Genomic DNA, 116,651 nt, shown 5'->3' with positions numbered 1-116,651 from the left:
ACCAGTTAGAAGATGGTCAAGGCAGCTGTGGTTTGTCTCGGCCTCGCTTGTTGATCGCGAGTCGTCACGTCCACGTGAGTGATTGTCACACGGTCGTCGGACTGTGACACTGCGACCTGATAGTCTCCCGTAGCCTGTAGGCAGACCACTGAGATACGACCTCTTTGGAGGGGAGGAGGGCGGTCGTATAGGGCGACCTGGACACGACCGCCTCTAGTAGGCCCTCTAGATCTGTTCTCGAGTGTGGCCTCTCACGGATTCTGACACCAATACGTGCACTACAGGCTTGCTTAACCTCCAGGATTGCAACCATCTGCAACCGAAACTGCGTGGCTTGTACACTGGGCAAGTGTCGCTCTCAGTCATCCGACCCAGAACGCTTTTCGCTCGCGATACTAGCAATTCAGTGCTCAGGCCATACTTGGCCTTCAATACGGCGAGATAGGACGTATAAGTGAACAACTCATCCAGGTCGTTCTGACAAGATGTGCCACCGTGTAGTCCGTCAGTTTCATTATTTTCTACGATTTGTTTCAAGATTCGCTCAATCATTGTACAGCGTGTATCACCGAACGGAAAGCTTCCTAGCCTTCCGGCTGCAATCGAACCTTGCCTGTGATGGGCGCCGGCGGCGTGCAAAGCACACGCATGATACATCGCGGCGGTCAGCTATGCCTCATTCTACTCTTTCCTCCTGCCATCTATCGCTGTCTACCATCTGTCGCCATTTCTTCTGCCCCACAAGTACCCGCGACCCCTCTTCGGCAGGCTCACGAACTTCTGCGGCATGTTCAACGCCGTGCGCGGCAAACAACATCTCAACTTCGAGAGAATGAATACAAAATACTGTCCTATTATGCACTCGGGTAGGCTCTCTTGTGCGCAGCTCCCTGTAGCTCCTGTGACATGCTCCGACAGACCCGAATGTGCCGCTGTCCATAGTGGACACCGATTTGCTTCCCTCCATACCCAGCATGCTACGCGACCTCAGTACGTTTTTTCCACCCTGTTCCACTCTATGAGCTCGAACTGACGGTACACAGTGTGGGATGGGCGCCGCATTTTGAGCAAGCGAGGCCAGTGCACTACCGGGATCAAGAACGGCAGCACATCCTGACCTCATCTGCGCGCGCAACACGCAGGTGCATGTGGAGGCGCTCAAGGTCTGGAACCGCGCATTGCCCACTGCGCCCGTGAAGAAGCACGAGCGGATCGTGATGTCGTCAGGTAGCCCCAGTTGGTTGACCAGCCGAGGGCTGCGGAGGCTGCGTAGAGTGTTTCTCGTGAGTATTCTATGGTAGTCTGTGGTGCCCAGAGGACCATCGCTGATGGGCGTTGCGTAGATTTGACTCCATGGGAGATTTCGCATGAAACGCGATCTCGCGGAAACCATCACTGAACTGAGGTTCGCGTATTCACCACTTCGAGCCCCTTCGACCTTATTCGCGACGGTGACAAGGGCGGTCGATTGAGAACGATGGAAGATGACCTCTTGTACGTAGCCAAGCAAGCTCGAACGCCACTGTCCCAGCCCTGCTCACGCAAGTGAGCAGCGTTCTGAACTTATCGGGGCATGTGCTATGGACCATCCACAAATACGCACTGCACCTTGGCAAGCGCAGTCAGCCAGGATGGATATGACGAGTGACATAGCGAGCTGTACATCATCGAGGATCCCCCATGCGCACCGACGGTAGCTGGAGCATGAGCCGAGCAGGCCACGTGAACCAGTCTCACAGAACTACGAGGGCCTGTGCATGGCGTACGGCCAAGCTACTGGGTCACCGACGTGACAAAGCTCAGTCATCGCTTCCTCACTGCGGACAACCTCAAGCTCTCGGACGAGCTCCGCTGCCACGGCATGTCCCTCATGGTCGCCGTCGTCGTCAACAACATCATGGCTACCTCTACGCGAACACGACTGTGTACCAGCTCACGACCAAGCTCAACCAGGTTCGTGATGCATAGGTTTCGCGTTATATGCGCAAACTCTGACCCTAAACGATGTTAGTTCTGCAACTTCATTGTAAACAGCACGAGCAACTGAGCGTCGACAGAGATGGAGATCCTCACGCAGAGCTACTATGGTCTCGGCTTCCACTAGGGCGACATCTTCACTACCCTGCCGAATATTGGTTCTCTAGTGAGTCATTCAGTCGCTGCACGGTTCTGGAGCTGACTCTGCTCTGCCGATCTAGCCGAAGAACATCACCATCACTGTCTACACATCCTGGGCTGCGTCGAGCGCATGACACCACAACCAGCCTCGCGCACAGGAATAACCTACTCACCACCCGACCACGCCCAAAAATACCTATTACCGAGCCCACCACCGCGCGCACGACTGTACCACGGCCGAGCATGCTCGCGTACTGGTTTGGGCCCTCGAAGCCGCACACATCCGGCGGGTTGAAGAGCGGGTCCGGCATGAAGACCGCGGGCCGGCCGCTCGTGATGTAGTCCATGCAGTCGTGCCGCTGCTCCCGGCGGCGTACTTCTCGCACGAGAGGATCCCGCGAGGGGGTGCGTCAGCTCCAGCCCTGGCTACGAGGGGATCAGACGACTCAGGGTGGCGGCGTGCTTACTCACTAGTGGACTCGACTTTCAGGTTCAATTGTTTACGACAATTGACGTCGGGGTGTTGCATCTCGAGGAGAGGGAGATGGGCTTGTCGTGGTGATGTCCACGCACATGACCTCCGCTGTGACCACCAGTGTTTGGATCTGCATGCACACGATGTATGAGGATGGAGGGTCTCTCGGACAAAACGATATCGAACGCGTCCCTAGTGGACGTTTTTATCACACTTCAGTCGTGCTCCTCTCAGCGCGCGACTGATCAGGTGTTCACAACGAGCCGCCGTAGTCCGTTATGTACCTGCTTGGTTCCCCGGCGCCGCGTGGAAGCACAAAACGAAGCCGTACCACGACACTTTCAAGAGATGCTGCGCGGTTCATTCGAGCCCGTAAAACAGGAGTTTGTATGCGTTCACCGGATAGCTGGTTCATTGGGCGATCATTGTTGAGTGACTGTTTCGTCCACAGGCTGCAGGCGTTGCGCACCCATCATTGACAAAGGTATACCTCGATGAACAAACCCTAGACAAAGAGCAAGAGCATACCATTCAATGGGAAGCACCGGGCATCTACAGCGATACCTCCACTTGGCACTCGATGTCCTGCGCCCCACATTTTGACGGAGCCATACGACAAAGGATTAGCGGCGCCGACACAGTCAGTTCCATGCCCTCTTTCCCCCCCATTTACGTCATATTCACAGACCGTAGCCGTACTCGGGGCCTGCTTTCTAGGCCGGCCCTCGCGCGTCACGTAGAGCAAGAGAAACTGCCTGCCGACGTTCACCGACCGCGAGCGCCTCCCACACAGCGAGGCACCTTACGAAGTCTTGCGCAGGTATGCTGGTGAGCGTGGACACCGTAGTCTGTATTTCCGTCCGATAGCCTTTCTCCCGGGCTCCTCGTATGCAAGACTGCCCCATGCGGCGCGTGAGGGCGACGTGCTCTCCTCCTCATCCCGAAGGGATCGATCGTCAGCACCAGCAACTATTGTACTGACATCTCCCCAGGTGCTTATACAAACTCCCGCTTCATCCCGATATACAAGAACGTTTGCGTACAGAGCTTCCTGCATCCGTCAAGCGAGGTGGCCGTGAACTGACCTACGACGACTTGATGAATGGGACTACTTGCCATATCTCGATGCCGTGACCCTGGCGAAGTACGTGTTGCCAACTTGCACCTAAATGCCATAATGATTCGTATCGCGTCTGGGCCGTGGCATGCGATTTCATACCACTTCATTCATTTCGCTATGTCCACTACCGGCGCGAAGAGCGCAGTCGTAAGGCCTGGCTAGATCGTACGCATCTCCGTGCGAGACGGTATCAACGTTGACAAGGCCATATAGGGCCCGGATCTCACTCATCCTATGCTACCATGGTAGACACTACATCGTTATTAATCGGTATTGGCGCATGAACCGCAACTGTGGCGATTACACAACACGCCTCTGGAAGACGAGCGACGAGCGTACGTGCCAGGACGGTGGGCGACCTCATGCGCGAGCAACCAGCAAATACGCGCCGGCACTTGGGCTCTCGTCAACGAGACGTGGGTCGACGCGCAGCACGGTAGCATGGGTGCGCTCCGTCGGGAGGCTTGGGTTCACGAGCGATATCCCTCTGATTCATATTGCATTTGCGAACTTGATGGCACTGAAGTACTGAACACGTAGCTTCCAATTGCTCACATCCTCTCATTTACAGTAGTCTCCCGTGGGCAGAGTATCCAATTCATTCAACCTCCGCAGGCTCCGGATATTCTTGTCTGACCACCAATTCCCGAGCTTGACATTGCGATGAGGGCACGACCAGAGGGAGAGCGCACGATCAGCTTCTCCGGGGCGACAGGGACGCGCATCTTGTATTCCTCCCATCGGATGGCCGGATTCGGAACGGAGAGGTTCACCGTAGGCAGGATGACGCCCCGCTCAATGATATGGCACACCTTGCAGAGCGACGCCAGGAATGCGGTAATCTCGGTGTGGCTGCGAACAGCGTCAACACGGGATGTGCGGTCTCGATGGAGAATTGTCCTTACCCGATGTTTCCTTTGACGCTCCCAACCAGGAGCTCTGTGTCTCTTCCGAACCGCGCCCCTACCCAGTTTGCTTCTGTCGGATCCCCCGAAGCCGTGCCTGCGCGATGACGTTAACGACGTTAATCGGACAGTAAACACTGGTCGCCAGACACACCGGTCGCATGCAGCTCGATGAAATCCACGTCCTGCGGCGATCGCCGCGCTTGCGCGAAGGCACGCAACATAGCGTCCTGCTGCGCAGAGGCCACGGGCGCATTGACCGGTGCCAACGAACCAGAAGAGTTGACGCCGGTTCCGAGGATCTACTCCCGCCGTGTGAGAAGGGCAGCGCCGGCGATCTCGAAGCAAGATAGTCTCACTGTAGCATATATCTTGTCGTGATCGCGTAGCGCCGCATCCAGAGGCTTCAGCACGATCGAGACGACCGCTTCGCCGCGCCCAAAACTGTGGGTGCATATGTGAGAACTAGCTCATACAATAAGTCGACGAGACACGTTACCCGTCAGCGGAGGCATCGAACGGCTTGCACTTTCCATCGGGAGACAGAATGCCTCCCTGTGAGTACATCAGCCATTCCGTGAACCTATAACGGGTGTCGGTTCATTCACGCTACGTAAAGGTCGCATGCACGCGCACCTGTGATCGACCTGGCAGCCTCCAACAACAGCCGCTTCACATTCGCCATGCCGCGATGCTTGTACGGCCAGATGAGTCGCATAGAGCGTCGAGCTGCACGCCGTGTCGAGCGGAACCGTCGGGCCTCGGAGGTCGAGGTGATAAGAAACACGGTTCGCTACCATAGAAGGACCGCCGGAGAATGCCCCGCGGGCTTCCGTGTCATCCTAACATAGTTATCCCAGCGTGACATCGTACAAAATGCCGTCGTCACCCACATGGCCAGACACCGAGAACATGTCATGGGCAACAGCCGACATATAGCAACCCACGTTGCGTCCTCTATAGTTGATGCCCGATTCGAGCAATGCTAAGAAGGTACTCTCCAGGAGCTTTCGAGTGCCGACATTCATAAGTCGGCCATCCTTGCTCGTGATACCGAACTCGGTAGGGTCGAAGACGTCGATGTTTTTCAAGAATGCACCGGTATCGGTCACTACTTGGCCAACAGCAGAACAAATGAATCTGTCATTAAACTATGAGTATCATACGAGGCAGGAAAGCCTAGAGTCTCACGTGTGTACATTGAAACGGTCAACGGGTATTTTCTCGTAGGCCTCTGCACCATACGAAAGGAAATCACCTAAGGACTTATAGTCAAGGTTTGTCTTGCTCCAACTCCCACTTGGGAGTTCCGCAGAAATGCCAACCTGTTTGTAATCAAATATTTCAGCTCGACAATCAATGGATACTATTCAACGTATTCGGCAACACTGACTCCGGCGATAGGGACGCGAGACTCATCACTGAGAACGGCTTCTGATCGCTCGCGAATGCCGTCGAGGACGGGGTGTTGAAATAAGGTCCCTGTGTGACTTCACGTTCCCTGTGTATACTTCTTAGTGCCCCTGCCTCTGCTATTTCTTTGGGATCCAGTCTCGTAGTACTCGGGACCTCTGTCCGGCTTGCATGATAGTTCCCATGGCGCGAGGGAACCAGTGCTATGCGTTGGAAGCCATGCGGATTGGAAGCAAGGCAAGATCAAGTGCTCGTGGACTTCGTTCCCCGATGCATGATGATATGAGGCGTCAACCTCAGGCTGTCGCACGGAGTAGTATTCCATACCTGGGTCACCGATGCGATGATGTACAAGTGCCATTGTTGAACGGGGAGCGGATATGATGGGCCTTCGATGTATCATTGATACGAGATTCGGCGAGATGTGACTTGGGGGTAGACGGGTGTGATATGCGGCGCTGCAAGTTTGATACCGGTCTTAGGCTTCGTCACTGCTGCCAGCGGCAGAATGTCAGATCGAAGAAACTCCCAACAAAGAACTCCGAGACTGTCCTAAGTTGTCGACCGAGAACTAATATGTCTAAAGCAGGATTATGTCGCGGGTTGCATCGGAAGCTGCCAGAGGAAGGCTCACTACTAGTAAGGCATCTACCGCCGGGGCGGCACCGCTTGGGCGCCAAGCCGCGATCCCGCTTACTGACAGAAACGGACTCATGTAGGTACCACCAGACGCCACCGCCGGGCACTCACGAGAGTAGTCCAGTTCAACTGCTCCGACGAACACCGTTAGTGCAGCGCGCTTTAATGGCATCCAGTCATACGGAGCAGCTGTCAGCCTGAGAAAATTGTAATGAACGAACAGTCACTCCTGTCGTGATACGAACTTACTACGTTTCGATGACCGCCAGCGGGTCATATGTATGAGCCTGAACTTGAAATGTTGCCGCATGGACATCGGGGCGTGGAATGAGGGTGGCCTCCGAAGGCTTTCCGAACAGCTGCCCTGACATTAGATTACGGCGCTGAGAGCATATGTACTAGTATATAGTTGACTCGGATGAGCACGGCACGGCCCATTCGCTACGTGGTACTTAGAATTACCGGTTGCCAGTGCGTACCAAGTGTGAATTTGTGCGAATTCGGCTCAATAAAAACGACGATTGTGTGATGGGATAGAGGTACCGGGACGGAAGTTATCGCCGCAGGGATGGGCGAACTTCGAATCTGAAATTCATCACGATGTTCACTCCATCATATCATCTGACGACCCACAATGTGTTGCCAACCGTTAGATAGATGTCATCCAAGGTGAGGCCTTGAGAAGAGATTCCGATGGGTCGCTGCTAAATCCAGTCCCGTAGAACTCTATCACCTGCCAGGAGCTATGCATCGCCAATAGCATGGCAGTGAGTCACATCGCACTGAACCTTACGTCGCGGCTCGATAGGCGTCCAATACGCAGCACAAATATCCCGCTCTCTCGGTATGTGGCGTATAACGAAGCCCTTTCTACTCCCTCAGGTATGGTCGAAGTTGCCCTTGTCACCGTCAACTTGGCGACAGTAGCCCTGGAAAGTGTCCTCTATGGAATATTCCTCGTCCTCGCTTCGGCTTCCGTATATTTCAATGTATCCCGGTCTGCCTCGGCCAGACGACCTCGAGGCCGTCGATGTTGGCTACTGGACCCAATTTCCGTAGGTTCGGCTCTCATTTCGCTCACGATAACCGGGGTATGTGCTACTAGTAGCGTATGACTATCAAATGCCCTGACATAAACACGTTACTAGCACTGGATCACGACAATCGCCCGGCTCTTTGATGCGTTTGTCAATTGCAACGGTAGTGCGACCCCACTGGAATACTATAGTACCATCTGGCTGTCAAGCGAAGCTGCCCAATCCTCTTTCCTCATCGCCACGCTTATCCTCTGTGATTCTATGCTGGTGTGTGCAATTCATCTACTTACACAGGACGGATATACGGAGTTCACATCGTGTCGCAGATATACCGTTTATGGGTTGTCTGGGGTTACAACTACGTGGTCGCTATATTACCGATGTGCGCTCTGCTAGGATTCTGCGGTAAGTCTCATGTGTAAACCTCGCAGGTGGTCATTCTGATGCGGTATTGCAGTCGCCGGACCAGTCGCTGTTTACGAACAGACACTTATTCGAGGCAGTATTTTCGCTCAGACCGTGGTGCAATGGGTCGACGCAAGCTACGGTTTGACATTTGCGCGAGTTACTCATCAGATGCTGCGACGGAACTGGAAGTCTAACTCTTGTTGTGTAGGACGAACATATATAGCACTTGTAAATGCTCTATATACTGTCATCGCGAATCTAGCTAAGGCTTCGACATTTAGGTGGGATTGCTTATCGTGTCTGGCTGGCACGTAAGGCGATAACTCCCTTCGGTGGCTCGTATCTCATGGTATGCACTATACAATTCAACCAATGCTTGACTGACATTCTACTTCAGGATATCCTCAGCACAATGGTGGAGAGCGCCACTTTATACGCGTACGTGGTCATGATTACTACTTCTCCTCCCTGTATCAAGCCAATATTTTTGCAGGTCGTATGCGATCTTCTTCCTCATCACATATAGGGCGAAAAGCAACGTACAATTCTTCACCATCGACACGCTCTGCCCAGTGACTGGTATAGCATTCATGCTCATCAATGTTCGTGTCGGGTTAGGCTGGGCAGCGCGGGGAGCTTCACTCATTTCAAGTTCACCCTCTGGCTCGAGCTCCCAGGCTGTACGCGGTGGTACTGTGCATTCAGAAATGGCGTTCGCCATGCGTCCAGTAACAGTCGACGTTATAACCGTTATTCATCAAGACATGGGCGATGACTTGGAGGAATCTCGAGTGAAGTCGGATTATAATACTACTGCATTGTAGTAGCTCTATGATCCATCATCCACTAGCAGTGGCCTCAGAATTAAGGCTCCAACAATATAATACACATACCATATATATACGGGTTTTACCCTATACTTTATACATATACATACAGGGTCTGTGTATCTTGTATATATATAGTATATATACAGTATATATGGTTTCAAGTATAGTAATGAAGGAGCTTCAATATTGGTAGAAATTAGCCTACTATTGAGTACAGGGACTCATTATTGCAATGATTTGGTGTCATTGTGGAGAGCATGGATAGCATTGTATTCCTTTTGTCTTCAAACATGTGCTTACAGCATACTAGGGAGTGGAATCCTATTGAGTGAACTACAATGGCCTCCAGCTGATAAGCTGAGGGCTCATGTAGGCTTCTGTTAAGTTATTAGGCTGTTGTTCATGCTCATAAAAACACCTATGACCATTGTGAATGCTATCACAATTGACCTACAATTCAAATTTGCCTAAGGTCAACAGGACAGTGTCCAATGTTGCTTTTTAACAGTCATTAGACTTAGGTTCTCAATGTCATAGATGCTTTTTCAGAGCTAGACACTGATTCTATGGATCAGAGACAGTGAGATTTGGGTCATAAATATCTGGACTTTGTGCAAAGGGGATCCTCAATACATCATGGAGTACATGGCAGAGCTGGTCATATAACATAAACTTTCTTAATTGACTACAGAGGTACTAGATGTGATGACATTTGTCTTTCTGGAAAAAAAAGTCATGACATATGCATGATACATGAGCGATTCTCATGGCATTGCATCAGCCGGTAGGTTGAGTATCTTGGAATCAAACTGGTGTGGGTGTAAGCATGCAGAACAGCACATGTAAAAAAGTATGAGACTGGCATGTCTAAGCTTACTCATAGGCAAGGATTAGGCCTGAGTGTTATTGGTGTGATTGAATCTAGACAGCTACTGGAGCATCATGTTACTAAGTGATGCTACTATGTGATTGAACATCTACAAGAGAAGTGAAGCCACATATAAACCTTTGTGACATCTCATGTGACTTTAGCCAAAATCAGCAAGTACATCATCATTCACTAGTATTAGGATTATGCTACACAGTATTTAGTACAGTATAGATACCCATATCAAGGCTGTACAAACATTCTTCATCATCTTGACCACTAGCATGTACTCTGGTTTATGATGGTTTGAGGATTAAGTAGGGAAACCAAATGACTATTGTAGCTGGAGATCATACTATATAAACTGTATATATACAGTATATATACAATATAATATAGTATACTATATACATACAGGTTTTGTGTATATGTATATTATAGAGTCAGAATTCATTCAATTGCTTTTGATCCTCATCACCCAATCCGCGAAGCTTGACGTCCCTCCGAGTGATTGATTGTACTTGCCCACATACGAGTTGGGCCGCTGTCACAGACATGTAACAAAGTTGATACACGGGCGGCTAGCTACAAATGTTGTCAAGTGATTGCACATCACGGGATGTAAGAAAACCTAGAGGCATCATGATCCGTGCCACATACAAGAATAACTCTGTCAGAGCACCTCGGCTTGACCGAGGCTATGTAGCTTGGAACGCGTGCGCACAGCGGCACTATACATATGTCGGTTTACTTAGTGTGAACACCGCCGGCAGCCGCTCCTCCTGAGACATTGTGTAGTAGGGAACCATCCATTGTCGAGAGATAGTACCACTGCCAGCATGTCTTGGATATTTTGTACTTGTTCACAGGTCGTAAACTCTATATGGGCACATGGGTGTTGGCGTACCTGACCATGAGTGGCGGTGGGCATATACGTGAGTACACATTTGCGGAGGATCATTATATTCAAGATTGGATTCACATCCGAATTGGATATTGAAGGTTCGTGTTACGGCGCTGATCGAACACTCGGATGCTTTCCACAGTACATATGGAGTGCTATTGCAGTTTTGGGCATCTCGGTATCTTCTGTGACGGTCTGTCACTGCAACTAGTACTAGATTGCTTTGCGGTGTCAGGTCAGAAATGGTTTCTGCTGCGGTTCACCGGGTATGGCAGTAATACTGGGCTATCACAGTTGTTTGTTGTGGAGGGGAAACACACAAGAGATACTATAGTGTTCTGCAAAGATAGATCAGTAGGCACAGTTAGTACTTACTACAAGCAGGTTGACTGCTCAAATGATCTTGGGACAATAGGCGAGCGTGGTGAGTATACTTGACGTGAGGCTGATTGTGGACTTGAGAGACGAGCGTGGCTAGACGAGAATGAAGTTGCTGGTTATGGATCACAGCTTACCCAAACAAGAGCACTAGTGTAGCACTTAGCAGAAGCTTACAGTCACACGTTGACTTTGGGCTACCGATACTAAATTGCTTGGCTAGGGAGCAGCTTGCGAACTACTCAGTGAGGTGGGCAATAAGGGGGCACGAGTTGCCGGGGTATTGCTCTCCTATGTACTTGCTTGCCTGCTCCCTGCGCCATGAGTCCTTATATATATGGGGAACAGGCTGATGTAATACTAATTACATGAGCTGACAAACCCTTAGTCGTCCAATACACAGCCTGAGTCATCCAAGGATACATAGCCTGAGTCATCCATCTGCACAGCTTGAGTCATCCATTTCACCGCATGAGTCATCCATTTCACAGCATGAGTCATCTGTTTCACAGCATGAGTCAGTCATAACACAGTGTGAGTCATCCGTCAACCAGCATGAGTCAGCCATTGGACAGCATGAGTCAGTCTTTGCACCGTGTGAGTCAGCCATTTGTACAGCATGAGTCAGTCCTTGAGTTTGGGGTGCGAACCTAGAGTGCTTGGTAATCGGGGTCCATGTGGCTGCGTCTCCTAGAAACTGGGGCTCTCGCTGATCCAGGAACCTGTTGAACTAGGAAGGCGCCTACCGGGCTGCCGGGTTCAATCACAGGCCGGACCGGTTCTATGGGAAGCTCCGGGTCCGTGATGTCATCTATGATGTCATCTGTGTGTTATCACATGGCTACGCCACTTACCTTGTATGTCGTGGGAACGTACTATACAGTAGCTTAGATAAGCGGTCTCCTCATGTATATAAGGACCCCAGTAGCGTAGCTCAATCCCCAGTACCTTCAGTCGAAGTACTTGCGTGTGCATCAAGCATCAGCAACCTTGCAGGTAAGTTGTGAGGGCGCACCACTGCGTGGAGCTGCCTGCTCAACAGGTTATGAGCCCTGGTCACTGCCTGAGTACTGCGCCTCACTGGCTGCGTCTCAGTGTGCGCACCAGCTTACCTGTGGCTTCGCCTTAGTGGCTTGAAGCCAGGGGGGGACTATGCGCGTACATCGCTGCAGGTCTTAGCGCAACTCTGTTGCTGCTACCCCCAGCACATGCACCATAGCGGTGGTTGCGCCTCTAAGGCTGCACTTGTCATTGAGTAGAGGGCTGACGACATTGTTGCAGTATTCCCCATTTACCGAGTTTATCACTTCAAACCCTCTACCAATGGCCTCCAACACCCTCTTCACCGCTGTCCCCATCCTCGATGGCTCCAACTACCGCGCCTGGGCTGAATCCATGTCGGCCTTCCTCATGGCGCAGGAGGTCTGGATCATTGTCAATTCGACCTGGCCCCAGCCTACTCTGGACACAGAGAATCCCTCAGTCTACTACGAGTGGCTGCAGCGCGATCAGAAGGCACAGGGTGTTATGGGTGGGCATCACTATGCTCACTGATTAGATTAGATTATGAACTGATAGTGTACATCTCATCTTATCTCGTTGTACCTAGCCACTTGACTTCCATATTGGGAAGTAATCCATTCTTACTGCTGAACCACCACCTCGTCCGTGTGCGACACCGCGCCGTCCGAGTACGTTCAGCATCCCCTCTCGGCTTGAGCTCCTCGCCTCGCCTAGGACTCCCCCTCGACCTGGCTCCTCGCCAGTTCTAGGACTCACCTCTAGGCGCGGCTCCTCACCCTGCTACGACGACAGCAGCGCTCCTCGCTCTGCTACGACGCCAGCGGGAGCTCCTCGCCTCGCTCACGACCTCACGACGACACTACGACACCTTCCCGGTCGCGCCGCGACCACCAAGCGTCGAGTTCACAGGCAGCCCGGCCCCCGAGTCTAGGGTTCCAGGCCCACGAACTCTAACATTGGTGGACACTCAGGGGACCGGTCCACTGCCCTGTGAACTCCCTCGTATATTTCTATTGCTTCTAAGTTTTATTCTAGCTGTTCTATATTGGTTCTAACCTAATGCCTTCCATGACGTGGCTACCACGGTCCTACTGGGACGCCATGTCACCAATCCGGCAACTCGAGCGCGCGTCCTCGTCGTACAGCGGGCGCGCACACGGTGCCAGCACCTCCTCCTCGACGAGCGCGCCTCGAGGCTACCCGCCACCCCGCTCCGCCACTCCCTGCGACTCGCCAGCACCCGCCGAGCCCTCTGTGCCCGTTCGGAGGCCCGTGGGAACCGCGCGATCGCACGAGCGCCCGAGCGCGTCGAACGCGCGGCCCTCGGCGCTCAACGCTGGCGGCGACCTCCTCTCTCGACCTCCACCACTCTCGCACCCCGGCCGACCCGCGACGCGTCAACCTGCCCCGGCATGCAGCCGTCAAGACAGCAACGAGGGTGAGCGATACCGCCCCCCTCGTATCGCTGGGGCTGCCGCGAGCGAAGACGCGCGCGCGTGCGCGCACACCCAACGCGAAGACGTCCGACCGCCCCGCAGCGCGACGCGCAACGAGACGGCCCACGACCACGCGCAACGCGGCACGCCGTCGACACGCGCGGTCTCGCCGCACCCGCGCGAGCAAGCCCGAACGTGCGCGCGCACCCAACGCGAAGACGACCGCGCCGGCGCGCGCTCCCAGCGCGAAGACCGTCGACCCGCCCGCCACAGCGCGACGCGCAACGGGACGACCCACTTCCACGCGCGACACGACGCACTGACAACACGCGCGGTCTCGCCACACCGCTGGTACGAGCAAGCCCCAACGCGCGCGCACCACACGCGCGAGGCCCAGGACGAGGAACCATCCGCCCGCGCCCTCTCGCCTCGCTCGCACGGGCGCGCCGTCGTACGCGCACACCACGAGCGCGAGGCGCAAGCCGCCAAAGCGGCTTGGCGGGCTCACCAAGCAATATACTCGACAGCGCGACAGCCCGCCGCGCAAGCAGCCCCGCCGCGTTCGACTGGAGGGCCCGCTCGTGCATCCCCGACGAGGAGAGGAGCTGACACGGCGGGAGTACGGGACGGCGCAGCTGCGGTGAGTACTCGTACCTATGCGCCCTCTGGGCCCTCTCCCCCTCCTTTCTCTCCACGCGTCCGTCCTGCGCGTCCGCTCTCGCACGACCCACACGTTCTCGTCGAACGCGCCCGCCGCCCTCCGCCGTCGCCCGCTCCTCCGGCGCACCGCGAGCGCGCCCCGCCTGCCGACTCGCTTCCCCCGTCGCGCCAAGGCGATACGCTCGCGCCCGCTGAGCGCATCCCCCGCCGGCCGGTCTCCCCGTCTTCGTCCGACGCGCATCTGCGCTCGCGCCGCCCGGTTGCCGTCCCATCCCCGTCTAACGGCCTGGCGCCTTCGTCCCGCAAGCGCGACGGCCCGCCTACGCGTCAAGCCGACCCCGAGGGTGTGCGATACCGTGCCCCTCCCGGTTACTCGGCCGCCTCAGGAGACGGGGAACCGCACGCCCGCGCACTCTCGCCGCGCTCGCAAGCGCGAGCTGTCATACGCGCACACCTCGAGAGCGAAACTCTCGCCGCTGTGCAAGCCGCGAGTGCACGCGACTCAGGGTACTCGACGGAGCACGCACCTGCCATGCAAGCTGCTTCGACACGCTCGTCTGGGGGGCCCGCACGCGCATCCACAACAGGGAGAGACGGCAGACCGACGGGTGAGCGGGAGGGGAGCACCGCTATGGGTACGTCCGTCCATCGGCCTTCGCGACTCCTCTCTCCGCCTCCTCCCCGCGCACGTCCCGCGCACCGCCCTCCCTCGCACGACTCGTGCGGGCACGTCGAACGCACCCGCCACCCTCCGCCGTCGCCCGCTCCTCCGGCACATCGCGCGCGCGCCCCGCCTGCCAACGCGATTCAGCCGGGGCGCAGTCCTCGCGCTGGCATGCCTTCGCCTTCGTCTGGCGTACCCGCACCTGTGCCGCGCAAACACGATGGTCCACCAATGTGTCAAGACCCGCACCCGAATGCAGACAGCACGCTCGGCAGGCACGCCCCTCCCTCCGTCGTGTCCTCCGAAGCTCGCGCCTCCCCCGACTCTGCGCGCCTGGCTGCCGCCTCTCGCCCCAGTCTCTCGACTGCACGCAAGACGTCAAGCTCGGATGACTTACGGGATGGCTGCCGGGTTGTGCGAGATCCCCGCTCGCCCGGTAGCCTCCCCTCGTCTGCCTCATCTTGCAGACTGGTGCCGGTGTCTACGCCATGCTTTCGCCATCTGCCCGACACACTCGCGCCCGTCCCTCCGTCCCGCGAGGAGGAGCCAGACTTAGCTGGGTTAGATGCGGAACTCGTGCGCAGGGTTCGGCAGGTCCGCGCGCGTTCGCGCCTCGTCACGGAGGACTCTCCCGAGTCAGCGGCCATTGCAGACAAGGAAGCTGCCCTACGGCGCGAAATCTGGCAGGCTCGAGCCCGTGCGCGCCTCGCTCCACACCTCATCTGAACCCTGGGGGGCACTAGTTGTGGTACCCTCGTCTTGTCCCAGCCCACCCACCCTCAACTTATCTCCGCTATCCTCACTGCAACTCCTTTTTCACGGGAATCTCAAGCCGAAACTCCCTTACTCGGTTCCTTCCGACTTGAGATTGGGGGGCAGGGGGTAGGGGAGGATAGGGTACGGGGGGCAGGTATGCCAGGGCCTAGCCGACCCTAGCCCGAGGGATGCGCAGATCCTCCGCGAGGATGACAGCTAGGGACGCAGTACAGGCAGGAAGTAGCACAGCCTTGCCTAGGGAAGATGGCAAAGCTGCTACAGGTGAGGGAGGTCAGGGGAGCCTGGCCGAGCTTGCGAGGGCTTGACCGACAGAGCCTGTATGCTTTGGCGGATGCACGGCAAGTCTGAATGCTCGGGATGCAGTACTTGCGGGACAGCTCAGCCTCGCGTGGCGGAGCCCAATTTTTTTTTTTTTTCTATTCTCTTTTCTCACCTTCTATTCTATGCTCACTCATACTCTTCATTCGCTCTAATCTGACCCCTCACCTTCACACTATACACTTCATAATGGGGGGCACTGTTATGGGTGGGCATCACTATGCTCACTGATTAGATTAGATTATGAACTGATAGTGTACATCTCATCTTATCTCGTTGTACCTAGCCACTTGACTTCCATATTGGGAAGTAATCCATTCTTACTGCTGAACCACCACCTCGTCCGTGTGCGACACCGCGCCGTCCGAGTACGTTCAGCATCCCCTCTCGGCTTGAGCTCCTCGCCTCGCCTAGGACTCCCCCTCGACCTGGCTCCTCGCCAGTTCTAGGACTCACCTCTAGGCGCGGCTCCTCACCCTGCTACGACGACAGCAGCGCTCCTCGCTCTGCTACGACGCCAGCGGGAGCTCCTCGCCTCGCTCACGACCTCACGACGACACTACGACACCTTCCCGGTCGCGCCGCGACCACCAAGCGTCGAGTTCACAGGCAGCCCGGCCCCCGAGTCTAGGGTTCCAGGCCCACGAACTCTAACACAGGGGTCGATCCGTCTTCGCCTGACGTCGTCCGTCAAGGCGGCTGTCAAGAACAAGACGACCAGCAAGGCCCTCTGGGACGAGCTGAAGGCGCTCTATGACAAGCAGACCCCCGCCGGTGTTTACAAGGAGTTTAGGACAGCGATCAATGCTCGGATCCCTCCGAACGAGCACCCGAACCCGACGTTCGCTAACATCGCAGCTGCGTTTGACAAGCTTGCAGGCGAAGGGATCGACATCCCCGCTCCACTGCGGGCGATGATAGCGCTCAATGCGCTGCCCTCCCGGTACGACACTGTCGTCACCACAATCCTCCAAGCCAAAGAGCTTACGGAGATGAAGATCGACTACGTCCGGGAGTCTGTCGTCATTGCCTACGAGCAAGGCGGCAAGCAGGCGTCATCTTCGCAGAGCGCGAAGAAGATCTCCGCCGTTAAGCGTAAGCACGGCGAACCAAACTTCAACCAGCAGCAGCAGCGCCAGGATGGCAGCAGCAGCAGCGGTGCGAAGGAAGGTCAAGGCAAGGGCAAAGGCAAGCAGCGCGGTAAACGCAGCGGCAAGCAAGTTAAGTCCCGCGCCAACCAAGGAGATCATACGGACCATGCGCATCTCGCCTCGCAGGCGTCGATAGCGGGTCCTACCACCTCCAAAGTCGTCGAGATAGCGCCTTCGGGCAGCAAGTCTCACACCGTCACCACCCGTCCCGCCAAAACCGGCCACAGCAAGAATGCTCACCGGTGGCTCAAGAGTGCCCTCGAGCTCGCCAAAGACATCGACGTCTCTGGCACCTCACAGCGTCTCACGACGTTGTCTGAGGTCGTTGACAATTCCGCTCGGATTGAGGAGTACCTCTCCGACTCGGAGTCAGAGTCTCGGGCGTCCAAACGCTCTCGTCATGGTTCTGAAGTAGGCCATGCGATCGACGTGATCATGGACGGGACGTACAACTCGTACGACGAGGACGAAGGTCCTACGACTCAGGATCCACTTGATTGGGGATCAGACGGTCAGTACGACATCGACGACGAGCTGGCTAACGCCGCCGGCTTAGGAGAGGACTTTGATGCTGGGTCAGTCCCTTCAGCTTCTATTCCCAAGCGACCTACTAACCCTGCGCTTCATACAGCCGCATGTAGTAGTAGACGCACTAGGTCTACTTTAAAGAGACGTAGTATTCGCAGTCGTAGTCGCAGTGTAACGAATGAATATATCAGTAGTTCGTTGCACAAATCAGTTGGTTGTCGGCATTCGCGCGATTTCGCTGCGTGCACCAAATGTAAGGGAAAAGCTAAGGCTTGGCATGAACCAGAGCCGGTTGAGTCGTCAGACTCCTGGATGTTAGACTCTGGAGCATCATTACATTTTTCCAACAATTTAGATGATTTTGCTGAGATTGAGGACCTCAGTGAGCCAATCGTCTTGTCGACCGCAAACGGCTCTGCCGTATGCACAAAGCGTGGGACAGTCTTCTTGAACTTCGAGAATGACGATGGTAGTCATACAACGACCAGATTATTCCCCGTTTATTACTTCCAAGGTCTTCATCAACGTCTCCTATCCATGGGAACGTTCCTCCGTGAAGGAATGACAGTGCGCGGTGGTGCGCAGCACGTCGACCTCTATGAACAAGGAGCGCGTGAACCACTATACGTGTTCAAGCCGCGGCACCCTAGTTCAACGATATTCGAAATACAGTCCTTGCCTTCACAGGACGCAATGAGTATCCATCAGACGGTTTATTCCGTCGATTACCACACTATGCATCGCCGCCTAGGACATCCTTCTAAGGACGTACTACGGCAAGCACAGAAACACACCGAGGGTTTCCCACCTTCGATAGAGTTCCCTAGGGAGGATCCTATATGCCCAGGATGCGCGGAAGGGAAAATGCACAACAAAGCATTTCCGCCATCTACGTTGAGAGCGACAGAGCCCTTCGAGCTCATTCACTCTGATGTGAAGTCGTTTCCCATCGACTCCTACCATAAGTATAGGTACTACATCCTGTACTATGACGACTACACTTCCAATGCGTGGACAGTGAATCTGCGCAACAAGAGTGCTGCGATCACGGCCACGCGCCAATTCTTCGCCATGGCCAAAAACCAGTACGGCAAGAAGGTTAAGAAGTGGATGTCAGATGCTGGGGGAGAATACAAGTCTGAAGTGTTCGACAAAATGCTGAAAGACGAGGGTATCCAGATCCTGCAAAGTTCGCCGCACACTCCTCAGGAGAATGGCAGAGCTGAGCGACTCAACAGGACGATAATGGACAAAGCTGAGGCCATGCGCCATGAAGCGTGTCTACCTGAATCCTGGTGGGAATTTGCGGTTGAGCACGCTGTTCATCTCTACAACAGGACACCTGTCCGACGTCTCAAATGGCGTACCCCCTATGAGATGTTAAATGGCGAGGCTCCCAGCATCAAGCACCTAAGAATATTTGGGTGCGGCGCATATGTATTCATACCGAAAGACGTGCGTCAGAATACACTATCTCGGAAATCTGAGTTAATGGTGTACCTCGGGGTTGCTCCTGGTGGGCATGGGGCGCGATTCATGCGCAGCCCTAATAATGTGCTTTACACTTCATCGAACGCTCTGTTTGATGAACTCATGTTCCCAAAATGCCCGGACATGAAACGGCGAGGCAACACTAGGTTGCAATCTGCACCTAGACCTGACCAAGCGGGTCGCCAACCCACTTCTCAGGAGAATTATGATGACGATGACAACGATCATCCCTCTCATCACCTTCCAAAGGGAGCGGACAATGAGCGTGACGATGCTCAGGAGCAGCCTAGGGCGCCCAGTCCAGTTCCGCCGCCTCAACCTCCGGAAGAGCCAGCGCGCGATGATGCGCCGCGGCGCTCAGGGAGAGAGCGGAAGCCAGTAACCCGCCCAGGGAATGTCTATGGGGAGAAACGGACTCCCGTAGAAATATACAAAGAGATCAAAAAGAAGGGGCAATGGAAAAAGATTGTCGGAGAAGAGCCGGGTAGCTCCCGCTCTCAACCACAGTCAAGGCAGCAACCGGTTCCCGGACCTAGTTCTGCGCCTGATCCACAGCCAGACCAACCTTCTGGATCCTCCTCGGGCTCTGACGACGACGAAGTCGAAGAGTTACTCATGGCACAACTATGCCGGGAAGGGGGAGTAGGATTGGTTAACATGCTGCTTGCAAAAGCGCTACCACTAGTTGACCAAGATTCTCCGAAGTCCAGCGTACGCGAATGGACATTCCGTGATATCTCGAAGCTACCTAAAGAGGAGCAAGAGAAGTGGAAAGCTGCATGTCGCGAAGAGTTAGAGGCTCTGCGCAAGCGTGGTGTTTATGAGTTGGTTGACCGTCCTAAGGGACGTAGGGTTACCAAAAACCGCTGGGTCTTCGACGTCAAAACTGACGGTCGAAAGAAGGCTAGACTAGTCGCAAAAGGCTACTCCCAGATTGAAGGCCTCGATTACGATCAGGTTTTCTCTCCAGTTGTTCGCTTTGAGACCGTGCGCCTTATACTCGCGCTAGCTGCGCTCGAGGGCATGCACATCTCCGGACTCGATGTCCGTAATGCGTACCTCTATGGTAAACTCGACGAGGAGATTTATATGGAGCAGCCTGAAGGCTTTAAAGTCAAAGGCCAAGAGCACAGAGTCCTCCGGCTATTGCGTGCTCTCTATGGACTCAAACAGGCAGGGTTAGCGTGGTGGCGCACCCTTAATGAGTCTCTCAAGGAACTCGGCTTTACACGCCTTGTATCCGACGCCGGAATTTTCATCTATAAGACGAAAGACGGACGTTTCGTCCTAGTCATAGTCTATGTGGATGATGCCCTCTTTTGTGGCAAAGACAAGGCCCTTGTAGCCAAACTCAAGAACCGCTTCATGAAGAAGTGGGAGTGTCGCGACCTAGGCGACGTCAAGGAGTTCTTGCGTATGCGCATTACTCGGAAAGGCGACGAGATTCATCTCGACCAAACTGCCTACCTTGAGACTGTGCTGCAGCGCTGTGGCATGCAGAATGCAAAGTCTGCGCCTACTCCACTCCCTGCGGGTTACAAACCTGAGCCGCACACTGGCCCGGTTGATCCTGCACTTCGAAGCCGGTATCAGACCGTCATCGGCTCCTTGCTATATATCATGCTCGGAACTCGACCTGACATCTGCTTTGCCGTGACTAAACTCGCGCAACAAGCTGCGAATCCGTCACAGGACCACTTGGACAAAGCGCTATATATCTGCCGCTACCTCGTGGGTACCAAGTCCTATGCGCTTGTATACAGCGGCAAATCTGGACAAGGTGTCTCGGCATGCACAGACTCTGACTGGGCCAATGACCCAGAGATGAGACGGTCTCAGAGTGGCTATTTTATGAAGTTGGCGAACGGAGTGTTCAGTTGGCTGTCTCGACGGCAAAAGACGGTTGCACTATCTTCAACTGAGGCTGAATACATGTCACTTAGTGACTGTAGCCGCCAAGTCGTCTGGGTTAAGATGCTCCTCAAGGAGATCGGTTACCTACTTGGCGCACTCCCTATCTGCTCGGATAACCAAGGAGCGATATTCATCGGCTCCAACCCTGTAACTGAGAGGCGGTCGAAGCACATCGACATACGCTACCATTACATCAGGGAACTGATTGAGGAGAAGCAAGTCGAGCTCTTCTACATCAGTACGGATGAAAATCCAGCAGACCTGTTCACCAAGAACTTAGGCCGTGTCAAATTCCTTAAGTTTAGAGGAATGCTCGGACTTAGATTCTATGAATCGTCCTAGAGCACCATCGGCAGCGTTATGCGCCTAGTACGCTTATGTGAGTCTACGACGCACTAAGCGAGGGGGAGTGTTGAACTAGGAAGGCGCCTACCGGGCTGCCGGGTTCAATCACAGGCCGGACCGGTTCTATGGGAAGCTCCGGGTCCGTGATGTCATCTATGATGTCATCTGTGTGTTATCACATGGCTACGCCACTTACCTTGTATGTCGTGGGAACGTACTATACAGTAGCTTAGATAAGCGGTCTCCTCATGTATATAAGGACCCCAGTAGCGTAGCTCAATCCCCAGTACCTTCAGTCGAAGTACTTGCGTGTGCATCAAGCATCAGCAACCTTGCAGGTAAGTTGTGAGGGCGCACCACTGCGTGGAGCTGCCTGCTCAACAGAACCTTGGGGCTTGAGTCTAGGCTATTCTCTGTGCATGTTCCTTGAGCCAAAAGTGTTTGGCTCAGGACATCTGGTCGGCACAAGAAAATGCAACTGTCCCCAGTTGCACCCTCCTACTCCTGGGACATCTGGATGACTGTTTCCGCTATAGGTCTTCCTCCTGATCTTCATCTGTAGAGCTGCTGCTGGAAATCTCATCCTCATTCCAATCAACATCCTCTAGATCTTCTTCATCCTCATCATCCTCATCTTCATCCATCCAGTTAAGCTCCTCAACTTGTTCTCTTGATATGAATGGCAACAGCCTGAATGCTACCACTCCTTGTCGCCATATTGCTCCATCTAGTTCAGAAACAACATAGGATCCTCCTTTGGTCTGTCGAACAACCTGGAAAGGACCTAAGTAGCGCGGATGATGCTTGCGGTCAGCACTCTGTTCAACTGCCTTGTTGCACACAAGCACTAGATCTCCTGGCTTGTACACTTCTCGGCGCAATCTCCGTTCATAGCATCGCTCGAAGATTTCCTTGGATCGGAAGCGTGTCTTCTTCAAGAGGCTTGCAGCTTGAGCTATGTCGTCCGGTTTCTTCATGAGTTGGCGAATGCGTAGTGCGAGCAAGTCTGAGGTAGACATTCCTGAGTGAAAGCCATCTACCAGCAAAGTCATTTCTGCTAGGTCAAATGGTAGTACTGGTTCTACACCATACAGAAGATAGTACGGTGAGAAGCCAGTAGACTGACTAACTGTGACACGATGTGGAGGAGAAATCCGGCCGAGGTCTAGATCGACGCGTAGCGTCACGGTTTTACTACTATTCTCTCTCTTTGCAGTGTTAGCTTATATCATTTCGCATGCAGACGTTACCTACGATAAAAACATCAATCTACTGTACCATCGACTCTACCGGCGCGCTCGCGAGGAACCGGAAGGCGGAGGCGGAGGACCGACCGTAGGGCGAAGGCGGGCGACGTCGAGCAGAGTGCCGCACCTGTCGGGGGCCCAGGTCGTGAACGTCAATAGCACCGCTCCGCCGCTGTCAGCCCTGCGCCGAGACTATGGTCCGCCGTCCGAAGCCGGAAGGGGAACCAACGGACGTCGTCACCCGGGCGGGTGTCTCATACGTTACTTTCCTTATTCGGTAATATTCCTTCCCGATCTGTCAACGATCGCTTGCCTGTCACTCATCACCTTTCCTTTCGAACTTACCTCATCTCCCCTTGCGTCATCCTTTGCTCCTTAGTTCCTTCTCGCTCTCGTTGCGCTGCGTGTACTTATAGAGGGCCGCGTCGCCCGTTCTCGCCAGTTAATCTGATCCCCCAGCTTCTCCCCTCTCGCTCACGCGCACTTCAAGGTTCGGCACGGACGAGCGACTCGACGTCGCGCGTGCACCTCAAGTCGAGTTAGTCGAGTAGTCGAGAAGATAAGATAAGTGTTCATTTGTTTCCGCGCGGCCACACTACTCCACACAGAACATCGCCGCCGTCCTCTCACCAGCCCGAACACCCATCGTCGACTCTACTGAACACCTGCACCCGGAGACGAGTTTGTGTGTGTTGGTCGTCGACGCACGCTTTCTCTCCCACAACGATCAGTGAAGAACGCATGCTGAACATAGTCAGGCCACTTGTCCACATTGCCTTCGCATGACCTGAGGATTGATTCCCGAATGATGAAATGACCTGGTTCCACTACTCCATTGGCCTTTGAGTTGTAAGCTGAAATCTTGATCTGTGGCAACTTGTATCGGTTCATCAGAAGCTGGAATGCTTCCTTGAATTCAGGGCCATTGTCAGTCACAACTTCTCCAACTGCTCCGTATCGGCATAGGATCTGCTCAAAGAAGAAGATCGACACTGATTTTGCCTTCTTGTTCCTCAGTGACCTTCCTTCTCCAGCTCTTGACAGATCATCTCGGGCAGCAATGACGTATTTGAAGCTATTGGCTTTTGGCATCTCCATGATATCAAGGTAGACCTTCGTGAAGATAGTTGCTGGGGTTGAGACCATGAGGGGTACTTCTACCTTGCGCACACTGCGGATCTGACACTGCTTGCAAGATCGTACATGGTGTCGTATGTCGTTCCACATGCTAGGCCAATAGAATCGCTCTTTGACGGTATGCATCACGGCTTGTTCTCCTCGGTGGCCTAATCCTTCATGTGACTGAGTAAGGATCTACAGGCGCTTCTCAGCCTTGAGAATCACCAAATGTGGGGGTTGTGATCCATTGCGTCGATATAGCTTCCCATTCCTAACAAAGTACCGGCTTGCTCCTTGAATGAACCTTCGCTTTGCTTGTTGAGTAGGCAACTCAGGGATTGCTGCTGTTGTCAGGAACTTCTGGTATTGATGAAGCACCTTGTCTGCCTTGGTATTAGCTGAAATGAACACATCAGCATGACTTGCGCTGAGCAGTGCTTCATATGGCCGGTCTTGAGGCTTGCTCCATTTGTTCTGACGGTCGCGGATCTCCGCATACAAGGCTGTGTCATCCAGCCAAGAGTCATCATCTTCTTCAACCTCCTCTCCTTCTCCTAAGGGGCATCGAGACAGAGCATCGGGTCCTCGATGTCGTTCCGCGGGCACATGAATGAGTTTGAATGTGAACAAGAGAACACCTTGTATCCATCGGTTGATTGTGGCATTAGGTTGTAGGTCTGGTTCATTCAGCATTCCTTTGATGTACTTAGCATCCACTTCAACCTCCAAGTTCTTGACTCCAGTGAGATATAGTTGGTATGCTCTGAGTGCGCGGTACAGGCCATATAGTTCCAACTTTGGCTGCGAATAGCGTGATTCTCGTTCCGACATGGGTATTGATCCATACCGAGCAGGTCGCTTGCGTCCAGCTTCATCATATTGTGACAAGATGAATCCGACTGCATACTTGCTGGAATCCACCGAGAGTACTACTGGATTGTCAGTGCTGTAGTCGACTGGGCGAAGTGCTGGTGCTGAGATGACAGCTGTCTTGAGGGCATCGAAGGCTTCTTGGCAGAGCGGAGTCCATTCAAACTCAGCATCTTTGTGCAGGAGCTGAGTCAATGGACGAGCAACTTTGGAGTAGTTGTGGATCCATATGCGAACAGTGCCACATAGGCCCATGAAAGCGCGGATGTCGTGAACATTCTTGAGTACTGGCCAGTTGAGGATCTTGTCAACCTTGTTGGGTTCAGGGAGCCTTCCTTCGGGGGTACATTTTTGTCCTACGATGACCACTTCAGGGCAACAGATCTGAGCCTTACTAGGTGCAAATGTTGCTCCTGCATGTCCCACTCGGTGCATAATGTGATGAACATCATTGGCATGTTCCCAGACAAACCGTCGGATTCCTGGGTTCTCATGGAGTACTTCTGGGTCTCCGTTCTCATCTGGATAGTCTGTTGCAGGTCCTCGTATTGGCAGATCATCGATGAATATGTTGGCTGTGGAAGGGATTTCATCCTGAAGAATGAAGGCCATGCATGTCTGGAATTCTGCAGGAGAGTTGGTGAACCCCATAGGCAGCGATGTGATGCGCACCAGTCCTAGCGGAGTCTGAAACGATGTCATGTCCCTGCTCATGGGGTGTACCTTTCGAGCATCAAAGCCCCAGAACAAGTCAAAGACAGTATAGCACTTTCGTCCCGCAAAGTCCTCCACAAACTCATCTACCTTTGGAGGTAGACCAGCATCGCGGATAGTTACTTTGTTGAGTGGCTGCAGCACCTGGAGCTGGCATACTGATACATAAACCCTTGTAGTTAGAGTACAGCCGTGATACATACACGACTGTGCTCTACAGATGACACCTAATTAGGAATACCGTGATGTATCACAGCTGGAATCTCTCATACATCACAGATCCAAGCCCAATGTGGCACTTACCATATGTTTGGATTACTAATCATGAGATTGCTCTGCTTCTTGCTGTATTGGGCACCCTGCTGCACGTCAAAATGGCACGCAACCGTGCATATAGAGGGCAGCAGTCGTTCAATGGGTCGAAGACTCGACACGCTCTCATCAGTGCCCGCGCAATAGATCGCGCGCCACGATGACAGAACCAGGCGCTGGCGGTTCCGTGATATTCGGGGCGGTCGGGGCCGCGTGGTGGGCGCGCTTGGGGCCGCGTGGTGGGCACGCTCGGGGCCGCGTGGCGGGCGCAGTCAGGCACAGCATGAGCCGGTAGTCTGGGCCACGTGGCGGGCTCGGGCACGGGCCGCACGGCACAAGCCGGCTAGGCGCTGGGCGCCACCGCCAGAGCACCTACCCGATTTGGCAGCATTGTGGCGCGCGCCCTGCAGAAACAACAAACCAATTGTATTCTGGCCGTGGACATAGCAATACCTGACATTAACACACAAAAAACTGATTATATAGCTGTAAAAATTTAAATGAGGATAACATCGCTCAGGAATATGTGCAATGTACGCACAAGGTACGGCCGAAGCGGAACGAGGGATCGCTCAGCCAATCAGGAAGCGAATAACGGTCAGCGCAAATTTTGCAACACTCATTTGGCACTCATAGCGGTTAAATCGCTTCGTTTAGTCATGGAGATGTGTCACATACACTATAATATCCTTACTTGGCTAATATTCGAGTGAAGAATACCAATGGGCAACCAACAGTCAAGGTTTCATGCTCGAACACACTCAATTGTACAATAGGAAGTGCATATCACTACGCCGTCAAGTGGCCCTGACAACACCTCAATCTCCCGATGAGGTTTTTTGAAAATATGACACAGTAATGTAAGACGAGGCTATACCGGGCTCTATTCTGTCGATACAAAGCCCGCACGATCCTACATGTCATGTTTTCTATTGGGAGGGTGGCCCGAACGATGAGCGCTAACGCGATCTGCCGCGATCTACCACGATCTGATGTGATCTACAGCATAACACCTCATTTTGTCGGCACAATGTCGAGAGTGTATATACAGTATGGTAAAACGAAGCTATAAGTGGCTCTATTGTTCAATACAAAGCCTGCCCGACCCTCCATGTCATGTTTTACTGCCCCGAGCGATGGGCGCTAACGCAATCTAAAGCGATCTACCACGATCTACCTCGATCTACCCGCCTCGGCTATACCGAATACGGTAACGGTCAACGGCGCTGCGCGCCACTACACCTCCGTTTGCTCCTCACATTCTAGACCAATGCCTCTGTAAATCCATACTCATCCTTGTTTCTATTAAGCTGGTCGGAATTCCTATATATTAGCAAATACAAGCATTATTGTAAGCAAGATGTCACCGGACGCTTATGTAATATTAATGCCGCGTATAGCCGCATACCGCGTGCTGCCAGTTCAAGCGGTCAAGCCACGTGCATAGCCGGATATAGCCGCATCAGAACCGCGCGCTGTGCGCCGTGCCACTGGCCGTGCGGAATGGGGCAGGCGCATCATACCCGCCAGATCTGTGCCAGATATAGGCATACAAGCGGTGAGTCAGCCACGCGGTGCAAGCACATGCTCACACTGTGCTTTGATACATTACAGCTACATCTGTAATGTATTCTGTGATACATTGACAGGCCTCGTTTGTGCTACAGGCGTACATGTATCACGGCCGTACTGTAATTACAGTCTCCTGATGTATCAATATGACCTTTACGCCTGGCTAGGCTCGTATACACCAGCCGAGATCTTCTCCTTGAGTAGTGCAATGACCTTTTCCTTGATGCCAGGCGGAATGGGAATGTTTGCATATTCCCATGGCTCGTGCGGGACGACCAGAATGATGTACGGTGTGAAATAATCCTCTTTGAATGTTCCACATTGTGATTCCTTAAAGGCAAGTGTGTTCTCATTGAGGTGGAGGATATGTTCGAATAGCTTCTCTTCTTCTGGCCAATGAAATCCCTGCGCGTTGTGGGCATGGCCCACGGTCTACGCACGGAATCGACAACATACGAACGCGTCAGGGCGAGAAATGGGACAGCAATACGGCGCAAGGCATCTCCGAGAAGTACGGACTTGGGGAACACAACACGAACGGGCCAAATAGATTCCAACTAAGCCAAGCACACGGTTACAGAAGGTGCCACGGACGACTACATGGGGTCAGTTGAGCGAAGGGCTTGCGTTACGAACGTTCCCTCCGTCCCCGTTCCTTCCGGACCCTCCAGCCTCTCGGTCAGCAGCAGCATCAGCAACGCTACGCGTGAAGCCCATGGGGCGTGGATTAAGAGCCATCGAACCCCTAGACGTGGCGAAGACTAAACGACGAGGAATTCCGGAATAATCGTCCGGAAGGTACAGCCCGTGTGACAGCTGGTCTTGAATACCTTGGACCGCGGCAGAGAGCGTGGCTAGCCCACCATCGAGCTGGTCAAGGGCGTCGGTGGTCGAACACTGAGCATCACTAAGAGCTTCCAGCTGGTCGGTGACGACGTCCCATCCGACGGAAGAAGCGCGCTGGTTCGATAAAGCGAGCGGACTGTTGCGATAGGAAATGGCCGGGAGTGGAGCACCTTCCTCAGCAATGCTCTGCTCGGCGAGGACGCGGTTAGGCGACCAGGCGATGACGGGGTATGGCTCGGGAAGAGACGACGCGTGCTCGGAAGGAAGGGTGGCGAAGATGGTGTCGAGGTACACTATCAGGGCGTGCACGGATGGTGTCTGGCGGACGGAAGGGAGAGAGATATCCCCGGAGGCTACGGCGATGCTACGAGACTCGAACAGCATGCGCTGGAGTACAGTCAGCGTGGGAGACGACGAGCCCTAGGAAAAGGGCACACCAATAGCCAACGGCTTCCATGGGCCCAGGCCAGCCAGGCAGTCAGATCGTGGGGGAGGAGACGGGGTTCCAGGTCGCGTTCGTGTCGAAGGAGCTCGAGGAGACGGTAGAAGCGGACGACGTATGGGGATTGCCCAGGGAGTGACATGGTGGGCGGAGACGGTGAGGGAAGGAGGCTGGGGCTTCACTGACCAACCGGAAGGCAGGCGTAAAGGTCATATTGATACATCAGGAGACTGTAATTACAGTACGGCCGTGATACATGTACGCCTGTAGCACAAACGAGGCCTGTCAATGTATCACAGAATACATTACAGATGTAGCTGTAATGTATCAAAGCACAGTGTGAGCATGTGCTTGCACCGCGTGGCTGACTCACCGCTTGTATGCCTATATCTGGCACAGATCTGGCGGGTATGATGCGCCTGCCCCATTCCGCACGGCCAGTGGCACGGTGCACAGCGCGCGGTTCTGATGCGGCTATATCCGGCTATGCACGTGGCTTGACCGCTTGAACTGGCAGCACGCGGTATGCGGCTATACGCGGCATTAATATTACATAAGCGTCCGGTGACATCTTGCTTACAATAATGCTTGTATTTGCTAATATATAGGAATTCCGACCAGCTTAATAGAAACAAGGATGAGTATGGATTTACAGAGGCATTGGTCTAGAATGTGAGGAGCAAACGGAGGTGTAGTGGCGCGCAGCGCCGTTGACCGTTACCGTATTCGGTATAGCCGAGGCGGGTAGATCGAGGTAGATCGTGGTAGATCGCTTTAGATTGCGTTAGCGCCCATCGCTCGGGGCAGTAAAACATGACATGGAGGGTCGGGCAGGCTTTGTATTGAACAATAGAGCCACTTATAGCTTCGTTTTACCATACTGTATATACACTCTCGACATTGTGCCGACAAAATGAGGTGTTATGCTGTAGATCACATCAGATCGTGGTAGATCGCGGCAGATCGCGTTAGCGCTCATCGTTCGGGCCACCCTCCCAATAGAAAACATGACATGTAGGATCGTGCGGGCTTTGTATCGACAGAATAGAGCCCGGTATAGCCTCGTCTTACATTACTGTGTCATATTTTCAAAAAACCTCATCGGGAGATTGAGGTGTTGTCAGGGCCACTTGACGGCGTAGTGATATGCACTTCCTATTGTACAATTGAGTGTGTTCGAGCATGAAACCTTGACTGTTGGTTGCCCATTGGTATTCTTCACTCGAATATTAGCCAAGTAAGGATATTATAGTGTATGTGACACATCTCCATGACTAAACGAAGCGATTTAACCGCTATGAGTGCCAAATGAGTGTTGCAAAATTTGCGCTGACCGTTATTCGCTTCCTGATTGGCTGAGCGATCCCTCGTTCCGCTTCGGCCGTACCTTGTGCGTACATTGCACATATTCCTGAGCGATGTTATCCTCATTTAAATTTTTACAGCTATATAATCAGTTTTTTGTGTGTTAATGTCAGGTATTGCTATGTCCACGGCCAGAATACAATTGGTTTGTTGTTTCTGCAGGGCGCGCGCCACAATGCTGCCAAATCGGGTAGGTGCTCTGGCGGTGGCGCCCAGCGCCTAGCCGGCTTGTGCCGTGCGGCCCGTGCCCGAGCCCGCCACGTGGCCCAGACTACCGGCTCATGCTGTGCCTGACTGCGCCCGCCACGCGGCCCCGAGCGTGCCCACCACGCGGCCCCAAGCGCGCCCACCACGCGGCCCCGACCGCCCCGAATATCACGGAACCGCCAGCGCCTGGTTCTGTCATCGTGGCGCGCGATCTATTGCGCGGGCACTGATGAGAGCGTGTCGAGTCTTCGACCCATTGAACGACTGCTGCCCTCTATATGCACGGTTGCGTGCCATTTTGACGTGCAGCAGGGTGCCCAATACAGCAAGAAGCAGAGCAATCTCATGATTAGTAATCCAAACATATGGTAAGTGCCACATTGGGCTTGGATCTGTGATGTATGAGAGATTCCAGCTGTGATACATCACGGTATTCCTAATTAGGTGTCATCTGTAGAGCACAGTCGTGTATGTATCACGGCTGTACTCTAACTACAAGGGTTTATGTATCAGTATGCCAGCTCCAGGTGCGGAAGGAAGGGGGAGTAGGGGAGAGAACGGGGAGAGTCGGGATGTTGAACTTCGACTATTTCAGGTGTTATCACACGGGATAGGACTTATTCTTACCCGTTATGGACTTATGTTCTTCATTGCTACATATTACGTACATTCTTGATGGACTTGATCCAGACCTGTAGCACATGACTTGTTCTAGACCTGTATGGAACATTCCACATGGTTCCATCATATTCCAGATCATTCCTTGATGTTCCATCACATTCCTTGATCACATCACTTCGCATCATTGATCACATCATTGATCTAGGCCTGTCCAGTCCTTTCCAGTGCCTTCCAGCACATTCTATCTATAGTGCCATATCGCATCATCCTGATGTATTCGCTCATTGCACTATATTGCATCATCATGACACGACGTGTGTACGCCTTACTCATCCTGCTACAGGCTTACACATAACGCTTACTTACGCTTACTGTACGATCATGTGATGACTCTCTCATGTGTATATATACTGGGCTGGATGCCCCTGTAAATGTATCGGTCTCTCCTCTTGTCTTACGCCTGCTGAGTCTTCCCTCTCAGTCTCTTGAGACCTTGCAAGCCCTCCATTGACTGCTGTCCTTAACTGGTCTTGTAGTCTGTTAAGTGTTGCCTTCACACTAGCCACTCCCTTTTCACTCCTTGTTCAACACGGGAAGGTTTGAGGGCGTGGGAAGTTGGGAGGGGAAGGACATGGCGTGCTGGCGCGAGGGGAGGAGGACTTACTTACCACCACCACTTCGAGAGCGGACGGTTAGAGGTAACTCCTGCGAACCAGGACAGCTCTGTTTTCTTAGCGGCGTATAAATCTCTCTCTCTCTCTTGCGGATCTGCGGCGACAGCGGCGAGCGTGCGTACAGCGAACTCTGTGTATTTGCATGTCTTTGCGGGAACAGCGGTTCCATCGTTCAGCGGAACGAACATCGGGCAGCGTAGCCTAACCACTTCTCTTCCCCCTTCCTTCCGTGACTGCTAATAGTTACGTCGACATCGTCCGACAACGAAACCCGTCGTTTCTACCGACTATCGACCCCTGCTCCCTGTTACGCGAAGCGTGACACCTAGAGCACTAGCTCTCAACCTAACCCTAAACGTAGGGACCTTAGGTTCTGATCGTCCTTGGATGGGGAGGATGGTCGAAGACGCTGCTAAGTCCGTCTAGCAGGTCGAGCGGGGAGTTTCTGATATCCAAGGAGCTGGTGAAGCTTCAATAGATAACCAGGTCGAACTGAGGTTCGACCGCCATTGTACACTAGTCTTATATACATAGGGAGTTCAGGGCAGGCCCAGGACGAGTCACAACTACCTAGCCAATAGGAGCGCGGGGGAGTGAGTCATGACGAGTCAGGGACCGAGTCATAAACGATGAGTCAGGTATGAGTAAGAGATGAGTCACGACGAGTCATACCGAGTCAGAGATCACGTGAACTGCTCCGGGTTGGACCGGAGCGAACAGCGAAGGAGTCCGAAGACTGGAAGCGTAGCGTCATGGGGTTGGGCCCATGCTGGGATAGTACAATGCTCGAGCACAAATAAGGAAAAACAAACGTTGACGTAACACTCCCTGCCACCTCATACGGCCCCGGGAGACTCGCAACCTACACAGCGCTCGCTGCCAAACCCTTTGCGCTCGCCATCGGTGCTTTCGTGCTCGCTGTCGGCACCTTCAAGCTAGGCTGAGCGTTGTCGGCGCTGTCGGTACGTGATTTCTTCGGCGGCTTAGCAGGTCTCGGGGGAGACTCTGCTGCCCTTTGTTTCTCGGTTGGAATCTTTGGTCTTTTGCTGACGCGGTTCCCACTGGCAGACATGGTGGGGGTTAGGATTGCGGAGCCCTTGAGGGGTGCGAGGCTTTTGGGGTAGCAATGTGACTCAGCTTGATGCTTATGCAAGCATGTAATTTGTACAAATGTGTATTTTATTCTAGCGGGGCCTGGCTTGGTTTGCCGTAAACAGTAAGAGCTGCAGATCAAGATCTGAGTGAGCGGTGAGTCCCCGAAGGCTGACATTGCGACTTTCCATAAAGGGTAATGGCCGGGTACGGGGGTACGGAAATGGCTACCCGTACCCCTACCCTCATGTACCCCTACCCGTGACCCCTGCGGGTTGACCCTACCCCTGCAATGCACTACTCACACGCGACACCTACTATACGTACGATACGTTCTCTTCCTCGCCGAGATCTCGTCGACTCCGCGCCGAGGAGGAGTGTTGAGGTTGCGGCACGTGATCTCGATCTCGGCCACACCGCACGTGACAGACCGCCGGGGGTGGTTCGTCCTCTCGTCCCCTTCCCCTCTCTTCTCTCCTCAGTCGAGTGTTACCCACGACTGAGGTGAGAGTTCCGTGTTCCATACTTACGATAGTTACTCACGTCCTGCATAGCGTCTGACGGCTGTGCAGGTAATCCTAATTCAGTCGAGTGTTACCCACGACTGAGCGTCTGACGGCTGTGCAGTTCCTACAAGGCGGACCGCACTGCACGCGGTCCATGGTGAGTCGGATACGTTCGAACTCACCCGCCATTCCTAACGCTAGGAGCACGTCCCTCAGTTCGTCGAGGTCGCCTCCAGCGTCACGTGCCTTATCTGCGAGGGTCCTTCCCTCCGGATAGGCGTCTTCATTACCGGTAACGTTCTGCATGCTTGTATCACGGGTACCTTTAAACAACATGAAAAATTCGGCGAACGGGTGATCAAGCCGTCGCGCGTAGGTTAACGAAGAATACGAGAGAAAAAGGACTACTCAAAAAATGTGAGGAATCCGGCTTGTCGGCGCGTTGGCGCGGGTGAGCGTAGCGTCGGCGAGGTCGGAAACACACGGGAAGTCGATGGTCGGACGCGAAGGTGAGTAGGCAAGCGTCCTCGTATTGAAGCTTGGGCCTTAAGCCCTCCGTACGTAGAGTATTTATACATGTTCGATCGTAGACCTAATCGAGCGAACCAAAGGTATGACATAAGTGAGAAGAGTCAGAGAACAAAGGAATGAGTGGCAAGCTATGGCACAGGTTACCACTCGGGTGCCACTCCGAGAACAGCCATGAACGGATTAGGAAGGAGTCTAGAACGAGCCGGAGGTGAGTCAGAAAAGAGAATATAAAAGGAAAACAATATGTATATTCGGACGAGCGTCGGGCGCTCGTGCGATGTAGCCCGGCGCCTACGGCGCTACCCTTACACAGAGCTTCCTGCATCCGTCAAGCGAGGTGGTCGTGAACTGACCTACGACGACTTGATGAATGAGTCTACTGGCCATATCTCAATGCCGTGACCCTAAATGCCATAATGATTCGTATCGCGTCTGGGCCGTGGCATGCGATGTCATGCCACTTCATTCATTTCGCTATGTCCACTACCAGCGCGAAGAGCGCAGTCGTAAGGCATGGCTAGAATCCTGGCCAACGATCCCAGGGCATACCGGATTTCCCGGGTTTTGCTGATGCACATAAGCAATGCCATTCAAGCACATAAGTCGATGCATACACCCAGTTCATCATGCCCTGTATCGACCTTCACAAACACAGCTTCGCTATCGCTACGGGTTTCTGCCTAGACGTCGTCCTTGGTGTCGAGGCAGGATTTAGCCTACCCTGCGCCGCTATTCAGCCCGACCGTAGGCTTATCTTCTATCTATGTCTGTGTAGGTACGTCCAGTTCGGTGGCGACATATGTAATGGTCACTCCTGTCGTTTGACGCCTCACAACGCGCCTCTAGGTCAGCCAGCGTGACGTCGGCCAGAAGCTGAAGCTGCGAGATTGGGAGGTACGGTTCCAGGGCATGTGATAATGCTGTGGCTGACAGCGAGTCCAGACCGTAAGTCGTGAGCGGCACATCTGGGGACAGGTCTTCGTGGTCGATGTCGAGTAAGTCGCAGATAATGTCACACAGGTCGCGGTCCGACTTGCTTTCTAACGCACTTTGTGTCTCTGAGGACGAGGCTTGGACTGCGAGGTGATCGAAGAGTGGGGAGGGCCCATTATACTTGCGAACGATATTCCAGTCGAAGTCGGGAATATACTGCCACAGGGGGCCTTCACGAAGCTTCAGCAGCATGTCGCCGATCCTTTCGCAGACCTCTGTGGTCCGGTTTTCATGTCGATATGAGTGTATATCAGTCTATTCACTGCCGACTCACCTTCGCCTGTCATAGCCCAAGCATGCAAGTGCCTAAAGCGCGACCATTGCACACTGTCCGTAGCAGACACGGTGAGGAATGTGCCAGTAAGTATCATTGGTGGGATCATGGTCGCGGCTTTCTTGTAGCGTCTCGTCAGCCCTGTCAATGCGGTGTTCGCGCTGAAATGATATGAGCACGATGATGGGCGATCAACGCAGCTTCATACCTGGAGTAATTCGTCTGTCCAGCATTCCCCAACATCCCTGCGACAGACGAATAGGCAATCATGAAATCCAACGTGTCTATGTCGATGGCCCTCTCGAGAGCATCAAATGCGCCCACTTTTGCGTTGAAGGGTGCTTCGAATGTATCCGGAGTCTGCGTCAGGAAAGTACGGTCGATCAGGACGGCAGTGAGGATCATGCATCCGCCAAGCGGCTTCTTGATTGAAGCCACCAAGTCCTTGGTCTGCTCGACTGATGACGCGTCGACGGCTTCTGTTCGCAGTACCAGATCCTTTCTTGAGCGGAGATACGCCAAGAGCCGCAAAGCCGTGTAGTCGTTTTTGGGCACAAGAGTAGCTGTTCCTGAGCGGGAAGTCAGGATGAGTTCACGCGCTCCGTTCTGTAATACGTCAACAATGTCTCCCGGTAGAAATCATAAGTAGATCCGCACCTCATACATCCACCTGGCGAGGTGCGGGCCAAAACCTCCGATGCCTCCTATCAGCATATACGCCTTCTCTGGGTGGAAGATGGTAGTCTGCAGCGGGACTTCCGCCGGGGGTACTACATTGAGCGCTCGAATCGGAGGAATGAGCGCTTCGTTTGAGTCTGCGTGTACGATGTCCAGCAGCGCGAGCTTCAGTGCATCGCCGATTGTCCATGGGTCATTTGTAAGCACATGAGCCATCCCCGTGCCCGGGTCGTCCCACTGAAATACCCTTCCTGTTTGCAGTCGGGTTACGGTCTCGTCGATGTCGATGTCCATCGTCTTCTCCCTCCCGGAAACGATGAATTTCGGTCGCTGTGAGAGCGCAGCCCTGATCTTTGACACGCTAGCCTGCGATGAAAGGCGTGCTATGTGGAAGCCACGGCCCTCGTAAAGTTGGCATAGACTGCGTCCGATCGTAGTATCCGAGTGTGTCACTAAGATACACGTGTCCTTCAATCGCTGGGGGTCGTTATAATTGGCAGGTCCAACGGCCAGGACGGCAATGATAGCAGCAAGCACACGAGGGCCATGGCCGAGACTCTGAATACCTGTCAGCTGCAGCAAGCTGCCACGATGCGCGACGACGTAGTTGGTCAGCGGGCTGAGTGTGACGCCAAGGTAAATGCTGGGTGAACCATCCACGTATCCAACGAATGCCCAGCACGAAGACATGTTCGAAGATACGCCCATGATGCGGACGAGAACATGATTGGGTGGTACCGTCGGTTTGGACACTTGCGAGAAGGTAGAGCCTTGATATACCCACGGGGCCTCAGGATCGAAAGTCGTGGTCCGCCTAGGAGCAATGGACGGGACAACCCTTGCTACGGTTACCGCCCCGTTGGCTTCTATCAACATTTCTTCCTCCGCCAGTGGAATGGTACAAAGATACCGCGCTGCCGCCTCTTGCTGAGCGATTGGCCATGACGAGGTAAAGACTATGCAATACACTCGCCATGACGGGTGCTCTTTGCGGAGAGACCTCGTGAAACCGAGGACAGCATCACCGTCCCTGCCTGCTGATGCAACGAAACAGACCGAGAGCTTGTCCGAAGGATCGAGATAGCGAATTGTTTGTTGATGATTCAGCTCCTCGCCTCGGTGGTAATGGAGGACCCGCAACGGTGACGATCCAGTTTGAGATGACTGTGATATACTTCCGTTAGTGTGTGACGTGATGATACCGTATGCCTTCTACATACCGCATCGATACTCGCGTCTGTTTCGAAGGCAGTTCCGTCACCGCTTGTCTCAAAAGCTCCTGAGAGGCCGATATCAAGTCGTTGGTACACAATCTCATATCGGTTCTGCACTAGCAGTGGCGTTTTCCCATGAGCGGCCACCTCCAGTCCCTCGATTGTGCATAGCGGCAAGCCGGCCTCGTTCGTGAGTGTGAAGTTATATGTGAGTGCCTCTATGGAGTGTCATCAGTTCACAGCGAACGACATAGGCATGTAAAATATGAACCTGGGGTCCATTTGACGAATACACCGTGCGCGTAGAGTTTCTCAGGGATACCTTGTGCAAGGGCATCGTGGATGATCATTGTGCCCAATTTCGACGGCAGGTAATAGCGTCCCTGGCTGAGCGCACCGGTGATTGTCGGGTGTACAGCAATATGGAGAGCAGCATCAAGTATGGCCGGGTGTAGTCGGTAGTCTGAGACGCTACATGAAAGCTGTCAGGTTTCTCTGAGCACACTTGGTAGACATCACCTACTTATCCAGATCGTTCCCTGCGCCGCGGATTTCTACCAGAAATTCCTCTCGCCCTGATGAGGTGAGTCCATGATAGCAAGACAGCACTCTCCTGTAGGTAGGCCCATAGTTTGTAAACAAATCGAGGCCGCTGTAGAAACCTTTCATCTCCATTTTCTTTAGCCGAGCACGTATATCGTCGAGGGGCAGCACAGGCGTATCTGTATACACCTCGTTATCCATGGAGAGATATCCCGTCGTATGCACGCGATGATACTACCTAGCATGTCAAGTCTCCGCTGTGCAGTATAGACACGTGTACTTACTGTTGGGGGCCATGTACTTGTGAATTCCGCAACGGCTGCACTGCGGACACTCCACTTGGGACCGTCTAGCGCCACGTCAATGGGCGTGGGTCGTTCTGACGCGAGGGACAATATTGAATGGAATTGCACATCCCACAGCCTTTTCGCCCCGAACTCGAGTGCCTGCAGGGTTGTGTATCATGTTGAGTCGTCATAGTAATAACGATATGACAGGACAAACCATCTCCAGGAAACCAGCCGCAGGCATGATCGGTTCGTTCATGATGACGTGGTCTGCTAGACCAGGATGGGTATGAACGTTGATCCGCAATTGAGGGTAGTTCAGTGGACCTCGACGCGCCTGTCTTTGTCGAGCGATCTCGAATGTCGGAGCTACGTATGGGACCTCCTTCCGGGCCAATGGATATGGCGGAATGACCGTTCCTTGGCTAATCGCAGTACCATAAAGCACATCCATATCCACTGTTGAGTAGCCCGCGCAGACCAACCGCCCAATGAAGTCCATGAGTGGTACGAGTTCGCCGGCCACTGAGGACCTGGCTCGTTTCAGCGGAGTGAGTACTGTTGCTGGCTGTCCGAGATTCGCGGTGATATATCCTGAGAGTACCGGATGGGGTCCAATTTCGACGAATATTGCCTGCGGGTGCCGAGAACGGATAGCTATCATAGCAGAATCGAACATGACTGGTCCGAGCGTATTATCCCAGAAATAGCGAGCGTCGTATGGCGTGCTGAGCGCGTCACCGGTGAGCGTCGAAAATGTTTCGACCTTCGTGAGCCCCACAGCGTATTTATTGAACACCTCTCCTACCCGTTGTTCATACTCCCTCTGACAAAGCGTCACCATTGACGAATGGACAGGTGTACGCGTCCGCAGTTGCGTCGCGAGGATCCCAGATGCCTTAGCTAGGCCCACAGCATATACAATATGCTTCGTTGAGCCGGACAATGTGACGGCGTTCGGCGCGTTGTAACAACCAACTTCCAGGGCAGCAGGCCCGAGCTCCGCAATCACCTCAGCAATGAGCTCTTTCGCCCGCGCAGCAGAGCAGGCCACGGCCGCCATGGCTCCGTCGTGTGCCTCCAGTACCTCCATCGCTTGACCTCTCGCAATCGAAAGTTCGACCGCCATCGCCTTTGTGGCTGCGCCCGACGCGTACAGCACTGCGGTCTCGCCTGCAGAGTGACCGACCACTACATCCGGCTTCACGCCGACGGCAGCCAGAGTGTCGACGAGCGCAATTTGCAGAATGGTCAGCGCGGGAAGTGTGATGGAGATCGGCCAGATGTCACCCAGACTGTCGGGTACGCCGGAGTCGTCGAAGAGGCCGATGTCTGTAGTCAGAGACCTGCCGGTCACCTCAGTAAATATTGCGTCAAGCTCTACGACGGTGTCATGGAACGGCACGCAAGTCCTGAACAACTCGCGGCCCACTGTAAGTACAGGTCAGCAAGCGCGAAAGTGATGTGAGATGTGAGGGAGCACTAACTGTTCCAGTGTTGTGGGCCCTGTCCGGAGAAAACGAACACGACCTCCGGCGCAGCCTTCGGCGTAAGCACGGGTTCCGCGAAGAGGGGGATCTGCCCATCGGGAGAGACAGAGTAGGCTTTCCACAGCATTGATCGTGATCGTCGGCCGAGGATACGGCCAATACAGGCACGATCTCGGTCAGCTAGGATAGTCTTGAGCGATTCGCCGACAGCAGAGGCAGAGCGCGGTGACAGGCCGCCTGCGATCAGGAGCAACGGGATTATTGACCTATCGCAGGACCAAAGTCGCGCTACGGCGTCCGTATTGGGAGCATGAGCTTCGATGACGCAGTGGCCATTCGCACCACCGATTCCGGAGCTCGACATTGCAATGAGGGCACGTCCAGAGGAGGACCGGATACTGAGCTTTTCCGGGGTGACAGGCACACGCATGTTGTGGTCTGCCCATCGAATGGCCGGATTTGGGACGGTGAGGTTGACAGTAGGGGGGATGACGCCGTATTCTATGATATGGCAGACCTTACATAGAGACGCGAGGAACGCTGTGATTTCGGTATGCCTGCGCAGAACGTGAACACATAAGACATGAGTTTGACAAATGAGACATACCCAATGTTGCCCTTCACGCTCCCGACGAGCAGCTCCGAGTCTCTCTTGAATTGTACGCCGACCCAGTTGGCCTCCGTTGGGTCTCCGGACGCCGTGCCTGACGGACAAGGTAAGGCGAGTACATCGGACGAATACCTGACGTACCAGTCGCATGCAGCTCGATGAAATCAACGTCCCGGGGAGATCGCCGTGCCTCAGCGAAGGCACGCAGCATAGCTCTCTGTTGCGCTGATGCGACTGGTGCGTTCACTGGGGCAAGCGAGCCTGAGGAGTTGATGCTGGTTCCAAGGATCTACACTTACCGCATCAGTGGCAACGTAAGACTGAAACAACACATGGCATACTGTAGCATAAATTCGATCTCGATCACGGAGCGCCGCGTCGAGTGGCTTGAGAACAATGGAGACTGTGGCTTCGCCTCGTCCGAATCTAGAATGTGTTGAGCACGCGTCATGGAATTTAATAATGAATATTACCCGTTCGCAGTCGCATCAAATGGCTTGCATTTACCATCGGGGGACAGGACACCTCCTTGGGTGTATGTTAACCACTCCGCGAACCTGAGTCCCAGACATCAACCGTCATGCTAGGGATGTAACATAATCCCTGTGAGCAGACTGACCTATGATTGACCTGGCAGCCCCCAACAACAGCCGCTTCGCACTCCCCAGCCCGTAGCGCTTGGACAGCTAGATGAGTGGCGTGAAGCGTTGAGCTGCATGCCGTATCAAGCGGTATGGTCGGACCACGAAGATCGAGATGATAAGAGACGCGGTTCGCGACCATCGCCGGACCACTTGAGAATGACCCGCGAACCTCGGCATCATCCTGATGGTGTCAAACTTAGGACATGAAATGTACTCCGACAGGCATTGGCTTACATGTCCCGACACTGAAGTCATGTCGTGGGCCACAGCCGACATGTAGCAACCGATATCACGCCCCCGGTAGTCAATGCCGGAGTCGAGCAGGGCAAGGAATGTCGCTTCTATCAGCTTCCTTGTGCCTACGCTCATCATTCTGATATCCTTGTTCGTGACACCGAACTCGACCGGATCGAACAGGCCTATGTCTTTGAGAAACGCGCCCGTGTCGGCCGCCAACTGACCAGACGCAGTTCCCTTGAGCCTGGAAATGTTCTCAGTAGCCTCACGGATAGTTATGTTGGGAAGCTCACTTGTGTACATTGAAACGGTCTAGAGGTATGCTCTCGTACGCCTGTCCGCCTTGCAAGAGAAAGTCATAAAACGAACTGTAATCAAGGTTCGATTTGCTCCAATCCCCGCTCGGTAGCTCCGCAGCAATACCGACCTGTGCAAAGTGAGATTCTGTCAGTGCAATAGATTTCACGATGATCATAGAAACACTCACGAGGGCGATGGCCACAGGACTATTCGAAAGCATCACGCAGTAGGACACCGTTCTCTCGTAGGGTCTATCACTCAGGGCTCAAGAGCACAGGCTGGAGGGCGGGGCTAAGGTGATCGATGTGGACAAACGCCCTCATGATACTCATATACTTAGAGCTCGCCCATCGACGTAGGGAGGGGCCGGGGTCCCGCTTTGGAGATCTGTTGCACAGACTAGTACATCCGTGGCCCACGCGGCTAGGTTCGACGGCTGGAACCACATTGGTATGCCGCTTCGAAGCTGTGCTTAACATACCAAATGGAAAGTCCGTCAGTATGGCCTGGCATTCAGTGATGTGCTTACGGCGGCCGTGATGAGCCAGGGGCGTTCGTACCGGGATGAGTGACGCTCTGGCTTTTGCTGAGTCATCAAAATACCACCTCTCACGGCTGTGAGGAAAGACCGCGTGTTTCGGTAGGGATGATCAGCAACGAAGCAACGCAGGAAGACCGGTCATCGAGGAACATTACAGCGCAGTTACAGCGGCAGGTACTAGAGCGCATCATCGTCACAGTCACACAGTCACGCATGTAGTAAATATTCTGTCAAGATACCGTGGGGCGCACGTGCACCTGCGGTCGGTGGCTAAAATGGATTCCTCCTCCTCCTCCTGTCACATCGCTCCTGTGGGTTGGATCATACCCTGCGATTGCCGAATGATGCGTCAGGCTGTGGTCGAGCTCTTCGTCCGGTATAATTCTCTTCGCCACTAATACCGATAGAGCGCACTGACCCACGATGTCCCAGAATCACGCCACGTATCACCGGTCTGTCAAGCTCCGACAGACCGCCGGAAGACGGGGAGCGAATGGTAAGTACACTCAGGCCATCGCTCAGATACACCGTGACAGCCTCAGCGTTCCGATAACTTATCTCTTCCATAGAGTTTGCTACGCCTTCATCCAATAGAAAGCGCTAGCATGGGGTCTGCGAGTACTAAGTTAGGTTCTGCTTAGCCTCTAAGTAGCAGTCGCCCGATCAAGAGAAGGCGGCGGAGTGAAAACACTGTACAGTATCTCACTATTATTGACATATTGTGCACGTGGACGACGGTGTTGATCCTGGATCTAGATCAGGGCAAGGATAGCGTTGTAGCAATTCGGACAGATGTACGGCGTACCATGATGGAGACCGTACAAAGACGCACAGCAAGTCCATTAGCCTCGGAGCGCAGGACGCCGGAGTCGCGGGTGTAATGTGGCACCATAACTGTACGGATCTCGGTCGTCGATGTGACCTCTGGCTCGCATTGCAGTGCTCGCGACTGTCCTTGATTGTGCGAGATGAGTCGCGCACGATCATCCGACCTTCCCATCACTGATGTGACAGGAAATGGAGCGCGAGCATTCGGCGACCGTCTCTACAGTTGCCTTCTGCGTACCCATGAAACTTGAATGTCCGGGATTCTTGTAGGCGACTCCGTAGACTCACAAATAGGCATATACGTGTCTACAGGTCCATCTTGACGTAGAGCTGTGCCTATTAAGGCATAGTATTCTATACCACGTCGAAGTCGAAGCGGTCCCTACACAAGGACTACATTCCCCGGCCGGACCTCGAACCTTATCTGTTGTTCTGTGGCATTACCTGCTGGCGCCGTGCATTGAGTATAAGACGGCCACCTACTAGATAGTCTGGGTGATCTTGTTACTAGTCCTAATGATGGAGCTCGCGTCTCGCCAATACATGCAAGCCGTCGTTATTCGTGAGGTGAGCCACGTCGTCACACACGTTGCCCGTGTGACGAACACAGCACTAACGCGACCTCCGACAGGGTAGAACATTTGCGATACAAGACCATCCCATCCCCTTGATAGATGATAACGATGTCCTCGTAAGGGTGGTTGCTGTTGCACAGAACCCTTCAGATTGGAAATGTGCGAGTTCAGCCCTAGTCTCTCATACCGGTATTGAGCGAACCGTCCGCTGGCAGTCATCGACAGCAGTCAGAACGTTGGCACTATTGTCGGCTGCGATTGGTCTGGACAGGTCGTACAGAGGGGCAAGAACGTGGAGAAACCCGGTCTCGGCGAACACGTCGCAGGCTTTGCGATGGGCGGGACGTTCGTTGACAGCGGTGCCTTCGCAGAATACGTGAAAGCACCTGCAGAGCTCGTGTGGACCGTGCCACAGGGAGTTCTCAGCCACGAACAGGCTGCAACCATGAATGGCGGGTACGTCATATGCAGACTGTGCTCTTCTAACTAATGCACGAATACGTGTCCCAGAGTCTGCACCGCAGCCCAGTGTCTATACCATCCGCAACGTTTAGGGCTTGTAGAGCCACCCGACAGAGCGGATGGTTCGGAATGGGTGCTGATCTATGGAGGGAGCTGTGTGTAAAGCTGTTGCGCGCATACGTGGCCCTAAAATCTTACTGTTCTTCTTTCGTCAGCTTCTGTTGGCCAATACGCCATACAGCTCGCACACCTCTCCGGATACAAGGTGGTTACCACGGCATCTCCGCACAACTTCGAACTCGTCAAATCTCTAGGTGCAGATGCTGTCTACGACTACAACGACCCTGACGTTGTGGCGACCATCAAGCGGGCGACTGGAGACAGCGTACGTTACGCGATTGATACCCAGAGTACGAAGGACACGCAGCAGCTCTGTGCACGCGCAATGGGAGCCAGCGGCGGGAAACTGATCCTCATGTTCCCGCCTACCTTCAAAGCGAAGAAGCTTCGGAAGGATGTCGAGTTCATCCGTACGTCATCAGACACTGCGTACGATTGTGGAGTCTCGGCTGACATGTCACAGCGACACTCGTCTACACCGCACTGGGTCGCCCGTTTGTGCTCGGTCCACAGGCGCAATATGCAGCACAGCCAAAAGACAGGGCGCAAATCGCTAGTTTCTTGAAAAAGATGGCAGATCTCGTGCGGGATGGATTAGTCGTCCCAAACCGTATCAAGTTCTGGGAGGGTGGTATGCAAGCAATACCGGAGGGTCTGCAATACATGCGGGATGGTAAGGTCAGCGGAGAGAAGATAGTGTACCGCTTCTGTGCAGACTCAGATGTATCGTAGGATTGGCAAATTATCTGCATGGACCTATAGAGGATGGATCCCCTAGTTCCGACGCCGGTGGACTTATCCACGCACAGCGTGCATCATACGCTTCCGGTGCGCGCCTGGACGTGTAATGGGAGATAGCCTAACCTCCATGCAGCGACATGCCCCGAGACTTGCTGTCCTATGACTTTGAGCCTCCGCGCGTGACATACTAACTACATGTCCGAGTCGATAATGATTCTAAGATTACGGAACGTATTGTTTAGATCTTGCTGTCGTCCGTAGCACTGTCACAGAAACATCATAAAAGAATGGGAGGTCGGGGTCAATGTGGCGCGAAAAAGCCACGAGAAAGCCACATGGAGCGCACGTTGGCCGCGTGGCAAACCATGTGCGCCCAATCCTTACCACTCTAACGGGCCCGGCGCCTTCCGCTTCCCCGGCGCTTGCGCGGTCCCTGCCCGACGCGTCCCCGACGCGCGCGAAAGGAGCGGCGGGACCTTGAACGGGAAACCCCTTCGGCAAGTCAGGACATTTCAGCGGGTTTCCCGAGGCGTCGCGGCGTGTGTGATGGGCAACGGGCATGATGACGGGAGGTAATGTTGACAGGAAAGCTGCTCTCGGGCGCCCTCCGCTCACCAGTGTATCCTCGCCCGAGGTGTCCCCGGGAAACTTGAGAAACCCATTGGGAAATTTCTTGAGGTGTTCCCGAGGCATCGTGGCGGGTGCGAGGAGGTAAGTACATAACGGGAACCAATATACACACCAGGATATGCCCTCGGGCGCCCTCCGCACTGCAGTTCAAAGGAGTAACATGTAGCATTGAGTACCGGGTACGCCGCCAGCCTGTGGCTCCGCCACAGGCTGGCATGCCAGAGCATCTATTCCAGTAGGTACACAAAGCATTGACTAACGGGTATGCTGCCAGCCTGTGGCGAAGCCGCAGGCTGGCATGCCAAAGCATTTATTACAATATAGTTACATGAAGCATTGAATTTTAAAATTGCCTGCAAGACCCGTGGCTTCGCCACGGGTCGGCAATGCCCAAGAATATAACCTTCATAGTGACACAAAGCACTGAATGAAAGAACTGCCGCCAGACCTGAGGCGAAGCCCAGGTCTGGCATTGCATAAGTATGAAATCTTAAAAGTTACATGAAGCATAGAATGAAAAAATCGCCCCGTAAACCCGTGGCGAAGCCACGGGTTTGCGATGCTCGTAAACCCATTGAATGACGTCGCTGGCTTAGTATACGGCGTCCGAAGGGCGCACTTGTATGTATGCTGCACGAAATTGCAGACTTAAATACGATGGATCTACATTACACTACTATTTGTGTGCTTGGGGCGAGGCCATCTAGACCCGCTGCGTCCTTTTCCGACGAGCCACCAAGCTCCGGGCTGTCGCAATGCATGCCGCTCCAGCAAACATGATTATCTACAGGACTGTAGTCAGCGAACATTCTGTAGGCTTCAACGAATACAAACGACTCACAGTACAGAACACGATCGGTTTGTACCACTGGTCGCCGTCGTCAAAGAGCGCGCCGGCGATGGGTGTCCCAGTGAGCATGGCAAACGAGCTCACGAAGTACCCTATCCCGAGGCGAATTCTGTCCCGATGTTAATCCCGCAACCTCGAGCACAATGGAAAGGAACACACCCAATCTCATGGAGTCCGTTTGCGAGCGTCGCCGCTGCCGGCGGCATCAATGAGATCACTGTGGACGCATATGAGACGGGCATTGGAAGGGCGGGAGATGTAGGACGCACTGGCTCCCGAGAAGAACCCGTACAATATCGAGAAAATAACGACAGCCCCGGTGGACTTCACCCCGAACATCGCGAGCACGAGCGCGCTGGTGATCAGTGCGACGGGGCCGAGAACGTTAAACGGCCCGATGCGATCCGCGAGCATGTTCGGGAGGGTGCGTCCGAAGATTGAAGCAGCATTGAGGATGGCGATCTGTTCTATGTGTTTATGACAAGCAGCGTACAAGTGGCATTGAACTTACTGTGTAAAACGCAAGATTACCGGGGAGGCCGTGCAGGTTGACCCAGAGTTGGAGATAGAAGTCTGCGTCACCAACGTTAGGTTGGTTGAGTACGTTGCACCTGCCGCGCCTACTCACAAGGGAAGAACATTCCCCAGAGAACCAGAAACAGCCTACATGACCGGCAGGTCTCAGAACTCCCTTCAGTACTCCAGAGGTCTCGGCTACGCACCCCAACACATACAGCCAGTAGGGACCATCCGTCATGATTGCCTTCATGTCGGGTTTGGTACCCGGTCCTCGTTGCCTAGCGTTTGGCAGGCGAGTCGTCATGATAGCATTGGCGATAGCGAGCAGGCCGAGGGTGAGGAATGCGGTCGCACGCACGCCCCAGGCGAAGCCTGCACTGCCTGTCACGAGCCTGTTGAGCATAATGGGGTAAATCACTCCGCCGACACCGGAGCCTGTCAACAGAAAAGTTGCGTCAGTCGTATTGTTATGAGGAATAATGTGATAGAGCAGTGCGGGTGAACTACTCACCGGTCATGACAATGCCCATCGCTAGCGAGCGACGTAAGCGCCAGTGATGTGTTTGAACAGAAATGGCGGGGACAAGCATTAGGCCACTCCCGATGCCCATACCGACACCCTGCGAGAGCACAAGTTGGTAGTATTTGTGCGGGTCCGCGATCGAAAGCATAAACATGCTGTAGGTGGCTTAGATGCCGCCACTGGGAACAGGAGTGAGACAGGCGACGAACCAGAAGACGTAAAGAAGGCTGCCGAAACCAACGACTTGATGGAAATAGCCCTGGTCAAAGAGCTTACCCGCTGGTAGACCCATGAAGAACATAAAGAACAGCTGGTATGGGAACAATGAGTGACTGGGAAACCAATGGAATTGCGTGCGCACTTGTATTGACCCAATCCAGCTGATATTTGACGGGGACGACGCGCCTGCTAGGACGTAGTAGTCCTGGTATACCCCGAACGAGTTGGAATAGCCGAATGTAGTCGTGCAGACTATAAACCTTTAGATGAACGGTCAGATGCATAAGTCATGTAACACGCTACCAGAGAGAGCCATACCCTCCAAGTACAGAGAGCCATGCTTGAACGCCGCCGTCGGGCACATTGATCACGGATTGTGGGACATCCTCGATGTCCATTGCCTCCGGTGGTGCGTATTCGCCTTTCAGTGCTTGTTCGACCTCGGATGAAGGCCTGCCGGAGGTTGCGGACATGTTCATGGACTGCGCAGGCGCGCACAATGGTCGCAGTTAGAGCCCGCCCGGAGCAGGCATGTCGGGATATATACGGGATACAGTACAGGTTTAGGCTCGAGCGGAGGTGGAAACCCTTTCCCAGGGCTGAGTTCGTCTATGGTGCCAAAGCAAACATCGGGCGGTCCGGGACAGAGGCTATACTGCGGAGCATCACATGTGAGCAATGCAGTAAGTAGCATACCGTGACAGAGAACAATCGGGTGAGACGTTTCGAATTTGCGCACCGATGCTGTGCATCATCAACCGGAAGGACAGTGCGGCAGATGCAAGTTGAACCTTGTAAGCACTACTGAAGCGCCCCAGTCCTTGACCTTAGTAATATCTTCAGTGAAACGAGGAACGTGCCCACATTCCGAAAAGATTTGGGCTGTACATCTGGTACTTGAAATATTGCCGACAGGAAGACGTCAACATGCTGTACGGAGGAGGCAATATTAGGACACACCTGTTCCGTACCCACTGGCAGTGTACACGCGCATTCCCGCCGCGTGCTTCGCCGCGAAATCGCACGAGGCGGTTGTGGTTGCGTGCGAGTCGTCTCTCGCGGCGGCGTTATGGCTGAACGTTATCTCTGCATTGCGGCGCTACGAAGCACAGATGGAAGGCAGAAGCGAGGAGGAGGTCACATATGCGAATTTGAACGTTCAAACATTGCCGCTCGGACCTTCAGATCTTCAGATTCAGTTCACATGTCACGTCCGTCGACCGCGTTACTCTTACGTAATCCACCTACCCGCGAACCTTGTTGGTATTACGCAATACGGCCCAGTCAGTCAGCGTATGTCTGAATCGCCCGCATACTTCGAGATCGCACCCTGTCTGTACCCCTCCTCCTCCTCCAGTCTGCCACGGCTTATTCTCTTCGTATAGTACTGTCTCATGGAGCGTAATGTGATCACTGTAACAGCGCCTTGATCTTGGTATTGAAGTCCCTTGGCAATTTTCTGCGTTCGTCGTCAGGGCAGACTAGAAATCGCCCACATGTCCCCGCGTTCGATCTATCAGAAGCATTGTCAACGGCCAAGTCAAACACTTCGGGGGTTCGATAAGTTAGGTTACGTACGCCTCGCTGCTATCAGTTCATTCCGACGATGAGTCCATCACGGCGAATGACAGAACTTGGACCGATAGAGCTTCGCCGAGGAGCCCCAGTGGCATACAATTTCAACAATCAGGCAAGCAAATTGAGACTGTTCAGTCACATCTAACCATATTTGTACAAGTTCAAAGTGCTCCGGACGTGTGGGGCGGAGCACCCTATCGGCGCACCGGCTTTAGACCGCTGGATGCTTGGTGCATACTAGTATGTGTCCCTACTACCGTATCCTGAGGAGGACAAGTATAGACTCAATCATATGTAGCGATAGGTCCAGCGCACGAACAAGTCGGAGCAAAGCTTCTCCGATGCGTACGCCCTGTGAATAGGCAGCCGACTGCAGCCAAATCTGACGTTTCCTATCGGAGCTCGACATTAGGAGGCTCACCAGAGTTTGGGTCTTCTGCTTGTCTTGTGCTTGTTTGCGATGCAACCAACCGCGCTATGATACGATCCTGCGCTCGGTCCCCAAATTATGTATCATAAATCAGTCACGGATGGACGACTGGGCCATATAGCAGCGCTTATGCGACAGGCCCTGCCCGATGACCGTGCGTTTTTAGAGAGATGGGAACAGTCGTACGGTATAGCGGAAGGTTTGTGGCGCATGTCGGAAGATATGATCAACGTGAAGGGCATCTGTTTACACTGTATGATCGCAGTCCAGTCTTGAGTTACAACATCTACTCTTGACTGCGTTCGTGGAGCTTGAGCGAGCATATTACTAGGCGTCTTGTTTCCTAAGGCCTGAGCAGCCTGGTCACCGCCATATGGTCCTTCCGATGTCACTGGTGCTGTAGTTGTGTACTCCACATCGCATGCTGAACCTTGTGTCAGTGCGGAGAGTCCTTGAACCTAAAGTCCAAGATTAACCACCATTAGATTACTGTTGACGTACCGGAGTCCGTCCTCACGCCTCAAGGCCTCAAGCCTCGGGACTGGCGAAAGGGTCATCGCTGTCACTACAAAAATTGCGATGTGTATAGTGATCGCGCAGCGGCGGCAGCGTCTCATACCCACGCCCTATCAGATGGAGGAGTCCATCTTTACCGTCTAGTCCCGATGATACAGGACCATACATAGCACTTGTGGAGTAACAGTCCGGAGGATGACGTATTTGAATACGGCATAATGGCAGTCGCCTTACTGGAAATTCGAAGTATGAGTAGTACGTGTCGATGGTACCTGGCTTACTTGCGCCACGCAGCTGATAGTGGCTCAATTTTTGTGATGTATCAAGGGTCAAGAGCCAGTGTGGACGTAAGTTGTCATGCTGTTTCGGCCACCTCTGAGCACAACTGCGACAGAATGCAGTGAGCACGACGCGCGAAGCCTTCGACCTGATGATGCGGCAAGAAAGTGTTATCGGAATGACTTTACTATCGCTCGGCGCTGTTGAGGACGTCACAGCTGGTATCCTGCACCAATAGTTTTGGGAGCAAACTCAGACGTAGAGCACGTCCTCCGTGCCACTGGCACTGTCATCATGCGAGGCGGAGTCAGCAAGTATTGCCATTCAACATTGGAGAATTAATATCAAAGTCAAAACGATCCCCGAATCTTGGAAAGCGCATTGCCGTGTACTCGTGTGGACAGTCATAGGGTTTCTCGGAGTGTAAGAGGCAGCTTGGTTCGTCCACTCGTGTACATACAATATTGCATCAGCGCAAACCGCATCAGCCTCTGTCACGCCCTTGTGACGCCTACCGGGCGAGCGCTGACGTCGACGTGACATTGGTCTTCCTTCCCCTACTCGAACAACTTAGTACCAGCTGTAGAAGACGCTTGACTAGCGAACATTCACTTGCATTCAATCAGCATGATGGCGTGCAGATGTTGTCAATAACGCACCGCATGCAGCATAACATTTCACTCCCTCACGGAACGGCGCTTCGCAGACTCGGACTCAGAGTACGTCTACTTAAGCAACTGATTTAGTCGCCGTAGGATCCTCTACCTGTGCCCAAGAGATCGCCATGTCGGTGTCCATGAGCGACTTTCGGTCCTTGGAGGCAACTAGATACCTCTCAGGTGAGAGTGATCGTCTCCTCACGCAGCCTAGCTGATGTTGTGACGACGACCCAGGTACTGCGATTACGCTCGCGCTGTACGACCACTTCCTCAACCTGCCGAAGGAAATTCAATATGTATGGCATCAGCCACCCCTCTTCCTGGCGGTATGCGTTCTTTTCGACGTATATCTTAGGGAGGCGGGTCTCCTGTATTTTGCAGTTGGTACGTAACACCGTGATGTACTCGAAACTGGACTTTGACCATCTGAGCGTGTTATTTATATCAGTCATGAGCGGATTTGCCCCCTTAGACAAGCAGGTGAGCTTATGGTCTCACCGACCCATGAACTGCTTAAATGGTCATTGATGTATTGAATCTCAGAGGTAAGGCGAGAACAGTACACTTCGCACGGAGCTCGTTAACATCCTTCACAGTTGTATCTCCTTCACGATATTTGCCGTGGTCTATGGTTTCGTCAGCAATGCATCAGTACATTGTAAGCGTTCTACGAGCCCATGTCACGTTTGACCTGTATGCTGACTTGTGGGCGACAGCCTATATTCTCTTCCGCTTGTATCGACTATGGGACAACCGTAGGTTTGTGAGCTATGTACTTGGAGGAGCTTTCGTCATATGCATGATCGCAACCATCATATCGGACGTATTCCTGCTGAGACAGATACTGTGTAGGGCACAACATCACAGCTCTCCCTGCGCGCAGCTAACGCGGAGGTCGTGCTTGCAGCTGAGGTTCAGTATGCGGAGCTCCACGGAATCCAAGCTTTCATCGAGACATGCATGTTTACTAAGAAGTCTTGGTACTTCGTCGGGTCATGGGCACCGATGGTATGTGTTCTATAACCTGTGTTATGGATGGAGGCATCTTCAATTACCCTTCTCCGCAGGTGGCGTTCGATCTGATCGCGCTCGCACTGGTGGCTTGGAGCACGCTGATGACTCCACGCAGACAAGAGACCGCCATAGTAGGGATCCTGTACAAGCAGGGATTCTACACGTTCCTTGTGCGTCGCGGGTTCCTTTCCGCTCTTTGCGATCATATCTGATAGACATCCATACCTAGGCGTTCCTCCGTGAGTCACACTGTCCTTCTTATTCACGAGCCCTGTTATAATTGCCGCTAGTGTTACGACTATCGCGATTACTGTCGAGTGTATTCGGTTCAGTAAGTCTCTTACGTTGTTATCTCAGTTGGATATTAACGTGCGTTTAGGCCGCAGATACAACACTCATGCCTCCGTGAGTACCAATGTAACGTCTACCGTGGTGCGGCGGATCATATAACAACATGTAGGGTGACATGGGCACTGGACGGTATTCTGAGTTACCGCCTCTTCCTCACAATCAAAGAGATGGAGTATGGCTCAAGACGCAACTGGTCCAAATATGACGCAGGTCCGCGAACGCGCGGAAACCCACAAGTCGGCCGACAAGCGACGACAATCCTTGTATTTGAGGAGATCGAAATGGATTCCAAGTAGACTCAGTCACGTCTGATTCTGCAATGCAAAGGGCCACGTACCACGTATCCCATGCGATTGAATGTATAATACTTCCTGATATTTATGCCTATGTGGACGGCGCAGGTCCCTAGTCGTCTAACTACATCGCTGTGCACAGGTTGGAATCGACCAGCGTACAGCTCTTTACGTCTCACGAGCGGGCGCAATTAAACTACTTCAAATTCGTCTCTATCTCCTCGTACACAAGTATACTCGTCGCTCTTATCCCCTGCTGACCATAATGCATGCTACCCACGGAAGCATAAGTGTTGTGTCCGTGAACCGAGTGTGAATTGATTGTCCGTTGAGAGTAATGGCGCAGTCACCGAATCGATGATGTTCACCGTCAATAGCCTCACCAGCCGTAGCATTAGCACATTACGTCAATGAACTCCCATTCATAGTATACTGTGTGCGCGTTACGAAGGAACGCACAGCTCCTCAAGTTGCTGTTCATTATAGCTGCATTTAATGAACGAAAAAGTACCTGCGACGCACAGGAAATGTGTAGAGTCCTTGCGTGTATGAGATCCCCACCAGAGCGATCTCGCTCTTTTGCGGAGTCACAAAGGATGTCCAAAAAGTTACCAGTGCTACATAGGTACGTATATGTCTGCAACTAGCTCGTGGTACCGTGCCATGATCCGTGTAGGAGGCTATCTTAAGGGATGCGTATTAAGCGCCTGGATACATCGCACGAGCGCCCGACGCTTAAATGGACCCCTCTCCTCCTCCTTCGTACGAATAAACATATTGTGTTCCTTTTATATTCTCTTTTCTGACTCGCCTCCAGCTCATTCTAGACTCCTTCCTATTCCGTTCATGGCTGTTCTCGGAGTGGCACACGAGTGGTAACCTGTGCTACAGCTTCTTTATTCTCTTACTCATCTCGCTTACATTTTACACGATTGTTCGCTCGATTCCGTCTATGTTCGTTCTCGAATGGAGGACGCTTGACTACTCACCTCCGCGCCCGACGTTCGACTTCCCGCGTGTTACCGACCTCGCCAACGCTACGCTCACCCGCGCCAACGCGCCGACGAGCCCGTTTCCTCACACTATCGCATGTGATCGAAAGCCCAGTAGCGCCGCGTGCCACCGTGCGCTCTCTCGAAGTCAGCTTGTGTGTTCTGCCCGGGCTCGTGTGCGTATTCTGTGGTTTGCGTGCGATGTGCGTGTTCTGCGGTTCATGTGCGCGTTCTGCGGTTTGTGTGCGCATTCTGTATTCAGCGCTCGTGCTTCGCGGCCCATCCGTGCGTTCTACGATCGACGCGTATACACATTCTGCGGTTTGCGTTTACGTTGTTTTGATGGAGTTTAGGGAAAGATTTGGAGTCCCCAGTAAACTTCCGTGAAAGCCAATTGACGACTCAAGCCGCGTGAACACGAAGTCCGGAAAGCCGAAGATACGTCTGATCGGACGTCCCTAGCACCCGGCAACCTTGTCAGTGCTCACAGCACAGCCCTCGAGGATTCACGGCACAGCGCGCCCTCGGCTCGTCAACCAACTGGGCTACCCGATGAATCACGACCGGCTCGTACTTCTTCACGGATGCGGTGGTGAATGCGCGGTTCCAGACCTTGAGCGCCTTCGCATGCACCTGTGTGTTGGGGGCGCGCTGATGAGGTCAGGATGAGGTTACCGTTCATAATTACCGGCAGTGCGCTGGTCCCGCTTGCTCAAGATGCGGTGCCCATCCCGCACTGTGTACCGTCAGGTCGAGCTTATCGAGGGGAACGAGGTGGACAAGGCGTACTGGGGCCGCGTGACACGCTGAGTATGGAGGGAAGCAATCAATGTCCACTATGGACAGTACATTCGAGCCTGTCGGACCATGTCAGAGGAGCTACAGGGAACTGCGCACAAGAGAGTTTATCCAAGTGCACAATAGGACCGTATCTTGCATACGTTCTCTTGACGTTGAGATGTTGTGTGCCGGCCACGGCGATGAACATGCCGCGGAACTCCGTGAGCCTGCCAAGGAGGGGTGCCCAGGTACTTGTGGGGCAGATGAAAGGGCGACAGACGGTAGACAGTGACGGGCAGTAGGAGGAGTAGAATGGCGCGTAGCTGACCGTCGCGATGTATCATGTGGATGCTTTGCACGTCACCGGTGTCACAGGCAAGGTTCAATTGCAGCCGGAAGGCTATACGACAGGAATGCGCTCAACTTCCATCGCCGCGATGCAACTACTTATGGCCGAGGGTCGGCCGAGGGTCTGGGTGACGTGTTGATGAGTACAGGCAAAAGTAGCATTCGCATGCGCTGCGTTGTTCGTAATCTGACATGGACGGGACCGGGGTAAAGTGACAGCAGAACTTACCAGGTCTGTCACAGCTGGGCAACTGGGCCGTCGTCACAGGCATCCTGTGCACGATTTAGATCGCGGAAAGCTCAGCTGCACGAGTTTATTCAGAAAGATAGAAAGCTTTCCGTTCGGTGATACACGCTGTACGGTGACTGAGCGAATCTTGAACCAAGTAGTAGAAGAAAATGAAACTTACGGAATACACGATGGCACATTTGATCAGAACGGCCTAGAAGCGTGGTTCATTTATGGGAAGGAGGTCCTATCTCGACGGACTGAAAGCCAAGTATGGCATGAGCAGTGAATGAATTCATGAGTCATCGCACTCGGGGACAGAGGCGATCGTATCTACTTAGGTTGCGGTCGGACAACCGTTGGACAACCGTGTGACGATCGCTCACGTGAGCGTGACGACTCGCGAACAACTCGCGAACTGCAGGAGTCCGAGGCAAGTCTACAGCTGCTGCCTTGACCATCTTACCGAACCATGTACATTGACTCATTCACTGGACCTGATTCAAGGCGGTGCCTTGGAAGCCTGTACTACCGCCGGTACGCAGGAGCGCCAGCACTACGAAGTGACAGCTGCACTGTAATTCAACTCATCATGATCATGAAACCACGTCGAGCTCTGCCAAATGTATGGTTATCACTTGTCTCTTGAACGACGTAACCCACGACTCTCACTGACGCTAACTCGGATGGTGTACCTAGTGAGCGCTGTCACCGTCAAGACGCCGGGACGCCCGTCCGCTACTTCGGCCGGTGGCTAAATGGACCCCTCCTCCTCCTCCTCCTCCGCGGCAGCAATGCTTACGAAGCAGCGATGCACCGGATCCCTGTTGGTGTTGCATGTGGTTAACACTTGTCCACTACGCTCACTTTTTTCCCTCCTCCTCAGTGAAACAGAGTCTTGTAAAGGCCGAGCGCCGGCAAACTTCATGTCCGTTCTGGGTTTATGTTGACCATGAGGCTATGTATGTCGTTGCTCTGAGTCGGTGAGTCGGCGCGCTCGGAAATACGTCTCATGAAACCATTGATGACACAGGAATGTGGGGCATCTATCGAACATCCGCGGTTACGATGTCCTCCTGTGCCTGGTTACATTGGGTAATAGTGCGCCCGCTAACATACTTGCGGCGTTCACTGTGATGATGACCTAAGAGAGAGGTGCAGCATTGGGCAACCAGGCGTCCTAAGTTGGCGCCAGAATTGCTGGATTCTAGCATATATCAACATTTCGGACTCGAGCGACAAGAGAGAGACCACTACCATACATTATCCCTACCGGTTTGATCATGCTGTTCCATCTGCTGGTTGTCACAACCTTCTCGATTGTCTCGGGCGTACACTCAGCGCAAACGTCCTCGTCTCTCGTGACTCTTCCATATGGTCAATTCGAAGGGGTAGTCAACGGGAGTGTAACATCTTTCTTAGGCATTCCATATGCACAGCCTCCGTGAGTGACGCATACGCTGCTCGACTTGTGTCTGGAGTCTAACCGAACCTTGTGCCCTTCTACCAAGTTTGGGCGCTCTGCGCTTTGCACTCCCTCAGGCGCCTCAACAGCTATCCGAAATTCAGTTAGCAACGAACTACGGAGCGGCGTGTCCTCAACAAGCATCAGCTATACCGAATGTGTTGCCATTCCCCATTCCCCAAGCCCCCCCGCTGAATGTATCCGAAGACTGTACGTACGCATGACGGTCTTGTCTGAGCACTACTAGTAGGAAGCTGATATGCAAGGATGCACTGGCGTATATAGGTCTCTTCGTGAATGTCATCAAGCCGTCCACCATTCCTTCAACTCAGAAGCTACCGGTACTGTTTGTAGGTCCTACACATTGTATGATCCTATATGTTCGATGATCATGCTGATGATCTAAACCGCTGATCAGTGGATCTACGGGGGTACGCAGTGTATTCTGCGATCAAATATCGGCCGGAAAGCTCAGCGCCGCACCTCTGTATTTAGGTGGTTTCGAGACAGGGGACACATCCCTCCACGACGGCAGACCATTGGTGGAGCGCTCCCTTGCTCTCAATGAACCGGTCATCTTTGTCTCTGCAAATTATCGATTGAACGGTATGGCACTGTTTACTTTCAGTGCACTACCCTGCGTCGAAGCTTATTCGCAATTCACGTTCTCGCGTGTATAGCATTCGGGTTCCTGGCAAGTACAGAAGTGCAATCCGCTAAAGCAACAAACGTCGGATTGAGAGATCGTATGTACTCTCCAATTTTGGCATTAGACTGTTGACGAAGTGCAATTATCTCCTAGAGCGGTTCGCCATGGAATGGGTTCAGAAGTACATCACACATTTTGGCGGCGATTCCACTAAAGTCATTATGTGAGTGAGAGTATACTAGTTGTCCCAATCTTCGGGCTTGCTAACCTCATGATCGTCATGAGCTGGGGAGAAAGCGCAGGAGCGTTATCCGTAGGTTTGCATCTTGTGATAAATCATGGGAACACAAACGGACTCTTTCGCGGTGCCTTCATGGTAGGCATTACGTCGTTCAATTGCGTGGAGTACATACATGATCATTCTCTCCAGGAATCGGGTTCACCTTATGCTCTTCGGGACGTCTCAGCTGGTCAGCCGTTCTACGATCAGCTGGTGCAGTACACCGGGTGCACAGCCCAGCTCAACACGCTGGACTGTCTCCGACAGGTGCCATTGGACACGTTGATGGATGCCATAAACACGACTCCGGGTTTATACAACTACACAAACCTCAATCTGGCATGGCAGCCAAGGCTGGACTACGATCTATTCTCGCGCAACCCTCAACGGTCCATCGCAATGGGCAATTGGGCTCAGGTAATGCATATGTAGCAGCCACCATGTATCACTATTTGACTTCGAAATAGGTTCCAACTGTCTCTGGAGATTGTGACGACGAGGGAACCGTTTTCTCCCTAGGAAACACCAACATTACGTATGTCGTACCACAAAAGTTAACACTAATGCACCTCTGCTAACTAACGAACACATCCTAGGACTGACGCTGAATTTGCCGAATACGTGCAAACGAAGTGAGAGCGTATGAGCACGTGTCTCAGAAAGAAGCTGAATACAGCTAGTTACATCCCAGTCGCATCTAATTCACAGATAACAGCAATCTCTCAGGATTATCCCAGTGATTTCGCTCTTGTGAGACCGTTTCTTCGCGGCCTGAGTGCAATTGCTGACATTGATTGTGAGCCAGGGTTCGCCATTTGGGACCGGAGACGCATACAATCTGACGTAGGGACCGCAGAGCAATGACCAGTGTAATCCCGAGCTCACGCCTCGTCTCGTCAGGGCTCAGTACAAGCGTCTCGCGGCTTTCCAAGGCGATTGGGAGTTCCAGGCGCCACGCCGCTTATTCCAGATGACTGTAACGCCTCAGTGCAGTACTTGGGGCTTCTGTAAGCTATTGTCTCGAATGTTCGAGAGTCTTGCTAACACTTCTACAGTGTATAAGCGGGACAAATCGACGCCATACCTCGGTTCATATCATTCCACTGATCTTGTGGAGTTCTTCGGTGTGGGCGATTACATCGGAGCCGACGCACTGAGTGGGTGTCCAGTTCCATTTCAAGCGACACCGTACTGAACGTGATCGTGCAGTCAACTTTCAGTGATGTCAGTTAAAGTGACTCTATTTTGATTCATTAATGTATTTTTTTCTGTATTAACTTGATTCAAAAATGTATCCATGTTGAGTCAGTATTAATACACTGGCCAATCCATGTCCCGAATTGGGTGACTTTAATGCAGTGATGACTTAATACACTTTTGATACACTGACTAAGCCACCTGACTCAGATCTCTTAATACACTTGTAAGACACCTGTAAGACACTCCTTAGCCATTGTCTAAGTTGCATGTTACACCATTAAAACAAATAGATACAGTCCTACTGCATACATATATGTGGTCCTGAGTCACTGGATTAAGTAAAATCAAGGGAGATTGGATTTTAAAAAAAAGGGCACAAGTGGGGTTTGAACCCCAGACATCAGCAAAGGTCACATAATCACACAATTAACTCGGACACCAGCATCACTAACCACTACACCATAGGTCTGTTAGAATCTAGGTAACACAATGTGATATGACACAATGCTGGAATGCTGGACTTAGACATATTTTGGATGCTGGCACAGGGTGCCCTGTATCAGTGGTGACTTAACCAGGTGCATTAGAGGTGACTTAACCAGGTGTATTAGAGGTGAATCAACATAGTGTATGAGTGCTAGCCAGACAGGTGACTCAATAGTGACTTAACCAACAATGGATGCTAGATGTCAAATTTGTCAGGTCAAAGGTTAAAGTCACTATTGAGTCACCTGTCTGGCTAACATTAATACACTATGTGACTCAATAGTGACTTTAACCTTTGACCTGACAAATTTGACATCTAGCATCCATTGTTGGTTAAGTCACTATTGAGTCACCTGTCTGGCTAGCACTCATACACTATGTTGATTCACCTCTAATACACCTGGTTAAGTCACCTCTAATGCACCTGGTTAAGTCACCACTGATACAGGGCACCCTGTGCCAGCATCCAAAATATGTCTAAGTCCAGCATTCCAGCATTGTGTCATATCACATTGTGTTACCTAGATTCTAACAGACCTATGGTGTAGTGGTTAGTGATGCTGGTGTCCGAGTTAATTGTGTGATTATGTGACCTTTGCTGATGTCTGGGGTTCAAACCCCACTTGTGCCCTTTTTTTTAAAATCCAATCTCCCTTGATTTTACTTAATCCAGTGACTCAGGACCACATATATGTATGCAGTAGGACTGTATCTATTTGTTTTAATGGTGTAACATGCAACTTAGACAATGGCTAAGGAGTGTCTTACAGGTGTCTTACAAGTGTATTAAGAGATCTGAGTCAGGTGGCTTAGTCAGTGTATCAAAAGTGTATTAAGTCATCACTGCATTAAAGTCACCCAATTCGGGACATGGATTGGCCAGTGTATTAATACTGACTCAACATGGATACATTTTTGAATCAAGTTAATACAGAAAAAAATACATTAATGAATCAAAATAGAGTCACTTTAACTGACAAAGATGCAACTTTGCCTACAATCTGAATCCCAATGCACCGCCAGACGTCCCAGCGAATGTCAGCTATCTCGCCAACATACAATGGCCTACGTGGAATTCGCAGTCGCCGCAGTTGTTGACTTTTGTAGATCCTGCTCCGTCACTGGGTTTCACCGAGGATAGCTATCGTGCTACCGGGATGTCACTCATCGGGGAGTTGTCCTTGGCATTCCCATGATTTTGGGAGTCATTACGATGTGAAATACTGCAGCCCAATGCATACTCAGGCTACTGATATTACATTGATTCTAGCTACTGACGTCCGTCACGCTGGCTTGCGCGCGCATATGACATTGTTCTGTAATTCTGCGTTCGGCGAGGTCTGCCACTCGTTCTCCATCTTGTCCATCATCAAATCGAAATCTGCTTCCGAACCGACATGCCCGAAACCCCCAGCCTTGAGTACAGGAGTCTTCACTCCGCGAAAGGCGCCCATCCAGTTCTTGCGAGCGTCAGCGGCGAGCTCTCCTCCGTTGCTACCCAGCGGGATCAACGTGGGCTCAACGCTTATCTGCGTGAACCCGGCTTGGCGAAGCATATCAGGGATGAGGGCGGCACAGTCAAGTACCAGGCCTCTCGCTCAGGCGTAAAGGGCGTTCCTATACATAAATATACTGTTGTTGTAGTCCAGGACTCATACATGAGTGCTGTGACTGCAGATGGCCAGCGGCAGCAAGCCTTGATGCATAACTCATACATCTGTCTGATGTATAGATTGTCCCGCGGTGTATGACTCATGCATCGCACCGCAGACGTCTGATGTATAAACCCTCCCGCGATGTATGGCTCATACATCGCCCCGGACGCCTCATGTATAAATTGTCCCGCGACTCATCCATCGCGTCTCAGCGTCCGATGTATCACCCGTCCCGCAATGTATAGCTCATACATTGCCCCGGACACCTCATGTATGAACTATCCCGCGACTCATACATCGCGTCTCGAAGTCCGATGTATCATCCGTCCCGCGACTCATACATCCCGCGATGTATCATGTACATCGGGAAAACCCCCTTTTGGAAATTCGTGAGAAGTTATGAATATTGCGCAGAACAAAGATAACGTAGACACATTCTACGGAACATAGCTAACAATCAATACATTGCCCAGTATTGTTAGAATGAGCGAGGGATTACTGAGAATGCCATTGAGGGGCTGTACATGATATAGTATTATCTGTCTTGGTGTCGAACAAGCGATATGGGCCAAAACATTGATAAAATTGTATCAATTCTACGAATCGGTGTACATTACATGAGTATCATAGTCGTTTGTACTTCGACAGCGCAGACTAATCTAGTTTCCTCCACCAAAGGCGCAGGGCCGCGGGATAAGGGACATCCTGCGTGGCTCTGCGAATGCGGCACGACTGCGTCTGTGCCCGCCGGTCGCTGGCCCCCCTCACCACTCGCCCATCCCTACTGTCCGGCCTTCCTCCCCGCTCACTCACCCTCGCGCCCGCCTAGTCTTGCCGTGCACTGGCCCTGCCCGCTGCCGCGGGCTCATTCTCGCCCACTGCCCTTCACAAGTTGCCCTCGCCCGTTCTTTCCTCGTGCATATGCAGTTCATTGGTTGTGTTAGCGTGCTGGGCATTCGCCCTGCACGCTCATCGTCGCCGTGCGTGTCGTCGTCGCGCGTGTGCCTGCCCTCTGTCCTGCTTGCTTGTTTGCGTGCACGTGCGTTTGGCAGCCAGGTATGCGTGCTGGCAGCCCTCCTCCTTGCACGTTGAACTGTAATAATACTATTAGTGAATTGCAGGGGTAAACCCCCGGGTGTCCGGGAGCTTACCCGTACCCGTACCCACGGGGGTCAGATACCTGCCCGGCGGGTACGGGTTGTCCGCGGGTCTCGCGGGTTTCGACGGGTGCGGGTACCGGTGAAGGGTCAGGCGGGCAAGGAGGTGGGGGATGGGCTTGCGAACGTGCGAGTACGCGGGTGCAGCGGGCGATCGTGCGTGCACGCGGGTGCGGCGGGCGATCGTGCGTGCACGCGATCATGCATGCAGGTGGGCGACGAGTTACCACGCGCGCAAGGGGTGATCGTGCGGGCAAGGGGCGATCATGCGGGGCGAGCAATCATGGTCGTGCGGGAGGGAAGGTGAATGGTCGTGCAACGAGCGATCATGGTGGTGGGTGGATGGGTACGTACGCTGGCGTGAGCAGGCTGGGCGAGCAGCTGGGACACACGGAGGTGGGCGGGGATACACGCGAACGCGCAGGATGAGGACGGTGTAATCGCAGGAAGTGTTACTCACCTGCGGCATCTGCTCACCGCCGGCAGCCCTCTCTCGACCTCGCCCCCATGCATTGCTCGCGTTTGAGACGCGAGCGCGCAGGGCTGTTGTAGCAGGTGGGCGGCGCAGTCTCGCGCCGGTCTCTTGCGCGTCGCGTCGCCAGCTGCTCGTTCTTCGCGTTGAGCGCGGGAACAGCGACGTTCCTCTGTCGCATCCGCGAAGGCTGGGAAGCAGCGAGGTCGCGCTGCCTCGCCGTCGACAGCACCGCGGATGCGACGCGCTGGCAGCGGTGGCGGTGGCGGGGAGATTGATGAATGCGGCGGGCGTCCAATTTGGGACGTGGCGCGGCCGCGGGATGCTGCTGGGACGGTGAAGGCGGTGCACGGATTGAGGACTGAGGTGGAGGGAGGATCGACGCGAGAGTCGCGCGCAGAGCAAGTCCTAAACGCCCACTTCGGGATCTTCCGATGCAGGCCGCATAAGGCAAGTCCGACAGCGCTTGCGTCCGTCCTGCCAGCGCGCAAGTGCTGACCCTCCCTTCACTCCCTCCTCCACGGCCTTGCTCTGTGCCGCTCGACCGCCACTCGTCCGCGCCTCAAGATCATGAAAGGCGGCCATTACATGAAGAGACAGGCCTACCATGGGCCTGTCAGAGGTACAGGTACGCCGCGGCATGTTCGAGACGTCAACGCGCGTCCAACCCAACAAGTCAGCAGTACATAACAGCACCAGCGACGCTGCAAAAGCGTCGCCAGTGTGCTCACGAAGGATGCGGCGGGTGCAGAGTAGAGTGGGCTAGCGCGGCTGAGATGCTGCATGAATTGTACGTGTATGTCCTATTCCCTCTCTTGGCCTTCCTCACTGCCTAACCCACCACCTGGGTGCGCGGGGCGTCTCCCTCCTCTACGCTTCTGGTGACGGCGGTGTGTCCGGCAACCAGGCATCCAGCAACTTCTGCACGAAGTTCGTGTCTGTCTTCCCTACAAGCTGTCCCTAGTACGTGCGCCCCAGCTTCGTCCTTCTTCCTCTGACCTCTTCTGATGTGACCACCGTCGGGGCGACGACCGAGCAGCCCACAGAGATCGGAGCGAGCTTCTCCGGGGGCGGCTCCTCGAACTGCTTCGCACAGTCTGCCTACCAGTCTGCCGCCATCGCCTCGTACCTCAGCGCGCTTGGGTCGAACTCGAGCGGGCTCTTGAGCGCGACCGGCCGCGCGTACCCGGACGTATCGGCGTACGGCACGCGGTACGACATCAAGTCCAGCGCGGTGTCGCTCATCGTGAGTGGGACGAGCTGCTCTACCTCTACGCCGACGTTCGCGGTGATCGTCACGCTGCTGAATGACCAGCTGCTCAGCGCGGGCAAGAGCATACTCGGGTTCTTGAACCCGCGGCTGTGTAGCACCGCGGCGGGTATGGGTGTGCTGAACGATGTCGTGGGCGAGAACAACCTCGCGTGCAGTGGGGGTACGACTGGGTTCTACGCCGCGCAGGGATGGGATCCTGTGAGTGTTGTACTGTGTTGTGTGCGTTGTGCGGTTCTGACGATGACGATGATGGCTCTCGCAGGTTACGGGGCTTGGCACGCCGAACTTCGCCATACTCGCATCTGCGGCGGGCCTCTGAGCCGTGGAACATTGTTTGAAACCTTGACTTCGTCTCTAACCTTGCATTCAAGCTTCTGTCGCGCATGTTGCATGTTCTCTACGGGACTTCCAGCTTACATACATGTTCTTCGTCACGGACACTGGGACACAGAATTGAATCAAGGCTTGCTAATAGTACTTTGTTTGTTCATCACATGTACTCGCTCCATCTAGACAGTAGTACTACCTCGCAATTCATCTAATGTTCTTAAAATATCTGTCTGTGTGAGGCTTCTGACGACATGAGAACATGAATAATGATGAATCATATGTACTATATTCTTCAATCTGTGACACATAATATTGAGGTAGGTACTCATAATGCACTCAAATACTCAATATATTGTCTGAAATTCGTACAGGAATTCGGGGGGGTAGCTAATTCTCTACAATATTCCGAACAGGCGAATAGTTGTAATTGTTCATTGTTCTGTACAATACTCTGTAATTTGATGTATTCTCAAGTGAGGCTTTTCCTGATGTATAAACCCTCCCTCTCGACTCATACATCGCGTATCGGCGTCCGATGTATCACCCGTCCCGCGATGTATAGCTCATACATCGCGTCTCGACGTCCGATGTACCACCCGTCCGACCCGCGACTCATACATCCCGCGATGTATAAACCCTCCCTATAACTTGAAGTATAAGTCTCTCGCGAGTACGCATAAGCGAGCCGGACGGGAAAGGCCGGTATGTTGAGCGCTCCGGATACTTACATAAGTCAGACAGCACACTTCCGGGTAGCGTTGGCGCCTAGCTTTGCTGGCTGCGCTTTCCTCCACCACCACCACCCTGCCACCGTTCTCCATGCTCGGCGAGCGCAGGGTCGACCTCCTTACGACGGGACACCCTCGTCCAAGCCCAGGGTCGACCTCCTTACGACGGGACACCCTCGTCCAAGCCCAGGGTCGACCTCCTTACGACTGGACACCCTCGTCCCAGCCCAGGTTCGACCTCCTTACGACTGGACACCCTCGTCCCAGCCCAGGGTCGACCTTGCGACGTCGACTTCCCTACGACGGGACACCCTCGACCCATGGCTTTGGTACGTTGATCACCATTTCTACGTCGCTGATTGCTCATTCTGATGATGCCCACCCTCCTGTCTGTAGGCCATCCTCAATCGGGGCTTTTGAGAGGGACGGATGCTCTGAGTGCGACGCGAGTCCTCGAGGTGGTCCTCGAGGGCTGTCCTTGGTGAGTGATTCGTTCCTTTGCTATTGAACATATGACTGAGGCTGCTTGTCGCTCGGATAGAGTCTATCGGCGTCCACGTGTACCTGTCGACCATTCCCAACGCTGCACGTCAACAATGCCTCAAGCTTTGCTCGATTTGCTCGGCAAGGCATGAAGTGCAGGTTCATGACTCAACATTCAAAGCCTGCAGTCTGGTGTACAAGGTATGTGTCCTGCTGTATGAAGCCTGCAGCTCGATGTATGAGGCCTGTGGGTCGACGTTCGAGGCCTGTGCAGCGCCATGTATGGGGCGTCCGGCCCTGCGCGGCGCGATGTATCAGGCCGCCGGCGCGACGTTGTAGGCCTGCGCTGCACGATGTATGAGGTATCGAGGCGCGATGTATGAGGCGTTGAGGCGCGATGTATGAGGCGTCGAGCACGATGTATGAGGCGTCGAGCGCGATGTATGAGGCGTCGAGCACGATGTATGAGGCGTCGAGCACGATGTATGAGGCGTCGAGCACGATGTATGAGGCGTCGAGCACGATGTATGAGGCGTCGAGCACGATGTATGAGGCCCGCGGCGTGATGTGGCGCGTTGCACGAGGCCGGGCCACGATGTTCCGCGGCTCAATGTATGGAGTCTGTGGCGCGACGTTCAAGGCTTGCGCGGCGCGATGTATGAGGCCTATGCCGCGATGTGTGAGGTCCGTGGCGTGATGTGGTGCGCTGCATGAGGCCGGGACACGATGTCCCGCGCCTCCATGTATGAAGCCTGTGGCACGATGTATGAGTCGGGTGGCGTGATGTATGGGACGGTTGGCGCAACGTTCAAGGCTTGCGCGGCGCGATGTATGAGGCCCGCGGCGTGATGCAGCGCGCTGCATGAGGCGGGGACACGATATCCCGTGGCTCGGTGTATGAAGCCTGCGGCACAATGTATGAGGCTCGGGAGCCGGTGCTTGAGGTCCGTGACACGATGTATAAGGCCCCAGGGCTCGATGTCTAAGGCCTACGTCAATGATGTATGGGTCCTGCCTGCGATGTATGACGCCTCTGACGCGATGTGTAAGAGTCTGCCGCGATGTATAAGGGTCCGTGGCTCGGTGCTGGAAGCCCCAGAGGTGATGTATGAAGCCCGCAGCATGGGATATGGCATCCATTGATGCGATGTGCAAGGCCCACGTCACGATGTCAGAGGGCTGCAACACTTTGTATATAGCCTGAAGCTTGATGTACGAAACCTCCATTGTATACTAGTCCATTAGCTATCATTACAATGCAATGTGATACAAAGTCCAGGTGCTACGTTTGTGCGTGAATAATGCCTGATATGTCTGGTCTATTCCTACAGAGTCGGATGAACTCAGGAACGTTCCTCCAAGCATGCGTACAGTAGTCATAGAGTGCACGTCGTAAGTCTGCCTGCCTGAGTGCGTATGCTCGACGACCCTGGGCATGCTCTGCCGTACGCCCTACAGCAGCATCCCAGTCTTCTTGGACCTGGTCCGTCCACCAGTCTGCCTGCCACTTGAAGAAGGCGCCGACTCGTCGCATCTCCTCGTTAAGGAGATCGCATTCTTCGTCCCAGCGCATTGCGCGCGCGCGTGCTTTGCACCACTCGATGCGTACAGCTAAAGCAAGCATGTCAGTGACGGTTTTACATTCATACAGGAACAAGGTCACCTTCTTGGTCGTCCTCGTCATCGTCGTGACCTACTGTCCCGCTCGTCCGCCATATCCATGAAAGGGTCTTGCGGCCCTCGGTCTCGTGGTCAAGGCCTTGGTGCATTGCGCGGATATCGCTCCGATTGAGTGAACGGAGGGCCTTCTGCCACTGTCCGCTATCCTCGGGATCTATGGTATAGAGAGCAGCATGCGCTCGGCGATAACGCTCAGCGTCGGCGTCAATCTTTGCTTGTATTGTATCGATGTATGCGCGGGACCGGGTGTTGTAGCGTTGGCCCCTCACGTCTCGATCCTTGATGTTGAAGAGCTTCGTGCGGGCACGAAGATGACGCCGCATCTGGTCAAGAGAGTCGTTAGCCTGGGCTAGGCGCATACGTCGCTCAATGTCAAGCAAACCGGGCGCCGGCGGGACTTGAGGGTGATTGTAGACGTCAGATGGGAGGTAGAGTGCGGCGTTCTCGGCGAGGACTGCGGCTACTGAGGCTTCTGCGGCTTGGTTACGCAGTGTTGCTACACCTGGCATGTAGAGAAGCTGAATCTCTCGCCAGGCGTCGATGCGAATTTGCAGATTGTTGCGGCGGCGGATAAGGTGCGCGCGTTGCATCAGGAAACTGTGCAATCTCTGATGGTATGTGCATCTGAGAGCTGGCCTTCAGAGGCATCAGCACACTTCAGACATCAAATTTATCAGAACATCTCAGTTAGCCTCAGCTAGTACCAGACAGTGCCAGATAGCACAGTGCATCAGATAGCATATGTCCTCGAATTGGCATGGCCCGGTGCCTCACAAAAGAAGGCCGAAAACACAATATATTTGGAGACTACTACAATCTGTAGTATAATACATGTCTACAGTGCACGAATGGGGCGGCGTCTTTGCACGTGGTCTCGTCGGGTTCGTGCACCTCATCTCCTGCATTCTCTCCACATCCACAGCTGCACCATCCCGTACCTACTCCCCGTGCTCGCTCTCGATGCGCGCCAGCTTGTCTACAGCCACGCATGCTAGCCGTCCACCGTCTTGCCATGTCGAGATTGTAGGGCACGCCGCGAAGCGTGAGGAGGCAGTTGATGGACACGTTTTGCGCTTGCGCGTGCTGGTCCGCGTCCAGGCAGATGTTGCACAGCGTGCAAAACGTCCAGTGGAAGACGTGCTTGTGCTCACCGAGGAGGCCGAGCGGCGGCAGAAGAGCCCAGTCCCGTCCGGGGCAGGATACGTCGGAGGGGCATGGGCAGTGAAGGGTTAGGGAGCCTGAGCGCACCTTGTGCACGAGCTGGCCGTTCCTGCGCGCAAGCTGCACGGGGAGCTGCACAGGTCGTCGGGATGCCCAGAGCATGCATCACCTCGGGGCAGGGTGACTAGCGGATAGAGAAGCACAGCACCGCGGTCCGCGAGCCCGTCTGCAAACCGCGCGAAATTGGGCAGATGGACGGCCGAGTGAGGGAGTGAGGTGAGCAGACAGCTGAGCGAGGCGCATGGACAGCTGAGCGAGGCGTGGCAGTCGAGCGAGGCGTGCGGATGACTGGGCAGGCGGCGGGTGGCTGATCGGGCGAACGGGCAATTGGGCAAGCCGCGAGCAGGCGGGCAAGTACGACACAGGAGAATGGACAGAGGAGCGGGTACGCCACTGTCAGGTGGCTCAATGAGTGGGTAAGCATGTAGGTATGTGAGCGAGCGGGTGTATATACTCGCTGGCACGGGCACAGAAAAGTTAATGGCGTACCTTTGAACATATCCAAGATATGTCCTGTATCCTCTACTTCCGTATTGCACTCGCTTCTCCATCGCAAAACGGCCGTACCGGTGCATTAACAAGCCATCGCAGCTCGGCGTCGCACTGCGTCTCCGATGGCTGGATGCACCTGTCAAACATGTGCGATGGTGAGTGATGTACGGTGAACGGGCCAGTGTTCGTAGCTGGTCGACATCCCGCTGCGTGCGCAAAGGGTGCCAAAGGCAGGTGCTGCGCAAATAGTTCGTGCTGTAGGTAAGCCGGGAGGACGCAGTTGGGTATGAGCTGTGCCAGTGGCTTGACCGCCGCACGCGGCACGAGGACGTAGGGCGAAGATGATGACCGGCGAGCTGCTGGCCTTGCGAACGCGAGCATCGTTCGTTGCGTGCGTGAAACTCGGGTCAACAGGTATGTGAGTGAGGCTGTGCAGTGTGTCGTGCGCGCGCAAGGTATCGAGCTTTGCTGACCGTTGACGTGGCTGGTGGAGGCGGTAGTGAGGAGTTCAAGTCCTAAGCGCCTTGGCGGCCCGACCCGTCAAGCGCGCTTACCGGTTTTCCTCTCGCTCTCACTGGTCTTCCCCTCCGATCCCTCGTGTCCGCCCTACCTCCTCTCGTCCCCGCATCTCACATCTACGTCCTCACCTGTCCTCGCCCTCCTGCCATTGACCTCCAGAAGCCATACGCTGGCCTGTCAAGAGCTGACGTGGACGATTAGTCAGCCACGATTCTCAAGATCGAGTGCCATGCAACCGCAACGAGATTCAAGGACGTGCGAGAAGCAGCGGCGATGGAGGCCTGCGAGAGATGGGCGGCGGTCACAGTATCTGGTGAGTACGCGTCTGCTTATGAATGATGTCACACAGACGACCTCGGCCAGCGAATACCTCCCAAGGACAATCCAACAAAGACGAACATGGGGGATACAACCCCAGTGCGCGTGTGCTCATGCAACAAGGGCGAGCACAGCGAAGGTGAGCCCGACATGTTCGTGCACCGCTAACATCAGCTCTGTAAGTGTACATCAAACGGTTCTTAAGGTGACGCGAGACGTCGGCACGTAAATCGACGTGTGACGCACCCCACGATCCGAGCATGGCCCAACGGCCGTAACAAACTCCAGCGATGAACACCGGGGCGCGACGGATGGGCACGAAGGAAGGAAAAGATGAGTACATCGTCCTCATCTCACCCAACACCAGAGCCTCTGATGTTCGGCGTGCCGCCCATGCTCTACGATCCCGCGCAGTCAGCGCAGCAGCAGGATCAGTGTGGCATAGCATAGCAGACTACAACGCGTGGGCTGAGAGCTTCGCCCAAGGCGGGCAGTACGCAAACGCCGGTGCTACTGGCTACGCGCAGGCCGGCAGCATGCCCCATCTCGAGTATGGGCAGCAGCAGCAGTCGATGCAGGGTAAGTATGGCCATCTCAATGGACCAGGGACACGGCCAGTACGGATATCAGCAGTACGCGCCATAGACTCACGACCACTATAACCCGGCGTATCCCCAACAAACACCCACGAACACGTCCTTCAGTCGCCCACAACATAGCCTCCCGCGGTCGTCGCGGCTACGCGAGCGTGACATCACCGAATATGTCTATGCCCGACAGCACGGCTTTCACTCGCAGCCATCGCAGGCGCAGCCACAAGCTCCCGCGCAACCAGGCATGCAGACGAGATCATCCGTGCAGTCGGTCCCAACCGCGAACGCGATCCCCCAGCAGCGCTTCCAGCTCGCAGAGTATCGCCATCCGGACCAGCTCGTTGCGCCCGCGCCCGTGCCGTCGTCGTACACCGCGACGGGCAGCACGCCGACGAGCGACATCAACAGCTTCTCGTCCTCACCCGTTTCGTGGGGTGCAGACCGGAGCCAAGGCGAGCCCAGTGCGACGCAGACGCAGAGCACAACACGGAAGCAGGGGAGTGCGACGAAGCCTGAAGACGCGTGAGCACAACGGATGACCTGCACGCGCCGAGCAAGTAGCGGGGCTTGTGTGAGCTCATGGATTAGTGCTCGACAAATAGAGTCTCGATGCGCATGGGCCCACCGGGTAGGCGGGTGCGAGCTTACTGCGAGTATCGCCACTGAGTGCTGTTCGTGTTCCTTGGTTCGTCTTCTTGTGCACTCCCCATGTATATACAGTAGTATGCCATCAGACCTGTCTATAGTGACCGAAATATACCGTTTTTGAGCATATGTCATCTGGAATCACTGAGAGTCTGACGTGTCTGACATGTTATCTGACCACTCTGGACCACTCTGACACTCTCTGATGCTCTCTGAAAATTCTCTCTGACAACAACAATTCGCAAAAAGTCGAGTTCTTGAGGGCTGGCCGTATGAGCGGTTCTGATGCAATCTGAAGCATTCTGAACGCTTATGAAGCCCCTGACAGGGCCCGTCAGAGGAATTGCACGAAAAGCTGATGTGATCATCCGGAGAGTGGGCACTGAGTTCGGCAGCGTCTGAACGTAGACGCCGTCTGAGGAAGTGTGTGTGTGTGAACGTTGCGAAAATTAAGGGCTCGAAGCGGCTCGGATCACTTACTGATGGTCCTCTAGCTCAAGTCCCGCCGTTATCAACGCGCTTGGGGAGACCTTCTCATGCAGAGGTATGAGGGTCCCGTTGGCGATGCCTGCGGACTCCTCTTCAGCGAGCTCGCGCCGAACGGCTGCAAGAGTGATAGCTGCACAACGGAATCTCATGAGTCATGTTTGATTGCAGGGCATAACGAAAGCGATACTCACGATGACGTGTGGCTACAAACGGATTAAAATCCGCTCCCTCCTCCCACGCTTCGACTTGCTGCATCCACTCCGTGACGCGCGTTCGATCAGTCACCGCGGTAAGTTCTTCGAAGATCACGGTTTGCTCCGCGCTTTCTATGACAGCGCTCTTCATGCGGTCCAAGAGCGTTCTCGCTAAATAGCAGTCAGTCATGGTAAGGGTGAGGTGGCATCATGACGCACCGAGGTGAGTGACCTTTCTCCAATTGTAATCTCCGAAGGCATCGTCGAGCACATCTCGACGAGAGCCAGGCCCCATTTCCTTCGTGCTGCCAGAAAACCCGTTGACCGCGGCCCAGCCACGTTCCACGCCCTCGCCATCGGTCCGGCCAACACCCTTGACGTAGTTGAACGAATACTTCGTCTGGCAGCTATCTTGATGGGCCGGTAAGTGGAACTTCGGGATGAGAAACGTGATGGTGCGAGCGTCGTAGTTCCATCGCGGGTCGTAACGGAGCATCCTGCTCCATAGATTGGTGCTCCATTGACATGCGATGTCGTACGAGACGACGAGACTAGTGCCGAGCACGGGTATACCCATGGGTACCCCGAGCTATACCCGGACCCTTACCCGGGCGGGTACGGACCCGTCCGCACGGGTCCGGGTATTGCGCGGGTTAGCGCGGGTCACGGCGGGTACGGCGGGTAGCAGCGGGTATTGGGCATGAAGGTACATCGACGGTTGCATTTCGTTCATTGTGGTACTACCAATAAACACTGTAGTTACTTAGTCTACCTCGATCGGCGCAGCTGCAACGCGCACAGAAGTCTTCGCACCATCATCTGCCTCCTTCGTGACAACATCAACATCCTCGTCCCGGATGAAGCCCTTCTTACTCCAGTCGCCCAAGCACAGAAGAGCGCGGATTGACCGCGCTGACATCCCATTGCGGATATGGGGCAGAAGCAAGCGGCCCCGGCTAAATATCCTCTCAACGTCAACAGACGTCGCTACTTTCATGCATGAGCACTGTCACTGACCACGCATTCAACCACAAGACATACCTGGGATGGTTAGATAGCTTATAGCCATCCGTGAGAGGGTCGGGTACGTGCGACAATTATCATGCCACCAGGCGATTGGGTCTTGGACGGCCTCGACCTTCGACGTCAGGTAGGCGTCAAGCTCGTCAGTGACTTTGATGGGCTTTGGCGGCGCAAGCGCAGGTATATTGTCAAAAATGTTCTTTGACTGCTGTAAGTTGAGCTCAGCCTTCATCGCGAACAAGATCAGACGACGTCTTGTACGCACCTTGGTACCCTTGCCGTCATCTCCGCTACCACCCGCTTCGCTGCTAGACGAACCGTCAGTTGAGGCGCTGCCCGTCTTGCGATGGCGCTCAAGCCAATCCTTGTGCTCGTCGCGGACGAGTTGTTCGGCGCTCTTGATCCACCCGTCTTGCCATCTCGCCTTCTCAAAGTATTGAAGCTTGTGACGTGGATGAAGCACTGTATGACAATCAGTAGGTAGCTCGTGCAAATGATAAGCCAATGCATACTCACCCATTGCGATGCGATATGCGTTCGACTCATCAGTCTTACCATAGTACCGGTTCAACGTCTTCTTCGCAAGATTGACGCCTGCACGGATTGAAGGTAAAAGACTCGCGTCGAGGGAGAAATCAGTCATGCGTTCATCGAGTAGGTCCATCGCCGGGATGACGGTCGCAAGGTTGGGGACAGCGCGAGAGAAGAACTTCGTCCCGTCCCAGAATACCTATCAGGCGCACGTGGCGGGAGTTGAGTGGTGACAAAATGTAACAGTATGTGACGAACCTTCAGAATGTCACACAACTGGCTCACGATCTTCCACTCGCCATCGTCCAACTCCAATCGCCGCAAGTCCATAGCGCGGTCCCCGGTGAGTGCATCAATAGCTTCTCGGAACTCCAGGGCGAACTGAAGCATCTCATACGTTGAATTCCAGCGCGTACGAACGTCACGCGGCATGTTCTCGGACGGCATTTCAAGCTGCAAGAGCTTCTCGCGCCATGCAGGGAGTAGCTTTGTGGTCGAGTTGATCACGCCATGAGCGAACTTGCGGAGCTGTGTACATGGTGAGTGTCAATGCCATATCATTCAAGGTGTATTAACAGACTTTCGCGAGCACGAGCTTGACGGGGCGCGTAGTCGTCTCAAGCTCGGCCACCTCCTCTTCCGTCAAGTCCAGCCGCTCATCGACCCAGCCCTCGACATCGTCGAGATCGACGGCATCCATATCCCACTCACTCCCGTCATCATCGTCATCATCGACCTCGATGTCTTCAAGATCAGCCGCAAGATCGCGCAAGGCAGCCTCTGCTGCATCCAGAGCGACGTCGCGCGCGTTCTTTTTCTTCACCGGGGTGACATCAAACTGACGCAGTAAAGTCTTGACCACTAGGTTCAAGATGTGGTCAAAACAGCGAACGCGCGTTGCTTGGCCACGGAACGAATCGACGAGCTCGTCGAGCTCGTCGATCATCACATCATTTGCCGATGCGTTATCTGCGGTGACAGCGAGTATCTACACAAACAGTGAGTACTTCATTCTTTTCAATCGAGGCTTCAGACTCATACCTTGGTGTCAATACCGAGATCCTTCAGCAAACTTGTGAAGACAACGGCCAGGTTGATACCTGAGTGCGCCTTTGCAAGTTCGACAACGTCGAGAACGAGCTGCACAGGTGCGCCGTTCTGTTCGAAGTGCACTGCAAAGGCGACCATTGCCTTGTGATTCGGGGAGGTCCAACAGTCGGTGGTGAAGTTGAGTTCACCATCGAACTCCTGTTGGAAACGTAAGGTATGTCCCAAAGAATCACTTGCATCGATGTGTACTCACCTGCAGCATTTTCGCAATGCGGGCGCGTGTACGCGTGAAGACGTTCTGGACATCGCGGGCGACGGTCCATCGCGATGGGAGCCAGTATTCGGGACGACCCGTCTTCATCAAACTCTGGAACGCGCGATCATTGACGATGGAGAACGGGCGCATACTCTCGGCAACCCAGCGGACGATTTCCGCTCTGATGGGTGAGCAGATGAGTCTTGATGATAAGGTGTGAGTTACTGATACTTACCTTGTCTCGTTGCGCGTGTGCTGGCGTACCGAGTACGTAATTTTACCTTTGCCGGTACGTTTGAACGAGACAGTAAGATCGCCTGACCGTAAGTATTTCTTCACACCCTCACGAGCCCTCTTCGCTGACCCGAGAGCGTCTGCGGATGCTAGAGCTTCCTCACTAAAGCATTTCTTCACATGTTTCCGAAGATTGCTCGTCGAGTTTCGGTCTTGCTTGTCGAGCCAGCGTTTGATGGTTGTTGAGCAGCCTCGATTGGCGCATGCAAACAGGTGCGCTCGCTTCCCCTTCTCGTCAACCTTGATAGTAACTTCCGTCTTGTAGAAAGCGTACACTGGCGCTGACCACTCTTTGCTCAGTCGTTCTAATAATGTGTAAGTGCTGTATTGTCCCCTGTGTTGTGAAGTGCTCACCGAGCTCCTCTTCAGGGGTCTCTTCCTTTAGAGCTGCAGCCTTCTTGCGGCGCCCGTTTTCATCAACCTCAACAACATCATCATCGTCACCTGAGGACTTCGACCCATCACTGCTGTCGACAACACGGCGACGACGATCACGGTTTGCCTTTGCGGCTGACGGCGCAGGTTCTGGGTCAGCCTAAGTTGGGTTCAGAATATAAGTCTATATAAATCAAGAGCCTTTCAGACCTGTGCAGTGGACTTCTCCGGCGCAACGTCCGGCTCGGTGTCTGTGGCCTCGGGCTGTTTAGGCTTCGATGCATGCTTCTCGCTGATGGCTGCCTGTGCCTTTTCCGTGAGGAAGCGCGTGCGCTTCCCTGCAGGCGGTGAAGATTCGGGGCTTGCAACAACACGTTTCGGAGCCATGTGGACGGATTGATGTGGACGTGACCAACTGGCAGCGATTCTGAGTCTCATGCACGGCATGTAGCCTGTCACATTACTGTACAGTTTTTAATAATATTTCAAGCCACTGTCAGCCACCAAGGGCAGCCTCGCGCGCCACCCTAACTTCCCAAAGGGGAACTATACCCACGGGTACCAAGGCGGGTACCGGGGTCCACAAAAACATACCCGAACCCGGACCGCGGTGTACCCGTACCCGGTACCCGGGCGGGTTCCCACGACCCGTGCTCTGCACTAGACGAGACGGATCTTGTCCACTCCGGGGGTAGTGTGCTGGATGCTGCTCGCAAATAGGTAGTCCATGTTGACATACCTATATCACGATGAGTACAGGGAATCTACATCCACTACAGTCATTACTTGCCTTTCACCCTTCTGCAGGTCGCCAACGGAGCATGGGCGCTTCATGTCATGCCGAACGCACTCGACCGTTGCGACGCCACTAGCCGCCGTACCATGACTTCCCCGCATGTTCGCGAGCTTGACCGCGTCATGGTTGTTGCACGTGCTGGTGTCCTCAATGTCGTGCTTGTCGTGCTTGTCCAAATGCTCCTTGTACGCGCGTTCCTCCACAAAATAGGCGATCCCATTGTTAAAGCCGGGATCTGCTGAATCTGACGACACTTTCTTCCGTTTCAACCGGAAGTTAGCGTCTATTCCAACGAACAGACGATACAGCCAGCTAAGCTCATCGTCAGTTGCTAACTGCTCAAGATAGTTCATCCGAAGTCTCACCTTCGTTCCGGGGGAGCTGAAGCCCAGTCTGCGGGTAGGTTGATACCGGGTTGCGGGCATGCAGGACAAAGCACCGCGCAAGAGCCCGGAGCTGTCGCCTTCGCCCCGCGTGGATCATGGCCACGGGCAAATCGCTTGAGGAGCTTGAGGTGGTACCACATGCGCGCCATTCGCATGAAGCTGGTGTACCGAGACTGTGGCATTCTGTGAGGCTCCGAACAATTCTTGACGTCAACAAGACGGCGTACCTTGATTTCGCAAGTTCCTGTATTATCGGTCCGACGAGTGAGCGTGTTGTAGAACTCAAACCCGGAGACCTTCGATTGGTTATGTAGAAGGTGGTAGAACTCCATTAGACGGAATGTGGCGGCGGTCTTCGGATCAACGCCAGTTGCTGGGACAAGCCGGGAGCGAAGCAACTGGATCGATTTGGCTTGCGCCGTTTCGCATCCGCAGTAGTCGACGGCGACCTCGTTCACGCCAGAGACGTCCAGGACGATGAAATCGTCCGCAAACGCCTTGACCGGGTTGCGGCATCGTTCTCCGGGCGGGTGGCCAAGCTGAATGCGGAAGCCTATTTTCTTCAACGTCGTCCTTCGGAAGTGCGTCCCGGACCAGCACTAACCAATGACGCAAGTTGAGTAATGTTAGATCTCATCATCGAAGAAGTGGCTCACCTGTAAGCGATGGAACGGATTGCAAAGGTGCCGCTCTATGGCACACTCCTGGCAGTACAACTGTAGGTCGTTACAGTCGTCGCACCGGTACTCCGCACGACCTTCGCTGCAGCTTGCACACGCCTCGTCAAGAAACCCACATCGCCCCTCCAAACGCAACACCTCCGCGAGCCACTCGTCGATGTGGTGCTGTCGCCAATCTTCGAGGGGATTATCCTGTACTTGGGTCAGTTTTCCTTCAGTAATGGCTACATGTCGTACTTACACTGGCCGTGCGATTCCGTGGTCTGTCTACAAACTCGAGCATGTCGTTGATGTTGTCGAAGAAGTCGTGCGGAAGCGTCTCGAATGCTTCGAGTGACTCGTCGGGGGGACCATCAGCCGCATCCCTTCGATTGGGAAGACCATTGTCGTCCACAGGGATGCTCGGAGGCACTGGGTTAGCGGCTGCAACCGCAGAGGCCCTCATCACGACAGACTGCTGCGTTGAGGCGACAGATACATGTCGGTGGGCCGGCAGGATGTAGGTGTTATTGCCTATGGTGTGGTATGTGACATCTGCGCCACGGCGGCGGCGTTTCTGTGCGGGTGGTGCCATCTGAGGACGAGGGACCAGGTGTTGTTGCTGGAGGGAAAGGCGGCATAGTCGGAAGAACACATCCCGTTGTCGGCCGACGTGGCGCGCTGGTACGATGCGTTGACATTTGTCAGCCGAAGTCCGAATGGCTAGGAATCTTTCGAACTTACAGAGGAACCGCTAGACCGATACATCGGCCTCCCGCCAAGGCTCACACATGTAAAGCTGCCGGTTGCACAGGGACCTGACAACAGCATTCCATCAGTTTCTTCGCTGATTATGGTGGACCTATATGCGCGTATCAATCTGAACGAGGGCTGTGAACATACCTGAACGTTGAATCTGGCCTCGGCAGGCGCATCGGACGAGAGATCCTAAGCATGCTGGCAAGTTAATAGGGATCAGTTTGATGAGTGTGCAGGCAACGCACTGCATTGACGCACCAAGATACGGCCCATCGTGTCCCTTGCGTGTGCCTATCACGTTTTGGAGCTGTTCGGAAGTTTTTGCGCGCGACACGCGAACCGAGTCCCGACCCAATGAGGGCGGCGGACGAAAGTAGTACTTGACTCGGCGCGTGCAATATTGTCATGCCTGGCTCATCCTATTAGCAGCTGCGATGGTCGTTGAGTACCACATGCGTACAAGATGTGGCCCGGCTGCCAAGGCGAGTCATGGCACTGGTGGACGGTTAAGGACCTAGGCAGGACTCAGCAGTGAGACAAGGTAGTGTTTAGTGGTTCTTACCTAGGCGTGCTAGGCACGACAGTTGCATCATCGGATGGGCATCGATGATGAGCAGATGAGGAGGAGAAGGGCTGGGACGATAGCGCAGAGCAGCGAGGCGTACCTTCCAAATTAGGTGTTGGGCGCTCAAAGTTCAACCATCTCTCCAACCAATCAGGGCACAGATAACGGTCAGCCTGGTGCCTAATGCCAGCTTATCCTCGTCTTAGAGCAGGTTGTGTAGGGTTTCTACGGCGCAAAAGTGTAAGAGGGTCAACAAAAGTGCTAGCTACGTCCTATTCATACATAATATTCAGAGGGACCATGACAAACACATGGGTGTCAGTAGTTGTCGAGGGACCACCGTACTGCTAGCAGCCATCGATCGTTACTCCAAGTCGTGCTACACAATGTACTCAGACTCGGTGAATGCACAAGTACCACAACAATCTTTTAGCTGACTTCGTGAACAGCTCCCGGACTTAGGCTCCTTATTAGCCACGTCGGACCTCACAGCGACTCGGAGATAATTCAGGTTGTGATTCGTGTGGCACAGCGGTCAAGTGCGCACTATTCCCTGGCGTCCGATTTGAAGCAGTAATCCCATTGTCCCCAATCTGTCGATGCAATCGCTCACTGAACTGATTGTCCTAGTTGAAGCTAGGGTACAAACACTGCCATGGCAAGGACTTGGCCAGTGAAGCCCGTTCGTACATACTTCGCCCCGACTTCGCGAGCTGTAACTCTAAGGCTAGACAACAGATGATCCTCGCGGCCCATTTAGTACCAACGTCTTGTACAACACCAGCCTGTGTTGACATATCACTCGACTCTGTGTCCTCCCAGCTCTGCAAGCGTTGCACGAGCTCTTCGTCCAACCTTCGCAACAGTGCCTCGCCTTCTGACTTGGTACTAGAGTTGAACAACGCATAGTGTTCACGCCCTTTGTCTTCCAGCAACAAGAACTGTTGCATGTTCAACGCCTGCTTGAGCTCGTCCAGCACGTAGTCTGTGTCTGAAAATAGCTCATCGTACTCCGAGAAGGGCGTGGAGTAACACGCAGGAACGACGAGCTTGTATGGCCATGTATAGAGGCCTAGACTCGGATCTGGAAGGTCCAGCGATGAATCTGGCAGGATTTGAAATGAACTGCGGGCATGCGCAACGATACCCGCGTGTATGCCTTCGATCTGCTCCGGGAAAGGAGGAATATCTCCACGATGGGACAGGTGCTCCCCATGAATCTGCGGGCGCCGCGTTGCCTTCCCACTGTAAGGCGGCGGCTTAGCGATGTAAATACGTCAGAATGCCGAAGATGGTACGGTACCGATCTGTAGCTCTGTACTTCGCCTGCTGAGATCGCTTGGCTTCGCGTTTCTCAGCGAGAGTGAGATACTTTGCCCGTCGACCCATATCCGAGGGACGACGTGCACTGGGTATCACAAGAACGGGCGATTTCGAGGGCGTGCAAGTGAGATTCGGAGTGGGGGTTTACTGCGTCGACCACGAAGTACATACAAAGCGGTACAAGGTAATATGAAAAGGGGTATCACGACACGAGGTACGAGGGACACATGACAGCAGTGGGGTAAATCAAGATGCCACTGATCCGACCTCCAGTCCAGACTACGCTACTACGCTATGATGCCAACGTGGCCTCTGTCCACTGCGCCCATAAACGACGCGAGCGCAGCGCTGAACGTGGGGTATCGTGAATACATCGCACCCGGCACGTTGAGCACCAAAGGTCCGACGATCGCCCTAGGCAGAGATGTTGTCAGTGTGCTGCTACGTAAACGCAAATGTTCCTTACCAGTCACAAAAGACGCCGATTGCTTTCCCTTTCGTGATGGAGTACCACCTTAATTTACCAGTACTGCTCCCAGGACCCACGTCCTCGGCATAGCGATCATAACCGCCGCAGTTGCCACAGCAACCGCCGCAGAGTCCAACGCCGGTGTTGCCGCTGCCGTTGCCGATAACGGGGGCCGCCGGTACACGAGACGTGCCTTGAGGACCACTAGGCACCCGCGGGGCAGGCGAAGGGGGACGTACAGGAGGTGCGAAGTCGGCCGGGCCTGCGCAGCCACTGTGCCCACCTTGCGCGACAGTTCCTGGCGCGCGGCCGCTGTGCCCGCCTTGCGCAACCGTTCCCGCTCCCGGCGTGTGGCCGCTGGGCCCGCCTGGTGCAAGAGCGCCCGCTCCCGGCGCATGGCTGCTGGGCCCGCCTTGCGTGACGGTGCCCGCTCCCGGAGGATTACCTCCACTTCCTGATGCCGGGAGGTCTGATGTCACTGTGGACAATGAGCTAGACAGGTAAAGGGCAACGGGGAATACTTACTCGGGTGGCTGGGATCGTCCACATCTCGCCACATCTGGCGTTCCGCTACAGACATCGTGAGTTAGCTGAACGAAGCAACAGCCTAGCAGAACGTACCTTCTTGCTCGGACACGAGGCGAAGTGCCTCCAATAACTGCTGCAATTGGTCCAGACTGAACCGCTGCTCGCTGTCGGGAGCAGAACGGTCAACGTTCTTGCCCTCTCTCGCCATGGTGACGACGTTGGCGCGGGGGAATAGCGGTAGCGGGTGGGGAGCGAGGGGAGATGATCCCGCTGGATGGGGCCTAGGACTCGGAGCTTGCTCTCTTATTCGTCGTCGAACGAGAGGCGTATCGCGTGGCGGGCAACACCCCAAAAACCATCAGATTCGCAATCTGAATATGACACCACTTACCTGGTGGCACAGGCTGCACAGGTCTTGTTCTTGGCTAGAGGGAATTCCATGCGGAACGCCCCATGAATTTGAGGGTTTGTGTATGCTTCTGATGGACGGCCCGTGGAGCCACCATGCGAGTCGCTGTGTTTCAAACAGCCGGCAGATGACGAGCAGCGCAGGAAGCAACCAGGCGCGCGCGGCGCACACCCATTTTGGCTTGCGACCGACGACTAGCGCGACCATACCGGATTTGCACTTGTTGCGCTCGGCAAATCGTCAGGTTGAACGGCCGCAATTCTAGGATTAATATGAGGATATGTGGCAGCAGATTGAGTCCCTCCTCTCCGACATACAGGCTTACCTTCATGCCCGCACGCCGCTGGACGACCGATGCGGAACTTGAGTACTTGCAGACAAAGCTGGACTCCTTCCGATCGCATCAGCTCGCGCACACGCTCCATCGATTTTGGCCAGATATCTACCGCGAATGGTTCTTGAAATTCCCGGAGAGACCGAGGGTCCTTCCAAACGTCGACGGGGATTTATCAGAAGCAGAGGATAAGCAGCTGCAGGAAGCCATCATAAATCGTAAACGGGTACGTACACAGCTCTCAGAGCAGCAGACCATCTCCTGATTTTGCAGCAGAAAGTCTACAACTGGTTCAACAATCAGAACTGTCAGCAGACTCGCAAGGCGAAGGCAACGCACGTGAACTTGAGCCTTCTCAAGCCGAAGAACCGACGGAACTTGAAGGAAACCGAGGTCTACTCACGCAAGTACTACGACGAGCGGATCAAGCCTCAGGTGCAGGAGGAGTTGTCCGGGCGCGTCGTAACGAAGGAAGAGAGGCTTGGGATCATCAAGAGGGTCACGAAGGAGCTTTACGACAGAGAGGACGAGGAGATCAAGAAAGAGATTCGCGATGAAGTCGACGTCCTTCGGGCGGCAAGAGGGACTCCAGGGAAGCGAGGCGCGTCCGAAGGCACGGACGGTTCCGACGCACCAGCGGAGGCTACCGATGAGCATGCCATTCTGGCTGTGGTTTGTCAATCGTACGTACATCGATCCTGAGTTACACGTGTGAGACTGAGCTGTCCAACCATAGCGTGCTCGACGACATGCCTGCCATTTTTCGGCAGCTGTTCCTCGAGCTGCACCGTCAGACTGGCTGGTACTTCATGGTCATGGCAGCTGGTGTAGCACCCGGTTCTGATGGCGGAATTGGGAGTATGGTGTGAGTCACACTCTTCCCCGTCGGTATCGTGGTCGAACTTACAATACCACTGTAGCTTTCACCAAGAAGGGGACGACCCCGAGCACAACATCGGGAGGTTGAGCAACTTTGTGTCGCAATTCGTCCGGCCATTCGTCGAGTATGTCAAAGAAGAGATAGGTGAGTCGTCTGAGCAGGATAATATGTACATTGTTTTCTCACTTACAGTGCAGCAATTGCTCGCTCCGAAAAGCTATCGCAGCCGAGTACGAGCTCGCCTGCCCCGGCGGCTGCTCCTCAAGGTCCTGCCGCGCCTGCAACACCAGCAACATCTACCCAGGAGGCGAGTGGAGCGCCGCAGGCAACGTCCAGTGTAGAGTCGTCGGAGCAGGTCGGCTTGGAGCAGTCGCCATCCACCAGCACCGCGCCTACGACGCCCGCGGCCAGTGGTGCATCCAGCCAAAAGGAGCAGGCGGCTCCTACCGTGACGTCGCTCGCGGCTGTTGGCGCGTCGAGTCGGGAGCAACAGATCGAACCTGCATCGACATCGCCCGCGTCTGTTCGTGAGCCAAGCCGAGAGGAGCAGTCTGCTCCGGCGTCCGAGTTGTCCTCGACTGCTGTGGTTGCTCCTGACTCGGACAATACAGCCTCCTCGTTGCTGGACTCCATCCCATCTCCCCGCTTTGCTGCCGACGCACCTCTGCGCCCCGTTCAAGACCCTGTACGTTTAAACACCGTAACATCGAGCACAGGTGTGCATCAGCCTCAAACGGATGGCGCGAGCGGCCCAATGAACGCACCTGTACCAACGTCCCGCGTGTCTGGTGCGATGTCATCTGCGCCTGGTATGCTGTCTGCACCTAGCCCGTCTCTCCCCGAGTTCGTGGATGACATCGACTACTCCCTTCTCGCCTCCGAATACGCTGCAACAAACCCAGGTCCCGTCGACCTCCTCAATGCCCACCGCTTGCTGCCAATGAGTTCTCAGTGGCCAGCGAGCGGCAGCGAACAGTCCTGGACCGGCTTGAACCCCATGCCAGCGCCGCCATCGTTTTCGATGTACCAGCCCGATCTGTTGCCGATGGCGATGCCATTCTCGACGAATACCCCTCCCTCGTTCGCAAACAGCACCTTTTCATCCAACTTCCCAGCTTCTTCAGCAAATCTACCATCGTCCTCTACGACCTTCACTAATCCGACATACAACTTCCCACCGACGTTTTCCACTTGGGACCCCATCCCGCCACACCTTCAGCCGATGACATCCGGGCCACACATGCCTGAGCCAAGCACGTCGGCAGGTGTGATGCCCATAGGTGTACCGTTACCCGGCACGCCTTTAGGTACCAGCGCTCAGCCCTCGTCCGCATCAGTCTCTCGGCCGTCGCAGCCATTTCTTCAGCATTCCACCACGGCAGGCGGGACTACACCTGGAGGGGCAGTGGGCGCACCACCGCAGGGTTCAAGCTCGGCACCGGAGGCCGTACAGCGAGCCGACCGTCAGTCCTCGCTCGCTCCAAATGCGCAGCGCGCCGCCGACAAGTCTTCGGATGAGCTGGGACCTCCTATTGGAGCATCGAACGCACCCTCTGTACATTCAACCTCTCCACTGCCGCAGTCTGTGTCTGTACCATCCCCGCCCTCCGTGCTTCCCCCTCACCACATCCCACCCAGCTCGCATGCACCAAGTCCGCCTGGTGGACGCCGCGATCCGTCAGTCACGAACAATGCTTCTACAGCAGGAGCCGCGGAGGCAGCGACGACAGGAGCCGTGGAGGCAGCGTCTGCGACGACAGGAGCCGAGGAGGCAGCGTCTGCGACGGCAGGGCAGCCCGACACTCTTGCCGATGGTGATGGTGATGGTCGAGGTCGGCCCAAGCGCCGACGGCGCGCACCAGCACGTCCCGACAAGTCCCCTGTTACACCAGTTAAGAGAAAGGCTTCGCCAGCGAGCGCGGAGTCGGATGCTGCAGCAAAGAAAAGGCGACCTGCGCCGGGCAAACAAAAGGCTGCAAAGAAGTGAGTAGGCGAATACTGAAGCTCGTCACATTTCATAATATCATGTACATAAACTCTGGGTTACTACGTAGCGTACCTTCTTCTTAATGCACGAATTTGCGGGTGGTCGCTCGGGGGATCGGGTTCTACGAAACAAAGCCATAATGTATTAATGGTATAGCTACAGTGTCACCGCCAAGTAGCATAGGTGCCCGCAGCTGCGAAAGAACTGTCTGTCAAGACGCACAATCAAACGTGTGGCAGATGCTTACCGGTCAGCTCTACACCCAAGCCCGTGTCCTCCACCTCCTATGTGTCGCAACCCAAATCCAAATCGCCGGCCTTAGTGGCCCATCAGACTTCCGAGTCTACCTATCTGCGAATGATCGTAGAGCGCGACATGGCGTTCATGTCGCGCGTGGTTCAGTAGAAGCCTGACGAGGCGCAGGGCAAGCGTACGTCGGAGTCATGTGAGTATGTCGGCCACGGCTTCTTGGGGCACCGCGCAAGGCTTGCCGGCGGTGATGGGTGGGAGCGAGGGCGACTAGCAGGTGGCGCCGCGGCGCTGAAGACCCAAGCCGGTTGGGAACAACGAGCCAGAGGGGTATGGGGGGTCAGCACTCGTCCCGGCAGGGCCAGAGTGAAGCCCAATCTCCATACCAACGCACCGGTGGGCGTTGACCCAGAGCTGGGAGGCGCAGCGACGGCGACGAGGAGGGGAAGGAGGAGGAGTGGCCCAGAGGTGGGAGGCGCAGTGGCGGTGACGAGAGAGGCTCGCTGCGCATCGGCGCTGAGGGCGCGACCGCCCAGCCGGTTCCCACGGTTCGGGCGCTCGCCGCCAGCGCGCCCAGCGCAAGACCTGGCCCGTTGCCTAGCTCCTGCACCGCGCAGAGTCACTTTTCGGTAAAGGTTTTGTATGCAAGTACCTCTGAAGAGCGTCGCGCCCTCTGCAGGGCGGGAGCCTGGCGACTGAGCATGGCAGAGACAACGACCACCGTCCGCCACTGTACATCACGGGACGCCGGCGCACGGTGCACGTGGATGAGTCGTGGCCGCGCGATGTATGAGCCATACATCGCGGGACTGTTCACACATCCGGTATCGACGCCAAGCCGACGCGCGATGTATGAGTCGCGGAACTGTTTATACATTGTGTGATGTATGAATTGCGGGTCGCCGACGGTGCACGTGTATGAGTCGCAGTCGCGCGATGTATGAGCCATTGAGTCATACATCGCCGCGGGGATGGTTCATACATCCGGTGTCGACGCGCGATGTATGAGTCGTGGAACGTTTGATACATTGAGTGATGTATGAGTCGCGGGACGGCTGATATATCGGACACCGATACGCGATGTATGAGCCACGGGAGGGTTCGCCCCGGGCGATGTTAGGGCGATGTATGGGAGCATGTATGAGAGTATGTATGAGGGCTATGCTGGATGTATGAGTATGTATGAGAGCCACGGACAATGTATATGGGGCACAGAACATTTATATATGAGGCTGTAGGCCAGGGCAGTCTGTGAACTACAACATTCATGTATGGGATCTGGACTACAGTCTCAAGGGTCTATGTATGGGTCTGCCAGTGAGAGGTGGTGGCGGAGGACCTGGGGGACCGCGTGCGGTGGATCGAGCCCGAAGACGCGACTCATGACTTCTTTACTGCGGCGTGGCATGAGCCGGAGCGGACGGACACGCTCAAGGAGGTTGCGAAGTGGTTGGCGGGGCTGTGAGCGGGAGGCGTGCAGATGACGGTGGATGCCCTTGTTGCGAGAGCGCGTTTTCCGTCATACGAACGACTGAGTGAACGAGTTGCGTTTATGTCGCATTTCCTAACCTTGTTCTTGGTCACTGTTGTCATCGCTCTTTATTGTCCTTCTGTGCTCTGCGGTTCCGTGATCTGGCATGACGCCCGTGTGACAACCACTCACGTGAACGTGACGACTCGCGATCAATAGCCGGAGTCTGAGACAGGTGCAACGGTCTGCTAATGGCCACGTTCTTGCTAGTCCTCTGCCGCCAATCTAACTCGTTCATCGCCGAGTGTTGCTCTTGCTGTCCGGGACCCGGCTGGGCAACATCTTCACACTTTCCGAATTCCAGTCAACATGTAGTCGTGCTGTCGGCAACTTCCTATGCGAGCGTACCACGAATAAATTACACATACCGAAGACCGAGGGTGGCTATGCTAGATACTCTGCGCTCTTCACATCACTATTCACCTTACTGACCCACTGCGCGAACGCCTCATACCCCTGGGTGCGTTCGGGCTCGTGCCACGCCTCCGTCAGCACGATATGCGTCGTGTCCGGCAGCTCGACATACGCCACCGCGTCCCTCCCGTTGTCCTCCACCAGCCGGTCCCGCAGCACCTTCTGCTCGTCCAGCGTGTACTCCGCACCCCCGGCCATGATCAGCGTCGGCGGCATCCCCGCGAACTGCCCCTCCACACGCGGCACGCGCGCCCCGGCCGGCGAGATCCACGAATTCGTGAAGGCCTCCTCCAAAGGCATGTTCCCCAGCAGCGCCCGCACCCCGTAGCCTTTGAGGAACCACTGCACGTAGTCCGAGTCGTCGTTCTTCTCCACCGACGACCCCGCGCCGAAGTACGTCCGCCCCAAGTCGCTCGTTGGCGACAGTAGGAACAGCGCTCCCGGCGGCGACAGCGTGGGCAAGCGGCTCTGCACGAGGTACCGCGTGAGGGCGAACGCGAGGGCCCCGCCCGCGGACTCGCCCGAGACGAGAATGTTGGCGGGCTTGAAGCCGACGACGTTTACGAGGTAGTTGTAGCCCGTGATCGCGTCGATGAGCGCCGCGGGGAACCCGTTCTTCGCCGGGAACGGGGCCGCCTGCGCCAGCCTGTACTCGATCTGCAGCGCCCGCGCGTACCCGTCCGCGTACTTGATCATCTCGTCGCACATGTACGCGCTGTCCCAGCTCCGCGTCGCGTTCCCGATCTACACGCCAACGGTCAGCAATGCGGATGCTGCAAGGCACACGGCGGGACACTGACCACCCATCCACCGCCTGCGGTGAACAAGACGTTAGTCAGAGTGGGTCCTTGGCAAGCACGGGAAGGACTGACCATGAAGTTCATAGATGACCTTCTCGTCCGGCCCCGCTTGCTGGCCTACCCGCCCGTCAGGGCCCCTCTGGCCGTACCACACTCCGCCGATGCGGGCGGGCTCTACGTCGTTGATCTTCGCCGCCGCCTTGATCTCGCCGCCGATGAGCGTTGGGTCGGGCTCGATCCACACGAAGCCGACCTCGGCTGCGGACTTTGCGAGTTGCTCTGAGTCGGCGAGGAAGATCCCGATGGAGGTCTGGAAGGCGATTCGGAGGACCTCACGGATGGTGTTGACCTTGAGGACGCGAGAAAGGGGCCAGGACCTCCTCGGGCGCCATGCTGGGAGGAGGTTCGTGATGACCCAGTACGGCGTGCGGACGACGAATAGGACGAGGGCGGCGTAGACGATGTAGAGGGCCTTGAGGGGCTGGTGCCGGTACGTGAAGTAGGCGACTTGAGGTTCCGCCATGGTTTGAGGATCCGAATAGGCGGCGACGCTTAAGACCTTCGAGGGAAGTTCTTCTCTTCGTCCGCGATGACTGTGCCTGTCAAGGCTGCGCAGGAAGATGGGAATCACTGACCTGCTTCAGCCTGCTTCTCCCAGGATGGCGCGAAGCTCGTAGAGTTGTTCGACATGGATCACAACACGCCGCACAAGGACAGCGTCCGTTGATCATCGACGTCCGTGATAAGCCACGCACCTTTCCGAACAGCTGTGAGTCACTCTTTCACGACCATCGTCGCACGATTTCCCATCTGCATCAACAGTCGCACTTTCCGCGCTGTATGAATGGAGAAGTCCCTGCCACGACGTTTGGCACTTACGCACGCAGTCGGTCACAAGCACCGACAACAGACGCGCAGTGTCCAGACATCCCACCGAGGCAGTCCAGAACACGCAGGGGACTTCGCTGTCAGGATTGGCAGACAAGCTTCTGTCAGGCAGAACGAGCGGGATATGTGGTTCCGTTGCGCAAGAATGGAACAAGTAGGAACACCGCCTCCGCCCCCCGAGAGTGACTTCTTCTCTTACTGTAATTGAGCATCTCGAGCTTCGAGCATGCACACGGGCCGTCGAGACCACAGCCTCGTGGGTAGACTCAGGGTAGACTCATCAAGGGGTAGTACTACTAGTTCGCTTCCGCCTCCCACCATACGGCCATGGGCGCGATGGGCGACCAGGTGCTACTAGGTACCGCCGGTAGAGTGTCGACAAGTTGAGGTCGCCGTGCATCATGGTCCACCAGTGTCCGTCGCACCCAGGGAAGGCTAGCTTGAGCAGGCTGCACGATTGTCCTGTCGTCTGTAAGGAGTCAGATCTCAAATCTCAGACGGAGCAGAGGATGTTTGAGTGCATCATCGGAGCTCGAAATACCGGGACCCGACGGCGCTGCCGCGGCATCGCCAGGTGCTCACATGATCAGGTTCTCTAATGTCAGGCGCTATGCGCATCCCTCGAACGAAGTCAGAACGACGCTACTTACAGACAGTAACAGCGCATAATGTAGAGCAGACGAGAAATCTCCCTTCGAGTTTCAATATCCATCTTTGTGGATTCAAAGGGACAGCTGTCCTACGCCTGGCTCATCACGATTATGCCATTTTCTTTCTCTGCTCGGTGTCTCCCGTTCTCTGCTCCCGCTGAATGATCCTGTCTATTGAACAGAGTCTCCTACACAACAATAAATCGTCAATGTACTGTATGCTGGATTTTACCGGCGCGTTCGAGGTGAACCGGAAGGCAGAGGCCGACTGTAGGGCGAACTTGAAGGCGGGCGCCGTCGAGCTGAGTACGTGCATCTGTCGGATATTCGGGTCGCGCAAGTGAATAGCAGCGCTCCCCGCAGTGCGACAAAAACTGGTACACCGTACATACATTCACATCGTACAGAAACGAGATTTCCAGATACTGTCCCGCAGATCCTCGCAGCCTCCCAACCCCCAACCTACCATCTATCCGCATGTCACGCCAGCGCGGCCTCAGGGCGAGTACTTTGCCTTCATGTCGTCGAGCACGTACGCATCCGTGCTCAGATCCGTCGTCGTCTCGTGCGTCTGCAGGATCCCGGCGTGCCCGCGAGGGTTCGCGGCGAACTGGGGCGCGCTGAGCGATTGCGACGTGCCGTTCGCGTACGTCGTCGTCTTGATCCCGCCATGGGTGATCCGCATCCCGACCCTCACCACGATGAGCAGCGGGGTCATCGTCTGCCACAGACACATCAGCTCACCCCCCTCGCAGTCGCCTCCGAGCCGGACTCACCGCGAACTGCACTACGACGCTGATGCCCATGATCGCGGGCAGCTCCGTGGGCGTGTTCAGGTAGAGCACGACGATCGTGAACGTCGCCGCGGCGAACATCGCCCCGGACTCGACGACGATGAACAGGATGCCCATGTACGCCGACCGGGCGCCGTGGCCCGTGCGCGAGCTGATGCTCGCGACATCTCGCCCGGCGCGCCAGAGCTTGTACGCGATCGCGCACGTCACGCCGATGTTGACGATGAGGTCCATAACCCACCCCGTCACGGACGTCGCCCGCACCCTCTCGCCGCTGTAGCCGGCGCCGATGTACGTCTCGACCGAGGATGCCATTGCGACACCTGTGAGAGACAAGATGTGCGCACGTCAGTGGCGAATTAAATCCTGATCACTCGATGACCTGCCTATATGCACGCATTCGAAGATGAGCTGTGGTAACGCAAGTCAATCAGCGCCGCGGGACGCGTTGTACGCGGATTATGAATACGACACACGCACCGGAACGACGATGATTTGCCAGTTGCTGCCGTACACGGCGTACATGCGCCAGATCTATCACAGCCACGTCAGGCAGCGTCGCGGGTGAAGATGGGCAACCGGCGCTCACGAGCACAAGGTCCTGCACGAACACCTGCGAACGTTCGCGTCAGACAAGAGCGAGCGTGGCACGGGGCCGGCACAGCAGACGTACAGTGACAACGTACAGCACCAGCTTGGCGAACAACAGCGAACTTTGCTGGTTGAGCAAGTAGAGGGGGGCATCAGCGGGGTTGTTGTAGACAAAGGCCTGCAATTGCTGCGCGAGCGATATCGCGACGTGAGCGGTGGCAAGCCCGAACAGCAGCATTGACGTCGCCAACAGGTACCTGTGTCGAGCGATGCGGCGGGGGGGGGGCACGTCGGTCGGGATAGGTCGGTTGAGTGTACTCCCGCCGACCAAAATACCTTGCACTCACAGTTGAGAAGCGGCGGATTGCTTGCGGCGAAATATAAGCACCCAAACCGCACCGACGAAGACGATGATACTGCGGGAGGCGGGTCTCTGTGAGTACACACGAAGAACGCTACCCGAGTCGCGGGCGGTCTGCTCACTTTGCGCCTGCGGGAGCGGCAGTGAGCCGTCAGCGTTTGCGTCGCTCGTCAGATCGTATACTTACCGTATACCAAGGTCTCGATCCACACGCTGACCATGGTCATTTTAGTGATCGGGGGCAGGACGAGGGCCGCGGTCGACATGGTGGTACGCGCAGTTTCTGAAACAGTGAGTCCAATGGGGTGGGGGCGAGGGCGATTCTGTATCTTGGAGACGATTCGAGTGGGTTACTTGAACGACGAATGATTGTTCAGAGTTCGGCGCTGATCCATGTTACTCACTCACCCGTCAGAAGCAATGCGATATCCTCCCTTCCTGTGACTTGGACCGGATTCACACTGGCATATACGGAATACTACGCCTAGTGCCAGTGCGGCGCCCGATGCACCTGTCATGCAGATAAGAGCTCAGACTCCTGCATAGATTGATCGTTGACAGATCAGGCCCAGGCGTCAGGCGTTAAACCTGAGGTGGAAGTACCGGTCGCCACTGGACCTCACTGGACAACACCTGTATTCCAGGTGGATACAAATTCGCAGACAGGTTGGCGTACTAGGCGGTAGACTCTGATACATATGGACAGTTTGACTGCAACACGGATAGCCTCCAGTTCATAGGCCCCTTCTGTCGTAAACCCGTCGATCAGCAACTTAACGCAAAGCCAATAGCGATGCAACCGCACCCGGCGTAAACTCGATCAGGAGGACTCGGATGTTGCCATACAAGCATCATTGAGGACCGGTGATCATATCATAGAACGAGCACTCGAATGTATTTTTGACTGTCAGTGGATCCATCGAGCGTGAGGACGGCGCTGTCGGACGTGGAAATCAGTGTCATGAATAGTCTAATAGATCCCGGAAATTGTTCGTACCTGACATGTCCCGGAGAACGGTCCACATATATGGCTGGCATCGTGTCCCATTAGAAAGGATAGGACAGCATCGTCGCTTTTGGGCCGCGTACCTACGAACGACGGATTTCTCGGATTTCTTGGGGATACCACCTGTAACGCCGCCTAGCTGTGTGTAAAATCTAGATTCAAGTAGCCGCCGAGCATGATGTGAGTCTCCGGCTTCCTGGGTGGTATCAGAGCTTGCGCAGGCCGTCTACTGGGATGCAGAGGCATCAAGGCACATCCCTTCCTCAGTGACAAGTGGCAATTATGGCCGTCACGGTACAGTCGTCAATAGAACGGATATGCCGTGTCAGTATCCAGGCCGGTGTAGTTGATGAATGTACGGCGCAGACGTACGATTCGATGCCTCGCCTCTATGAATAGTCACCAGCAGTCGAGAAGCGCCACTGGTGGTTCGTCGCACGACTGGCAGATGGAACGGACGAGTGTGTTCCAGGGAAGATATGTCGTGCGGAGATTGGCTGAGGCCATACTATACACGAATAACTTGATAGGGATGCAGGAAGATGCGGAGGTCACCTATTACAACTATGTAGTCAGTAGTAGCACGCTCTGTGATCATCAGAGAAAACTGTACACGCGGCGCGGATATGCAATGACACTTGACAGGTCTTAGCAGGATGATCTACACCGTGGCGGTGGATGAGATCGACAGAGTATCGTCACGCTGTTGCGCATTCGATCAGATGTGCGCCGACAGCTACTTAGATGATGGATGAGCTTTATGAACATTGTGCTATCCCAACGTTGAACACGCACCATCCTGAGCTTGCACAACGAGCGCCGTGTAGTTGACATCAGCAACTTGAAGTACGAACTTGATGCACAGCTATTTCAGTCGCATTTCTACTACTGAAACCGATGAAGAAGTGTTCGTGTTCGGAGTTAAACCATTGGGCTCGGAGTCCACCTGAGGGATGTGCCTGAAGAGCGGACATTCATGCCGGCCGCCTGGCGCTCGCGATCTCCATTCTTCCAACCCAAGTCTGAGATACGGCGAACACATACATCACCATCAAGGTCAGTGTTGATGAACCTCGAAGACGCAGGCAGTTGGTAGAAGAGAGCAATATTCATGCCTGAGTCGGCGCTTTCACACACCTCGGGTTAATTTAGTCGGAGAGGTCAGTTTGCCGCATCAATGTTCAATTGAGCATCTTCGTGGCGTCGGACGGATCATAGGGTAGATGTGCACACCTTAGAGGAAATGGTGGCCCCCAGACACACGTATAGCGGCGTGGCACTTGTCCGAGCCAAGGGACCATCTGACAGTGCCCCTCTCATATTGGGACATTGAAGGCAATCACTGCGATGTGCATCAGTTTCTGAACCAAGGGTAATATGTTTACTACCTAGTAGTGATGACTTCGTGCAGGCCAAACTGACTGAGTAGCTATTAAGTAGTAATGCTATTAAGTAGCTGCTAAGGAACCCAACACGCTCTTTTTCTCACGCTCTTGCCGTTGCCGAGCCGAACACCACGCTTCGGAGACGGCCTCCCTTCCGGATCCCGACCTCCTCGAGCTCCTTCTGTGGACTTCACGAAGTTTCCTCGCCGTATGCCCAAGTCGCTTGAGTGCAGCATCCGGGATACAAGAACTCGAGAACGGGAACAATCGCGACTCGACACACAATAACGATAAGTGGCAAAGTACACAATATTAAATCTACATTCATCGCATCCCTACTGCCTGCCAGTGACTCATGGTATCTATTCTGCCGCTAGGTGTGACAGTACTGCCATGCTACGCAACGCGACCTTGTTCACCTTCCCGTTGCTGGAAGAGTGTCAGTGTACGTGGCTATCGTTTACGACAGCCTCAGTAACGTACCATGTCAGCGGGATCGTGTCCAAGGCCTTGAGCTTTGTCGGTACGGCATATTTCGGTTGCATGCGGGCCGTGGCTGCTCTCACGTCGCCTGGCGAGACATCACCTGGGCTGAAGAACCCCCACAGCTCGCCGTCGACGAGCAGCGCGCACGCTGCATCGACTCCAGGACAGGTCCGCATCGCCGCAGACACGCCGTCTAGCTCTAGCCTGAAGCCCTGCGACGCGACAATCAGCTTGCTTTGCCCTCGGTCCTTGGTGAGGCTAACCCACCTGGATCTTGACCTGGTCATCAATGCGGCCGAGGTGGTCGAGCTCGCCGTCGTCTCTCAGCCGCCCGATGTCCCCCGTGTTGTACATGAGCGACCTACGTGTGTAGCCCTGAGCACCGACGGTACCACCATTTTCGCGGGACGCAAGACTCACCCGGGCGTGCCGAAGGGATCGGGTTTGAACTTGCTCGCCGTGAGGTCTGCGCGGTTCAGGTACCCCTGCGAGACGCAGAGCCCACCAGCCCACATGAGGCCCACGGCTCCGCGAGGCACAGGCCGCAGGTCGTCGTCGAGGACGTACACCGCATTGTTCGGCGTGGGCGCCCCGACCGTCAGAGGGCTTCCGGGAGAGTGGCGGTGCATGGTGTTCACGATGGTCACCTCGGTAGGCCGTCAGTCGTTCGTCCGGGCCGTCGAGAGCGCCTCGAGAGCTCACCTCTGTCGGCCCGCAGGAATTGTAGAACGTCGCCTGTCTCGCCCACCTGTCCGCCAGGGCGACGGGGCAGGGCTCCCCCGCGGTGGCGACGACGCGGATGTTGGGATAGTCGGCGGGGTCGTGCTGCGCGAGTATTGAGGGCGTCGAGATGACGACGTGCACCGTCCGGAGGACCTGCAGCCAGTCTGCGCGACGCGGCCCGCGCAGGTGGAGCGTGCCGCCGTTCATGAGGCACCCAAGGGTCTCCCAGACGCACATGTCGAACGCTACGTTCAGGAGCTGCGCGACGTGCACCCCGGGGGCGATCCCGAGGTTCCCGGGGCTGAGGCATAGCACTTTCTCTCCGATGAGTACGATGCAGCGATGGAGGGAACGTTCTACTGCTCACAGTTGGTGACGTTACGATGGGACACTTTGACGCCCTTCGGCACTCCAGTTGTCCCTGAGGTGCGGTGAGTACACGTACGTCTAAGGGGTGTTCCTTTGCTCACCTGACGTGAATATTATGTATGCGCAATCAGATGGGTCTGCAATGTCTGTGATACCCTGCGAGGATGTGGGCTGTTCGTGCGCGTCCAGAATGTCCTCCAGAAAACAGTGGACACCGTTGATTTGGGCTGCGCGATGAACGCAAGCCCTCGACAAGAGGGTGCATGTAGGTTGTGCGTCGTGAATCACGGCTTGCAATGACTGGTCCGTGATCGAGTCACCGTCCAACGGGATATATGCGGCACCGAGGCGAAGGACCGCGAGGATGGCGACTATAGGGGGGATGGATCGCTGAATGACTAGACAGACTCTTGATCCCTTTCCAACGCCGTGCGCACGGAGAGTCTGCGCCACACGCAGGGACGTCTCTGCGAGCTCTCCGTAGGTTATGGTCTCACCGGTATGAGCGGTGACCGCTATGGCGGATGGATCACGGGCGGCATGCGCTAGGATAGCGTGGTGGATGCAGCGATAGGGTACCGGACGTTCCTCCCCAACGACAATGCTCGAAGAGGCGGATGAAGCCCTAGGAAGGTCAGCTAGACCTTTCTCCAACACGCTCTGTGGAACGTCTGTCTCCGCAGACGCCGAGGGGACGTCAGGCCACCGCCACAGCAGCATGGAGACGGTCCAGTCGACCCATGAACGATACACACAAAGCAAGTGCCCGAAGAGTAGTTTCATGTGCAGCAAACCTATGTCTGGAGCTGCGGCGAGGTTATTGGGGGGCGGAGACTCTGCGGGCTAGTATCGAACGAGGCGGTATAAAAGATCATGTACTTGATCTGTATACGCAGGTCTGTATCCCTCACAGAGGTCTCATACCCGTCGCCCTTCAGAACCCGCAGAAGCCAAGCTTGATGATATCCCGATGCGCAAGAGAACAAATGTTGCGGGCGAAGCTATGTCAGGGCACCACTGGTACTTGATAGGGCCTTCGTTTCGCGGCTCGATGGTGGGGCGCACGCTCACGGAGATACATGTCAACGAGGAACGTATAGATCAGCGGATTACTCTCCGTGGCATAATCGCCCGGCTTCCTCATCGAAGCTTTCATCAACCTGTAGGCTGTGACCGTGACGCACATACAGCCTTTGTGGCCGTCGACACATCGTCCGTCGTGCGTGGGCCACAAAATGAATCAATGTCAGATCATCGCCTTCATGGGAGGCATTTGTACCACTTCGGCGAGGGTTGTGTCAAGTTCGCTTGACAAAGCTCCGCCACTCGAGTCCCGAGGGACCGGCCCATATCTACTTGTACGTTCATTCGCTAAGAATTCTCGGACGTCTTGCAGAGCCGCTGCGAGTCCGTGAGCATGCATGCCGGCGATAGATCGAATCACCATGTGGTTCGGTGGTGGACTTGCCAAGGAGAAGTCACGCTGTGAGCTGGCGTGTCATTCAGGGTGTTATCGACGGGCCAACGACTATGTTGAGAATTGCGACACAGATCTTGACGTCGGCAGTTGATCGGAGTCGAGGGAGCGCAGCCGGCACAGTGCAGATGTCAGAATGGCGGATGTCAAATAGTAGTAGTGACAACACGAGACAGCGGCGGTTGTCAAGCGGCTCATTAGCATCATACATACAGTGTACACTCTCGATCAGATATTTCTGTTCACGGTCATCACTATTCCCTTCAGGTACAGCGGATCTACGGTCCAACTCAAGGAGTTTTGCCGCACAGCAGGCCCGTGAACACTGAAAGGAGGTTGTCAACGATTGCAGCGGAACGGCATCGGCGGTCCACCAGCCGATTGACGTCAGAACGTTTACTGCGTGATCGTTATACACTGGTTGTCGTCTGCCTTGGGTGTTCTGCCAGTGCTCGACATATTCCACTGGCAGGCTTTCTGCAGGATGAGTTGGAATCGGAGTCGATGCTACATTCTCGCCGGCAAGATGGAAACCCAATCTGCGCGAGTACTGCCAAAGTCGGCACATCGTATGCAAATGTCGGAAATCACGCATCATGCATCATGCATCACGCATCATGTTCGAGCCGCACCACATCATGTCGATTGCGCGGACTATTCTATTGGTCAATTCGATTACCATTTCCCAAAATAAGAATATGAAGGCCGGGACACAGCTTGCAACTCTTGGACGGCATCTATGCGACACTGGCAGTAGAGATCAAGCGCACGAACTCGAGAATCCTGCTCCCAAACTGCTCAAGCTGGCTCGAGTCCCAGACGTCAGCGCCCTGCATGCAAATCTTCAGCGTCAGACAGCGGTGAAGGACCCGTGAGCGAAACCTTACCCGTATCTGCATGTGCAGGCGTCCCTTGATCGTCCACGCATGCACGATCCTGCTGCACCGTCAGCGACTGCTCCTCCTGCGGGAGGAATGCGACTCACGGGCGGTGTGTTTCCCCTACACTATGACAGAATATCATATCGTCCACCGCGACGAGCGGATGCGCGTCGCCGGGGTGCTCGTAATAGTCAAGTTTGGCTATGCGGTCGATCACGCCGATGTTCGTCAGGATGTTCGCGGACTTGTTCGGCCACAGGGTAGGCGGCGCGACGCGCAGCGGCACCATCTGCGCCACGCGCGCGGTGAGATGCGGGAGGTGAGGGCTGGACAGGTACACGGCGTATTGGTCGCGCAGATGGCCCATGATCAGACAGAGCCTCTTCGCCGCGTCGTCTTCTGTGCGGAACACGCTGTAGGGCACCTTGATCCAGACCAGTCCAGAGCACGAGACGATGTGCGTGGCCGGCTCGTACGGGGGCACGAGGTGCTTCATCAAGGATATGCTGTATGCGAAACTCAGCGTGAGCAGGCAAACACGGACGCGGCGTGCACTCACAAGCAGAGGTCCAGGGTGACGTGCGCCTCCTCTGGCGACGCGACGTCGGGGTTCTCCGCGAAGAGCGCGAGGATCGTCGCGGCCTCGACGAGCTGCGTCACCGTGTGGCCCGTACGCTTGAGGGCGGCGAGGACCGACCTGGTCACGTCGGGCTCGAGTGTCTGCACAACGCGGTGCACTGTGGTGACGTCCTGGATGGCCGGCCGGCGTGGCTTCAAGCCGTGCATGGGCTATATGCGGTATCGATTACTCCGGGCGATATGAAAGATTTGCATTCACACTTACCACGGGACTCGTCATCTGGCTCTGCATGAACTGGACCAGCTTCATGCCCTCGTCGTCCCAGCCCTCCCGCGGCCCGGTCGCGATGATAGGATCAGCACAGAGGTTGCGCCACTCTTCTCCCCAGGCAAGGCTGCGGATGAATTCATCATCATGCGGTTGGACGATTTCGTCCAGCAAAGTCTGGAGCATCTTGAGCGTCGGGTGGGCGTCGAAGAGCGCGTGCGTGCCGTGGGCGAACAGCCCGATCGGGCCGGCGGCGTCCCGCAGGAGGAAGAGCTTCCAGTACTGGGTCTTCCCGTCGGAGAGGGTGTAGGGGAGGGGTGTTGTGACTGCGTGGTTGACGAAGTCGTTGGGAGATGTTGTGGTCTCGACCACGGACAGCGTGTCCGCGGCCCAGCGGCGCACCTCGTCGATCCCGGAGGCAGGAGTGTACACCCATGATCCCAGCTCCGGGTCGTGGATACCCTTCTCAATGGTGCCTCCGAGGAGGGGTGCGACGAATCTATAGGAGAATAAGTGTCATAATCAATAGCGATGTCGTATCGTGCTCCCTACCTGAGATAACATAGGCCATTCTTCAGTCTCTCTTCAACAGTGCCGATGCTGAGGCTTGTGTTGAGCGTGAAGCCGTGACAGACGTCGCCTAGACTATAACATCCTCCTGTCAGCAATGCCAGGTACTTCGTCTCGGAAAGCTACTATACCCGTCGCCAAACTCGCGCCAGGAAAAGATCCAAGACTCGGAGCCAACCATCGGTCTGCGAGAGTCGCCTTAGTATAGACCTCCATCTCTAAATGTCGTAGTATCGGACATACCTCGTGTACTGTACGCGAGAAGACCGCTGCAGCGGCGTCCACCCTCCATTTTCTGGAGCAGCCTTGAGCATGCCGGACACATCTGGAACTGTGCGAGGAGATGGGATTGTGGCTACGGGTGACCCTGGCATTCTCGAAGGCTTGTATGGTGGTGCAGGGTGACAGGGAATACCTGAGGCTAGTCATCCATGGCGATCCATCTCTTTGTACCCGGGTCCCAAGTACTGCAACTTTCGAGCAATGCCGTGTAGGTGAGACGACACGACCACAGCCTCAGAATCATGCCATGTGTCCTATCGTGTTCGCCACGCCGTGTCAAGGTCGCTGTCTGAACATGCCACGGGTCCCACGTCGAACGAAGATTGATGCGACGAGCCGGCGGAAGCAAACACAGCCATTGTGGTTGTGGATCAAAGTCATCAGACGCCCACGCGCCCATACCGCCATCAAGATCCGTCGGTGGCACGGTGCTGCAGAGCACAGGCGCCAGCAGATCAAGATCGCTCCGGCATCGTAGTACGCATCCTCCTCCGACAGACGAGGCTGGCGGATCCTCTCCCTGTCTGCACAGTGATGACCCTTGATCTTGATACTTCCGCTCAGGTGCGACCATCAGTGATATTACTCGAGATCTTAGAGCTTGGACATACGAGGCGGCACGATCATGTCTCGTTGGGTTGGACACCATTAGTGTCGTCTTGAGTGGCAGATGAGCTGGGGCACACTTGGGTCGAGGCGGTGTCTAAGAAGAACATTTTGGGGACATCCATCGGCAGACATGGCATGACAATGCCCAGAATCACGTCCTCAGATACAGTGCGGAGCTACGTACACAGTGAGCAATCGGACCATCTCCCTGAGTCGGCGAACGCAGCTGTTGTGCGGTGTCTATACCGTTGGCATGCGTCGCTCATCTGCGCCCTGGGACCTGATCCTGGATATCCGAGTCCAGAAGCCATGCAACATCAGATCCCTACCCATGTCCTGTCATCACCGGCGAAATGCTTGAGAACATGATCTGCAGACACACATCGATTGCCAGCTTGATCAGACAGCTGTGTGAGGCACATAAGCTGAGATACCGCGTCCTTTGTCGGGTATTAGCGACCACATGCGGTGTCTCGGACCCCGAGGTCCCATAATACAGTACGGAGCATAGCTGACCGTTCGGCAAACGTCCGCGGACAGATCGATGCCTGGGTCGGATACATCAATTGTAAGTGTGCGGCGGAACGACAGTATATTTCTGAAGACCCGGAACAGCGATCCATAGGTTCCGCGAACCTGGGAAATCCTTGACTAGAGAAGGGGGTCTGACACGATAAGAGAGCGTGCCTTCTGTGCCTCATCATACCCCTGTTTTTTGATGGATGTCGCGTCCGTCCGAGAAGTCGAGGACCGTGTGTAGACCTCTCAGCGGGGTGGTCCATGTCTAAGTATACTATGCATCAACCTATGTGGCGTGCATTGCCATCTCCGAGTCTGGTCGCGGTGCGAAACGCACAGTTACTAGTATCACTGGCAAACACGATGCCTGGCAAGTGACGATTCGCTTGCCGGGACCGTCGTCTGGATCGAAAGTCGTTAGCTGATTCATCACGGGACACACACGCAGACAATTATGGTAGTAGACTAGAGCGCTGTCAGAGATGATTTACGCAGTTGTTAGATTGGGGGAAACCAACGCCGCGATTGCTACAAATTTCAATTCCCGTACATAGTGACATCAAGCCGAGCCGGTATTAATCTGGTTGAATGTCATGAGAGTCACCGAGCATTAGTCAGCATATCCACCCTGGGTAAGTACCAGTGCCAGTCTTGACCGCGCTACAATATTTCGTCTACGCTTCAAATTGGACCTGCGCTAGAACGACTGCGTGGACGAGGGCGGGCGTGCGCGTGAAGCGGGCCAATTAAAGCGGATGTATATTTGACGGCTTGCGCGACGCACAACGTTGCTCCACAGGGCAGCGGCCGAATGCTGACAAACCGGTTTTTAGCATCATTTCCAGCGACGGTACCCAGGGGACACATGAACACCCAGTTCAACACGAACGGTCCAGAAAAACATACACACCACAACGTATCGCGTACAGAGAGATCTTGCCCAAAAGAAAGCGACGACTCCGAGTCAGTGCCATTGACGAAGACCACTCAGACCAAGCATCATTTCTGAGCCGCCAACCCGTCCACCCAGCGCGCGAACGCCTCGTAGCCTTGGGTGCGCTCGGGCTCGTGCCACGCCTCCGTTAGCACGATATGCGTCGTATCCGGCAGCTCGACATACGCCACCGCGTCCCTCCCGTTGTCCTCCACCAGCCGGTCCCGCAGCACCTTCTGCTCGTCCAGCGTGTACTCCGCACCCCCGGCCATGATCAGCGTCGGCGGCATTCCCGCAAACTCGCCTGCAACACGCGGCACGCGGGCCCCGGCCGGCGAGATCCACGAATTTGTGAAGGCCTCCTCCAGCGACATGTTCCCCAGCAGCGCCCGCACCCCGTAGCCCTTGAAGAACCACTGCACGTAGTCCGAGTCGTTGTTCTTCTCCACCGATGACCCCGCGCCGACGTACGTCCGCCCGAAGTCGCCCGACGGCGACAGCAGGAACAGCGCTCCCGGCGGCGGGAGCATGGGCAAGCGGCTCTGGACGAGGTACCGCGTGAGGGCGAACGCGAGGGTGCCGCCCGCGGACTCGCCCGAGACGAGGATGTTGGCGGGCTTGAAGCCGACGACGTTCACGAGGTAGTTGTAGCCCGCGATCGCGTCGATGAGCGCCGCGGGGAACCCGTTCTTCGCTGGGAACGGCGCCGTCTGCGCCAGCCTGTACTCGATCTGCAGCGCCCGCGCGTACCCGTCCGCGTACTTGAGCATCTCGTCGCACATGTACGCGCTGTCCCAGCTCCGCGTCGCGTTCCCGATCTACACGCCAGAAAGAACGCGGTCAGCAATGCGGATGCTGCAAGGCGCACGACCGGATACTGACCACCCATCCACCGCCTGCGGTGAACAAAACGTTCGTCAGCGCGGGTCCTTGACCAGCACCGGACGGACTGACCATGCAGTTCAAAAATGACTCTTTCGTCCGGCCCCGCCCGCTGGCCGACCCGCCCGTCAGGGCCCCTCTGGCCGTACCACACTCCGCCGATGCGGGCGGGCTCTACGTCGTTGATCTTCGCCGCCGCCTTGATCTCGCCGCCAATGAGCGTCGGGTCGGGCTCGATCCACACGAAGCCGACGGACTTTGCGAGCTGCTTTGAGTCGGCCAGGAAGATGCCGATGGAGGTCTGGAAGGAGATTCGGAGGACCTCACGGATGGTGTTGACCTTGAGGACGCGGGAAAGGGGCCAGGACCTCCTCGGGCGCCATGCTGGGAGGAGGTTCGTGACGGCCCAGTACGGCGTGCGGACGAGGAACAGGACGAGGGCGGCGTAGACGATGTAGAGGGCCTTGAGGGGCTGGTGGCGATACGTGAAGTACGCTGCCTGAGGCGGCGACATGGCGAGCAAGGCTTCGTGGCGCTTGAAGCCGACGGCGGTGCGCAAGGTCCAGAGTTAAGCGACCCCGACATTCGCACCGCCTGCTCTCCCTGGGTGCGCCTTTGACGTGCGAAGATGCCTGTGATTACTGTCAAACCATAATCCGGATATAGGCATCTCATGCTGCCACGCGCAGACAGACCTGGGTTCAACGAATGAGATCCAGCGGCTTGAAGGCGTGGATAGGGCATGGAAGCAGAATGGCTATTCTAGGCTTGCACCATATCCGTGAAGCATCTGTTGGGATCAATTCACGCGTGAGGCACAGCAGATCGACTTACGCTTCGAGAGAACGCACTGAGCGTGTACCTGATGCCACAGTCGCTGATCGGGTTTCCTCCGGAAGGTTGACTCGAGCATTCTGGATATGGTTCGTAGCGACAAGGGTCTGTCAGTGTGGTTCTCATTGATCCGAAAACAGGAAGGTGTCACGATATAGAATGGTGCAGCAGGGACAATTGCGCAAAGACCTGGCAGAGCGCGAGAGGTGGGAGAGGCTTAGCTAGGTGCTGAGCACTGAACAGCCTGAGGTGTGTGGACCTTGACCATTCATTGGTCTCGTACTACCCATCCGTGTGGAGGTGGTGGGATGCGTCCACACGGATGGGTACGAGACCACCATTCATGCACTACAAGACACTGGTTTCGGATCGGCTATCAGTGTGAGGGTCAGATACGTATGAGGACCAGAACCTCTGCCTCGACGTTGGATGAGGTGAACGGTGCCAGTGCGCGAGGGTGCTTGCCCTTGATACAATCCTCGCACTTCCCCTTCGGCATGCCTCCCACTATGTCCATCCCCGTCACAGCTCCGGACTTGGACATTTCGAGTACAGTCCGAATCATACTACTAGACTGGCACCAGGCCGCTGGGAGGGTTCCTCACTTTTTGCTCATCATCAGCCCAGAAACGAGAAACGAGATGACCCAGGAATCGACGTAGGCAAGAAGAATCACGTGCCTCTGAGACCCGGATCGCGCGCCTGTGCGTAATAACCGCATCTCAGATTCTCTTGCTTGGGCTGCGAAGTGCAGCGGTGGACTCTCCCTCATGGCTTCTACCAGCGGCGCGCAGGTAGATGTGCTGGACCAGATCTTTCAGGGCCTAAGGAGCAAGAGTCACGATGTCCGATTGCGGTCCGCGATCGACCTGCAACGTTATGTGAGTATACTCCCCCGCGAGGGCTGCATCCCGGGCTGCTCACAGCTCCTAGGTATCGAACTCGGTCCACGACGCGTCCTCGGATGCTTCTGCCAAACTCTGGGAGGAGACGATCAATAGACGACTGTTTGACTTGGTTCATAGTCAGAACAATGTGGAGAAACTTGGTGGCATCCTGGCTATTGGTGAGTACGTGTTCCCTCGTCTAGCGACCTCTGACCAATTGCATCAGACTACCTCCTCAATGCCGAGGGCGAGGGTGCACTCGAGGCTCAACGGAATTTGTATCGCTTCTACAACTATGTCAAAACCCTCCTCCCGAATTCCGACATCAACGTTATGCTTGCCGCCTCTAAGACACTGGGTCACATTGCTGCTGTGGGCGGAGCTACATTCGGCGACCGCTGGCTCGACTATGAAGTCCAGGCTGCCATCGCATTGTTGCAAGCCGAGAAACAAGAGGCTGGAAGATACGCTGGTGTGCTTATCCTCAAGGAGCTCGCGCGCAATAGTCCGGCCTACTTCCACGGCTACATCGGGGATGTCTTCGACAAGATCCTTGTCCCTCTCCGCGACACGCGCGTCATCGTCAGGGAAAGCGCCGCTGAACTACTTGCGGCATGCCTGGAAATCATCACTTTACGGGAGCGACAGGCACGAAGTCCTTTCTTGGTGCGGATCTTGCAGGACGCTCAGATGGGTATCAAAATGGCTCAACCGGAGATCATCCATGGTTCGCTCTTGACGTACAGAGAGTTGCTCTTGCACGGAGGCATGGTCAGCGTGACTGCTTATACCGTAATCAACCTCATGTATGTACTGAATCCTTCCAATCACACAGTTTATGAAGGAGAACTTCCTCGATGCTGCTGCTTTGATTCTGGGTTTCAAGACCCATCGAGATGCCCTCGTCCGCAAGATGGTCATTACGCTCATTCCCACTCTTGCGGTATACGACCCACATACATTCTCGGAGCATCATCTACACCAAGCGATGGCTCATTTACTCACGCAACTGGACAAGCCTAATGAACGTTCAGTTGGTACATTACCGTTTTTTACAGTCGACTTCACAGAGCCCTCATGTTTCGGTAGCCTTCATTGCGATTGGACATGTCGCAACTGCAATGGGCAGCGAAATGAAGCCCTTCCTTGAGTCCATCATGCACCATATCAGACAGGGTTTGCAAATGCGTGGGTGCGTACATCGACATCGCTCTTCGTGATTTGGGACCGCTATCTCACTCATGCGAGCAGCAAGAAGAACGCCCCGTCAGAGGAGCCAATCTTCCAATGTGTTGGCATGCTTGCATCTGCAGTCGGACCAAACCTCACCAAGCTCCTGCATGACCAACTGGACCTCATGTTCAATTGTGGCCCCAGTGAACCGTTGAGACAGGCCCTCACCGCTATCGCCACCCACATCCCACCCCTTCTCAAGACCATTCAAGGTATCGTCACCCGCTCCCTGCTACTTCCAATGGTTGCTGACATACGTGAAGATCGGCTTTTGGATATGCTTTCCATGCTACTTAGTGGACAGCACTACAAACCACTCGGCGCACCCGCGTCTATCCTTCGGACCGAGTCTGGCTCAAAGGATGTCATTACCGCGGATGTGAGTGAACGTGTGAACGCAAAGATGTAGCGACGCCTAACCTGTTCCAGGGCGCGTCCGTTCAGAAGACTCCCGAACTCATCACGGTTGCCTTGGTTACGCTGCGGGACTTCGACTTCAGTGGTGCGTACGCTGGCAATGCCCGAGACGCTTGTTTGATGCCCTGGGTGTTCTAGGTCATACATTGAATGAGTTCGTGCGTGACTGCGTTCTACCATACTTGGGCGAGGACAACTCGGAGGTGCGGCGAGCAGCAGCAGAGACTTGCTGTCGTCTCTTCGTCCGGGACCCTATCGTCTACCAGGCGAGCAACCACTCCATCGAGATCATCAGCGACGTGATCGACAAGTTGCTCACGCTAGGAATCGCAGACCCAGGTACGTTATGTTCTGCGATAATGCATCTTTTCGAACCCTGAAGTCTTCGGATAGACCCGACCATCAGGCAGACTGTGCTTTCCTCCCTGCATGAGAGGTTCGACAAGCATCTCGCTCAGGCGGAGAACGTCCGCGCTCTCTTCATTGCTGTCAATGACGAGGTGTTCGAGAACAGAGTCACTGCCGTTGGATTGATTGGCCGCCTTGCAATGCACAATCCTGCCTACGTGATGCCGTCCCTCCGAAAGACGCTCATCCAACTGCTGACTGAACTAGAGTACTCGACCGTTTCGTAAGTGCTTTGTCAATACTGCATTATACTGGATTCACCTTTGTGCACAGTCGTGGTAGGGAGGAGTGCACACGGCTGCTAACGCTTCTCGTCGCCGCTACTAACCGCCTGATCAAGCCTTACGCAATCCCGATGCTCAAGGTGCTCTTGCCGAAGGCGAATGACCCGAACCCGACCGTTGCTGCAAACATTCTCATGTCCCTCGGAGAGCTGACGCGGGTCGGGGGCGAGGAAGTCCTTCCTCACGTTCCCGAGCTTATGCAGGTCATCATGTCAAGACTAGCAGACGCATCCCTACCGAAGCGTGACGCAGCGTTGCACACGCTCGGTCAAGTCTGCTCGAGCACCGGCTATGTCGTGTCGCCCCTCATTGATTACCCGCAACTCCTGCAAATCCTCAGTAGGATCCTTAGGACGGAGACGAAGCAGACCGTCAGGAGAGAGATCATCAAAGTCCTTGGTATACTTGGTGCTCTGGACCCGTATCGGCGCAAGGTAAGGATAGGCGGTGCCCTTGTTGCTCCTTGACTTGTTGAAACCATCCATAGATCAAGCCGGACGAGGAGGCAGTGACGTCGGAGTTGACGTCCTCCAACCTCGTCAACGCCGTTACAAGAAACTATATTGGGGTCAGCAATGGGACGGATGACTACTATCAGACCGTTGCGATCAATGCGCTTCTCGACATCCTGAAGGATCAACAGGCGGCGGATCGACATCACAAAGTCATTGAGGCGATAATGTCGATTTTCAAGACGCAGGGCTTGAAGTGTGCCACGTTCCTGCCTCAGGTAAGTGTAACGTGAATCTGCCTCTAGAGCGGGCCTCGATGATACTATCTAGATCATCCCCGCGTTCGCTGCTGTTGCAAGGACATCCGTCTCTCGAATCCAGGTCTTCCACCTAGAGCAGTTGGCTATCCTCGTCGGCATCATCAAGCAGCATGTCCGCAACTACATGCCTGACATCTTCGCGCTGATTACGGACCTTTGGGACAATGCTTCGTTGCATCTTCCTCTGGTGTCCCTCATCGAAGCACTGGGGAAGGCCCTCGATGCAGAGTTCAGACCATTCTTGCCCACCATATTGCCCTTGCTGCTCAAAGTTTTCGACAGCGAGCTGACTGAGAAGACCATGAGCACGCAGACCAAGATCTTCGATGCATTCCTCACCTTTGGCTCCAATATTGAAGAGTATCTGCAACTTGTAATCCCAATAATCGTGAGGACCCACGAGCGAACAGATGCATCTACATCGCTGCGCAAGAGAGCGATACAGACGATTGACGGGCTATCGAGGAAGGTCAACTTCTCCGACCATGCATCTCGTATCATCCATCCTCTCGTCCGTGTGCTGTCGAATGCGGAGCTGCGCAACACCGTCATGGAGGCACTCTGCTCGCTGGTCACACAACTCGGTTCAGACTTTGCTGTGTTTGTGCCCACTGTGAACAAGGTACGCGTCGACGCCATTCATGTAACGTGGTCCTGATGGCAATCGCTCGCAGAGCCTCATACATCATCGCATTCAGCATGCTCGCTACGACAACTTGATCTCCAAGCTCCTCAGTGGCGACAGACTTCCACAAGAAGCAGGGATACTGGAGGCAACGTTTGTCTTCCGTTCATCTTATCGGATAGGACAGTCGAGAATTCCATATACAGGGACAGCACGAAGGCGGTCGAGTTCACCGCGCCTGCAGAGGCAACTAAGATGGCCGTCAACCAGCAACATCTCAAACAAGCTTGGGATGTATCGCAGATAGCTGCAAGGGAAGACTGGAACGAATGGATGCATCGAATCACGGTGGAGTTCATGAAGGAGTCGCCTTCCCATGCTCTACGTGCATGCATGAGCCTGGTCGATGTTCATGCTCCTCTTGCGAAGGAGTTGTTCAATGCGGCATTCATCTCGTGCTGGGGAGAGCTCTATGATCAATATCAGGTTATTATCACCTTGAATTTCTCAATCTTATATTGACACGCTGGTCTTTGCAGGAAGATCTGGTCCGCTCCATTGAGTGCGCTATCACATCGCCCATTGCTCCCGCGGAGATCGTACATCGTCTATTGAACCTCGCCGAGTTCATGGAACATGAGGAGAAGGCCCTCCCGATCGAGAACCGGACGCTGGGTGAATATGCCATGAAGTTCCACGCATATGCCAAAGCGCTGCACTACAAGGAACTCGAGTTCTTTACCGAGACGTCTCCCACGATCATAGAGGCGCTGCTGAGCATCAACTCCAAGCTTCAACAGCACGATGCTGCGTGGGGCACTCTGCTGATAGCTCGCGAGCAGTACGATGTCAGCAAGCACGAAGAATGGTACGAGCGACTCGGGCGATGGACAGAGGCTCTCGGCACGTACGAGAAGAAAGCACGAGACGACCCGGACAACCTTGATGTCGCCATCGGTAGGATGCGGTGTCTGCACGCGCTCGGTGAATGGAAGGAGCTCGCGGAGCAAGTCGAAGAGAACTGGGCAAAGGCGACTCACGAAGACCGCAGGGAGATCGCGCCCATGGCCGCCGCCGCCGCTTGGTCCTTGAACGATTGGGATGCCATGGAGGATTACATTGCAACGATGAGACCCGACTCGGGCGACAGACCGTTCTATCGTGCAATTCTTTCAGTCCACCAGAATCAGTTCCCGAAAGCTATGCAACAGATCGCAAAGGCGCGTGATCAGTTAGACCCGGAACTCATGTCGCTTGTGGGCGAGGGCTACGGTCGCTCTTACAAGTAAGTCGCCAAGCATCGCTCAGTCCTCGTTCCTGAGACTGTATACAGCACCATGGTACGGGCACAAATGTTGTCCGAGCTCGAGGAGATCATCACGTACAAGCAATATGCCGACCAACCAGAGCGCCAGGCGTCCATGAGGAGAACTTGGATGAAACGGTAAGTTTTGATTCACATCCACGACGCAGCATCGCTCATGCTGCGTGCGCAGGCTGCAGGGGTGCCAGCCAGACGTAGAGGTCTGGCAACGCATTCTGCAGATCAGAGCCCTGGTCCTTACCCCGGATGAAGACCCAATCATGTGGATCAAGTTCGCCAACTTGTGTCGCAAGTCTGATCGCATGGTGCTTGCGGACAAGTCCATCAACTCACTCCTCTCTTCCGACAGGGTTCGTATGCATATCCTGTGATTGCTATTCACATCTGATATTGAACAGTCGTACCGTGAACAAATGAAGGCTCCGAACGCAGTCGTATATGCCCAGCTCAAGTACATATGGGCGACCGGCGCCCGAGAAGAAAGTTTGAGCTATCTACGCTCGTTCTGCGGGAATCTCGAGAGGGGTCTGCAAAACGGCGCCAACGGTCACACTCCAGATCTCATGAGGCTGAAGCCGAACGAGAAGCTGGACGAGATCTCCAGGTTACTCGCACGTTGCTATCTCAAATTGGGTGAATGGCAAGTGGCACTTAGGGACGATTGGGGTTCTGTGTGTCTCCTCGCTTTGTTCACGAACTGAGCACATGCTTACATCCGTTTAGCGAAACATCAAGGACATCCTGCACTCCTATTACCTTGCCACCCACTACGACCCAACATGGTACAAGGCGCATCATACTTGGGCTCTAGCTCATTTCGACGTCGTCGGTTACTTAGAAAGCCAGACAGAGGGTAGGACTTCAGAAGCACCGTCTGACAATATGGCTCTGCACATTACGCAGGCCATCAAGGGTACGTCGTATTCGCGCCCCATCCCAGACCACAGTCTCATGATGTGTGTACAGGATTCTTCACTTCCATCAACTTGCGGAATGAGAATATTCTTCAGGATACTCTGCGACTACTCACGCTTTGGTTCAAGTATGGCATACATCCCGATGTTAGCCAAGCAATGAGCTCTGGCTTCATAACCGTCGAGGTGGACACCTGGCTGGAAGTCATCCCCCAGGTGCGTGTAGTTGCCTATCATAAGTCACTCATCTAACTTCGGACCAGATCATCGCTCGCATCCAAACACCTATCGTGGCAATTCGTCGGAACATCAGTCGACTTCTCACCGACGTCGGGAAACACCATCCGCAAGCCTTGGTGTACCCGCTGACCGTGGCGTCCAAGTCCTCTAGCACAACACGCAAGAGTGCGGCAGAGTCTATCATGAATAACATGAGAGAGCATAGCGAGGAGATCGTCCAACAGGTATGTACCGTGCGTACCGTGCATTTATCATCGTATCAAGATTCATGTGCGCAGGCGAACATCGTCAGTCACGAACTTATCCGAGTTGCGATTCTCTGGCACGAGATGTGGCATGAAGGCCTTGAGGAAGCGTCAAGGCTCTACTTCACGAACAAGGATCCGGAGGGCATGATTGTGTTCCTGGAGCCGTTGCATAAGATGATCGAGGATGTGAGTAGCATGCTGTCTTGCTGTGACCGTCAGCTTAACGGGGTACGGCCAGGGTCCTCAAACGGCGCGCGAGACGTCCTTCCACCAGGTGTTCGGCCGTGATCTCCAGGATGCTCGTGAAGCGTGCAAACGGTGGCGAGTCTTCGGCGAGCAGAGGGACCTCGACAGGGCCTGGGAGATCTACTACTCTGTAAGTGAGCCCGCTCCCGATCACAGGATAGTGCTGATGTCGTCCACAGGTCTTCAAGAAGATCGAGAAGCAGCTGCAGAATTTGACGACGCTCGACCTGCAGTTCGTCTCTCCCGCACTGCTAAAGTCTCGAGACCTGCAGTTGGCGGTGCCGGGCGCCTATCAAGCAGGGCGACCGGTCATCACTATCGTCAACTTTGCCACGAAGCTAGTTGTCATCCAGTCCAAGCAACGGCCACGACGTCTCTCGCTCAGGGGTAGCGATGGCAAGGACTATCAATATCTTTTGAAAGGTACGTATTTGTCCGTGATATGCACTCGATGTTGCTCATCACCCTCCAGGACACGAGGACCTGCGTCAAGACGAGCGTGTCATGCAGCTGTTCAGTCTCGTCAACAACTTGCTTTCTGTGGATACGGACTGCTTCAAGAGGCATCTTCACATTCAGCGATTTCCGGTTATGCCGCTCGCTCCCAACGCAGGCCTGTTGGGCTGGGTCAAGGATAGTGACACGCTCCACGTCTTGGTCAAGGACTACCGCGAATCGCGCAAGATCCTGCTGAACATTGAGTATCGCCTGATACTAAACGTGAGTGAAGTCTGTGTGGTGTATTCTACCCATGCTGATGCACTTCGCAGATGGCGCCGGACTATGAGAACCTCATACTGCTGCAGAAGATCGAAGTCTTCGAGTACGCGCTCGAGAATACCACCGGCCAGGACCTCTACCGTGTACTATGGCTCAAGAGCGCGAGCTCCGAGCACTGGCTCGAGCGCCGCGCTACATACACGCGCTCGCTCGCGGTGAACAGCATGGTCGGCCACATCCTCGGGCTGGGCGATCGGCATCCATCCAACCTGATGCTCGAGCGGAACACAGGGAAGGTGGTGCACATCGACTTCGGCGACTGCTTCGAGGTGGCAATGCACCGAGAGAAGTTCCCCGAGAAGATTCCGTTCCGGTTGACGCGGATGCTCACGCATGCAATGGAAGTCAGCGGGATTGAGGGCAGCTTCAGGAACACGTGCGAGATCAGCATGAAGGTCCTGCGAGACAACAAGGAGTCTTTGATGGCTGTGCTCGAGGCCTTCGTATATGACCCTCTCATCAACTGGAGGTTGATGCAGGCTGATACTGTGGATGTCAGACGACCAGAGGGTATGCATGTCATATTTTTCGGCAACATGAATATCTGATCCTAGCATCTGTTCCAGAACCTGCCAGAGAAACGACGCGTACATCAGCATATCCTCAAGCCCCGATACGGAGGTTGCAGGCCGATGAAAATGACATCTTCAATGGTGCGTAACTGCTGATCGATACGAAACTTCAGACTTAGACTTTGGTACAGAGCACCAGGAGATTCGCAACGAACGAGCATTGTTCGTGTACAACCGTGTCCAGCACAAGTTGACAGGCAAGTCGCATACGTCTCGATTCATCGGGCCGACTAAACTCTATGCCAGGTCGTGACTTCAATCCGGACGTCTCACTTTCGGTTGCTGCGCAAGTCGACAAGCTCATCATACAGGCTACCTCGCTCGAAAATCTATGCCAATGCTTCTCAGGATGGTCCGTACATTCATCTTTCGCTGTCACACTACCGACGCTCACATCGCTGACTCTCTTCAATAGGTGTGCTTTCTGGTGATTGACTATAGGAGAAGTATTCGACATGTATCCCTAGGCTGGTGTGCTCTCTCGTCTCTAGGCTTGTCGCGCTGTTATTACGCTATGAATCATGGAAGTTCTTGTACCACCGTCTCTCTCACCCGCGTGCCTTACGTTGTTCCTGCATCTTTTCACGCCTGTCACAGACATGTAGCGTTCGCAGTGAGCGGAGTCAGGGTAGACTGGGACCGACAGAGAACCAGCTTCCCCAACCCGTCATGCGCGATGGTGTGCCGTACCCCGTACAGTTGCGTATTCCGGGCGCAGTTCGCATTGTCAACCTTATCGTTGGAGGATCATGTACTATGGTACGCGATGCCACACCAGGATATCGATCGCTTGTCGGCGTTGACCAGAGCAAAGCCATGCTGGAAGGCGACCGCATGTCGCCTTGCACATCATGGCCCACGCAGAGCGCGACGCATGCATCGGGCGTATGTCGATATTCTGCCGACGCAGGAGACCGCGACCGACCTGAGCACGGATGCGTACGCTTTTGAGGACATGAAGGCGACGTATGCAACATGATGGCAGGCTGGTATCCGTGTGGGAATAGTGGGCGACGAGTGGGACAGAGTCCACGCCTTGCAGTTTACAGGTTCTGTGGGCACGATGCACTGAGCACTGATAATCCATTACCGGGGCGTGAGGAATTCGAGTTTAAGTGTCCTGATCCAGGGGAGAACCCGCTCCCATTGGGTTCCGGAGGGATCTGGGAGAGTGTCGACCTATAGGACGAATGTGAAGACTGTGTAGCGTTACGTAAGCGAGAACGTGTAACACCGCGGAGAGCACAATTGAGCTGTCGTGCACTACCAGCCTTCTAAGCTGCTAGCTCGTAGGGCATACGGAGTGACTTTCTACTCTCTGACCTCTTGGCTTCCCGCGTTGTCATATCCAACAAGCTTCAGGCATGCTTGGGACACTGATCACAGTTCACCGTCCGCTATTCGATAGCAGTCCAACTCTCCGCCAGTAGGCGATCCACTTCCGAACATCGTCTTCGCCAACCTGCCGTACGTTCGGGTCGCTCAACGACGGAGACGCCCCCATAGCATTCGTCATCGCCAGATCCTGAGACCCTATGGCACCCGGCTTGATGATCGTCTTGAAGAACGGAAGCAAGCGCAACGCGGGGAGTGTGCGAAGCATCTCCACCTCATCGCAACCCGGATGTGTCGTGGCGGTGTTTCCCTTTTGCTCGAGCTTCGCAAGCCATACATCGAATGCGATGAGACCGACGCGGAGCTCTGCAGCAACGACTGCGGCGATAGAGTCCCACGGCACCGGGCGCGGATGTACGAGGTGAAGAAACCCGACCGGCGAGGTAGTCGTACAGAATTCTGCCACGGCTGTGGCTGCTACGTCGAGCGGTATCCAATCGACTGTCTGCAGTGTACTGATCAGATGCACATTAGCTTTGACATTCGTACGGCCACATACTCTGTCGTCTCTCGGGAAGCACCTCAGTATCTCCGCGCTCTGCACCAAGGCCGGGAACCACTCGTTGGAGTTCCATGACCCATCGATACCGCCGCATAGCTGACCGACGCGAACGCTCAGCGTCTGTAGCGACGTCTCCTTGCGAGCCCGGTATAGCATCTCTTCCGCCACCCATTTTGACTCCGAATAGCCGCTGCCTGCCGCGACCTCCGGCTCGATATGCCCTTCTTCGTGAGAACTGTCTGCGCGGACGTCTTTCTCATTATAAGCTGTGCAGTCCCTGTTATATAATCTGGGCACGTACCGCGCAAGACACCGATACTGCTCATGAACGTTAGCCGTGGCGGTTGGTGCATACCGCTCGATAAGGCGAAGTCGACAAGGCCGCGCAGACCCTTGATGTTGCTTTCGAAGGAAGTGAGGGATACATTGAAATCGACACGCCAAGCTAGAAAGCAACTGCTGAGTAGGCGCATCTCCGCGACAATACTGCCGCGCTCACCATTATGGACGATGTGCGTGACACTGTTCCTCATCTGCCACGGGTCAGGCCCAAGCAAATGGAGGTGCGACTGGAACACACCTCTTCGTACAGCGTGCCACTCGTCCCGAACTGCTGGGCGGCTAAATCGACCTCCAGCAGGATTGCTTTGTCGCCGAGGACGTCTGTCGGCAACCCGCGCTCGATCAAGGCCGCATTCTGGCGTTCACGCAGACTGATCCCGTCCTTCGAAGGCCTGTTGAGTGCGAATACCCTCGAGACATGCGGGTCAGAAACCAAGCGGTGCAGAATGTGGCACCCAAAGCTTCCAGTCGTCCCCGTGAGCAGGAAAACGCTCTTGTCCGCGTGAGTGTCATGATGACTGCGCCCCGTGCCTGGCTGATGTCGCGGAAAGGCTTCGCTGTAGGCTCGAGCCATGGCCCGCATTGCAGCCACACGAGCCTGCTCGGATGTATCGGTGTCGTTCGTAGACCCGGCGGCCAGCCCGGAGACATATACGGAGAGGGCTACGACGGTAGGGTGTTCATAAACAAAATCCCTGGTAATCTCTCTCGTCTCCAGCTTGGCTGAGTCCCGCAGCCCGCGCAGTATCGAGTTCCGGATCCATGTCGCCTGTAGGCTGCGCAGGCGACATCAGATATGCCAACTCCTTGTGACGATATACACACTGCACCTATCACAACCGTTTTGAAAGAAATCATCTGTGTCTCCTACGGCGTGCACCAGAACACGGCCAACAACGCGGCGCACAAAGTCAGTTGTCGAAAGGAGGTCCCACGTCAGAGGCGCGGGGATGTCCGACTGGGTGCTGTCATGGACAATCTCATATAGCCTTTCTATCTCCTGCGAGTAGTCGCGTAGGACTGGTTGGCGGCGCGGTGTCCCCTTTGCAGTGTAGGTGAATGGCTTCGCAAGGTCCGTGACCATGATCATCTACAGCCGTCTGTCAGCAGGCTGCCACCCACATCCGTAGAGCGTGAACTCATGCTGTACCTCCTTGAATAGCCGTGAGTGCTGCGGCGCGAAAGCATTCATTTGGGTGACGGTCGGCCTGATGACGTACAGTACGGCGTTGTGAGAAATTGCTAGGAAGATCGCATACTGAGACCTACCAGATTTTGTCCCGAAACTCGGCCAACTGCCTCTCGTCCAACGGCAGGGGTCTGTGATCCAGCACAGGATCGACAAGGACTCCCGCCTGGAACTGACCCCTACCAAACATGACGCACGACGCGATATGCGGATCTTGGTTCAATATGCTCTCTGCAACGCGTCATCAACCGCGCGTCCTTGAGCGGTCAACTCACTCACCGAGCGGCCCTGGATTCGTCTACCATTAACCGCGTCAGCGCTGCGAGGCAAACATTGATCCGTGTGCGCACCTTTTCTCCGGTACTGTGAATGATCTGTTCGTCCGTCCGTCCGTACACTTTCCAGAGTCCGGGCGTCGTTGAATGTGGGACGAGAAGATCGGACGTGGCATACGCGTCATGCCCATCGACCTGGGTGTTGATCACGCATGGATGACAGAACTCATTGGCCTAGCATGCGTCTTATGAGTTTCCACGCTCAGGGGGCTGATTCGATGCTTACGATGACTACGATCTCATAAGCATTATCACCAGATGGCACCATCCTCGTGTGGAGGAAAGACGATAGCTCGAAGTAGTCCCAGTCGTGGTTGCCTTTCTCTGTCGGAACATGAGCACGCGAGGACGAATAGCACAGCAGCCTCGTACCTGGAACAATAGGAGTGAGGGCGCCCACTTCCGTCCTGGCATGCAAATCGTCAATGACAGCCCCACTGGTAGTGGGTGAGCCCAAGACGTACGAGCCGTAGACAACCGCGATATCAACTCCCTGAGATCGCAGGTACTCTCCAACGTGCGGGTTCAAGGGGCCTCCGCTGTATAGCTAGTGCGACGAGTTAACACTGGTGCCAGTAGCGTTGCATGTGACGTACCGCGCCATCGCGCCCGGCTAGCCAGTTGACAGCCTCCTGGTTGCGGGACCAGGCCTGTGCACATCCAACATCAGTCGCGGTGATTGTCTCCCGTTGGGTGGCATACCTCGAGAACGGCAGGTAATGAACAGATGATATCGCTGCCAGAGGCTCTCGCAGCCTCGAAGTGTCCTTCCGGAGTTGCAAGCGCGATGGGTACCCCGGGCTCGAATGCACTCAAGACCATTCCGCACGACGCCTGCGCATGTCGAGTCAGTTCTCGTGCGATTGTCCAACACGAAACTCACCGCCCAGCAGATCATTTGGAAACCCATGGCATGGAACATGGGCAACACATGCACGGAGATGATCTTCCCGGTCAAATCGCGCTTGCCGAAGTAGGGTATCAAGCACACCTCCGCGAGTCGTCGGTTGGTGAATATGATGGGCTTTGGAAACGCCGTGGAACCTATGCAGTTGGGTGAGTATCCTCGTGAACTTTATACCCCTCTACCACTATACCTGATGAGTGTAGTATCAATGTATGCGCCTCCGGATTGGTGCCCTCGTCGTTATATGCAACCCAGTCCCTTTGGGGCGGTCGCTCCGCGTCGAATGAGAACAGCTCGTCATAGGACAGCAAAGAAGAGACACTCGGAAGAGGCGAAGAAACACCGCGTTCTCGAATCATTGCGAGCGCTTCCTGGACGAGGTGCACCATAGATTGCTCTCTCCCGACCAATATATGCTGTACGTGGGCGTGCTCTACCAAATGGGCAACTGCAGCCGCAGAGTTTCGCGGCGATATCGGAAAGACCACGTAGCCTGCACGCATGATGCTCAGTTCGTTGATGCAGTAGGGTATGTTGTCTAGCGCAGAGCTCGTCGTAAGCCAAACGGTGCCACATGCATTCTCGATGACATACCTGAGGGCGCGATAATCGCAATGACGTCGCGGGCAGTCCCCGAAGTCCATCCCAGGCGATCCCTGATGATCTGGCTACCGACATTCATAGCTGCAACGACTTCGGACCATGGGATTGTGCGGATGCGTCCATCGCCTCTGGCACACACGAACAAGGGGTGCATCGAGTTGTTCACTCCATTCCACTCGAAGAGTTCCGGCAACGAGAGACAATCGTCAAGTGGAGGTGGCCGAAAAGTCGTACTGGACCGAGCTTGCGTCTGCGGTATGACAGGAAACGCACTGTGACGTGGCATCGCTCGTAGTGGTGGTCTGCCCTCGAGTCTGTGGCTTGTATATGCAGCTCAGCACGCACGAGCTGGGATAGGGTGATTCCGAGTTGGACAGGTCGCACAGACAGAAGCTTTTGCTATCTTCTCTTGATACTGCAATTGATCTTCCGTCGAGGGAAAGGCTGTGTAGTCCTACTCCAGTTCCTAGATCATGAGGCCATCTATTTCACGCGTCTGTCTGATGGAGTTTAGAAGAGACGTACTGTGCAGCTTACTTGTCATAGATCTCGGCAGTACATAGGGCGCTCGCATGCGACAGTGCAAATAGTATGGCTTTCTGGGTCGGGGGTGTTTGAATTCATTGCGCGTCGTCTGACGCGTCGTTGGAAGAGGGAATACTTGAGCATGTGTATGGGCCGTTCACGATGTCTGGTGGGCCTAATTCCGACCATGGCATGCCCTGGTAGTGCCGCGCTGTAGCCTTTCGGACAAGACTCTCATACCTCCGCGAGTGCTTCGGAAGGAAGCTTACCATGGGAGGCCGGAGCAATGATAGCAAATGGGGCATACCCCATCACACGCAAGCTCCCAAGCTCCCAATGCCGATGCCCAGTGAACGCACTGCTGTCGTGATATACACAGGCTGGTGCGACGGCTGGTGAGAGGGAGGGCCGCCACGTCGCGAACACCCATGTTTTTGTGGTTTGCGACGGGAATGGCTCCTGCGGCAAGCCGAAACATACTCTAGAGGGAAATTGGCGACTCAGAGCGCGGCGAAGACACAGAACGGAAGCAGATGCTCGGATTCTAATTTCTGTCTCCGAGCTCTGGTTTGAGGTCCAGGCGCCCGGGCCGGGGCCCCGG

At 54.8% G+C, this 116,651-nt stretch overlaps 25 protein-coding genes across 25 annotated transcripts; 11 read left to right on the top strand and 14 right to left on the bottom strand.

Moving 5' to 3' along the window:
- Positions 1 to 1,680: 1,680 nt before the first annotated feature.
- C8Q71DRAFT_854850 (uncharacterized protein) lies at positions 1,681 to 2,252 on the top strand (the record flags this gene model as incomplete). The annotated part of the gene is made up of 4 exons (XM_047927116.1): positions 1,681 to 1,953; positions 2,012 to 2,026; positions 2,105 to 2,143; positions 2,199 to 2,252. The coding sequence occupies 4 exons, from the start codon at positions 1,681 to 1,683 to the stop codon at positions 2,250 to 2,252; spliced, it is 381 nt and encodes a 126-aa protein (XP_047782462.1).
- A 2,030-nt stretch (positions 2,253 to 4,282) lies between these two features.
- Positions 4,283 to 5,819, bottom strand: C8Q71DRAFT_890385 (thiolase-like protein; the record flags this gene model as incomplete). The annotated part of the gene is made up of 8 exons (XM_047928644.1): positions 4,283 to 4,565; positions 4,619 to 4,715; positions 4,773 to 4,920; positions 4,978 to 5,062; positions 5,118 to 5,201; positions 5,255 to 5,460; positions 5,512 to 5,729; positions 5,810 to 5,819. The coding sequence occupies 8 exons, from the start codon at positions 5,817 to 5,819 to the stop codon at positions 4,316 to 4,318; spliced, it is 1,098 nt and encodes a 365-aa protein (XP_047782461.1). The 3' UTR covers positions 4,283 to 4,315.
- A 1,735-nt stretch (positions 5,820 to 7,554) lies between these two features.
- Positions 7,555 to 8,939, top strand: C8Q71DRAFT_701799 (uncharacterized protein; the record flags this gene model as incomplete). The annotated part of the gene is made up of 5 exons (XM_047920209.1): positions 7,555 to 7,761; positions 7,819 to 7,974; positions 8,034 to 8,112; positions 8,165 to 8,396; positions 8,609 to 8,939. 5 exons carry the CDS (start codon positions 7,555 to 7,557, stop codon positions 8,937 to 8,939), a joined length of 1,005 nt encoding a protein of 334 aa, XP_047782460.1.
- An 18,450-nt stretch (positions 8,940 to 27,389) lies between these two features.
- C8Q71DRAFT_905001 (uncharacterized protein) lies at positions 27,390 to 28,715 on the bottom strand (the record flags this gene model as incomplete). Its single annotated transcript, XM_047928876.1, has 3 exons — positions 28,520 to 28,715; positions 27,873 to 28,469; positions 27,390 to 27,668 (listed from the first exon to the last, which is right to left on the bottom strand). The coding sequence occupies exons 1-3, from the start codon at positions 28,664 to 28,666 to the stop codon at positions 27,390 to 27,392; spliced, it is 1,023 nt and encodes a 340-aa protein (XP_047782459.1). The 5' UTR covers positions 28,667 to 28,715.
- Positions 28,716 to 34,059: 5,344 nt separating this feature from the next.
- C8Q71DRAFT_742711 (ketoacyl-synt-domain-containing protein) lies at positions 34,060 to 41,493 on the bottom strand. Its single transcript, XM_047922861.1, has 19 exons — positions 41,320 to 41,493; positions 40,978 to 41,261; positions 40,784 to 40,917; positions 40,488 to 40,734; positions 40,229 to 40,434; positions 40,083 to 40,166; positions 39,951 to 40,035; positions 39,751 to 39,898; positions 39,607 to 39,703; positions 38,997 to 39,556; positions 37,727 to 38,940; positions 37,507 to 37,668; positions 37,203 to 37,456; positions 36,951 to 37,150; positions 36,686 to 36,897; positions 35,445 to 36,629; positions 34,996 to 35,393; positions 34,788 to 34,948; positions 34,060 to 34,728 (listed from the first exon to the last, which is right to left on the bottom strand). Exons 2-19 carry the CDS (start codon positions 41,008 to 41,010, stop codon positions 34,271 to 34,273), a joined length of 5,838 nt encoding a protein of 1,945 aa, XP_047782458.1. The 5' UTR covers positions 41,011 to 41,261; positions 41,320 to 41,493; the 3' UTR covers positions 34,060 to 34,270.
- Positions 41,494 to 42,675: 1,182 nt separating this feature from the next.
- Positions 42,676 to 44,048, top strand: C8Q71DRAFT_794954 (GroES-like protein; the record flags this gene model as incomplete). The annotated part of the gene is made up of 6 exons (XM_047925575.1): positions 42,676 to 42,726; positions 42,791 to 42,893; positions 42,950 to 43,190; positions 43,245 to 43,351; positions 43,412 to 43,726; positions 43,780 to 44,048. 6 exons carry the CDS (start codon positions 42,676 to 42,678, stop codon positions 44,046 to 44,048), a joined length of 1,086 nt encoding a protein of 361 aa, XP_047782457.1.
- Positions 44,049 to 45,390: 1,342 nt separating this feature from the next.
- C8Q71DRAFT_702227 (major facilitator superfamily domain-containing protein) lies at positions 45,391 to 47,196 on the bottom strand (the record flags this gene model as incomplete). The annotated part of the gene is made up of 11 exons (XM_047920237.1): positions 45,391 to 45,471; positions 45,529 to 45,646; positions 45,697 to 45,754; positions 45,807 to 45,999; positions 46,049 to 46,110; positions 46,166 to 46,200; positions 46,260 to 46,491; positions 46,568 to 46,734; positions 46,789 to 46,889; positions 46,941 to 47,058; positions 47,117 to 47,196. 11 exons carry the CDS (start codon positions 47,194 to 47,196, stop codon positions 45,391 to 45,393), a joined length of 1,245 nt encoding a protein of 414 aa, XP_047782456.1.
- A 2,965-nt stretch (positions 47,197 to 50,161) lies between these two features.
- Positions 50,162 to 52,045, top strand: C8Q71DRAFT_742696 (uncharacterized protein). Its single transcript, XM_047922860.1, has 11 exons — positions 50,162 to 50,440; positions 50,495 to 50,644; positions 50,709 to 50,740; positions 50,855 to 50,918; positions 50,977 to 51,108; positions 51,168 to 51,268; positions 51,328 to 51,444; positions 51,504 to 51,513; positions 51,565 to 51,605; positions 51,654 to 51,679; positions 51,735 to 52,045. The coding sequence occupies exons 1-11, from the start codon at positions 50,386 to 50,388 to the stop codon at positions 51,919 to 51,921; spliced, it is 915 nt and encodes a 304-aa protein (XP_047782455.1). The 5' UTR covers positions 50,162 to 50,385; the 3' UTR covers positions 51,922 to 52,045.
- A 3,505-nt stretch (positions 52,046 to 55,550) lies between these two features.
- On the top strand, positions 55,551 to 59,543 carry C8Q71DRAFT_701737 (sterol esterase; the record flags this gene model as incomplete). The annotated part of the gene is made up of 14 exons (XM_047920203.1): positions 55,551 to 55,711; positions 55,779 to 55,942; positions 56,018 to 56,086; positions 56,228 to 56,338; positions 56,413 to 56,478; positions 56,535 to 56,604; positions 56,667 to 56,757; positions 56,812 to 57,078; positions 57,129 to 57,196; positions 57,342 to 57,411; positions 57,467 to 57,504; positions 57,562 to 57,668; positions 57,717 to 57,822; positions 59,330 to 59,543. 14 exons carry the CDS (start codon positions 55,551 to 55,553, stop codon positions 59,541 to 59,543), a joined length of 1,602 nt encoding a protein of 533 aa, XP_047782454.1.
- Positions 59,544 to 62,475: 2,932 nt separating this feature from the next.
- C8Q71DRAFT_701582 (peptidase S8/S53 domain-containing protein) lies at positions 62,476 to 63,223 on the top strand (the record flags this gene model as incomplete). The annotated part of the gene is given in 3 exon segments (XM_047920199.1): positions 62,476 to 62,594; positions 62,610 to 63,102; positions 63,167 to 63,223. Coding segments are annotated over 3 exon segments (669 nt in total), but the record flags the coding sequence as incomplete, so codon positions are not given.
- Positions 63,224 to 64,053: 830 nt separating this feature from the next.
- On the top strand, positions 64,054 to 65,721 carry C8Q71DRAFT_846225 (uncharacterized protein; the record flags this gene model as incomplete). The annotated part of the gene is made up of 5 exons (XM_047926632.1): positions 64,054 to 64,291; positions 64,359 to 64,443; positions 64,627 to 64,646; positions 64,838 to 65,129; positions 65,411 to 65,721. 5 exons carry the CDS (start codon positions 64,054 to 64,056, stop codon positions 65,586 to 65,588), a joined length of 813 nt encoding a protein of 270 aa, XP_047782452.1. The 3' UTR covers positions 65,589 to 65,721.
- Positions 65,722 to 65,727: 6 nt separating this feature from the next.
- C8Q71DRAFT_702004 (uncharacterized protein) lies at positions 65,728 to 66,214 on the bottom strand (the record flags this gene model as incomplete). Its single annotated transcript, XM_047920221.1, has 2 exons — positions 65,728 to 66,056; positions 66,109 to 66,214. The coding sequence occupies 2 exons, from the start codon at positions 66,212 to 66,214 to the stop codon at positions 65,728 to 65,730; spliced, it is 435 nt and encodes a 144-aa protein (XP_047782451.1).
- A 742-nt stretch (positions 66,215 to 66,956) lies between these two features.
- C8Q71DRAFT_854835 (uncharacterized protein) lies at positions 66,957 to 67,358 on the top strand (the record flags this gene model as incomplete). Its single annotated transcript, XM_047927115.1, has 1 exon — positions 66,957 to 67,358. The coding sequence occupies one exon, from the start codon at positions 66,957 to 66,959 to the stop codon at positions 67,356 to 67,358; it is 402 nt and encodes a 133-aa protein (XP_047782450.1).
- A 496-nt stretch (positions 67,359 to 67,854) lies between these two features.
- Positions 67,855 to 69,794, top strand: C8Q71DRAFT_721412 (uncharacterized protein; the record flags this gene model as incomplete). The annotated part of the gene is made up of 6 exons (XM_047921449.1): positions 67,855 to 67,993; positions 68,563 to 68,670; positions 68,707 to 68,814; positions 69,090 to 69,254; positions 69,282 to 69,307; positions 69,456 to 69,794. The coding sequence occupies 6 exons, from the start codon at positions 67,855 to 67,857 to the stop codon at positions 69,792 to 69,794; spliced, it is 885 nt and encodes a 294-aa protein (XP_047782449.1).
- Positions 69,795 to 70,389: 595 nt separating this feature from the next.
- C8Q71DRAFT_854833 (uncharacterized protein) lies at positions 70,390 to 71,173 on the bottom strand (the record flags this gene model as incomplete). The annotated part of the gene is made up of 3 exons (XM_047927114.1): positions 70,390 to 70,532; positions 70,594 to 70,767; positions 70,816 to 71,173. 3 exons carry the CDS (start codon positions 71,171 to 71,173, stop codon positions 70,390 to 70,392), a joined length of 675 nt encoding a protein of 224 aa, XP_047782448.1.
- A 3,696-nt stretch (positions 71,174 to 74,869) lies between these two features.
- On the bottom strand, positions 74,870 to 76,083 carry C8Q71DRAFT_702248 (uncharacterized protein; the record flags this gene model as incomplete). The annotated part of the gene is made up of 4 exons (XM_047920241.1): positions 74,870 to 75,233; positions 75,287 to 75,480; positions 75,535 to 75,906; positions 75,964 to 76,083. Coding segments are annotated over 4 exons (1,050 nt in total), but the record flags the coding sequence as incomplete, so codon positions are not given.
- A 1,753-nt stretch (positions 76,084 to 77,836) lies between these two features.
- C8Q71DRAFT_721410 (uncharacterized protein) lies at positions 77,837 to 79,818 on the bottom strand (the record flags this gene model as incomplete). The annotated part of the gene is made up of 6 exons (XM_047921448.1): positions 77,837 to 77,883; positions 77,985 to 78,395; positions 78,993 to 79,027; positions 79,080 to 79,560; positions 79,608 to 79,652; positions 79,704 to 79,818. The coding sequence occupies 6 exons, from the start codon at positions 79,816 to 79,818 to the stop codon at positions 77,837 to 77,839; spliced, it is 1,134 nt and encodes a 377-aa protein (XP_047782446.1).
- A 530-nt stretch (positions 79,819 to 80,348) lies between these two features.
- Positions 80,349 to 83,329, top strand: C8Q71DRAFT_890293 (uncharacterized protein; the record flags this gene model as incomplete). Its single annotated transcript, XM_047928643.1, has 5 exons — positions 80,349 to 80,579; positions 80,630 to 81,036; positions 81,090 to 81,218; positions 81,274 to 81,377; positions 81,431 to 83,329. The coding sequence occupies 5 exons, from the start codon at positions 80,349 to 80,351 to the stop codon at positions 83,218 to 83,220; spliced, it is 2,661 nt and encodes an 886-aa protein (XP_047782445.1). The 3' UTR covers positions 83,221 to 83,329.
- A 1,674-nt stretch (positions 83,330 to 85,003) lies between these two features.
- C8Q71DRAFT_433713 (alpha/beta-hydrolase) lies at positions 85,004 to 86,897 on the bottom strand. Its single transcript, XM_047918516.1, has 4 exons — positions 86,287 to 86,897; positions 86,215 to 86,228; positions 85,133 to 86,158; positions 85,004 to 85,079 (listed from the first exon to the last, which is right to left on the bottom strand). Exons 1-3 carry the CDS (start codon positions 86,735 to 86,737, stop codon positions 85,385 to 85,387), a joined length of 1,239 nt encoding a protein of 412 aa, XP_047782444.1. The 5' UTR covers positions 86,738 to 86,897; the 3' UTR covers positions 85,004 to 85,079; positions 85,133 to 85,384.
- Positions 86,898 to 88,248: 1,351 nt separating this feature from the next.
- C8Q71DRAFT_701491 (uncharacterized protein) lies at positions 88,249 to 89,764 on the bottom strand (the record flags this gene model as incomplete). The annotated part of the gene is made up of 7 exons (XM_047920192.1): positions 88,249 to 88,473; positions 88,529 to 88,869; positions 89,023 to 89,080; positions 89,136 to 89,159; positions 89,220 to 89,394; positions 89,485 to 89,619; positions 89,682 to 89,764. The coding sequence occupies 7 exons, from the start codon at positions 89,762 to 89,764 to the stop codon at positions 88,249 to 88,251; spliced, it is 1,041 nt and encodes a 346-aa protein (XP_047782443.1).
- Positions 89,765 to 92,057: 2,293 nt separating this feature from the next.
- C8Q71DRAFT_742630 (AMP-binding protein) lies at positions 92,058 to 94,645 on the bottom strand. Its single transcript, XM_047922859.1, has 7 exons — positions 93,569 to 94,645; positions 93,466 to 93,519; positions 93,078 to 93,412; positions 92,796 to 93,022; positions 92,643 to 92,736; positions 92,373 to 92,587; positions 92,058 to 92,318 (listed from the first exon to the last, which is right to left on the bottom strand). Exons 1-7 carry the CDS (start codon positions 94,248 to 94,250, stop codon positions 92,252 to 92,254), a joined length of 1,674 nt encoding a protein of 557 aa, XP_047782442.1. The 5' UTR covers positions 94,251 to 94,645; the 3' UTR covers positions 92,058 to 92,251.
- Positions 94,646 to 95,659: 1,014 nt separating this feature from the next.
- Positions 95,660 to 97,708, bottom strand: C8Q71DRAFT_433438 (uncharacterized protein). Its single transcript, XM_047918514.1, has 8 exons — positions 97,486 to 97,708; positions 97,374 to 97,427; positions 97,225 to 97,317; positions 96,670 to 97,171; positions 96,385 to 96,614; positions 95,930 to 96,331; positions 95,832 to 95,880; positions 95,660 to 95,774 (listed from the first exon to the last, which is right to left on the bottom strand). The coding sequence occupies exons 1-8, from the start codon at positions 97,614 to 97,616 to the stop codon at positions 95,682 to 95,684; spliced, it is 1,554 nt and encodes a 517-aa protein (XP_047782441.1). The 5' UTR covers positions 97,617 to 97,708; the 3' UTR covers positions 95,660 to 95,681.
- A 1,451-nt stretch (positions 97,709 to 99,159) lies between these two features.
- C8Q71DRAFT_742608 (alpha/beta-hydrolase) lies at positions 99,160 to 101,225 on the bottom strand. Its single transcript, XM_047922858.1, has 5 exons — positions 101,164 to 101,225; positions 100,541 to 101,100; positions 100,469 to 100,482; positions 99,563 to 100,404; positions 99,160 to 99,466 (listed from the first exon to the last, which is right to left on the bottom strand). The coding sequence occupies exons 2-4, from the start codon at positions 100,980 to 100,982 to the stop codon at positions 99,652 to 99,654; spliced, it is 1,209 nt and encodes a 402-aa protein (XP_047782440.1). The 5' UTR covers positions 100,983 to 101,100; positions 101,164 to 101,225; the 3' UTR covers positions 99,160 to 99,466; positions 99,563 to 99,651.
- Positions 101,226 to 101,945: 720 nt separating this feature from the next.
- C8Q71DRAFT_742605 (FAT-domain-containing protein) lies at positions 101,946 to 110,776 on the top strand. Its single transcript, XM_047922857.1, has 32 exons — positions 101,946 to 102,183; positions 102,236 to 102,368; positions 102,416 to 102,960; positions 103,025 to 103,222; positions 103,248 to 103,253; positions 103,281 to 103,381; positions 103,441 to 103,634; positions 103,686 to 103,801; positions 103,852 to 103,924; positions 103,978 to 104,178; positions 104,233 to 104,470; positions 104,521 to 104,965; positions 105,019 to 105,261; positions 105,314 to 105,925; positions 105,978 to 106,081; positions 106,135 to 106,414; positions 106,468 to 107,213; positions 107,262 to 107,372; positions 107,425 to 107,602; positions 107,651 to 107,923; positions 107,976 to 108,165; positions 108,219 to 108,382; positions 108,430 to 108,630; positions 108,685 to 108,840; positions 108,893 to 109,030; positions 109,080 to 109,323; positions 109,373 to 109,620; positions 109,671 to 110,190; positions 110,247 to 110,333; positions 110,384 to 110,449; positions 110,499 to 110,604; positions 110,668 to 110,776. Exons 1-32 carry the CDS (start codon positions 102,073 to 102,075, stop codon positions 110,681 to 110,683), a joined length of 7,044 nt encoding a protein of 2,347 aa, XP_047782439.1. The 5' UTR covers positions 101,946 to 102,072; the 3' UTR covers positions 110,684 to 110,776.
- Positions 110,777 to 111,435: 659 nt separating this feature from the next.
- On the bottom strand, positions 111,436 to 116,090 carry C8Q71DRAFT_433171 (uncharacterized protein). Its single transcript, XM_047918513.1, has 19 exons — positions 116,063 to 116,090; positions 115,517 to 116,008; positions 115,113 to 115,460; positions 114,899 to 115,059; positions 114,718 to 114,849; positions 114,612 to 114,665; positions 114,480 to 114,562; positions 114,388 to 114,422; positions 114,242 to 114,339; positions 114,031 to 114,189; positions 113,960 to 113,978; positions 113,761 to 113,911; positions 113,642 to 113,699; positions 113,322 to 113,581; positions 112,730 to 113,267; positions 112,649 to 112,682; positions 112,451 to 112,594; positions 112,147 to 112,400; positions 111,436 to 112,092 (listed from the first exon to the last, which is right to left on the bottom strand). Exons 2-19 carry the CDS (start codon positions 115,809 to 115,811, stop codon positions 111,640 to 111,642), a joined length of 3,276 nt encoding a protein of 1,091 aa, XP_047782438.1. The 5' UTR covers positions 115,812 to 116,008; positions 116,063 to 116,090; the 3' UTR covers positions 111,436 to 111,639.
- Positions 116,091 to 116,651: the final 561 nt, after the last annotated feature.

This window comes from Rhodofomes roseus, assembly GCF_022264815.1.
Source record: "Rhodofomes roseus strain CIRM-BRFM 1785 chromosome Unknown C8Q71scaffold_4, whole genome shotgun sequence".
Lineage (NCBI taxonomy): Eukaryota > Fungi > Basidiomycota > Agaricomycetes > Polyporales > Fomitopsidaceae > Rhodofomes > Rhodofomes roseus.
Note: the sequence above shows the minus strand (reverse complement) of the source record. Positions and strands in the feature narration are given on the sequence as shown.

Coding starts and splice junctions, on each gene's coding strand:
- C8Q71DRAFT_433713 (XM_047918516.1), bottom strand. CDS start 86,737: ATGGCGGAACCTCAAGTCGCCTACTTCACGTACCGGCACCAGCCCCTC.
- C8Q71DRAFT_742696 (XM_047922860.1), top strand. CDS start 50,386: ATGTCGGTGTCCATGAGCGACTTTCGGTCCTTGGAGGCAACTAGATAC. Junction 50,645..50,708: donor TCTCCTGTATTTTGCAGTTG/GTACGTAACACC, acceptor TATTTATATCAG/TCATGAGCGGATTTGCCCCC. Junction 51,606..51,653: donor TGTCGAGTGTATTCGGTTCA/GTAAGTCTCTTA, acceptor ACGTGCGTTTAG/GCCGCAGATACAACACTCAT.
- C8Q71DRAFT_742630 (XM_047922859.1), bottom strand. CDS start 94,250: ATGAAACTACTCTTCGGGCACTTGCTTTGTGTGTATCGTTCATGGGTC. Junction 92,737..92,795: donor GATCCCTTCGGCACGCCCGG/GTGAGTCTTGCG, acceptor CTACACACGTAG/GTCGCTCATGTACAACACGG. Junction 92,588..92,642: donor ATGACCAGGTCAAGATCCAG/GTGGGTTAGCCT, acceptor GTCGCGTCGCAG/GGCTTCAGGCTAGAGCTAGA.
- C8Q71DRAFT_742605 (XM_047922857.1), top strand. CDS start 102,073: ATGGCTTCTACCAGCGGCGCGCAGGTAGATGTGCTGGACCAGATCTTT. Junction 102,369..102,415: donor TGGTGGCATCCTGGCTATTG/GTGAGTACGTGT, acceptor CAATTGCATCAG/ACTACCTCCTCAATGCCGAG. Junction 106,082..106,134: donor GCAGGGATACTGGAGGCAAC/GTTTGTCTTCCG, acceptor TTCCATATACAG/GGACAGCACGAAGGCGGTCG.
- C8Q71DRAFT_742608 (XM_047922858.1), bottom strand. CDS start 100,982: ATGTCGCCGCCTCAGGCAGCGTACTTCACGTATCGCCACCAGCCCCTC.
- C8Q71DRAFT_742711 (XM_047922861.1), bottom strand. CDS start 41,010: ATGCTTTCGAATAGTCCTGTGGCCATCGCCCTC. Junction 39,899..39,950: donor GAGATCGAATTTATGCTACA/GTATGCCATGTG, acceptor CGGTAAGTGTAG/ATCCTTGGAACCAGCATCAA. Junction 39,557..39,606: donor AGCGTGAAGGGCAACATTGG/GTATGTCTCATT, acceptor CGTTCTGCGCAG/GCATACCGAAATCACAGCGT.
- C8Q71DRAFT_433438 (XM_047918514.1), bottom strand. CDS start 97,616: ATGCCAGGGTCACCCGTAGCCACAATCCCATCTCCTCGCACAGTTCCA. Junction 97,428..97,485: donor TCTCGCGTACAGTACACGAG/GTATGTCCGATA, acceptor CGACTCTCGCAG/ACCGATGGTTGGCTCCGAGT. Junction 97,318..97,373: donor TGGCGCGAGTTTGGCGACGG/GTATAGTAGCTT, acceptor AGGATGTTATAG/TCTAGGCGACGTCTGTCACG.
- C8Q71DRAFT_433171 (XM_047918513.1), bottom strand. CDS start 115,811: ATGCCACGTCACAGTGCGTTTCCTGTCATACCGCAGACGCAAGCTCGG. Junction 113,268..113,321: donor TTTCAAAACGGTTGTGATAG/GTGCAGTGTGTA, acceptor TCGCCTGCGCAG/CCTACAGGCGACATGGATCC. Junction 112,093..112,146: donor GCTTCCCGAGAGACGACAGA/GTATGTGGCCGT, acceptor AGTACACTGCAG/ACAGTCGATTGGATACCGCT.